Source organism: Trachemys scripta, chromosome 23 (assembly GCF_013100865.1).
Source record: "Trachemys scripta elegans isolate TJP31775 chromosome 23, CAS_Tse_1.0, whole genome shotgun sequence".
NCBI lineage: Eukaryota > Metazoa > Chordata > Testudines > Emydidae > Trachemys > Trachemys scripta.
The window spans coordinates 13,089,703-13,227,144 of record NC_048320.1 but is presented as its reverse complement, the minus strand read 5'-3'; the positions used below and the strand labels follow the sequence as shown (position 1 = coordinate 13,227,144).

Genomic DNA, 137,442 nt, shown 5'->3' with positions numbered 1-137,442 from the left:
TGTCGAGGGCGGCGAACCAGTCTCCAGGATCGAGGGAAGGGATAATGGCCCCTAAAGAGACCATGCGGAACTTCAACTTTACTACGAATTTGTTGAGTCCGCGCAAGTCCAAGATGGGCCGCAGACCTCCTTTGGACTTGGGGATCAGGAAGTAACGGGAATAAAATCCCCTGCCCCTTAACTCTATCGGAACCTCCTCTATGGCCCCCATGGCCAGGAGTGTAGAAACCTCCTGTATAAGAAGTTGCTCGTGAGAAGGGTCCCTGAAGAGGGACGGGGAAGGGGGGTAGGAGGGGGGGATAGAAGAAAACCGGATAGTGTATCCCCTTTCCACCGTGCAGAGGACCCAACGGTCCGAAGTTATAAGGGACCAAGCACGGTGGAAGTGGGAGAGACGATCCCGAAAGGAGGGGGCTGGATCCTGAGGGATGACTGGGGCGCCGTCCTCGACCGCACCTTCAAAAGTTTTGCCTGGGCCCTGAAGGTGGTCTAGGTGGCCCCTGGTTCTGGCCAGGTTGAGGGCCGGTCCACCTTCTCCTACCACCTCGCCCTCGCCTCCGGGCCGAGTGTTGTCTCTGACGAGGCGGGGGAGGGTAGAAGCGCTGAGGCTGCGGCCTAAATGGTCTGCGCTGAGGGCCCACAACATGCATCCCCAGGGAGCGCATGATTGTTCTCGAGTCCTTGAGGCTCTGCAGGCGAGAGTCCGTCTTGTCCGAGAACAATCCATGTCCCTCAAAGGGCAGATCCTGTAGGGTTTGCTGCAGCTCTGGAGGCAAACCCGAAACTTGAAGCCAGGAGATCCTCCGCATAGCGATACCCGAAGCCAGGGTCCTCGCAGCCGAGTCCGCTATGTCCAAGGAGGCCTGTAAGGAGGTCCGAGCCACCTTCTTACCCTCCTCTACCATGGCTCCAAACTCTTCCCTGGACTCTTGGGGAATCAACTCCTTAAACTTCCCCATAGAGTTCCAGGAGTTAAAATTGTAGCGGCTCAGTAGCGCCTGTTGGTTCGCCGCTCTAAGTTGCAGCCCTCCGGCTGAGTAAACCTTACGGCCAAACAAATCGAGCCGCTTAGCCTCTTTTGATTTAGGCGCTGCAGCCTGCCTGCCGTGGCGCTCTCGTGCGTTCACTGATGCCACCACCAGTGAACACGGTTGGGGGTGGGTATACAAGTACCCGTAGTCCTTAGACGGGACAAAGTATTTCCTTTCCACCCCTCTCGCTGTGGGTGGGATAGAGGCAGGAGTTTGCCATATCGTATCCGCATTCGTTTGAATCGTGCGGATCAGGGGTAACGCCACCCTCGATGGGGCATCCGCTCCGAGGATGTTCACGATAGGGTCCTGCACTTCCACTATCTCCTCCGCCTGCAGGTCCATATTACGGGCCATCCTACGCAGGAGATCCTGGTGAGCCCGAAGATCTATCGGAGGGGGACCTGTACATGAGGTGCCCGCCACTGCCTCATCCGGAGAGGAGGAGGAGGATGCCTCCGGTGGTACTGGATCCAAGGGGGGGTCCTGATCCCCCTGCTCTTGGGCCGGAGCATCACCTGTACTTGGGTCTATGGTGTCAGGTGGCGTGGACACGGAAGCCTCCATGCCCCCTGGCGGAGGCCGAGAGATGGTGGATTCTGGGGCCCTTCTAACCGAGTGACCCGAGCGAGAGGTCGATGGTATTGGAGCCCCTTGCTCCTGGTGGTACGCCCACGGGGTCCAAAACGACCAGTGAGATGGGCCATGAGAGTGGTCCTCTGCCATCTCCTGCCAATGGCCCAGGTTCCGTTCCTCGGCTTGCCCTTGAGGGGGGTATGCCGATCTCGACAGGTCCTCCGAGGAGCGAGACACTGATCTTGACGGCCATGGCGGTGCCGAAAGAGACGAAACGATCCCCGTGGGCTGCGGTGCCGCACGGTACTGGTCCGGAGATGATCTATCTCTGCGCGGTGCCGGCGAACGGTGCCGGGACCGCGATCGGTGCCGATGACCCCGTCGGTGCCGGGAGCCGGATCTGGACCTCGACGAGGACCTGGAGTATGCCCGGTGCCGGGAGCGGCCTCTCGACGTCGAGCGTCGACCGTAGCGGTGCCGAGAACTACGTCTCGACGTTGATCGGTGCCGACGATCATAGCGGTGCCGAGACGTAGAACGGTGCCGCGACGAAGATCTTGGCCACGAGTACGACCGGTGCCGAGGTGATATTCGGTGCCGGGACTGTGAGCGGCGTGGGGACCTGCTTCTGGACCTGGACCGGTGCCGAGGTTCCAGCCCTTGTGATGGAGGGCGCATCAAGGCAGGTTTCCCCCTTGACTGGACCGGGCGAGTCAACGGTGCCGTCGGTGCCAGTGGTTGAGGCGGTGCCGGCTCCGTGACAGCTATCAAGTCTCTCGCCGCCACGAAGGTCTCCGGAGTCGACGGGAGTTGTATTGCCGCCGGTCTCGGTGGAGACGCTATCTGCACCGGACTCAACGGCCTCGGTGCCGGAGTCGACAGTGCTGGAGGCACCTGTTTCCGGTGCTCCGCCGGCGCACTCGGCTCTACCCCCGGCACTGGGGGAGCCGGCGTCTTCGGCACAGAGGTCCCCGTCTTATGGGCTTTTTTATGCCCCGGGGATAATGACCGGCGTCGAGGTACCTGCTGCGGTGCTGACGAGGTCCGGTGCCGGGGAGGTTTTTCTGACACCACCCGCGCTGTCGACATTGCCGGTGCTGCTGGGGCACTGCGCACCGAGGCGCTAGGCGCCGGGGCCTGGCTCGTAGAGGGAGTGTCCGGGCTAAGTGCCGCCTCCATCAGGAGTTGCCGGAGCCGAAAGTCCCGCTCTTTCTTGGTCCTTGGTCTGAAGGCCTTACAGATCTTGCACTTATCTGTTTGATGGGACTCTCCCAGGCACTTCAGACAGGAGTCGTGCGGGTCGCTCGTGGGCATAGGCTTAGCGCAGGAGGCGCACTGCTTGAAGCCGGGAGCTCTGGGCATGAGCCCGGGCCCGCGGCCGGGGGAGAAAGGGGGAGATGACCCCCTTAGTCCCCTGGACTATAATAACAAATCTAACAACTTTAAAACTATTTAACTATTTTAACTATAAACACTAGAACTATAACTATAACTACAACTGCGAATAACTAAGTAAGCTAGGGAGAGTGGAGGACAGTTATGCCGCGCTCCACAGTTCCAACGACCGTCAGGGGCGGTAAGAAGGAACTGAGGGGGCGCCGGGTCGGCTGGGGTATATATTCAGCGCCATGAAGGCGCCACTCTAGGGGGCTCCACAGCCGACCCGCCGGTGTTGCTAGGGTAGAAAATCTTCCGACGATCGTGCACGCGGCGCGCGCACACCTAATGGAATGGATATGAGCAAGCACTCGAAGAAGAACTAGGTTTTCCACATAGAGTTCTGTAGTTTTATGTGTTGGGTCTAAATAAGCATATACCCATCTGCTCATCTGAGCTTCCTGGGTTGATTTTTTTCAGTGGAATGTAGAATTTCTATTGGCCTTGTGTTTTCTCAAAATCAGGACTATCTTGTATGGAGAATTTGAGAAAACCAAACCTGAAATGTCTCTTCTACTGATTCTTTCAGCAACTGATATTGCTGTTCAGCCAGCACTGTCTATATTCAAGTAGTACACAAATCTGGCTGAGTTGCTGGGATATGCTCAGAAGCACATGCAAGATATTCCAATCCATCTTGCAAGAAGTCCAGCCTATATGCTATCATGGAATCTTACTAGAAGTATCACGTTCTATAGTGAGCAGTGTTCACCTTATCCTTATCCCAGGAAACTAGGCTTGGAAGCAGCTGACTTTGCACTACTGTTACATCATGTAAGGAAAGTACAAACCCAGCATAATGAGGGAGTGGAAGGGTCAGCAGGATATTGACCATCAGAGCAAAATTGTAGAATCAGAGAAATGTTGGGCAGAAAAGGACCTCAAAGGGTAATCTAGCCCACCTCATTGCGCTGAGGCAGGATTAAGTATACCTAGACTATGCATGACAGATGTTCATCTAACCAGTTCTTAAAAACCTCCAGTGACAGAGATTCCACAACCTCCCTGGGTAACCTCTTCCAGTGCTTAACTTAAAATGCCAGGCCCTATTTGATGTTTTCTGCTTCATACCCCTGGAGTTATTACCCCTGCCGATGGCTAGTGGCCTATGTAAAATATGTTTGGTGGGTCTCAGTCCAGTTCCTAGTGGACAGGAATACACATCACTAACACCACCATTTAATTATAACCAGACCTGAATGGACATTGGAGATTGAATTCCTCTCTCGTATCAAGTAGTAGTCCCTTCAGATCAGGGCTCATAGAATCATAGAATATCAGGGTTGGAAGGGACCTCAGGAGGTCATCTAGTCCAACCCCCTGCTCAAAGCAGGACCAATCCCCAACTAAATCATCCCAGCCAGGGCTTTGTCAAGCCTGACCTTAAAAACCTCTAAGGAAGGAGATTCCACCAGCTCCCTAGGTAACCCATTCCAGTGCTTCACCACCCGCCTAGTGAAAAACTTTTTCCTAATATCCAACCTAAACCTCCCACACTGCAACTTGAGACTCTTTGTTCTGTCATCTGCCACCACTGAGAACAGTCTAGATCCATCCTCTTTGGAACCCCCTTTCAGGTAGGTGGAAGCAGCTATCAAATCCCCCCCTCATTCTTCTCTTCTGCAGACTAAATAATCCCAGTTCCCCCAGGCTCTCCTTGTAAGTCATGTGCTCCAGCCCCCTAATCATTTTTGTTGTCCTCCGCTGGACTCTTTCCAATTTTTCCACATCCTTCTTGTAGTGTGTAGGGCTGAGGTGCATCAGTGGGGACTGGGGAGATGTGCACAGAAGCTTGCACATTGCTGCCATTTGCACTCTACCTGTTCGAGAAACAAAGGGCATTCTGAAGACCTGCTCTCTAGGCCGCATGCTGAGGACGCTGGTTCCTCCAGAGCTCCCGAGCCCACCTAGGGGAAAGTCCCCGGACCCCGGGCAGAGAGTGCCGCTCGCTCCGCAGCGTGCAGTGACCCACCTCGCCGGCTCACGTTCTGCCCGCCAAGAAGCCCCCCGGGCTGAGCGGGTGGGTGCGGGATGGGCTGCCCGTCACTCCCACAGGAACGCAGGTAGGATTCTCAGCCTCAAGGGCTGATAATCTGGCATTTTTCACCTGCACTGAACTATTGAGAAAAGAAGGTATTTTGCATTTTTAAAAGCATGAATCACATTAATGAATTATTACAATGCACCCAGAACTTTCAACAGCTCCACTCTAAAGCACACCACACCGAGCATTTTTCTTTTTCTGACTCTCCCTGAGGTTCTGATTTAATTTTCACAGATCTGGACTTTAGAGTGCTGCCCCTGCTTGTGACCTGCATAGAGAAGAACATGGTGGCCAAGCAGCTTGCGCTGGTAAGATCCTCCCACACTCGTATCTTTGAATATTTACTAGTTAACACTGCAAGAAAGCTGATTGATACATAGAATCATAGAATATCAGGGTTGGAAGGGACCTCAGGAGGTCATCTAGTCCAACCCCCTGCTCAAAGCAGGACCAATTCCCAACTAAATCATCCCAGCCAGGGCTTTGTCAAGTCGGGCCTTAAAAACCTCCAAGGAAGGAGACTCCACCACCTCCCTAGGTAACGCATTCCAGCGCTTCACCACCCTCCTAGTGAAATAGTGTTTCCTAATATCCAACCTAGACCTCCCCCACTGCAACTTGAGACCATTGCTCCTTGTTCTGTCTGATACAGCCCAGGACAGCATCCAGCAGGATGTTTGGCAGGCATGGTACATCTGAGATTCACCAAGGTGCTATATGAGCTCAAGATACTTCCTTTATAGTCAACACAAACTGCAGAGCAACCATGCCGAGCCATTTTGACCTATGTCCTCACAGCTGCCTCTTGTGTGGATCAATATGTAGGAGTGGATTTTTTAGCTGGAGGTTGAACACCTGTAGGAGGTGAATGTTTTAGTGAGAAAAAGGCCCCATTGTTCATTTTGTGGGGCCAGATTTTAAAAAAGCTGGGCACCCAGCAGATCCCATGTGTCACACTGGTGGCCGGAATTTTCTATGAACTCAGCCCTCAAGGTGCTGACCCCTTCGAAAATGGGAACTGAGCTTTACAAAGTCAGGCCCTTAATCTCCAGTTTATCCTTGCAGGAAGCCATGGACTAAGATATGGACAGAGACTGTGATGGGTCAGAATCCACCAAACCATTGCCCACCAAACCATTGCCTCCACCTCCACTAAAATAGATTAATAGATTCATAGATTCTAGGACTGGAAGGGACCTCGAGAGGTCATCGAGTCCAGTCCCCTGCCCGCAATACTTCAGTTGATTTCTTCCCTACCCCCATGCGCACCCCCAGTGAGAGCCAGCAGTGTTTGCCAAGCATGTTAGCCAAGCCAGAGTTATAGGACACCCAGTCACTTCCATTTCTCCACCTCCAAACACACACCCATTCTTTTTCTAGGTGTATACCATGACATGACTCAAAGTGGCTTGGAATGCACTATGAATTCAGGCATTTCCTGTTCCCTAGATCTTAAAACAGTATCAGGTGGCTAGAAGGTGGTGATGATCTGTGTATCCGTCTGACTAATTCAGGGCTGCATTAGGTCTCCAATAACAGATCTCCTCAAAGATCTCCTCCCTCAATATTCCCAGTACAGGTTATAGACTGTTGCGAGTTGTAGCCTCTCCCACAGTATCTCAGGCATAAGGAAAAGACTTAATCTACCCACTTTGGAATCTGTCTCCATGTATCTTCTGCTAGAGATGGTTCCTTACATCTGTCACTACTCTATTGCTGACATATCTGCAGTGAAAAGTGATGGACTGAGAACATTCTGGATTTATGCTCCTCTCTGCATCTGTAGTGTGCCTGTTACTTAAAGAAACAAGAGTAAATACCTAGTCTGCTCAAGAATAGCACACAGCAGAGTACAAAAGTGTTGACTGTCCCTTGCTTGGTTAGAAAATGTTTATCAATGCTGTCTGTGATACTATCTTTCACACTAGGGCTGCTAGCTAGCTTTTATTTATTGTTCTTTGGGATTAATTTAGTGCTGGCGAAAGGCATCAGATAAGCAGTCCTAGAGGCTGAAACTTTTAATTCTGTTCTGTGAATGGTAATACCTTAGAAATATCAAAGATCCAGGTAGATACACTGACAGATAAATAGTACAGTGGCAGTAAAACCTTCCACACGGTCCAGTCTCACCATTATTCTGGTCACTGATACAGAGCTTGGTAAGCTGGACTCAAGCAAATTATATGCATTTATGGCTAAATGTAAATGTATGCATCTAGGAACCAAGAAAATAGGCCAGACTTACAGGATGGGGGACTCTATCTCGGGAAGCAGTGACTCTGAAAAAGATTTGGGGGTCATGGTGGATAATCAGCTGAACATGAACTCCCAGTGCGATGCTGTGGCCAAAAGGGCTAAAGCAATCTTGGGATGCATAAACAGGGGAATCTTGAGTAGGAGCAGAGAGGTTATTTTATCTCTGTATTTGGCACTGGTGTGAGCTGCTGGAATACCGTGTCCAGTTCTGGTGGCTACAATTCAAGGATGTTGATAAATTGGAGAGAGTTCAGAGAAAAGCCACATGAAAGGGGGGAGGGATAGCTCAGTGGTTTGAGCATTGGCCTGCTAAACCTAGGGTTCTGAGTTCAATCCTTGAGGGGTCCATTTAGGGCTCTGGAGCAAAAATCTGTCTGGAGATTGGTCCTGCTTTGAGCAGGGGGTTGGACTAGATGACCTCCTGAGGTCCCTTCCAACCCTGATATTCTATGAATGATTAAAAGTTGAGAAGACATGCCTTATAGTGATAGACTCAAGGAGTTCCATCAATTTGACATAATAAAGAAAAGGTTAAAGGGTGACTTGATTATAATCTATAAAGTATCTACATGGGGAACAAATATTTAATAAGATCTTTTCAATCTAACAGAGAAAGGTATAACATGATCCAGTGGCTGAAAGTTGAAGCTAGACAAATTCAGACCGGAAAGAGAGGAATAGCTCAGTGGTTTGAGCATTGGCCTGCTAAACCTAGTGTTGTGAGTTCAATCCTTGAGGGGGCCATTTAGGGCACTGGGGTAAAAATCTGTTTGGGGATTGGTCCTGCTTTGAGCAGGGGGTTGGACTAGATGACCCCCTTCCAGCCCTGATATTCTATGAAGGCATAAAGTTTTAACAGTGAGAATAATAACCCATTGGAACAACTTACCAAGAGTTGTGATGGATTCTCCCTCACTCACAATTTTAAAATCAAGATTGGATGTTTTTCTAAAAGATCGGCTCTAGGAATTATTTGTGGGAAGTTCTATGACCTGTGTTACACAGGAGGTCAAACTAGATGATCACAGTGGTCCCTTCTGGGCTTAGAACCTATGAATCATGCTTTAAACCTGACTTGGACGTATCACTTTAGGAAAAATAGCCCATTCCGTCTTTGGCTTTTCTGCTGACACTGCCAACAAGGGGACCAATCAGTGCCAGGTGATGGTGCTATTTGTGGTGTGGATTATGAGCTCATTAGGAACTGGACTATTTCCACCAGCTCACTATTGTACAGGGGTGGGATTTTTGAAGGAGCCTAAGTGAATTAGATGCCTAAAACACATTGGAAATTAATAGGATTTGGGCACCTTACTCCCTTAAGCTTATCATACCTAAAAGAAGTAAATCCTACAGTCTTTTCTCAGATAAACCTCCTACTGAAATGAATGTAAGGAGTGCAGCATTTCCCCAGGTTTGACAAAAGGAAAAATAATTTTTTCCTAGTGATTCCAATCTAATAAGGTTATGCATGAAATGACACCTGACCTCACATGCGTTAACTAAAGGAATTCTCACATACTTGTCATGAAAACCAATATACTAGCGAATGGTGCCCTACAGATCTGATAGATTTTCAAAAGCAACTAGTGATTTTGGTTGCTCAGCCTGAAACACCTTAAATGGTCCCAATTTTCAGAAAGCGCTGAACACTCACCTTCTGAAAATCAGAGGCTCTTGTGATTTTGAGTGCCCAGTTTTAAATCCCTTAATCACTTTTGAAAACTGTGGCCCATTGCACTCTAAAGATCAATATAACTGCTTCTGCTCTCCTCCTCTCCCTGCATATTTGATACAGTTACAGACTCCAAACCAGCAAGGTTTAGGGCAGTAAACTGATGTCCCAGCTTATGAACAAACATTTCATTTGCCTTTTCAAGTCATTTTTACTGTCTTCCCTTACCCTTTGTTTCATGGTTCCTTTTTTTGTGTGTGTGCAAAGATGGATGGCATCATGGAGTGGATTCTTTCCAGTGACAAAGAAAGCATCTTCAGCCTGGCCTCTTCTCTGCCAGAAGAAGAAAAGAACATAACTGCAGAAATGATGAATACCTGCGGACTGATTCCACAGACAGACACACCCTCTCTCACCTACCTGTGGAATAAGGAAGCCCAATCAAACCTAACTGCACTGTATGCAGCCTTATATGCTTTGTGGATTCTAAGCGAGTGATACCAGTTTAAGTAGGCGGGTGTAAATATAAAAAATGTGGATCAACAAAGAGCTACAAATCATCACCCTAAAGCAGGGTTGGGAAAATTATGGCCCATGGGCCTCATCCGGTCCGTCAGACCATTTAATCCGGCCCTCAGCTCCCGCTGGGGAGCGGGGTCTGGGGCTTGCCCTGCTCCCGCCCTCCAGCCAGGGAGCAAGGTTGGGTGCTTTCCCTACTCTGCTGCCCCATCTGCAGGCGCCGCCCCCGCAACTCCCATTGGCAACGGTTCCCGGCCAATGGGAGCTGCAGGGGTGGCACTTGCGGATGGGGCAGCGCACAAAGCCGCTTGGCTGCGCCTCGCAGCTGGAGGTGGGACATGCTTCTGGGAGCTGCTTGCTGTAAGCATCTGGAGCCTGCATTCCTGAAGCCCACCGCCCCCCGCATCCCAATCCCCGGATCCCCCTCCTGTCCTCCGAACCCCTTGATCCCAGCCCAGGGCCCCCTGTGCACCCCAAGCCCCTCATCCCCAGCCCCACCCCAGAGCCCTAACCCCCCCTGCACCCCAACCTGGAGCCCCCTCCCACACCCTGAACCCATTTCTGGCCCCACCCCAGAGCCCCCACTCCCAGCCGGAGCCCTCACCCCCTCCTGTACCTTTACCCCCTATTTTGTGAGCATTCATGGCCTGCCATACAATTTGGCCCTCAGGCCAAAAAGTTTGCCCACCCCTGCCCTAAAGCATGATATTCATTAGGATTGCTTGAAATATCTGTCCAGGAGCAGCTCAAGACTAAAAGTTTCTTTTGGGGTACTCATGAAAAGAAACTGATTTCTAGGGGCCATACCTGCCATCCATGTTTAAGCATAACTCACTATTGATTTCAGTGGGAAATTTTGCTTAAATATGGATGACACGAGATCTCTCTGGGCACTGCAGGTCTATCAGACAAAGGTCTAGAAATTGGATATAAAATACATTAGTTGTCTGTAAAAAGGAATAATTTCCCTTATCTCAACATGACTTTACTGTGGTAAATTGCAAGGACTCTCTTTCTTTTTGGTGTGCAGTGTGTAACAGTGAGGAAAGGGACAAATTGCCCCATGTGCTACCGAATAAGGGTGAAGGGCATCCCCAAATCCTCTATGGAATGATCCTCCACAAGTGCACAGCAAATTAGATCACATGGCATACCATCTGAGCCCTGGAACATGCCTGCCACTCTGTGCAGGAAAAGGTGGTGAGGTTGTAAGGATAAGGCCTTTGTCTGCGGCCATATTGTAAGGCCTAAAGCCTCAGGCCTTTGTCTGCATCCAGTTAAAAGAGCAGCCGAGCAGTAGCCATTAGAACCATAGAATCATAGAATATCAGGGTTGGAAGAGACCTCAAGAGGTCATCTAGTCCCACCCCCTGCTCAAAGCAGGACCAATTCCCAAATAAATCTGCTGAGACGCAGAAAGTCACATCCTCACATTTCATCTAAATTACATTAAAACAATGTAATATCAGACTGTTAAGAAGGAGACCCCGTCCTAATGGCAACCACTATCACCAGATACAGAAACAGATCTTAAGTTGGCTAAAGAAAACTTAGTTTGATAGCATCCTGTTGGTCAAGAAATCACTTATCAATAGTTGTGGTTGTGAAATCCTCATTTCTTTGTTTTGTCATTATGGTCCCCACTTCCCTATTGTTTATCTGTATGGTCTCTGTCTGGTTCTTTAATTGTTTGTCTGTTACATAATTAATTTTGCTAGGTGTAAATTCATTAAGGTGGTGGGGTAGGATTGGTTAGAGAATTTTGTTACACTGTGTTAGGATTGGTTAGTAAAATTTTAATATAACGATTGGTTAAGGTATAGCTAAAAAGGACTCAAATTTCACTATATAAACTGGGGTCCAAAAGAAAGTTCTTTGGGAACCTACTCCGGGACACAGCCCCAAAGATCAGAGCTGCCGGACGTCAACACTCTGCCAATAACACTGTGCAGAAACTGGAGTCCCCCAGATGGACCTGATCCTGACTGGCCATCAAGAAAAGTTAATTTGTTTTATTGGGAGAGGTGAGCATTGTATGTGTCGCATGTGCATTCTGTTTTTGGTGATTGTTAATAAATAGAGGTGATGTAGTATATTACTGTGTAAGGCTCTTTCACTGGTAAAAGGTCCTGCACACCTTCAGAAGTAGTATACACCCAGAGCCCTCTGTATTGGGAAAGAATGTGGGTACTTAAATTGACCAGGTTAGTTACACCCTGAGCCCTACGAATTGGGTAAGGGTAGGTGCTTTTCACCTGGAGCCCTACAAATTGGGTACAGGTGAGGTGCCCTAATGTGTGCAGGTAACAAAGTCAATGTACATTTGAGTGTGACCATAGGAAAAGAGGCAGCTTGGTACCAAACCCAGCAGAAATTAGCCCAGTGGAGCAGTGTACCTGGTGCACAACTTAAACCAGCTTCAAGTTGGTATGAATTATCCTCACTCCACAGTGCACAATGGAAGATGAGAATCAGAGCTCTAAGAAGATGGGAGAAGCATTAAAAAAAAAAAGTGGATGCAATGACCAGATGCCTTGGAGCCTTTTCCAGACTGGTTTATTGTCAGGCCTCGGGACATGGGGGGCTGGGGATGGACAGTGCTGACAAAAAGGTGTGTTTATTGGGAAGGCGAGGGTATACATTGCAGTTATTATTGTGACTGCTGGACCAGTATAGGGTTCTGGTGGTGATGCTCCTTAGAGCATTTTCCCTTCCTTAGAAAGCAATATCTAGCTAAGTAAATATTTCCTTTGTAGATCACCCATTGTATATATTATATACTCTCTCACTCAACATTTATACCAGACACTTCACTGTGGATGCTAAGTGTGCTCAGCATGATTAACTAAATTATTTAGCAAATATTGTATGAGGATTTTTTAATATTTGTAAGTATCATCAGTTTTCTTACTTACCCAGGTTTTTTGGATCAGAAATATATATTTGATGTCAGTAATATTCAAACAGAGTGGAATGTTCAAGGTACTCAAGCTAGACTGTGTTTTATCACTTGTAAATGTCTCTAATTTAAAATTTACTCCATCCTTTGTAATTTAGGTAAGGGTTGGCATCTGAGTCAAATCTGAAACCAGCACGACTGGTACCGCGTGTAGCTAAATACAGGAAATTGCCAAACATATGGACAAACTTAATTCCAAGGTAAAATTATCAACCAGGTTGATATTGTAAACACTTTTCTTTGAACAAGAACATATGTTAATCCATTTTAATATCATATGTCTCTGTAGTTTTATTTGCAATTATATTGTATATTTATCTGCTGGAATCAGTAACAAGAGAATTAGAAGCATGATCTCTGAATGTATCCTTTCATCACACAGTTAAATCTTGGTTATTAACTTCTAAAGAATTCTTCTTCACTCAGATGAGCGGGTAATCAGTTTGGCACACCCAATGGAAAGCAATTTTATTCTGTGGCTGAGGGAGAATGTATTATTGGAAAGAAATAAAAAATCATGACATGGCTAGCTGTGAGCTAATCATCACCCTTGCAATCCTAGAATTCATGGCTTATATTATCCCCACAGATAAAAATCAATGTGGTTAGATGACTACTGCATATTGTGCAAGATCCTGAAATCCTTACTTAGGGTCCTTACTTATAGGGAAAACCTTCACAGGGAGAGGAACCTCTACAAGTTGAGGGAACTCAGATGGTGATTCTCGCCTGCAAAAGAAGTTGGGGGCACCACTCCCATTAACCAGTGGATCTCCCATGACCTGTGTAGATCCCTGGGATAAGCAGGAGCCTCCTGCCTGGATTGCCCTTAGTTTACTTCGTCACTCAGTGTCACTAGTTTCCAATGGCCCCAGAGTTGTGCTTCCAGGGACTACCTTTGTTATGGGTCCTCCCAGATCTCCCTAAAGGCTTTATAGGTGTAGAGTGAAACAGAGTATTTCTACCAGTGTACACATAATGTAGCAGTGTGACAACTTGAAAAGACTCATTCTAGAAGTGAAAATAAAACTATTTTAGTGCATCCCTGAGCTTAACATTTTTAAGGAAGCGGGAATTTTGCAAGATGTATGGAAAAAAACACTTACATCTAAAAATTCAGGGTGTCGTGTCCTCCCGTCCCCGGAACTGTAAAGCTTCTAGTAAGATACAGGTCTGTCTCATCTTATGCTGGGGTTATATTCCGCAGTCAGCACCTAAAGCGAAAATCGCGTATAGTCAAAATTACATTGAGTGTAATGGCGGGCGGAATCGCCCGCACTACAGAAACAGTATTTAAATTGTTATTTTTCTTTTTTTGTTTTCTTTTTGCTGACCGCATAAAGCTGAAATCGCACATGGTAAATGTGCCTAAGATGCGACAGACCTGTATTAGGTTTACAAACCAAACCATGTTAAAACAAACATAGCTAACCCTATTTGGACTCAAGAAATATCTCAGGCCAACTTTTTCAGAGGCTTGCAAGGTACATACATATTGTGTATTATGAAATTACTAAAAACCAACGTTACTTGAAAAGCACTTGTATACCACAGTGTAGTATTAACAAAGCTTCTATTTTATAGGTAATACTGTCTATCATTGTAGATATCTTCATTCTATAAGATACCATTGTTACCAAATTTGCTTTACTTTTGAAAGGCTAGATTCTTTCTGGGAATAAATAACTTTATCTTAATATTTTCACAATTTGTTCCTGGACTTGTTTACTGATCCAGTAAAATGATGAAGGGTTCAAAACTGCTGTGAAAAAAATAAGCTTCTGTTCATACAGCATGGCACCTGGGACCTCCAGCACATGCCACAGGTGATATGCAGAGAAGAAGAAATAGCTACAGAAGAAAGCAGATGGAGATCAAAATGCTCAGCACCTTTTTTGTTTGCTTATAATATAAGTTCTGAAAGCACGATGGAAGCAGCAGACAATATAAAAGTCATATAAACAGGCCCCTTATGTTTCCTGATTCTAGGACTGTGGAATTTGCCAACATATCTTACCTTAGATATGTGATCTGGAATCTAAGCTTTTATTAAAAAACGAACAACCAGAAAAACTGTCTTATCAGCTGTCATTGACCTACTCTACATTAAGCTTTTTTTTGAACTTCCACACTGTTGCACTACCATAGATCCCACTGGTGATGGCAATGGTGGAAGCTCAACTGGCTGCCAGTGTTTTTACCATCATACTGCCTAACTTTGCAGAGTAGGCTGGAATGGAAGGATTTCAGGCACAATATAAATGCTGAGATTTCACTTTGATAACATAAAGAAATGGGCAGGAACTTTCACCGTGAATTAAAGTTAAAAGAAAATAACAACTTTTATTCTTGGCAAATCTCTACTCTTACAAAAATTGTGATTTGATCTTTAATATCTACAGAGAACTGTGCTTTTTAGCAACTCCAAGAGACATGTCCATTACATTAAACAACCCAAAACATAATTTGTCTGTCTCAGAAAGATGAAGAATGGAGATGATCCCCCTTACATTTGGTACTGTGGTTGCAGGGAGAATTTTCACATTGCTGATGAAAGCAGATGGTACTTCTGGAATTTGTTTTGAGTTTCTTAGATATGGTCTGGAAACCCTTTCTGTATAGCACTGTGAAATTTTCAGTATAGTAAATTAATATTTTAGCTACACAGAATCTGCCAGAGTTTTCATTGTAGATTCTGTGTTTAAAGGGGTTTATAAATGAGTTCTAACAACATGCTCTGAAACATTTAGCTTGCATGGCTAATAATATTGGTACACTATATCTCATAACAAAACTCAGTACAATATATTAATATACATTATTTCAACCTCTCTGACTTGAAAAGGAGTTCATATGCAAAGAGGAAAGTTGTAACAACCATGTTTTTTCCAAAAAGGGACAAAAAGCAAAAGGAAATACAATAAATAGTTTTATTTTTACATTATAGAGGTTAAATATGTACTTCCAGCCTATAAGAGTAATTTCTAGCAAACATTAATGTACATGGACTTCTACTTAAAGCATTATAACACATTAATATGCTTTTACAATCATTCCACTATACCAGGGGTAGGCAACCTATGGCACACGTGCCAAAGGTGGCACGCGAGCTGATTTTCAGTGGCACTCACACTGGCTGGGTCCTGGCCACCGGTCCGGGGAGCTCTGCATTTTAACTTAATTTTAAATAAAGCTTCTTAAACATTTTAAAAAACTTATTTACTTTACATACCACAGTAGTTTAGTTATATATTATAGACTTATAGAAAGAGACCTAAAAACTGGCACGTGAAACCTTAAATTAGAGTGAATAAGTGAAGACTCGGCACACCACTTCTGAAAGGTTGCCAACCCCTGAGCTATATTATATATCACTTCTCCATGAATTGTTTATGGCTCCTTCATTTATTTAAAGTACAGTGCTATGCTGTGTTCAGTGTCAATACCACAAACCAGAGACTTTTCTGTAAAAACCACATATTAATACTCATAATTTTTTTTTTGCATTCTTTGTTTTCCATTGAGTTACTCTCCCCGGTATGAACATTTTATACTAGACATTTTTTAGAATCCCTATCCACAAGTGGTTCCTGACTACAGAAAATGTAAAGCTATATAAATCTTAAGAGGATTGGCTATTGAAATATAAGAGCCCCAGGATTGGAGGTAAAAAAAGGGACATCACAAAAGAATAATAATGCTTTCACAACTTTTCTTCAGTTTTCCAATTTCTATTTTAAGTTTATTAGCAAGATTTTGCTCCATAGTGTTTGATTCGAATGCTTGTACAAATCCGACATCTCACTTCATTGTTAGGACTGTATGTTCCAGGGTCACAAACCACTGCAACCAAACAAATATACAGTATTTCAGTCAGATGCCTTCCACCTTGGGCTGGGTTATACACATTATGGAATTTTCAAACGTGTATTAAGGATATTCAGCAGATCACTAAACTAGCTCCAGGTTATATTTTTGCATGCTGAATATTTCATATGGAGCTAAGTGATCATATAAAGGACAACTACATTCTTAATTTTAATATATTTTATATCAGTTACTTTTCATTTAATATTTTAGTGCTCCATTCCGACCTACCCTGTAGGATAACTCCACCTGTATTATAGAATGCGTTTTTCAGTTTCTCTGAGATCAACACACTTAGCTTCACTTCATAACACAGTAGCCTGAACCAAAAGTCTGATCAGAAATTAAGGGCTCAATCCAGGGGCTGAGCACTTTGGCCCGATCCAGCAATGCACATTTACTTTGCTTAACATTGTGTAACATTGACTCTAGGTGGCTGCCTTGCAAATTTCAGTTGCCATGAGCAATAGATGTGACTGTTGGAAATGACTAGTGACATGTAAATACCCCCCAACCTCACTTTCCTGAAAAGTTTTTCTGGAGGGTTAGCTATTTATTTTTTTAGGCATAAAACATATATGTATTGCATAGCCTTTGGGTAAACTCAGAATTTAAAAATACAACCTGTTCAAACTATAAGCTTGTTAAAAAACCAATATCAGCCTAGTGGATGGCGTGAAACTACAGATGTGATAGATCTTGATTTTAGTAAAGCTTTTGACACAATCCCACAGAACATTCTCAAATGCAAACTAGGATCATATGATCTAGATGAAATTACAATAAGATGGATGCAAAACTGGTTGAAAGACCATACTTATTCAGTAATTATCAATGGTTTGCTGTCAATCTGGGGGAACATATTTAGTAGAATCCTACAACATTCTCTCTCCTGAGTCCAGTACTATTCAACATTATCATTAATTTCTTGGATAAGGAGTGGAGAGTATGCTTATAAAATCTGCGGATGACAGCAGGTTGGGAGGGGTTAACAGTTGACCTTTGGTGTGACCCAGTATGGCCATTTTTATGTTGCTAGCACTTTGGAGGTGAGGATTAGAATTCAAAACAACCTTGACAAATTCAAGAACTGGTCTGAAATCAAAAAGGTCAAATTAAATAAAGACAAGTGCAAAATACTACCCTTAGAAAGAAAAAAATCAAATGCACAGCTACAAAATGGGAATAACTGGAGTTGAATATGAGCCAACAATGTGATACAGTTGTGAAACAGGCTAATATTCTGGGATATTTTAATAGGAGTGCTATATGTAATACACGGGAGGTAACTGTCCCTCTCTACTTGGCACTGGTGAGGCTTCAGCTGCAGTAGTGTCCAGTTCTGGGCACCACACCTAGGGTTAAAAAGATATGGACAAACTGGAGAGTCCAGAGGAGAGCAACAAAAATAATAGTTTATAAAACCTGACCTATGAGGAAAGGTTAAAAAAGCTGGACATGTTTAGTCTTGAGAAAAGCAGCATGAGAGGGGACCTGGTAAGTCTTCAAATTTGTTAAGAGCTGTTGTAAAGAGGACAATAATCAGTTGTTCCCTGTGTCCACAGAAGCTAAAACAAAAAATAACCAGATTAATCTGCAGCAAGGGAGATTTAGGTTACATATTACGAAAACCTTTCTAATGATAAGTAAGGCTATGATCATGTCACAGAGGTCATGGAAATCACAGACTCCGAGACTTCCATTGACCTCTGTGACATTTTCTGCACTGGGGCTGGAGCTCTCAGCCAGCCCCCTTGCAGCTCCCAGTCCCCGCCCTGGTAGGGGAACCCCCCGTAGCTGCCCAGCTGCAGCATGGGGTCCCTGCATCTGGGTGGGCAGCCCTCCTGCTGCTGCCCAGCTGTGGCAGGGAAACCCCCTGCAGCTACCCAGCCGTGGGGGGGACGGGATGCTCCGCAGCTGCCCGGCCTCAGCAGGCTGCGGGGTACCCTGCAGCTGCCTAGCTGCGGTGGGCGGCAAGGGGATCTTCCACAGCTGCCCAGCCACGGCGGATGGACCCCGAAGCTGCCCAGCCATGGCTGGGGGACCCCCAGGAGCTCTCAGGCACTGCAGGGGAGGAGGGGGGGCGAGCGGACCCAACAGCAGGCTAGCCCCTGTGAGGGGTGGGGAACCCCAGAGCTCCCACTTGCTACAGGTGGCAGGGGACCCCAGAGCCTCATCAGCAGTAGGTGCTTAGCTGAATCCACCTCCCCATTTTGTCAGGGATATTTTTAGTCGAAGTCAGGAACAGGCCACGGGCTGCCGTGAATTTTTGTCTATTGCCCGTGATCTGTCCCTGACTTCGACTAAAAATATCCCTGACAAAATTTTAGCCTTAATTATAGGACTTGTTAAGCACTGGAATAGGCTTCCAAGGAAAACTGTGGAATCCATGACATTGGAGGTTTTTAAGTACAGGTTAGACAAACACCTGTCCAGATGGTCTACATATATTTGGTCCTGCCTCAGCACACGGGGCTGAACTAGATGACCTCTCAAGGTCCCTTCCAATCCTACATTTCCATGATTCTATAACTCAATTCTAACTAACCGCTGTTTAAACAGACAGCCTTTGCACTGTGTACTGAAAGCCAACACAAACAGAGGCTATGTCTACACTGCACTTTTGTCAGTAAAACTTTTGCCAACAAAGCTACCGTCCCTGTTTGGGGGTGGTTTTATTTTGTGGGCGGCTACACTGCGTACCTTACAGCGAAGTGGCCGTAGCAGCACAGCTGGGCCGCTGTGAGGTGCACAGTGAAGACATAGCCTGAACGCAAGAACTAAAGACCTACTGAGAACGCCCTGCCTCCAGTAACCCTAAATTCAGAAATAGATACTGGTAGCAGGAGAACTCCTAGAACAGTTGAGCATTTATTTTAAAATAGCAGTACTATGAGAGTGACAATTTCTTATTGATCCTATGTCTTGAATCCTATAACTGATCTAAGAGCAAGAGGAGAAAGTCATTTAGCCATATTTCCAGATGGGCCAATGACAGCAGTGGTAGCCTTTATTACAGTATGATATGCATCAAATACTATCAACACTTTTTTCTTGGCTGTTTCAATTCCTGCCAACTTTATCACCTAGAATCTCAATGCCTCTCCAAAAGATAAACAGCAGTACACTTACTTTTATCACCAATATTAAAAATATATATATATGGTAGAAAAACTGTAAGCAGGGTTAATATGCAATAATCTTTATATTGCTTGCTAAAAAATATGGATACTTTATTTTTCTATAATTACCACAGCAACTAGCGCAGTCATTGTGGGTGTCATCATTTTTTCCAAAACCTGGACGACAGCTGTCAATGCGAGTAACTTCAAAACTATGGTCTATATAATGTATTGCAGGTACATTCCGAAACTCGTGCTTCAGAACATATGTTTGTTTATGGAAAAATTCTTCAATGAGATCTCTTGCCTAAAATTTAGGAACAATGAAATGATAAATATGCCATTAGGATTTTGGTTTTTTGTAGATTAGATATATCAATAAATATATTTTGTCCTAATTCTGCTTGAATATGTATGATATGAAATATGGGCCTGATCCTGGACCCACTGTACTGCATCCCGATCCAGAGTCTTTCTGTTGGCTTTAGTGGGCTTAGGATCAGGGTTTTATACTGTATATCATAAACAATCACCATGAAGCTAAATGAACTATATATAAAACAGAAACTACACTTGATAGTTTCTTTAAACTGTATTACAGCTACCAAATCATAATCCAAAGGTCTATGTTCTAGGAAAACTGAAATAAAAAAATACAGTACATGTTAACATATTGCTAATTTTCATAATTGCATATTTTAGGAAGTAAATGTATAAGAAACATTAACACTAGCCTCAGCAAATTTTGGATAAATATGACATTTAAATACAGTTTTCTATCTTGAGCTGAATTATTTAAAATCCAGACATAACATATACATTCCTGCTCTTTGCATAGGGTGGATTGCAACCAGTCAAAATCTGTAGATACTAATGGTGAAATTCACTGTAGCATGAAGGGACCATGAAAGCCTTCTAGAACACTTAAACCCTACTGATCCACTGAATACAATGGTGGACAGACTACCCTGAATACAAAGAAAAGTACGTAAGAGTGGGACGTCTGCATGGATATCTGCATGTCCTTTTAAATAAGGGGGGGAGAAACATTCCACAATGGTCCAAAATTGGTTACATAGGGGATCACTGGGGATGGATGTGTGGAGGGGCCTCTAGTTCCCGTTTACATGAATCCAATGGGCTAAAATATCTGCATAGGAAACATGGAGTAGCAATGGCTACTATTTCCTACCACATCTAGAATAGCTGCACCAAAGCACCACGGTCTGCTTGTGGATTGATGGAATAAATTCCTTCTCCATGCTGTGCGTGCTCTTCGAGACTTCCCTGCACAAAGCCCAATTATCTAGGGTTTGTACAGGGAAAAGTAAATTTCACCTTTAACTAACTTTGTAGTCCAAATTTTACAACCCACAACACGCTCCCTCTCCCCCCCCCGCACACCCCCCCCCGGCAGCGCCTCCTTCCCTCATTTTGAGTTCTAAAATAGTCACATGTTTATTGCTTGCATTAAAAAAATCCTACCTCCTGAACTCTTCTGTTGGTTACATCTTCACAGTCATAAGAAATCTGTTGGCAAACTGCTTCCCATCCTGGGGCAAAAGGATTTACTATAGAGAAAAGGAGAAAGGGTATAAAGGCAAAACTGTTTTGTAATAGCTCATCACAAATACCTTGAAAAATACATTACGAAGGAGCATCCTGAAATGAGTGTCTTTCATTTGGAGATTTATTTTACAAAGCACTGGCATGCAAACACCAGTCATCATACTGTTGCTGCTTCTTATCTTTATATTACATTAATTTCATGCAATTACAATACAACTCAAGAGCAGAGGCACTCTCTATTTTGCCTCAAATTTGTGAGGAAGAATCATTTTATTACATTTGTTTCTGTGGTCAAGATATTGTTTTCATAACTGTTGTTCTTGTGATCCAAGATACTTAACTGAGTTTTTAATAATAAAAATAAAGAGAAATGGATAATCAGGAAGGAAAGGCAACTTCGATTACCTCCTACTGATTAAAAACAGGTAAGGAAATACTAAGAAAACATGAACATGTATAAATCAGTTAGTCTAGCTGGCTTGGCATTCTAGGATGTTAAAAGTATTAGCTAATGAACATTCTGAATGCTTAATAATTACTTCTAAAGGGTCACGGAGAACTGGAGAGATACAAGGTTCTGGAAAAAACTATGTGGTATCATTTATTAATAAGGGGAAAAAGGAGTGGTCCTGACGATTCCTATCCAGTGACGTTAGTGTCATTCACTAACAAAATAATTAAATGATAAGAGAAAAGATCTGGAAAATAGAGATGGGACAGACTCAACCCCCCATATATACAAATAACTTCAAACTATGGAAAGGTCTAAATCCAGATTTGAACTTTGAGGCTTGGGTCCTATCTCCATTGTGAACATGGGTGGCGGGAGGGGGGGTAATTCATTCACTCTGATGATGAAAAATTGCCACAAACCAACTGCAGGTCCCATCGGATAAATTTTCCTCATGTAGGGCAGATACACAGTCAAGAGAAAATGTGTCCAAGGTGTCCCTGTACCTCATCAATTCCCCAGTGCCATGACACCTACATAGAGCATTATGGGTCAGCTATCCCTATGGACTTCAAAATGTAGAAACCTTGGAAACACCTGAATCCTTGGGCACCAAAAAGGTCTAAGCATTGGAAACTTAAAGATGGGAATTAAAAAAATCTTTAAACAAGAAATAATGCACAGACTTCCTGACTCACAAAGGGATTTGTTGAGGATATCTGGTACAAATTAAAGTTAACGTTGCTAGAAACAGCATATGAAGTACTAGGATTGATTAAACCAGTGCCAAAAAGGATAAGAAGGAAGACTTGGTGGTGGAATCTTCAGGTTAAAAAATCTGTGGATAAGAAAGAGGTAACTTTTTTAAAATGGCAGGCCAGTAGCTTGAGCAATGATATGTATAAGGAGGTGAAAAAAGAGGCCATTAGAAGTGTTGTCACAGCTAAAAATTTGGCTTGTGACAAACTATATAATCAACTAGGAGGATATGACAGAGAAAAGACCAAAAACTCGCTAAGGCAAGAAAGAAAATGCTCATATGAGTTTGTACATACTAGAAATTAACATGGCATATTGCAAACAAATGGTCAAATTGCAATGATCATGGACGGAAGATGACCAAGGGGAAGGCCAAAGACTTGGTATATGGACCGGATAACAGTGGACATTAGAAAGACTAATTTGCATGACAACCAGGTGTACAATCATGAGTTTTGGAAGAAGACTATAAAAGTTGCCAACTCCGAATAAGGAAGTGGCAAGAAACAAGAAGAAGAAAATAGCAAGGAAGATAAATCTGATCATTTTTCTGGCAGAATTACAACATTCATGAAGAATCATAAATGAACTATATCCGGACTTTGGTAAATGATCTTCTGGGAATGGGCAACAGGGATGGATCACTTCATGATTACCTGTTCTGTTCATTCCCTCTGAAGCACCTGGCATTGGCCACTATCAGAAAGCACAATACTGGGCTAGACAGACCTATGGTCTGACCCAGTATGGCCGTTCCTATGTTTCCCAAGGCCCTTTGCAAACAACACCCTGTTAGAGAATAACCTTTGCCAGTAAGGTTGTAAAAAGTGTTTTCCTGGCTCTCTGAGCTCTGGTCAAGTGAAAAAATTCTCTAAATTCAACTAACTCATGAGCTGCATTATAGCTCCATCTATGGGCTAACAAGAAAAAATACAGAAATTCTGAAGAAAAGAAGAGAAGCAACATACGAGGGAACATGACTCTGATATAATTGCAAATGTTATTTATATTGTCCTTAATTTAACTCTTTTGTTAATAAAGTAACAGTGTGACACTATCTCTTAAACAAATGCTTAAATCTGTTACCTTGAAAAGTAACAAATAGCTCATCCAGGAGGCCATGCTTTGGTATCTTGATGACATGACATTTGTATGATGGTTCTATAACATGACATGTCAAATCAGAGATTAAATCATTCAAGATTTTCTTCAGCTCTTCAAAGAATTGATCATTAGCTGCTAGTCTGCACTCTTTTGTAGTAAACCGAACAGATATCTGGTATGTGTAGTCAGGCTCCCGATATGCTTAAAAGAATTAGTATACACATAAGTATATGCAATATAATGTCTGTCCCACACATATTAGATTTCCTATGCAGTACTATTCTTTGTACCTTATATCTTAAATAGACTTTTATTTAGAGGCAAACCAATTTGTTTACTTATTAAGCATGATGGGCCAAATGCATCCTTGATATAGCTTTCCTGACTTAAATGGTGTTACACTATTCATTTAGTTTGATATGCACAAGAATTTTTGTATGTGTACGCACTATATTTTTATATGACTATGTGCCTAAATACCAAACATGGGAAAATGTAATATGTCAAAATAGCTACAGAACATGGCCATTTTTCAGCCTGTGCACTTGCTTAAAAAGTAGACATAACTGAAATGTGATGAGAAGTTGTTAAAGGAAGTACTTCATGTACCTGCATTTTAGGGTGGAGAGTTTTGAAGTCTGACTGGAAAGAGAAATTACATCTGTTTCTTTCTCCTTTCATTTATTTTTTTATAATTGTTTTTGGGAGAATGATGGGGTTGCTAAACTGCACAATCTGTCACCTTTCCACCACTTGTAACATATGTCATCAACTAAGATCAGACCAGGACAGAGGCCCATCTTTGACACCTCTTTGGAACAAGATCACAGCCACACCAGAGCCTCCTCTTCTGACCTTGGGTACCTTTGGGGGATGGCAGGAAGAAGGCAATGACCTCATCTATTTTTCCCAAAGGTAAAGATTATTTCATTCTCAAGGACAGTCACCACATGCTCCTGGCAGCTGTGTTGATTTGATTGAAATCAAAGTTGTATCGAACTGACTTTTCAAAAATAGGTATTTAGAATAATAAAGATGTTTAACACCAAGGTGCTTGAAAATGTAACTTACATTCTGGAGTACAGTGATAACTAATTGTGTTTAATAAACCAATATTCAGAAAAATCACATGCACTAGTGTACCAGCAAATTTGTATGGTCTTACCATATACCATAAATTTATATGTCTTAAATTTCTCTCTCTCTTCTTGTATGTCAGTGTTGATGGTTTTATAAGAAAGAGTGCAAGTATAAGATCCAGACATAGACTCCTGAAAACCTCTCACCATCAGTTTTCCTGTTTCAGTGAGATTGATGTAACTTTGTCCTAAAATGGAAAGAGGAAACTACCTGATTAATATTAGTTTTCAAAAAAGTAATTCATTTTTTTCATTTATGGTATTCATAATACCATTGTTGGTGTTCAAACTAGTAGAGTGGGGAATGTTTGTGTGTTTACATCTGTAAACTGATGGAGTGGGCCAATTGGATCGGCTACGAAGTCTTTTATCAAGTGAAACTTTTCTCCAGTTTTATTCTTGATCCTGTCTGTGCTTAGTTAACAGCAACAAAAAAGGAAAATATAGATTCAAACAGAAAAATCCCAAATCAAACAACAACCCAGCCCACTAGGCGTGGCGCTCCACCTTCTCCATAATCTCTCACCCATTTGGTTACCAAGCAGTGATTTTTAATAGTGCTTCAAGTTTCCCCTTAAGTGCATGATTGGATATTCAATCCCCAACCCTGCTTCCTTAATCTACTTTATAGATCTGTGTCAGTTATGTGAAGAAAATTACCTCCTTTCTTTAAGGAAATCAGGAAGAGCTTCAAAACAAATTCTGACTAATCACACATTATTATTTCTTATGGAAAATGGCTTAAAGAAATGAAGGTTAATGAAAGCATTCATGAATAAATTCACATAAGATAATATGACCCATAAGTCACACCATCTCACTGATGATAGGGATCACCAAAAACTTAGAAAGCGTGATCTCACATACAGAATACTGAAATCTACTCAACCATTAGTGATGGAATTATTATTTTTCTGTAAAAGAGTAGAGAAACAGAAAACAAAGATCTATCTCAACAGAATTTTTCATTTTTGCCATTACATATGGATTGCTTCTAGTTATGTGATATTCATAAAAATCAGATTCTGTGGATTAGTAGGTGATGGAATAAACATGGAACCAGTAAGACTGTATATAAACTGTAATGAGGAGAAAGTAACTTGCCTTTTAGATTCTTTCCATTGGGTCCAATCCATAAATAGTTTGGATCTATTACTTCTTTCTGAGAAAGTGCCAAATCCATGCATACTAGAAATGGACTATTTGTATACACTTTAACATAAATGTTCACTGCAATACAAGAGAATGAATTAAATGACCAGCAATGCTGAAACTGAACGAAATTACTAAATATCAATTTATATATATATATATATACACACTATTTAATTCTTTACTTTTTTAGGTCCAACTTGCAAAATTAGTTCAGCATTACACTAATCTCTTAATGGCCTTATTTATTATTATTATTCTTTAGTACTGTGGAACTGTCCACAATGTGCTTCATACTGTCCAGACATACTGGAAAATATGGTCCCAGTCCCAAAGATTTGACAGCCTAAGAATATCAGATCTCCAGTTTGCAGCTGAGGTGGTGAGAAGGCAAGAAGTTCCCGAACGCTTATTCTGACATCAAATGCTTACAAAATTCTATAGTGGGGAAAGGGGGAAAGTGTTTGTTAAACCACAGCTCTGCATCATGGGAACAGTATTGTTGGAATCGCCAGCAGCTCTTGTTGTTCCCATGGTGTATTCTGATAAAGGTTAATGCTTTAATATAATAAAGGCTCGTGCTAAAATACAATAAATTGACCACTGTCAGCACTTAGATTTTACACCCCTGAAAAACATAAAGATTCAAGAGCATTTTTCTAATATGATCTATTTAATTTCTCATTAAATAATAAATTGTGCTCCCATTGACTTTGGCTCACCTCCCACCCAAATTAAAGTTCTTCTTTAGAGTTTTTCTAAATTAGTTTCCATTGTAACTTTAATAGGTAGTTGTAAACATGTGGTGTTAAACTTTTTGTAGAATAAATCTATTATATGAATTCTATTAACTGTGCTGACCAATCAGATACTTTATGGGGTCAATCTGGTAAATGAACAAAAAGGAAAGAAATGAACAAGTACAGACTGGATCCATATGGAAATGAATAAGCTATAGCCCTACTCTATATCCCAGGTACAGAATTTGTGGGATCTGTTACAATGGGTATGGAATAAATACATTTTCCACTGCTGTTGGGTGTGTAACAGGTTTCCATCAATGGTACTATGCCAGTAACTGTACTTGTTTCCCACCAGGCACGACCATTCGCCATCCCCAAATACTCTGCCACTCTAAGTTACCCACTATGTAGTAGTAAACAGGTATTTAGAGAGCAGTTTGAACTCTCTGCACCTTGGCACAAAGGCTTTTTAAACACTGTTTACCTCAAAACAAGTTTTTTCTCAAACCCACCTCCATGTGTGTCAGAATGGGACCATGTGTAATGTATACGCCGTCCTTTGATTAAAAATACATAATTATTCTCTTTTATCTTTCTTTTACTGTGATTCAGTTAAAAACATTATAGCCTAGGCCAAAACACAGTTCTGCATACTTGACTTACAGTCCTTACTGAAACAGACTCTCCAAGATTGTGCAATATTGATAGCTTGTAGAATGAATTATCATTTTGCCAATACCTTTTTCATTTTATATAAAAACCCATTAAGTGCACATCCTACTGCTCTGTGCAATCACTTAATTCAAAGATCTTTCTGTTTACAATGTCCTTTATTGCACAGTGGCTATGATTTGTTGACAGCTTTCAGATTACAGTAATTGAATTGTTCCAGTTGGGAATAATTTGAAGTAAAAAATTTAGATACCTATTTTATGAAATCCATTTCCTGTTTATATGCTTGAAGAATTATGTAATTTCCTATGTAATTAGGATTTGAAATTCTTGGTTTAATAACACAGCCACAGTCACCTACATATGTACATTAGTTTATATGCTTTATTGTTATATTTATTATATTAGTATTAATACTGCATTCAAATGCTTATTTAGATATTAACTATAAAAATAATCACCTTGATGTTTGATGTTGCCATAAATGTAATTCTTTTTAATTACTTTAACAGAATATTGTTCTTCATCAATTGCAGCTTCCACTGTAGAGAAAATACAGTAATACTTAAAAAAACATTTTAAAAATCAAATTTGAATGTAGTTTGTTTCCCCTTTTATTTTATTCTTGCAGTTCCCCTCCCTTCCATCCTTTTCTTAAAAAAGGGACTCCTGTTTACTGTTCGAGTAGTAAACCTGTCTTGACTTTGGAGCCTCCAAACTGGCTAAATATTGAACTTTCCACACACACACAAAAATGTAACTAACACTGGTCTACAATTTTTGAGAAGTCGTCTGCTTCAGAGATAAAATGTGCTATTTATTATGTATTTTGATGTGCTGAAGTCAAATATGACAATTGATTGGCTACTGTTTCTAAGATATTTAAGTTTTTACATTTTATGTCTATGTATATTGTGTAGATAGAGTTTTAATCATAAATTGTAAACCTAGGTCTTTTCATGTGTTTATGGTTGTTTTCCATGATAATATTTCACCTGTCCTGTTTATGTAACACTTTAAAAATCAGCAAAAGGGTTATATAAATAAAATTTATTATGAAACAAAAGGCAAAAAAATATTATGTACATAGTTTAGTCCTATTCAGTGTCTACTCGGCGCTTCTTGGCTTGTCTCTTGTATTCATTAAATGGAGCATCTCTTGTCATTGTCCAGCAACAGTTTGCAAGCATTGATGGGCTCCATTTGCCCTGATAGCGTTTCTCCATTGTCGCAATGTCCTGGTGAAATCACTCGCCGTGCTCGTCGCTCACTGCTCCGCAGTTCGGTGGAAAAAAATCTAGATGAGAGTGCAAAAAATGTATCTTTAGTGACATGTTGCAACCAAGGCTTTTGTATGCCTTGAGGAGGTTTTCCACCAACAACCTGTAGTTATCTGCCTTGTTGTTTCCGAGAAAATTTATTGCCACTAACTGGAAGGCTTTCCATGCCGTCTTTTCCTTGCCACGCAGTGCGTGGTCAAATGCATCATCTCGAAGAAGTTCACGAATCTGAGGACCAACAAAGACACCTTCCTTTATCTTAGCTTCACTTAACCTTGGAAATTTTCCACGGAGGTACTTGACAGCTGCTTGTGTTTTGTCAATGGCCTTGACAAAGTTCTTCATCAGACCCAGCTTGATGTGTAAGGGTGGTAACAAAATCTTCCTTGATTCAACAAGTGGTGGATGCTGAACACTTTTCCTCCCAGGCTCCAATGACTGTCGGAGTGGCCAATCTTTCTTGATGTAGTGGGAATCTCTCGCACGACTATCCCATTCGCAGAGAAAACAGCAGTACTTTGTGTATCCAGTCTGCAGACCAAGCAAGAGAGCAACAACCTTCAAATCGCCACAAAGCTGCCACTGATGTTGGTCATAGTTTATGCACCTCAAAAGTTGTTTCTTGTTGTCATAGGTTTCCTTCATATGGACTGCATGACCAACTGGAATTGATGGCAAAACATTTCCATTATGCAGTAAAACAGCTTTAAGACTCGTCTTCGATGAATCAATGAACAGTCTCCACTCATCTGGATCGTGAACGATGTTGAGGGCTGCCATCGATGTTGTTGCAGGCTACAAGATCACCTTCTATGAAGAAGAATGGGACAAGATCCTTTTGACGGTCACGGAACATGGAAACCCTAACTTCACCTGCCAGGAGATTCCACTGCTGTAGTCTGGAGTCCAACAGCTCTGCCTTACTCTTGGGTAGTTCCAAATCCCTGACAAGGTCATTCAGTTCACCTTGTGATATGCATCCGAAGAAGTGGGCTGTAGTCCACGAAAGCTTATGCTCTAATAAATTTGTTAGTCTCTAAGGTGCCACAAGTACTCCTGTTCTTCTTTTTGCGGATACAGACTAACATGGCTGCTACTCTGAAAACAGTTCACCTTGAGTTATGAGGTGTGGTTCAGAGGAGGAGGATGGGAGAAAATGTGGGTCCTGTGACATTGATGGTTCAGGACCAGAAGTTTCATCCTCTTCCTTGTCTGACTCAAGTGAGAATGATTCTGGTGCATCAGGAACCGGCAGTCCTTCTCCGTGGGGTACTGGGCGTATAGCTGATGTTTGGATAATGCACAGTCCACTTTTTCTTCTTTGACACACCTTTCCCAACTGGAGGCACCATGCAGAAGTAACAATTGCTGGTATGATCTGTTGGCTCTCTCCAAATCATTGGCACTGCAAAGGCATAGATTTCCTTTTCCTGTTCAATCACTGGCGAAGATTCGTTGCACAAGTGTTGCAGCATATGTGTGGGGCCCACCTCTTGTCCTGATCTCCAATTTTGCAACCAAAATAAAGGTGATAGGCTTTCTTAACCATGGTGCTTATACTAAGCTTTTGTGATGCAAAAGTCACTTCACCACAAACAGCAGAAGTTATCTGCACTGTTCACACAAGTACGAGGCATCTCTGCTTACTTTGGCTAAACAGAAATGTGTCCCTTTGCAAAATCAAACACTGACAAATAAGAGCATGACACTATGATTTCTAGAGCTGATATAGGGCAATTTGTTCAGCAGAGTGATGTAAGCTTCATTATGATTGCATCATCCAGGACTTCTAGGAATAACATGATGCAATTCATATAATGTATGATGCAATACCAACTTCAGATTGCATCATTCATTGTTTTGCCTAAAAAGCAAGTACTGTCCAAACCCAGTCATAGATTTATTCATAGATCCAGTCAAAGATGTATTTTAGTCATTTCTGGTTTAAATTGAGATCCCTTCCCTTTATAACTCACTTATCCTCCGCCATTCCCAAGTCAAGGGTCGTATATACTGACCCAATAGTATAACTTGAAAACTAGAGCCAATCAACAATTTTAAGCATCATTTTTGTTCTCAGTGACCCAGAATTAGTAAAGTTTGACTACATGTATTTCAGAAGCATTTTGGCTGTAGAGCAGTATAATTAAGGAAGCTGTTTAAAAATTTGCAGTTCTCAGCTACAAAACTTGTCAAGCTTGCATGAAATTTACAGAATGGGCATTACTTCCCTGATATAAATACATAATAAACAAAAACGTGGAGTTTGGAGCCAGAAGAGTTACCTACTGGTTTGAACCATTTTCTGCTGTTTAAAGTCCTGGGTTCAATTTCTAATCCTAGTCATTTCACTACCCAGGTCAGAAAGTTCTGTGGAAACAGCACCCTCTGCCCAAAAGGTGAAGGAAGTGCTTTGCACCGCTTAACTAATCAATAGCAGTGCCTGTGCTAATCCATTGGAGGTGCTAAACAGGAATATTTTGGGGGGCATCCCCATACAATATCTACTAATAATTAATGGGGGGGGCATTGTGAGTTGCTCAGGGTCCTTAAGCAATTGCTTTGTCTGCTTATGCCAAGCACTGTCTTTGATCAACCCCAGCATCTCTGCATAGTTACAGATTTCAGTGAACAGGTTAGAGATTTCCATTAACAGTCTCTGAAAGGAATTTTTTTTTTTATAATTTGCTGTGGCCCCCAACTCCCAGACACCCCATCTGCCTTTGGGACAAAAGAATCCATAACTACGGTTATGTAACACCCACTTCAGAAGGGCATCTCACCACAGCTGGGATTGCGTTAGGGGCGCACCCGCTGAGGTTGCAGGAGGCCCTGATTTCTCTGACAAAGGTGGGGTTCAGGGAAGCCACAGCATTAGTGACCTTGGGAGAGTATGAGGCCCATGTTTCTATGCTCCAGTTTCCATATCCACTGAGCAGTGTAAAGGGAGTCGGCCCCCCTTTTGATGAGCACTGGGGCCCAGTATGCGTGCGAGGGCTTCTCTCTCAGGAGAGCCCCAAATGGGTGTGAAGACCGTTGTCCCAATATTTTGGGGGCCCTCAATGACTCCTGACCCACGGTTTCACTGAAGGCCTCTGGGACAGTGGGATGGCCCCCTCTGGTGTCTGGCTTCCCAAAGAGCTAGGCCAAGAGGTAAAGGGGTATTGGTGGTGACCCACACAGAACATGAAGCCTTGATGATTTCTGATCACAGGGGATAAGGGGTTCTGGGAGGCTACAATGGCCCCTTATAATCTCTGATCTCAGAGTGAGCGCCAGAGGGAGAACCTGGTGTGCCTCTGCCATCCACAGCCGCCGGGTAAGAGCTGGAGAGCGGGGAAGCCGCCACAGAGAGTGAGGACAACATGCTCCCTGGTTACCTTGGGTCAGAGCAAACAAGGAGTTGAACAAAACCCCCAGGGACAGGAGGGAGGCGCTGTCGAGCGGCGGGCTCAGCCCCCAGCCGCCCCCCTGCATGGTCAGGCGCAGCCCCCTCCCGCGCGACCCTCGCTCCCTGCCGAGGAGAGGGGGCGGGGCACGGCGCTCAAGCGCCCCTCGCAGCCCCGCCCCCGCCCGCAGCGGGCTAACCGCCGCGGCACGTGACCAACAGCTCTGCGCTGCCCGCCTTTTTTTCTTTTCGCCTGTCGCGGCTACAGCGCGAGGCCAAATGCCCTTCCCGCCTGTCGCCCGTGCAGCGCGAGGCCAAATGACCTTCCCGTCTTTTTCCCTCCTGTCGGGTCCGCAGCACGAGGCCAATCGCCCTTCCCGCCTTTTTTCCGCCTGTCGCGTCCGCAGCGCGAGGCCCNCGCCTGCCGGGGCCGCAGCGCGAGGCCCAATGCCCTTCCCGCCTTTTTTCCGCCTGTCGCGTCAGCAGCGCGAGGCCGAATGTCCTTCCCGCCAATCGCGTCCGCAGCGCGAGACCAAATACCCTTCCCGCCTTTTTTCCGCCTGTCGCGTCCGCAGCGCGAGACCAACTGCCCTTCCCGCCTTTTTTTTCGCCTGTCGCGTCCGCAGCGCGAGACCAAATACCCTTCCCGCCTTTTTTCTGCCTATCCCGTCCGCAGCACGAGGCCAACAGCCCTTCCCGCCTTTTTTTCCGCCTGCCGGGGCCGCAGCGCGAGGCCAAATGCTTTCCCCGCCGTTTTTACGGCTGTTGCGGCGGATGCATGCGAAGCCTACCAGCTTTTCCCGCCACCTTTCTGCTCCCATTTGCTACCTATATTCTCCAGAGAGGCGCCTCTTTCCTCCCTTAAGGGGCGTCCCTCTCTCATGGGGGGCGGGGCTATCTCAGTCAGTTGCGCACTTGAAAGGCCAGATGGGGCTGATAGATAGGAGATGAGCTTGCAGAAAATCTGCTTGGATAGGACAGCATCCCCCCTCTTTAATAAAACTACTGGGGGTCTCCCTTTCCAGCCCCTACACCATTCTGCATCCCCGCATAGTAAACCAAGCTGCAAAGTGCAAAAGCTGATCATTATAGCATAATTTTCCTTCCTTGGGCTTGAAGCACCCAGAGCATCACTATGCCATCTATCCTCAACACCTCTGTGCCCCACACCAGCAGAAACTTTATTATAACTACGCCCAGAAATTATTTCCAAATACCATAACACAGTGCTCTATATCCTGGCTCGCACAACTAGCAACAATATTAGAAAAACCTTCAGGGACCCTGGGAGAACTGGGACATAGTGATGTCTGCCCCTACTTTGCACAGATAGAAACGGCACTGCACTATAACCATGTTTATAAACCACTGCTAGACACAGTGACACTGTGGTTTGTGTCCCCATTCCGCTGTGTCAGCTTTCACAATTTAATTGTGAGCCTTGCAATGTTTAATGTTTTTCTTAAAGCCCCAGCTTTTGGAGGCATGTGATGAGTTGAGAATCTCAACTTTTTTAAATGTTAAGTAAATTTTTAGCACTGATTGTGGCAAAAAGCTTGAAAATGTGATCTTGTATCAAAATCCAAAATTCAAACAAAAAGAACATCAGATTTATTGTTTTTAAAAAATCATAATTTTTAACCCAATCTCATGATTTTTGGGGGCTTGGTAATTTTTGAAAATTTGGGGCTGGTAATATTGCATTTCTAAAAATGGTGTTAACATAACCATGTTCAGAAAATGTGCCTGGACATAGTATTCATATTTGACATTGTTAGAAACAGCCATATAACCGTGTTTGGAAAACATGCCCAAGACTTTAGCTAGCAGTATTAAGAAAGAAAGAAAAAAAGAAAGAAACCTCCCAAGGGGATAATATTGAATTATGAAAGTAAAATGTTGAGATAGAAAACACAATTATGGACTGAAACATTAGTGTTTTTAAACTATTTATTCTCCAATTTTCATGTTATTTAAAGTTTCCTGGCTAAACATTGGTGCTGCTTTAGTTATTTCAGTTTACTCAAGTTAAAGAAGACTTAACGGTTATGTCTAGACTAGGTGGCTCAGGTGTAAGGAATATGTCAAAAGGGGTTCAGTTTTAGTTTCTATGAGTAGTTGATTAATTTAAAATTAGGACCATCTCAAAAAGGTCTAGAACTCCTCTGTGTCAAAGATTTTCAGTTTTACTCAAAGTTAACTTTTCACACTTATGTGATATCGGCAAAGTGATTCAGTTCTAATCTGTGTCCGTTATATACTAGTCATATCTCAGTCTGTTCCAGAGGATGTTTATGCCCAAATTTAACTTGACTGTCCCACACAAACTTTCATTATCCCACTTGTTAATTATTGTAAAATAAGAATCTCTCCATTATAAAGCTTTGTCTGCAGTTTTGAATCTCTGTAGATTGAGACTTATGATCTATGTCTCTAGCCAAATGACTCATTCCTTTCGAAGTCAGTATGATATTTAGTTAGAAGCAGCTAGGTCATCTTCTTAATAGATCTGTGAACAGCATTTTCTTCTTAAAAAAGATTCTTTGTCAACCAAAAAATAAGTGATATAGTTTGATTTATTTCCTTAAACACTATTTATTTACCTATTATTCTTGTGATAGCGCCACTGGCTCCAATATGTTAGGTGCTGTACAAATACATAGAAAAGTCTTCTGAGAATGAAACAAAGCTACATTCATCTACTAAACAAAAATTCCTTAATATAGAGCATTAATATACAATAAACTTATTTGTGCATCTGTCTCTTGGTGTATTTTACTTTCTATAGTAAGAATTAAGTTGTATTTTAGAGTCAGTATACTAGCGTTCAGATAATGCTTCTCGTCTTACTGGTCCTTGATAGATCAATAAATATGTTATAATTCACAAACACCCAGGCTAAAAAGTCTCATCTTGGGTGTTTTCAATAATAATAATAAACATTAATACTTGTAACAGTACACAGAGATTTACAAAATACAAACTAAGCCAAAGTCCCTGCTCCAAAGAGTTTACAATTTAATTCAGACAGCAAAATGTGCATATGGAAAAAAGAGTTCAGGTGATGAAAGCATTTTTTTTAATGGCAGTCCCTTCTCAGTCCCCTGAAGAGACAACCCAATCCTTCCCTGCTTCCACTGAAGCCATCCTGTAACTTCTACTAGTTCCTACAGCTTTGACTTTTCTGTTGCAATGGGTATTTCCAGGCGCAATGAGTCTAATTTTGAATTTAATACAGGTAAACTAAACATAACAATAGTTACCCCAAGACCCCAAAATACTGGCTAACTGCTTGGGTCAAAAGGAATAATAATAGTATTTTATTTTATAAAGTCTCTTGTACTTCCATCTGTTGTCAACATTCAGAGTTTTAATAATCCTTACAAAGATGGTTATTTCTATATTATCGATATTTTCTATTTTTTTTCAGGGTTTTATACTGTCATCCAATACTGTAGTGTCTCAGGACCTTTGACACCGAACAAACTGGGAACAGTGAGGTGCTCAGGGACTTTCATGGAGTGTCTATCTCTTCTCCCTCTTTGGGTTATAGAAACTGGATGCAGTCAGAATGCAGTCTTCAGGATGTCACAAAAAATAACTCTTAGAATCACATCCCTGGGCTGTATTGTTATCACACAGCAGAGCCATGTTCAGTTTATGTCTTTTGAAAGATCTATTCAGTTCACCATTTCATTCACCAATACCTTCGTCTCTCGATTTTGCAATCATTGCATGAGTACTCTCATTGACTTCAAAGGGACTACTTGCAGAAGTATGGGTTGCATGACTGGGCCTCCATAATCTTAGAGATATAATCGTACCCATAAAATGTCAAGTAACAACGTAAATTAATTCTCAGTCCAGTTCTTACTCCAATGCTTTTATTTAATTTCTCAACTGTCAAATAAATAGATCATAAGTCCTAAAAACACAAAAGCCGAATTAAGTAAAACATAGTTTTTAAAAAATTAAGTATTCCATATTGATAATCATCATAGAAGCCTTAATCTAAAGAATTAATTTCCCCTCCTTACTTTCGCTCTACACTATTTTTGTCTCATCAGAGCTTGAAGTTGCACATACAGATATAAGATGATGTCAAATCATGTCATGAGGTGATTGTTCTTGTGATGATGCTGGTTGCTGATGCGTAGATTGTAATATCTAGGCCATTTAAAATTTCATAAGGCCATTTCTTGGTAAATAATTCTGAACTCTGATAAACAAATTGCAAAACTATTTTTAGTTAACGTGTGAATTCTTGCAGACTCAAAACTTCAGCTGATTTGGTTCCCAAGTGTTTATTAGACCCAGTTTCATGCTATTTTTTGTTGAGTTGTAGGAACAAAGATGATTCATCATTAGCAGTAAAGGTTTCTGAATGGAGTTAATCATTATTGGTGTTTATTAGGCATCTTTGTAATTTGTCATTTTTTAAACAGCTGAGTTATTTTTGCTTTTTTTTTAAAGCTAACAATCACTGACGTTCCTTTGTTAAGACTAAAGATAGGCCTAGTGTTGTCTCAGCAATATCATGTTAATATATATGCAAACCTGTGAGGGTGAATAACACAGAGAAAACAGTGTTGATGCAAGTCTCTGACGACCATGTCACCATGTTTACATGATGTAAAAACAGTACCAGTCCAAGTTACACATAAAGGAAATTAAATATAAAGAAAGAAAATATTAGTTCATGTTGAGTGTGGGCATGCTGGCATGCTATTGCAACACTCATTCAAACAAAGTCCTAAACTACCCTCGCCAAATTGTAAGAAATGAGTCACAAACCCACCAAGGCAAGGTAGTTCTGAGTTACTCCTGTCAAATCCTTCTTAGTAATATAGTTGTTACTGTCTTTTGAGTAACTAATAGATGACTGAAACTAAGTAGCCCCCAAATGGCTTTTATGGGGTATTGTGGGAATGAATACTCGCAAAGGACTTCAAACATGAAAACCACTGTATAAATGATAAGCACCATTTTTTAAATGGAAAAATGTTTTAATGGATTATGGACCCATTAGATCACCTGCTTTACGGAAGGAGTGGTAATTTATTTTCACAAATGCGGGCTACAATGGCAAATTGCTTGAATGGAACACATTGCATCTGTCTTTTATGTTAATATGGAGACATATATCTTACAGACAACAGTAGTTCAACTGGACCAAGATGGGTCATGCATGCTGGAAACTGTAGTATCTGTTGACTTCCTGTTTGTATTAAAGATGAGGGCAGACATGGGACATGTGGAATTCCTTGAACGAACTTTGGCCACTCCTTTGAAAGAACTATGTATTTTTAATCACGTTGTGCATGTGAAGAAACTTCCCTGGAACAAGTCACTGGGAACTAAGAAAGATACAGTATGTATGTGTCAAGACATGTGATGACTTAGGGCACCACATTTTAGGGGTGTTATAACATCCTCAGCAACTCAGAGCCCAGTTTCCCTTTCTGGTAATGGGATCATGGAGCGGGGCAGTCACATAAGACCTTATTCCCTGTTTCACCAATGACACCTCCAGGATGGATCCCATGCTTTTGGGAGTCCTTCAGAAGCTTCTGGGGAGACAATGTAATCCAGGGAATAGGACATGGGTTTGGCTTCTATTCCCAACTCTGCCACTGCTGTAGCTCCATGAATGCAAGCGTTGTTATTCTGTCTCATACACCTTGCTGCTCTCTGAGTAGTATCTGCATGTTTCTGGGGACCCTGCCATTGCTTCTTTACTTGGCAAGTCAGAAAGCCATCTCTGCAGACATGGAGATAAAGATCCATGATGTTTGTTGTGACCCTTTTTCTAAGAGTAGGGTTTGCCAAGGCACTTTTTGATCCACTGGTGCTTTGTGTGAGAATAGCAGCAAAGAGTCCTGTGGCACCTTATAGACTAACAGACGTATAGGAGCATGAGCTTTCGTGGGTGAATACCCACTTCTTCGGATGTGTGAGAATAGGAGTTTGACCTTATATCCCTACCAAAACCCCCCCTTCCTTTGAACTGTTATTAAGCATCCTGCACACAGATTGGTGAGGCAGGACCCTATATCCCTCAGATATCTGCATTACAGTGCCTCTGCAGTGTAGGTTGTTTGCAAAGCACATTGGGCTAAAGGGTGCTGGAGAAGAGTAAAACGTGATGATGTTTATAAATCTGAGGTTACAGGACTATGAAGAAGCCTTTTAACAAATCCTAATGACATTTTAAATGTTTATTTTAGCACTAATCCAATTGCCTCCGCCTATCAAAATGCATGGTCTAAAAAGTGTAACTCTCAAAAACACACCAATTTCCTCCCACTATAGATAACTTGCTGGTAACACATTTTAGCTGTCGAGGTGGCATTTTTTGTGCCTGGAATTAAACACATGTCAATCACATGAAACGAATGACTGTTTACATTAGTTAATGAACCATCATACTTGCTACTTCTGAAATGGACCCATGTCTCCTGCCAGAGGTTGACATTTTGCACCCAGACTCATGAAAGGGATGCCAGGGGGCTGTGTGTTCTCGCAGACCGTTTTGCACGAGGTTTTCAAACCACCACCCGGCGCCGCTCTAATCACACAGACAGTGAGTTCCTGTCCCTTTAAATGCCTGATGTCACAGTCTCCTATCCAGAGCGGAAGCCCAGTCGCTGGGAATCTCCCGCCTGCTGCAGTTGACAATCCTAGAGCCCTGGACTAGCACGTGGAGCAGGGAGCACACGTGGAACAGCAGCATGGAAGGTGAGACGAGAGTCCACTGCTTTTACAAGGGTGTAGTGCACCGGTTTAGGGATCCCTGGGTGGTGGTGGTGGTTGTTTTTTTTTTGGTTGCTTTAATCGTATTTAGTGGAGTATTTTATAAATCGTGATTGTCCTCGCAGTTCATTGAAAGTTTCTCCTTTTGCCATCTTTTCTGCAACCGGATTGCACTCCATAGAGGTGGAATCAAATCGTGTGTTGCACTAAAACAGGAAACGAGTCGAGCCTCTTTCTACATTTAATTTCAGAACCTGTGCAACATGTATGTTAAAGTTAGATTTAGAGCCCGGTTTGACTACAGCTCATCTTCTGGGTTTTAACGAATTAAGAGTGTGTGGGTTTCTTTGTGCTTATAAAAAGCGCACGCAACTTTCATATCCAGTTCAAACGAAGTTGCAGGTTAATTTAGGTTCTAGTATTTAAAACGAGGCAAAATACTTTGTTTCTTTATATTGTTAACAACCTTTGCAATTAGCCCCATTCACTAGTAGTTTGAAAGAGAGATTATTAATACATTGTTTCGATTCTTCATGTTAAAAAAGCCTAAGAGTAAAATCAGCCCTGCCTAATCTCACTCACTTGGAGGGGGAGACCCCCTTATTGTAGGTTACATTAAAATTTTGTTTTAACAATGTCTAGCCTTCTTGTGATGAAAGTTTTTGAGATGTACATTTCTGGGAGACTCATAATTTAAATACAACCTTACTCAATTTAGGTAGCCACAGCTTGATAGCCGTGAATGCTTTGAAAGAATGGGTCTAATTGCAGTTTGCCTACTTGCGTGTGTCAGTTTCATTTTTCTTAGTTGATCAAGTTGTGATTACTTACTGAATGTTTTTATTCAGCAAATGAGAACAAACAATCTCTGAATAAGAAATGAGCAGGCCTCTACCTCTGTGAAATGTATATTTTTCTCCAAATATTTGCTTATCTGTCTTTTAAAAACTCTTGCAAGTAAAATATATCTTGCTACTGATGGTTCAAGTTTTAATGCTGCCAGTGGGTCCTATGTGACATCCTACACTCTGAAATTCACTTGATGCATTTGAAGTGTACTAAAGTTTCTTATGTTTTCGGATGCAATTTATGTGAAAGATGCTGTATGGAATAAAGTTACACTGTATTCTCTCTGGCCACAATAACTGTAACTTTTTCTTTTATAATCCTAGTTTTACACTTTTAGGTGAAATCCTGACTCCATTGAAGTCAATGGAGCTTTACCATTGACTTCAGTGGGGCCAGGATGTCTTCCCTTGTTTTTCCTGCCCTAAAAAAAGAACAAGTAATCCCACGGAAGTCAATGAGGTTTTACTCACATGGTTATTTGGAAGAGTAAGGGTTTTCAGATTGGGCCTGGTGTTTATGAGCTATATTCTGTAGTCCTTACTTTACCAAATGTTAGAGTTTAGTGGAAATTTATTTTATTAAGGAATGCAGAATTTGACCTTGTGTGATTAGCATTTTTGCATTTAATGTATTGGCATGAATAATCTGAGTAAAGATATCCCACATACCACACAAGGTCAATTTCTTAAGGTAGATAACAATGTAGATCGAAATTTAAAGTGAAAATCAAAATGTTGTCCATAACTGCATACTACCAGACATTATATTTTCCACCGTATGTCCAAGTCTAATTTAAAATACTGTATAGTCCATAAGACTGGTTTGATTTACGCCTCTTTATTCCATGAGGAACATAGGGCCTTCATCACAGCTTTCCAATATTGAGCCGAGAAGTAGTGTATAGTTCTGTAACGGCTTTGTTTTTTACAGGAACAGGTTGTTAGCCCTCTTCCAACTTCTTAGCAGGAGGACAGGTGGACTGCTTTTGGTCAGGCTGAAGGGTAGGAGCCAATCTGGCATGGGTGGCCCTACCAGTTATATTCTTGCCAGCATAGTTCTCAGGGTCATAGGATTACTCAAGCCTTTCCATCATGTTGAGGCACAGTCCATGGGGAAGGATGTAAGATTAGCACAATGTTATAGGACCAGATTAAAGTCCCATTGTGTTTATTTTGAGAGAGCTATAGACTAAAAATCTGTAAACTGTTACATTTTGAGTTTTCAAGGTCATTTTCTGGTTTTAGCAGAGAGCTAAGGTGGAAAAGAATCAGTTTAGTTTACTTAGGTTATGACATAATTTATTTATAAAATTGAAATGTCTCAATTATTTTAAAAGGGAATTAAAATTACTAGGAAAAAGGGAATGCTTTAATGGGAAAGAGCTTTAATGCCGTATTAGCTGGACTCTCTGAGGCTATGAGAAAGATACTATTAGGGACACAGGTATAATCTAAAAAGTGAAAAGAAATAACTTTGTTTAATACAAGATGAAATAGGGCCAAGTGTTTTCTTCAGGAAGTTATTGAGGTTTGAAATGCCAAGTAAGGCACTTCAACCTGAAAATTAAATAGGCTTTCCCTTGTTCACTTGTTAGAAGTATAACATAGTTTTGAATATGAAAAATATTGGAAATTATATGACAGTGGCAAAAGAAATTACATACTATATGTAACAAAGACTGATCTTGCATTAGGACTCTTGGTGGATTCAAAATTTAAACTGTAGATCTGATTGCAGACAGAGGCCTAGACTGTTGTATTTTTATTTCAGTTTCCTTGTGCCTATTAAGATTATATCAAGACAAAGTAAATAGTTTTAATTGCTCTACTACATGCAATAATAGCAGGGATAATTGTCTTTAGAAACTGAAAATAAAAGAGAATGCAAATAGTAATCTGTGAAATAGGTATTTGCAGTGAAATGCTGACTCCACTGAAGTCAATTGGAAAACTTCAGTTGATTTCAATGGGGATGAGATTTCATCCTTGATATGTGGAATGACAGTTGCACTGGAAAATGTAATATAGTAATAGAAAAGGCAAAATCCTGCCCTTAACTGATGGTGGCAAACAGAGAGAAGAGAACATAACAGTGCCAGATTCACACTTGCCATTCTGCAGGTTAGAGCTGTGTGGCCAATAGAAAGATATTATCCACTTTATATTTAATTGAAAAAAAAATCACAAGTCATTGAATACATGGTTCATTACATATGTTCACAAGTTATTCAGCCATGTCTGTATGCTGGTCAGATAACAGAATAAAATGTTCATAAAATCATTTATCTTAAAATATAACAACATTCCTTGAATAAGTTTGTTGTTAAGTATTATTTGACAGCTCTAATGCTGGCATAGAGTGAGTCTCACTATCTGTTGCACTTGACTTCTGTTTTGTAAATGAACATTGCGCACCAAATGCAACATACACTTTAGTCAGCTGCACCCTTCCCATATACCCTAGCCAGCAGTTCCTGCCTCCATTAAGTTTATGAGGACTAGCCGATATGTAAGTGAGCCCCTCCTTGCGCTTTTCTGAGCGCTAAGTAGAGATATTGTCTTACTGTTTTCATGGACACAGAGGCATCCTATGTCCATTTCTCCTTCTAGCACACCTGCATGGCACAAGGAAGGATTTGGCTCAAAATATTTTACTGAGAAGGGAGGTCTGAGGATATATGAAGAAAACATAAGGGCTTGAAGGAAGGTCCTTTAGAGAAGACTAATGTCTGATGAAATTCAGGTGCAGATGAATGGATATTGAGGCCTGAAAGTTATGCAAAGACTGTGGTATTAGTGAATGGGGAAAAAACATGATACATAATGTCATTATTTTTTTTATTTTAATTAATTAATTTATTTACAGTGACGTATTTCCCAAAGCCCCAGTCATGACCAGGGTCCTATTGTGCAAAACACTGTACAAATCCACATAAAGGGATAGTCCCTGCACTGAGAGCTTAAGGGCTGGTCTAAACACAGTTTTTGTACCACCATAACGAGTGGTTTAAAAACCAATATAGTTAAAATGGTACAGCTCCCTAGTATGGATGCAGTTATAACTTTAAAGATGCTTATATCGGTACAGTTTAGTGAATTAAAGTGGTATAGATTATTGAATACAATATAAAAGTTCTTATACTGGTATAGCTGATTGAATACCATACAAAGGTGCTTATATTATATTATATATAACTTATTTGAATAAGATATACCTTTATGTGGTATAACTGTGTCCACTCTAGGGAGTTGTATTGATTTAGCTATATTGGTTTCTAAATCAATATAGTGGTACAAAAACTGTGTGAACATAGATCAGCCCTAATTTAAAATAGTCTCTAGGTAACTTTAATTTATATTTTACTTCCCAAGTCCATTTGTGGACCCTCAAGATCAAATAGCTGCTGCAGTACAGTGCAGCCACACCCCCAACATGTTCCTGATATACCCACTGTGTTTAGTTCTGGGAGTTTGGCTCCATCCAGGTGCCCTCCCCCCCCACCCCATGCCCGCATAGGGAGCCTTTCCCACTCATTTTAAGGCCTCTTGATTCTGTCACAGTGGAATAAAAATATGATAGTGTAGCAAAATCAGGCTGTTTGGTACATACGCTAGTTGTTTGTACAACTTAGAAGGTATAAACACACAAATAATTAGAATTGATATCAGTGGTCCCAATTGGACATCTACCTAGTTATTATCAGCTGGTAGTTTCCCATAAGTATCACAGTAGAAGCCTGTCATACACTGTTCTAGGCCTTCATATTTAGACATTATGGGGTAAGAAAATGACAAATCGAATGCCTTAGCTGTGAAACTCCTTGATTTCTAAGTCCAATATTTCTAGTAATATTTAATTTTTTTGCATTTAACTTTTTGACTGTGACTTTGGAACATGACAATGTAATGTGTTTATTTCTGATATAAGACAAATATGAAAAAAGTTACATTGCATAAACCAATGGACCCCTGCCTTTTTTGCTGAGCATTTTAACACCTTTTCTTTGGATATGATTTGAATATAATAAAAGTAGGCTTTGAAAAAAAAACCAGATTATTGGAGAGTTAAGATTTGTAATAATTTGTTTTTATTCCCATGATTGATGGTTTCAGATAATATAGGCTTCTGAAGAGGATCTTTTATCACATGAAAATGGAAAGATAATTCACATTTCACAATTTATTATTACACTGAAAATGTAACTGGAGGACACATTAATAATAAGAGAATTAGCTATTTTTTTCTTTTATTACTTGTGCTCATTGCCAATGGAGAGTATTTGAGGAATTTGCATTGTCAGAAGGGAATACTACCCCTTTTACATTCCTGATTGGAAAAAAAACAGGGATAGTGCTTTTTTTGGTTTTTGTTTTTAAAGAGAGAGAATTTCTGAAAAGGGCAAAGAAAGCCACAGGAAGGGCATATATATATATCAGTGGACAGATATTCACTCATAGAGTGTCATGAGATACAGGAAGGATGGATTTTGCATTTGGATTTCTTATTTAGTTTTATGGTGGGTAATATCACATGATGCCAGATGATTCCTTTTTGAGAACACTTCAAGAGATGCTTAGGATCTCAAATTATTCCAAAAAGGTTATAGAACAGGATGTACTCCATAATTTGCCTGAAGATCAACCTGTTGTAGATAACACATAAGCGACTTTTGTCTCTGGGTAAATTCATCTGTACTGTACATTTTTGTGAACATTAGAGTTAGAGCAGGTCTTCAAATTACGCACTATATGTTATAGTATATGAAATACAGCTTTCTTTATTTCTGAGATCTACATTGCAGATATCAGAGATGATTTTTTTTATCAATACTTCAAAAGAAAAAAATTAATGTATTGTTTAACATTTATATTGCGGTAGCACCTACGTATCTCCAACAGGTTGGGTCCCATTGTGCTAGGCATTGAACAAACTTGTAGTGAATGACAGTCCCTGCCTTCTTAGAGGTGGATATTTTTATCTTCTTGGGATCAGGCCCATCAGGAGCTAAGAATGTATGTCATGTAGCTAAAACCAACATTTTATTTGTCCATTCAACGATGAAAGGATTAGAGATGAAACCAGAGCATGGAAAAATCAAAGCAATACATGCGGAACAAGTACAATAAAAAATACTGCATGTGAACAATACCCATCAGATCAGCAAACAGTTGCCCAAGAAATCAGAGAGTAACACAGAAGGAAATTAACATTAATGGAACAAAACTACTTAGCCCTTCTATTTAGTTCATGATCAGCATATCAAGTGGTTATTTGATATCGGTGGGAAATGGGATTGAAGAAAAACATTAGCTTTCCCTGGTGGTTGTTCATCAGATGATGTCTTCTCTGAAAGTCTTTGACCAAAGGGATCTCTTTTTTCATTACATAAGGTACCTGGTGAAATGTATGGGCAAGAAAACCAGTGGAAAATATGTACTAACTACTTAAGCTAAATAATCTGTTCCACCTTGCATTTTGCTGTGATGCCAGGAGTTCCTTTCCCAGACCTGAAGAGGAGCTCTGTGTAGCTCAAAAACTGTCTCTCTCACCAACAGAAGCTGGTTCAATAAAAAATGTTACCTTACTCACTTTGTCTCTCAGTGGAAAAAACTGTCATACAAAATGAAGTACCTTCAACACAACCTTCAGGACATTTATTGTAAAGCATTTAAAAGTATAACATTTTATAGAAATTAGCATGAACACCCAACCCCCCAAATTGCTTTCCTTCTAATTCAGGCCCCAATTCAGGAAAGCACTTAGAGACTCAAGCATGTGCTTAAGTTCTTTCTTGAACTGCACATTCAAACATTAACTTTGGAAGACTTTATTTTGCAACATGCAACACTATTCAGAAATCACAAAATCATAAATGAGTCAGAAATGACAAGGAGGAGGTTATTTCCACAGTCCAAATATATATATTACTGAATTATCACACTTCATATAAATCTGGACATGGTATTAAATTATTAGATTTCAGAGCTGTGACATCCCGTAGCAGTTAAATGAAAAATAAATGATTAAGAGAGGGAGAGAGATTACCTCTTTATGTTTAGGAATTACATTATGACATCTTTGTCTTTATGAATATCTCTGCTTTAGATCTTATATAGAGATCTCATGGTGACCTAGAAGGGATGAAGAGACATGAATAATGAAAGGCTGTCAAGCGATTAAAAAAATCACGCGATTAAAAAAATTAACTGCTCTGTTAAACAATAATAGAATACCATTTATTTAAATATTTTTGGATGGTTTCTACATTTTCAAATATATTGATTTCAATTACAACACAGAATACAAAGTGTACAGTGCTCACTTTATATTTATTTTTGATTACAAGTATTTGCACTGTAAAAAAACAAACTAAATAGTTTTTTTCAATTCACCTAATACAAGTACTGTAGTTCAATCTCTTTACCATGAAAGTTGAATGTACAAATGTAGAATTATGTAAAAAAATATATATATATTTATTCAAAAATAAAACAACATAAAATTTTAGAGCCTGCAAGTCCACTCAGTCCTACTTCTTGTTCAGCCAATCGCTCAGGCAAACAAGTTTGTTTACAGTTGCAGGAGATAATGCTGCCTGCTTCTTGTTTTCATCACTTGAAAATGAGAACAGGGGTTCTCATGGCACTGTTGTAGCCGGCGTCGCAAGATATTTATGTGTCAGATGCGCTAAAGATTCATATGTCCCTTCATGCTTCAACCACAATTCCAGGGGACATGTGTCCATGCTGATGACAGGTTCTGCTCGATAAGACTCCAAAACAGTGTGGACCGACACATGTTCATTTTAATTATTTGAGTCAGATGCCACCAGCAGAAGGTTGATTTTATTTTTGGTGGTTCGGATTCTGTAGTTTCCACATCGGAGTGTTGCTTTTTTAAGACTTCTGAAAGCATACTGCACACTTCGTCCCGCTCAGATTTTGGAAAGCACTTCAGATTCTTAAACCGTGGGTCGAGTGTTGTAGTTATCGTTAGAAATCTCACATTCTTTGTGTTTTGTGAAATCTGCAGTGAAAGTATTCTTAAAATGAACAACATGTGCTGGGTCATCATCCGAGACTGCTATAACGTGAAATATATGGCAGAATGCAGATAGAGCAGGGGATATACAATTCTCCCCCAAGGAGTTCAGTCACAAATTTAATTAACGGATTATTTTTTTAACAAGCATCATAAGCATGGAAGCATGTCCTCTGGAATGGTGGCCGAAGCATGAAGGGGCATAAGAATGTTTAGCATATCTGGCACGTAAATACCTTGCAATGCCAGTTACAAAAGTGCCATGCAAATGCCTGTTCTCACTTTCTGGTGACATTGTAAATAAGAAAAGGGCATCATTATTTCCTGTAAATGTAAACAAACATGTTTGTCTTAGCAATTGGCTGAACAAGAAGTAGGACTGAGTGGACTTGTAGGCTCTGAAGTTTTACATTGTTTTGTTTTAGAGTGCAGTTATGTAACAAAAAAAATCTACATTTGTAAATTGCACTTTCAGGACAAAGAGATTGCACTACAGTACTTGTAGAGGCGAATTGAAAAAATACTACACCTCTATCCCGATATAATGCGACCTGATATAACACAAATTTTGATATAAGGCGGTAAAGCAGTGCTCCAGGGGGGCGGGGCTGTGCACTCTGGCGAATCAAAGCAAGTTCAATATAACACGGTTTCACCTATAACGCGGTAAGATTTTTTGGCTCCCGAGGACAGCGTTATATCGAGGTAGAGGTGTATTTATTTTGTTTATCATTTTTACAGTGCAAATATTTGTAATAAATAATATACACATATTCAGTTACAACACAGAATACAATATATATGAAAATATAGAAAAACATCCAACATACTTAATAAATTTCAATTGGTATTCTGTTGTTTAACAGTGCAATTAAAACACCAATTAATTGGTGTTTTATTTTTTAATCGCAGTTAATTTTGAGTTAATCGTGTGAGTTAACTGCGATTAATCGACAGCCCTAGAATAAATATTATGGTCTAGTTTGAGAACCAGTACTTTTTGGTGCTGTTTTTGAGTCTGCCTCTTAGTTTGTTTGACCTCGAATGGATCTCTTAATTTTTCTATACCTAAATTTCCCCCCATCTGTAAAATGTGTATAATAATATTTACCTAACTTACAGGGAGTTTCAGAGGCCTCATTAATGTCTGTAAAGCATTTTGGGATCCTTGGCTAATACACACTATGGAAATGCCATGTATAACTAAATGTGAGAGAACATAGGGATTCTGATTTAATTTTAAGATGAGATTTTCACAAGTATTCAGTGTTGCCCTAAGTGCTCCCATTTAAGTTCAATGGGAGAAGAGTTAGGCCAGTGCTGAATACTTTTGACAATCCCACTCTTAAAAAAGATCAATTTTTTCTTGCTGTTTACTGCTAATTACTATTTAACCATAGTGGGAGCTATACACATACAATATTTGAGAAATTAAAGCTAAACATAAGCATTTAGGAGACCAAAATAGATCCAGAATTTTTAGCAACTTTATCAGGCAGGTAGGTACAAGACTTTTTTTTTTTTAAACTTACTTTTACTATGCTGAACATGTCAGCAAGGTCACACTCGCCCAGAACTTTTAGGATAACCTCATACAGTGCCAGGCATCTTTACTTTTTAGTTAACAAAGCTTTACATTTTGATGTTGCAGAGACCACAAAAATGTTCCATAAACAGTGGTGGTAAAGAGAGATAATTATGGGGTAAATGTCAGTAGTGGTTAACACCTCACTGCCACAGTATGTGTATTTCTGTTATGTAACTGTCAGGAATGAGTTTTATGTGCTCTGGGTCTCTTGTTTTATTGTGTAAAGACAATTCAAGATTTTTTGACAAGTAAAGTAAAGACACAAAAATAGTGAAGGAAAGAGGAAATAAAGGAACAGGGAGCTATGGCACCATTAAAAAGGTGAATATTAATATCAGCCACATTTGTAAGTTGTCATGAAAGTACAGGCATCTAGAAAGTGCAATACATTGATCTATGCAGGCCGGGATTTAAAAAAAATCAATGACTGCCTAAGCTACTAAGGTCACATTTAGACACCTAATTAAGTCATTTTCACAGGTGCTGAGAACCTGCGGCTCCCATTGATTTCAAAGGGACCTGTTGGCTGCTCAGCACTTTAGAAAATCACATCACATATACTGTATACATTCCTAAATACAGACTTAGGAGTCTATCTTTAGTCTCCAATTTTTTAAAATCTCTGCCCCAGTATCCCTATGAGAATTCAGAAACAAAGTTAGTTTTGCACCCCTAGTTACACAAATTTGATGTAGCAAAATTAATAGGAGCTTTTTTCCTTGTTGTTAATAAGGGAATTTAGGAGCGTCTAGTACTCAGATCCACAGAGATCCCCCCGATACATAGCTACTACCATCAAGCTGCATTCAGAATGAGGTCTTAAATGGAAAACATAGATGTTTTGATTCAGTAATAGTGAGAAACTATAAAAGGAAGAATGCTGTTTGCTTATTTTGGACACCTAACACTAGTCGAGCTATAGAAAAAGAATGGGTATAAATTAATTATATTGTTCAAATTCCACTTGATAAAAATAATTCTTTGATAGCTCTTTCTTTAGATTATTAATGTGTCAATTTTGCTGTTTAGGTTTATTCATAATAAATTATACTCTTATAGCTTTGTTAGAGCAGAGATAATTTAAAAAATATTATTAGCAATTTAGATTGCTGCTAGCATTTACTTTGTCTGTGTCTTTTCCAGATTCACAGTCAGGTATGGACCTAAGTAATTCTCAGGAACAGTCAGTGGCTACAGGTACTGTACCCTTAAGCTTTCTCTCACCCTACTCTTTAAAATCTTAGTTAATTTTAACTGGAAAAAAAATGAAAGAATTGCACAGTCTGTTCAGATTAACAATGTACTAGATGATACGTTACAAAACTGAAGAGGGACATTACAGGACAGAAAATTAAACTCCGGAGTTGAAGTAAATGCATAAGAGGGCAATAGAATTTTAGAAAATAATGTGATAGAAGAGAAATCAAAAGAATGTATGATTGAGAATTATCATTGCTCATGGACAAAAGAAAAGGTTTTAGAGATGAAGCTGGAGGTTTTGGTATCTGGTTAAGAGATTGTTGGGGCTTTTTCTGCCTGGGAGGCAATTTGGAATTGTGGGAGAAGCACAATAATTGCTGTTTCTGCCAAAATGATCATCAGTGAAGTAGTTAACAATTTTCATATTTAAGGGTGTGATTTTTCCAAAGCACCTAAGTGATTTAGGAGCACAAATCCATTTACATCAATGAGACTACTCATATGGTTAAAGTTAAGCATGTGTTCAAGTACTTTGCTAGATGGGGGCCAGAGTTTTCAGCACCTTGCAGGATTGAGCTCCATATGAACAAAGTACGTCTTGTGATCATTTTCTATGCTTTACTTAAAATTCTTGTTTATTTATCTGCTAATTCATAAAATTAACTAATTTGCAATGGGTCTCCTAGTCAATAGGACACATTAGAAAGGTCCTGCAGCATATTACATATAATTACTTATACTTCAGTTTATCTCTGTTTTTAACCTGACTCAGAACATTTCCAGAATATTTAAGTCTAAACAATAGATTAACGCTCCTTTTAGATGTATATTCTATGGTATTGGTGATAGTTGTTGTTTTAGCACGGTGTGTGGTTTTGGGGATCTATTCCCAGTTCTATCAGTGACTCAGTGAATGACCATAAGCAAATCATTAAGCTATGTTGCAATGTTGTCCATCCATAAAATGGGTACTGACACGAGTGTTGTGAAAATTATTTCGTTTGCAAAGTGCCTTGAGATAATTACATGGAAGGTGCTATTGAAGGGTTAATTATTATCATTTAACATTTTCCTTTCTTCAGAAGGACAGGAAGTTTTGAAAGACTGTAATGTGAACAAATTCCAGGAGATGGAAAACATGGATAGTAGGGAAGATATGAAAGAGCACTGTCAACCTCATGAAGAAACAGGAGGTAAACAGGGGTTGCATGATGAAAACCAATAGTTAAAGATCTTCTTATTCCTTTGATTGATTGTGTTATGTTCATGCCTAGAAGTTTTAATTAAGATCATGCTCCCATGTGCTACGTGATGTACAAACATTGAAATATGAGTTTGAGGTCTGAACATTTTAACAGATTCCCAGGTGATATGGAGATTGGAGGAAGTACTACTAGTTCCCATCAAACAATCTCCATGTGCAGATTGCACATAGGTCATTTATACAGGACCCATGAAACATACACTATCAAGTTCATTATCAGATAAATGCTGTACATTTCAATCTTGGTTTTATGAATGAGTTCATAGATTAACTAACTTTATTATTTAGCAAGCTCTAATGGTGTGCTCAATGCTGTACAAAAACTCAAGGAAAAATGGTCCCTGCCCGAGAGAACTTATAATGTATTACTTACACAGACAAAACAGATCGTACAAATAAAGTAAGTAATAATATATCAGATACGAAGACTGTAGAAGAAGGGAGTGTGGGTGCAATTTTGTTGGGAGCCATGACAGACTTTCAGATAATGAGAGGAAGGATAAGCAGTATTATTTGGGTAATGCACCTCATGCAGAATCATTCACTCAATGTTTTGTTGTTGAAAATCATACACTGAAATGTTTTGAAAAAAGTAGTTTGCATATAACAAGATATACCTGCTAGCAGGGCACTGTGCATCAATATCACTTAGTCCTTTTGTTAGCTCAGAATATTTTAACAGCTTTCAGCTTCATTTTCTAAAGAAAGGGTAGATTATTCTAAACTCCTGGGACAAGGGTGCACTGTAGAATCTTAAACTGCTGCACACCGTAATCTTTTCCCTGTAACTGCTCAGTGAGGAAAAAGCTGAGCAACTCCAGGTTTTTATTGACAATGAATTCAAACAACAAACAATTTCTATATATCTCTCAAGGAAGATACAAGTATAAGCACAAGTATTATACCCATGTGCACCTATTTTTAATTGGAAAGAGATCCTATGTACATTTATAAGTCTATTTAACTCTTTCTATCTAGAAACTGGTATGGCTTCTTCTCTGTAGTATCAAAGCACCTAATAGGCAAAAAAGATAAAAGATGCAGTCCTTGGACTCCTGACAGTCTGTCATGGTGTGGTCTTTAGGATTGCAAAATTTGGGGGGGGGGGGGCTTGAAATAGGTCTCTGTATCTAGATGGTCATAAAGTGAAATCACAGCATTAATAAACATTCCAGCTACTCTGAGTAGAGCATGTTCATTTATGCCAGTTCTCAACCACAGACAGTGAAAAATACTGCTTGGCAGAGGATGTGGTAATATATACTGAGGAAAAGGCATGTGGTGTTTTACCAGTTTCATATTGCCTCTCAAATACAGCATGTCCATGAAAATACACTAGTATCAAGACAAATTATGTCTGTGGCTTCAGGTGACAGTTTTCTGAATCAGGATTTACTTAAATCATGCTATTTTTAAAAAATTGTCTCTGAATTGGTCACCTAAGTCAGGGATTCTCAAACTTCATTGCACCGCGACTCCCTTCTGACAACAAAAATTACTACACGACCCCAGGAGGGGGGAGCAAAGACTGAGCCCACTTGAGCTCTGCTGCCCTAGATGTGCCAAAGCTGAAGACCAAAGACTTCAGCCCCAGGCAGGGGGTCTATAACCTGAGCCCTGCCACCCAGGGCCAAAGCCCTGAGGCTTGGGCTTTGGCTCTGGACCCCAGCAAGTCTAAGCCAGCCCTGGCGACCCCATTAAAAAGGGGTCGTGACCCACTTTGGGGTCCCGACCCACAGTTTGAGAACCGCTGATCTAAGTGAATAAAGTTAGACATTATCTGTTTTTGCCATAACTTGGAAATAACAGTTTTACTTTGGTCTAAAATGAACTTTCACATCGAACCTTTGAGTAATTAAAAATAAAACTGCTTTAACAAAATCCAAAAGATACATAAAGTAAATTTAGTGCTAAACTGGTGAATGAGGCTAGAATGACCATATTGGAGATGGAAGTACTTTATTTCTCCACAAACTAGGTATAGCACAGGCAGCAGGAGTAGAAAGTGCTTCCATACCACATCCTGCAAAAGTGTTCAGTTCTGGGAAAGAATGGGCTACTTAGGCTTTGGCCACACTTGAAAGTTATTTTTGTATAACTACGTCAGTCGGGGTGTGAAAAAAACCATACCCCTGACCAATGTAGTTATCCTGACATAGTTGCATCTACACTGGAGGTTATGTCAATGGAAGAGTGTTTCCATTAATGTAGCTAACGTTGTTTGGGGAGGTGGTGTTCCTACACTGGCAGAAAAACCTCTTCTGTTAATTATCAGAGGGGTAGCCGTGTTAGTCTGAATCTGTAAAAAGCAACAGAGGTCTTGCATCTGATGAAGTGGGCATTCACCCACGAAAGCTTATGCTCCAGTACTTCTGTTAGTCTTAAAGGTGCCCCAGGACCCTCTGTCACTTCTGTTAATGTATGCTGCGTTTACACTATGGGGTTATGCCAGCATAAGCTATGCAGACATAGTTGTGCCAGTATCATCTCCATAGTGTAGACATGCCCTTAGAGACTGAGGACCAGATTTTCAAAGGTATTTAGTCATGTAAAGATGCATATAGATGCCTAATGGGATTTTTCAAAAGTGTATAAGCAAGTTAGTTGCCTAACTTCCTTTGAAATCAATAGGATTTAAATGACAAAGCTGCTTAGGTGCTTTTGAAGAGCCCACTGGACACTCTTTGCATCTTTAGTCACGTACATATCTTTGAAAATCTGGCCTGAACCTACAGTGTACCACCTGCCCAATATCCTGGCATCAATCAGGACATTAGTAGTTACTTGACTACCCCCTACCTTTAGCTCCTTCACAACATTTTCCCAGGCACTTCACCAATCTGCAATAGTATGGAAAGGAAAAGATACATCCAAATAATATATTTTATGTGCAGAGAAGAGAACATTTATGTTGACCCTGCTCTTGTACATATGTTACATTATTTTATATGGCAGCTGACCTGCTGCAAGCCTCTTTTGTGCAATAACTTTTATTCTTGAAAACAAAGGTTCTGTGAATTTTACACATCAAAGATACTGTTATTAATATCAATACATCATCAATTCACTCTTCAATAAACTACCTCACCATTATAACATCCATCCTTCATGAAACAACCCAGAGTATAAACCCACTGCAATACCACAATAATCCACTCCTCTATGAAGATCCTCAACGTACAAATAAAGAGATTTTGAGAAACAGAAGGATGTCTTTATTACATAAAAAGACATACTGCAGCTTCACAACATAAAATGACATTTACTACTTAAGAACACAACAATGGCTACAGTGGGTCAGACCAATTGTCCATCTAGCTCAGTGTCTTGTCTTCCACCAACGGCCAGTGCAAGATGCTTCAGAGGGAATGAACAGAACAGGATAATTATTGAGTGATAGGGAATATATAGTCCAGTTCCAGTTTCTAGCAGTCAGAGGTTTATGGACACCCACAGCATGGGGTTGCATCCCTGACTATCTTGACATTGATTGATCTATTCTCCATAAACTTACCTAATTCTCTTTTGAACCAGTTATACTTTTGACCTTCACAACATCCCCTGGCAACGAGTTCCACAGGTTGATTGTGTTGTGTGAAGAAGTACTTCCTTATGTTTGTTTTAAACCTGCTGCCTGTTAATTTCATTGGGTGACTCCTGGTTCTTGTGTTATGGGACCTCTGGTTCTTGTGTCTTGTGTTTGCTTCACATACAGTTCTGCACCATCAGTCTGATAGCATATGCACACAGTAGTTCAAATTTGTGCAGCATGCTGAGTGTAGGCTATGCTAACAGGCTCAAGTGCAGTTGCTTGTGTGACTGTGCACGGACTGATACCAATCCAGCTGCCTTCGCATTCCATTGTTAGGTTTGTTGTAACTATGAAAAGATTTATTAGCCATGGCAAAAATGGGTATGCAGCGTCATCCAGAATCACAGTGGTAACTTGACAACATTGTTGGTGGGAATACAGTTCCCCTTTCTCTGCTCTTCACAAGTCCGCTGTTTTTGAAAATTTTGGCATTATGCTCTTTGCTGGACTACCTTGGGTACACATTCATGAACATCCTTTGATGATCCACCAAAGCTTTCATCACCACTGCAGCTTTGAAGATTAAAAATAAATGTTTAAATTTAAAGAGTTTTAAATGGATTCAGTTAGTGTGACTCAAATGCTACGCTTTGTGGGTGGAGAAGGTCCCAGAGCACCAAAGTTGACACAGTCCACTCTTCTGGGTGGGGATGCCATGGAGGAGCTACACCAGGACCTCCACACCCCCTGTAAACCACAGAACCCTATTCCACAATGTCATGGAGTTTGACTTACAGCAGGATGGGGGAAGGAGGCTGGGTTTCTGGTGTGTTCCAGGCCTAGAGAAGAGTTCAGTAGCAGAAAAGATGGTGCCATCATTGCGACTTTGGAAATGGAAGCGAGGAATGCAGACTCAGGCTAATCTGGGCTCTTTCCTTCTTTTCATCATCACCAATCCTAAAAGTTTTACAGGTCAAACCAGGCTTTGATGGCATCTGTGCAACCAGGGTTGTCCATATTCTGGCCCCTCTTGTGGCCTTTGTACTCTGTTTGATCACACACCCTGCAACACATTCTGTATTGTCCTGCAAGCCTCCACAACATACCCTCCACTGACTTCCCATCATCAAACTTGTCCCCAAAAGACCAGGGTGGATAGTTTTCACAGGGAAGTCCAAAATCTCTTCCACGTTGAAGCAGTGCTCTCATCCTTGTGGTCTGGTGCTTCACTATCAAGCTTAGCTCATCAAAGGCCAACCAAGAAGCCTTCTTTCCTATCCTGATGTTATACAGCCATGGACGCTCGTACCAGGTTTTGAGAAGAACTCAGTTCCACCAGCTTATGGTCATTGTCCATGCCCAAATGGTGTTTCCATCTGCTTGGGTGGCGATCAGGCATTTGATAGTTTAGTGGGTTTTTTTTTTCAATTAAAAATATCTCCAACAATAATAATTTTCCTTTATTACTGCTGTAAGCCAGCATTTTCCCTGTTATATGATTAAATCATCCATACCTGGTAACAATAATCACTAGTTACTTAGAGCTTGTTCACTTATTAATCTTGCATTATCAGTGGAGGTGGTCTCTACATAGAATAATGGAGACATGGTTTCAGGCTTTGTGCGAGGTGGGGACAACTGAAATTTGTATTTTGTCCAATTCTGGACTGGTTTGGTAGAAGTTTTGGGCTACCTTTGCAGATGGTGAGATTGGGAAGCGTCAAGGAGACATTACAGAAAATTAATAATGGCAATAAATTAATTAATGTCAAAATACCTCATCAAAGCTAATATTCTTGTGGCATTTTCGTATCACTCTTCACTGTTCTCAATGGAAAACAAGAAGAAGCACCCAGGAACATTGCAAATCAGTTGTAAGAAAATCTGCAGTTGTAGCTAGCGATTTCAAATTCACACAGTCCCTTGGTCACACAAACACACCTGGTAATATGATGCTCCCTCTGCCTGCATGCCACATGCTCAAAACATGCAAAGGAAAGGTCACAGACGGTGAGTGAAATTCAGCCTTTCACACACACAGCCCAAGTAAATGGGCTTCACCCTAGTCTGATCACTGAATATAGTGCAAGCAGTTAGACAGAGGACTATAGTATTAGGTTAATAAAAAGCTTGGTGAAGAACAAAGAAAAAAAAAAAAAAACCTTGCTGCCCCAAGGGAATTGAAGTTGTATGCTGTGGTGCACATGGTGTATGCCTGCCTGCAACTACGAAAAAAAAACTGTTCCTATGGTGCTTCCTGTAACTAGTCAGAAAAGAGACAAGCAATGAGGCAGATATTGGGGGAAGGATTTAGACTTCCCTTTCCTTTTCATATCCCCCACCATGGTGGCTTTGAGTGGCAAATATGCTTAACTGAAGAGTCCTTACTTTAAAAATTAAATTAAAAATATTTGTTTCCATGGGAGACACAGGTCAAGCACAAGTATTGTAATTAAAGTCTCAATTCCGTCATTGGTTGAGGCAGACTACTTTTTCAGTGTTATGAATGTTAGCTAGCTTTCATGGTTGTGAAATAAAAAGAAATAGAAGCCACATTTGTGGTTTATGGATGCTAATTGCTGCTGCATTTAGGTGTGTGAAAGGGGGCGGTTAAAAGGCTGGAGTGAGACAGGAGAGGCTGACAAACCCTCGCTTAGGCGCTCACTGAGGTTCCAGTGGTGCTGTTTAGCACACGCACTTATCTGCTTGAAAAGGAAGTGCCGTTTTTTATCAGAATATTACATCTCCCAAGCCTAGATCGAGCCCTGCCGCTCATGGGACTCAGGGGTTATCTCACAACATCAGCAGTACTTTGCTGCAGAAGTTCACTTAACAGGGGATTTCTGTAAGTGTTAAAACCAGGCAAGGAGTCTGTACTGGTTAACTGTGTCAAGTCTGTGAGCTTTGATAGCTATGTATGAACTGCAAGTCACATCTCCCCAATGTTATCAACAAAAGATTCACTCTACTTTGTTTTAACTCTGCAGTACTGTACTGTCAACAAAAAGCAATACTGCCAAACATTTTTAAATGACATCAACAAAAATTAATCAGTTTCATTACAATTTGTTTATGAATGACATACAGTTGCAGATTGTGTTGTACTGAGCACTTATAACAGGGCCCAATGTAATTAGGAATTAGAGGTATGAAAACTCAGTAATCTTGATTGCCTTAGCCAGAAATGTGCAGCCATTTCCTTAGTCTGTTTAATCCATTATCCTTACCTAGGAAAAAGAGACTAAATTTCTTTTGAGGTATGTGACTATCATATCTGGTCAGAGAAGGCAAAGCCAAGGAGAAAAAAGGTACATACTATTATTCAATAGATTCTGGAATTTTTTTCCAGTAACATTTTTAGTTCTTAAGGTAAATATATTCTGTACTCACTTTTCTGTGTTCACACTGTATGTATCCCATAGATCCATACAATACAACTGAGAAATTAAAACAGGGATACTTATTGTTTCTTTTTGTAATGAAATGAAATCTAGACCAGGGGACCTATTTTTTTCCCATGCAGTATACAACACGAGAGGTGAAGATGAGAGAATGGCCCTGGAAATCAGATCACACGTCACATTAGATAAGAATCAGTTTACAGAAACATGGGCTAGTAGAGATATCAATTAAGATAACTCATACTTTATCCCCGACCTATTTATGTGGCAAAAAAGAACGAGTTTAATAATGTTTGAGTCACTGGAAAGATGCTGGAATACAGAAATTAACCCGGAGGGGTCAAAACTAGATTAAAGTGCAAAAATAATTCATGGATTATATTATTGCAACAAAGTAACTCTGGAGGAAGCATTTCTGGGAAGCATTTGTGATCTAAAAATCTATCTTCAAAACCTGGATTATCAAGAATTATACATTCAAATCCTGGCTTGGTTGATTCACCTTTCATTCTTCCAAAATAGATAAATTAAGTTTCATGCAGTTTAATCTGTTTGGGTCTTTTGGGCAATACATTAAAAATGAAGGTCCTGTCTTCTCTGCATGTTCATTAAATTTCCACTGGTACTTTGCCTTGCTTTTTTTGGCTAAATTTTCCCCCCTCTTTACACATATGGTGTACTGGCTGCTAAACTCCACACAAGAGTGATTCCTCAATCCTGTATATTGTGCATAATTTTGAAAACATTTTGGAATCAAATTTGCTACATAAATGTCAGTTAGTATTATCAGGTGCTATTGGAATAAAGGACATTTGAAAATCTATTTGAGAGTGATTAGCAAGATTGTACTTTAAACATTTCAGATTTTGAAATGCATTTTAAAAACCAGATGACCAAAGAAAGTCAAGCCTGACTGATTACATTAGTAATATGTCTCTTAGTATAACCTTTAAACACTAACGAATGAGATTATCAGAATTTAGCATGTAACTTCTTTCAGTCTGACTGTTATGTCCAGATGTTTTCTGATTCAACTGTCTTACTGAAGTGTGATTTAACGGTTGTGATTGTATCTGGCTTTCTGGACTTTAGGAATTGTAGTTTTAGAAGATGTCTTCTATGAGTGATGTTATCTAAATCATAACAGAAGAAAACACAGAGTTTAATCTTTTTTCTCTCTTTTTTTTTTTTTTTTTTAAGAAAGGGAGATTTTAAAGGACACTAAAGTTCAGAAAACCAGTGCCAGAAAATCTTGTAAATTAAGCAACATTGGTATAGACAGGATTTGAATGGGAGAGCTCAAGATAAAATTCAGGCACTGCAGGTGATGCAGTACGAAGTGGTGTTCTCTCTGAGTCAATAGTAAACTCATATCCCCAAATAATGCCTGATGTTCTAGTCAAATTCCATCCAGGATGATTACATTCCGCTTCCCTAAATTCCTACTGCAGCATTAGTTGGATATAATATATAGTTGCCATCTTTCAGTCCAGAGTTGATAGCACTTCGCTTTGGACAATGTAATTCCTATATAGATAGTTTATTCAGTAAAATTTGGTAAAGTGGTTTGGGATCTTTCTGAATGAAAGCACTATAAAGTGTAAGACCATTATTAAAGGGCAGACAATTGATAATACACGAAAGCTAACAGACAGTACTCTTTATAATATTTGGGCATAGGATCCTTCATGAAATTATAGGTCTCCACAGGGGGAAAAAATCATTATGTTAGTCTTTGATTAAAAAGCTCTAAGAAACTGAGGGTTAGGATTAACTCTGAATTTTCTGGCTCACTTGATTTTACAGCATAATTCTTATGATGTTTTATTTTGTTGTAATTAATTATATTTTAAGATACATCAGGTTCTATTTTGATGATAGGAGGACAGTTATTAAAAGGGAAATTGTTATAGATAGACGTTAAATAGACAAATGCTAGGAAGAGTATTCCTGATTTTTCTACTATTTGACATGCTGTATTTCAGTCTGATTTGCTTCTATTTTTGTCTGAAGTCTGAATAAAAATAAAGAGACTAATTAGCATAGAACATGCATTCCACAGAGAGGAATTATGAAAGTTTCTCTCCTATTTTTAGAAGTGAAATTTCTACCAGGTGCACACTACATTGGCTCATTTAGATATCACCCTTGAAATGTGCTGTATACAGTGTATAAGTTAAATGGGTGTTTATTTCCTTATCACCGTAAAATGTAGATGGTGAATTATAGTTGCAACAGACAAAAATAATATGACAGTAATAGAGGACAATAGAGCCAGATACTCACTGAAGTCAATGAAGCTTTGCTGATTTACACCAGATGAGGATCTGACCTATAGATTCATGGAATATCAGGGTTGGAAGGGACCTCAGGAGATCATCTAGTCCAACCCCCTGCTCAAAGCAGGACCAATTCCCAACTAAATCATCCCAGCCAGGGCTTTGTCAAGCCTGACCTTAAAAACCTCTAAGGAAGGAGATTCCACCACCTCGCTAGGGAACCCATTCCAGTGCTTCACCACCCTCCTACTGAAAAAGTTTTTCCTAATATCCAACCTAAACCTCCCCCACTGCAACTTGAGACTATTACTCCTTGTTCTGTCATTTGGTACCACTGAGAACAGTCTAGATCCATCCTCTTTGGAACCCCTTTTCAGGTAGCTGAAAGCAGCTATCAAATCCCCCCTCATTCTTCTCTTCTGCAGACTAAACAATCCCAGTTCCCTCAGCCGCTCCTCGTAAGTCATGTGCTCCAGCCCCCTAATAATTTTTGTTGCCCTCCACTGGACTCTTTCCAATTTTTCCACATCCTTCTTGTAGTGTGGGGCCCAAAACTGGACACAGGACTCGAGATGAGGCCTCACCAATATCGGATAGAGGGGAATGATCATGTCCCTCGATCTGCTGGCAATGCCCCTACTTATACAGCCCAAAATGCCATTAGCCTTCTTGGCAACAAGAGCACACTGTTGACTCATATCCAGATTAAATAATTATTTCGATAAGACAAAATCTCAGGCACACTGGCTCAATGCTTGGAACACCTATGGAGAGTGAAGCAAAGGTGGCTTTGTGCTGGTCCACCCAGTCCCTGGTGCAATGTAGTGCAGCCCCAACCTGCTGGTAAGCACATTGCCTTGTAATGGGGCTATAAGACCTACCGGAATTGCCAGAGTACAGTGAGTTCCAGCCATGCCTATTCTATCCCTAGGGCAGAAGGGGACATGGTTGGAGTCAACTGCTGGGGAATCATGAGTTTTGAAATTAAATGGACAATCAGGTGGAGAAATACAGAAAGGTCGCAGCTCTGACATGGTCTGGAGTAATGGAGAAGGGCTGGCTCAGAGGACTGGTATTAGGCACTGGAACCCTTTTACTTCTACTTGCCTGTGAATCCAGTCCAGATTAGTAGAGCTCATCTGATGGTTGTTCAGGGGACTATGAAATGACTTGAGAATATAATTTCAGTGCCTAGTGGACAAATAATCTTCTCACAAAAATCACCACAGTTATCATTAATTGGCCTTATCACCATTTTCAGCAGAGAAGCCTCAAAGTCTGACTGGGCCAGGAGGACTTGAATTCCATTCTCATCCTTACAGTTGATACCTGCAGCCACATTGACATAATGGTGTGATGGAAAGATCCTCTGCATCTGTTTGTGTGGTCCCAGTCCTGTACCAGGCATAACTGTGTTGGTCAGAGATATGATGAGGTGTGATTTGTGACCGACATATCTGTGTCGCAAAATCCCTTAGATTCAGTAAAACCAGCAAAAGTGTAGTTTTACTGGTAAAAGCTGCATCCACACTAGGAGCACTTTACAAGTATATGTATTTTCTAAATGGACAACTTACCCTAAATGCTCAATTACTGATGGACAATCTACACTCATTCCTATATCTGCTTTCTACAACCAACTCACTGTACAACTTTTCATAAGTGATGTACCCAAATACTTGGATGCTAATATTTAAACTGTATTGTTAAATTTATTCACCTAAATTTGGATTATTGCTGATTATGCACTATATGTATCTTATGACTTTTAAACAAACGTTGTATTTGTGGATAATCTAAGCACTATACCCAGATGTACAGACACTCTTTTCTTAACCTGTGTATTATATAATTTTTAACATGAACTTTAATAAAACTTTTACATCTATACTGACAAAGTGCTTGTAGTTTAGACCTGGCCTAAATTGCAAGCTGCCTGCCTGGCACCTTTCTCCAGTACTAAATATACTGAAAAATATGTTTGTAATCTTTATTGAAATTTTCAAAAAAGTGTTAAATTACATGTTCATTAAATCTTAAGAAAACATAGAACGGAAAGGAAAGAAGTAATTTATCTAAGGTTTTGTAATTGGATGAACTGTGTGCATCTCCTCAAGTATTTGATTATGGATTTTTCTTCTTTGTTTACCCTTTCACTCGATATTATTGAAAATGGTTGCCATGTGATAGAATTACAGTATGTCCACATTGCATTATGTCCATTGCGTAGGGATTCCTGAGCTTTTCATAGACATCCAGGATTGTGAATTCTCTTTAATATGTAAACTCTTCTGACTTCTTCAGTTTTGTGGCATACAACTGTGCTATTCTGCCAGCATAGGCTAGAAAATCTCACTTTCTGTGAGGTGGCAAAGCGCAGTTTTAGTATCTCACAATTCTCTCTTGTACTCACAATTCTAGGAACAGTTTGTGGAGACATTTGCATACTGTATGTAACAATTCATCAGTTAATATCAGTCAGATACAGGTAGTCACAAAACATTCTAATCCTTCTATATATATATATACTTAAATATATATATAGAGAGAGACTTCCTTTTTGTTCTTTAGTTCTCCAAGCTTCTGAATCCTATGAACAGCTGTCAAAATCTGGTAAACTATCTAGATGCTTTCACAATTTGTTTAATTGGATAGTTAGGAAATGGCATACAAGAAAAGCTTTTTCTTTTCTTTTCTTTTTGTTTTTAAGTCTGGCTGAACATCTGTAGCATTAGGGGCTCATTATCTCAGAATTGGCATAGCAAATCAGTAGCATCATTAAAATGCCACATTAAGATGATTAAGTTTCTTTGTTATCCATTTGACTTTTTGCATGTGTTGAGGATTTCATTATTATGACCCCACTTCTCGTACAATACTTGAACAACATCACCCTGTTGTGCTGTTGCCTTTAATGGCTTCTGATTCTTAATCTTTCTGTCTTCGGTAACATCAGTAACAAACTTTGCTCAGTAACAGCACAAAACTTACATTCTTTTCCCTGTGTTTGATGTCAAGGAATTGGATTAAGCATGGCAATTGAAGGCTGTTCCCCTGAGAATTCTTCTTAGAGAGTATAGTCAAGACAACACACTCTTTTTTCTTAATTATTTGCTGTTATTGACTTTTTATTATTATTCTTTCATTTACAGAGCATACATATGCAGAGTTTCTGTGGTGACTCAGTCTAATGTTGCCATCACAGCTTTATATTTTGGATCTTTTCCAGAACCCATTGTTTTTACAGTGTTTCAGGTGAAACAAAAATATTACTCTGGAGTATGTCTTTCATCTCGTAATCATCACCCCAGGAAATGAAACCATGTGCATCAGCCCTAATGTATCACACCACCACTTTGTTGTGTAAAATCTACCAGATCCTTTCTGCTGTGTGTATTGTCTTCAGGAGGGGCCCCAAGAATGTAGTTACCCAGGCCAGGACAGATTACTTAATTCATCTCTATTAACCTCTTCACTTTCCTGAACACGGAAGGGACAATATGTATTTCAGTGAGCCCTTTGAGAATATCCTCATCTTTCCTCACTTTAATTCTCCTCCCCCATTCTGTGCATTCTCCTTTTGGCTGAGGAGGACTAGATTGGACATTCTCTGGAACCTGTCAAAATCTCTCTTTAAGCAACATGAAGCATCCCCTCCCAACCACCAGTGTTATACTTCCTTAGGGCTTCCTGTGCCTGCCAGCTTGCAAAGCAAAAAGGCCAGGACTAGAAATTGAATTTGTCTCCTGCATGGCAGTGCAGACCTCTACTACCACTTGATCAATTATTGACCTACTTTTCCTAGGCCATTTCTTTTCCTTGGGAAAAATAAATATTGCCACTTGTTCTCTTCTCTTCTCCTATCACAAGCACACTGAGGGACTTTGGTAGTACTACTTTCCCCTTAATTATGGCCAACATCTTAAGGTCACATTTCTATTCCAACATTCACTCAAAATGAAATAACTCTTCCCTAATAGGTTCTGCTTTCTGCTATCTTTTAGTTGTCAGTAGCTGCAATTTTCCGTTGAGGTTCTTTTAACGCCTACATGCAAACTGAAAAGCACTCAAGCTTTGGTGGGATATCACCGACAGCTGGAGTGGTAGTGATGATTTAGGGGGGAGGGCCTTGATCAGAACTCAGGTGCATCCTTCTCATTTATCATCAGAAAACAAAAACATTGCAAACAGTGTGCAATAAGGAAAAAGCAAAACAGTTATTTTCCATGGTGGAACCGTAAGATATTGCCCAAACTATACCAGTCTGCATCATCTATCCCAGTGGAAATCAGGGACAAAACACATGTATATTATATACACGAACATTGGCATATTTCTCTAAAGAGTAAAAAGATGTGAACCATGAACTTGTGGTGGGAAACAAAGGATAAAACTGTAGAGAAGTCTTCTACATCAGAGGTTAAGACCAGTTCTGTTCCCCTAAGCAGCTGCATTTAATACAGATGACAGGTAAAACATTAATTAGTAAGTGGAAATTTAAATGTATTTCTGAAGGTATCAGCAAGGTGCAGCTGCAGTGTGCACTTTCTTTTAACACACTGTACAGGACCTGATGAATTATTTTGTAAGAATTGTCTTCTTTTATTAAAAAATAAATCTGTGTGGAAAAGAGTTTTGTTTAACATTCCCCCCAACAACTAGCAGTAAGTATTGTGCAAAGTTATACAACTAGAGGCTACATTAACTTTTGCTTGAGCCCTGTCTGCTCTGGAGAATCCCCCACTTGGGGGCATGGGAATGGGCAGCAATAGCTTCAAGCAAGGAAACCCCGTCAATGTTGTGACTCCAAAAGAGATGCACTGTCCAGGAGATAGATAGGGAGGCAGGATTACTCCTGAAACAGATAAGGCGAAATAAGGTACCTGTGTGGATGAACCTCTGGTGGACCATTACCCAAGACCGGTCTGAATCCTTGGGTGATCTGTGGGCTCTGAGTGCCAACCTCCCTGCACATAGAGAGGAAAGGGGAAAGAAACACACTTCCTGCTGAAAGAATCATCTAAGGGAAAAACTGAGGGAGACCTGGAATTTTCCTCACGACCAGGACCCTCACAACAACTTGCTCCCCGCTCTCCCCCACACCTTTAAGCCAGAAGTAAGGACACAGGCAGAAAATTGCACCCTAGTGAGAAAGGGTTATATTCTTAGACAAAAGCATATTTGGTGCCCATATAAATGCCTGAGCTCACTGAAAGTCTTCAGGACATAGGAGTATTTTTCTTCCATACTTTAGCTGAGAAGTTTGACTTCATGAAAGGGTTTATTGCTTGGTTTTTATTTTTTCACTTTTTTTTTTTTATGCTATCACTTCATTTTCACTGGCACCAATTGTTTTTTCTCTGTATCTGATGTGGTTTCTTTATCAGATCCAGAGATAATGCAGTTTTGATAGTCCATGTTCTACACATTAGAGAAAGGGCACACACCTTGCTTAGCAGGAAAGCCATATTTAACTGCCTAACCCTCATTTCTGGAAAGGTGCAGGTGGCCAGGAGTGCAATACTTTCAAACAGGAAATTACATATTTTATCTCTAAGAGAATGGTCAGTCTCCTCATGTTTTTACTCCTGGAGCATCATCTCCCGAGTGAGGGGTTATTATTTGCAAATGGCCAACTACTTACTACACCACTGTCCCATCTTGCCAGTAGGGTCATTTTCTAACCAAAACTAGCCACCCAGAAAAAATGGGAACTCAAAGGATCAGGAGCCTATCCAGGGACATTTAGGAGAAGGAGGCCAAGTATGGCCTAGCAATAGGGCAGTATGCTGATATTTAGGGATACCTGAATTCTTTGTCAGACACGTGCTATATGACTGTGGGCAAATATCTTGGGGAGGAATTTGACCTCTGAGATCTCTTTGCAGTTTTAATGGAAATTAATGGATGCTTCTAAAAGCTTTTGAGATCATTGGATAAAAGTTGCTATTTGAAGTGATAATTAGTGAAAATCCTGATGAGGATTGTTGAGAAGGGGTCTCGCCTCACACTACAATATAGGAACAGCAGAATTGCATACTGGATCACACCTGTGGTCCACCTAGTCAAGTGGCAAGCACCAAATGCTTCAGAGGAAGGGGCAAGATTCCCCTGTATTCTTGGCCTCAATGACACTCTGAGGCAATAATTTCTATAATCTAATTATGTATTATGTGAACAAATATTTTCTTTTATATACTGTACAGTATGTATAATGTAATAACAATTTGATATATAGTGTATCATGTATTTATATAGCTTAGAAGTAAAATATCCCCAAATATAATTAATATATATAACTTTTGTAAAGGTAATTTCTTTAAGATCATCACTATAAATGCAAGATCCACGAGGACTGATGTCTTAACTGTATTTAATTATTGTTGTGGATTTACGTCAAACATGCAGAGTTATTTTAAACATTTTTATATTAAATTAGCTGATGTGGATTTGTTTTAGAGAGACATTATAGCTTCTAACATAATTTTTCATTTTGTGCTTTATTGTTCACCTGCAGATGACTTGGTTAAAGTGAAGGGTGAATACAGTGAAAGAGAAGAGAGTGCTTTGAATTCAGAGCCTATGGAAAATACAGAAGAATCTGAAATACCTTACAGCTATCCAAGAGAATATAATGAATATGAGAGCATTAAACTGGAGAGACATTCTGGTTCATATGACAACATCAGGCCAACTAGTGGAAAGATGAACTGCGATGTCTGTGGATTAGCCTGCATTAGCCTCAATGTCTTGATGGTCCACAAGCGTAGCCACACTGGTAAATATCTGTATATTATCCTTAAAAGAGCTACATTTTGATAGCATATGATTTGAGTGTGGTCTAGTGATTAAAAGGGTAGCGAGAATCACAGCTCTTTGTTCCATTCCTGAACCTGCAAATATGACCTTGGGCAAGTCACTTAATCTTTCTGTGCCTCTCTTTACCCATCTGCCTAATGAGTACAATCGTATTTACATATCGCATCGGGGTTGAATGTTTGTAAAAGCATGTTTGTGAAGTGTTTTGAGAATTTTGGATGAAAGGCACTAGCACTTCGTCATGTAAATACTTCTTAGTCAGTCAAAAACCAGGAGTCAAGCTGCTTTGCTGGTTGCGGCATCTTGCTGGTATGTCATGCTTCTCCTTATACCATACCTTAATACGAAGTCAACTATCATAATAGGTACAGACTGGGAAGAATTAAAAATATTTTTTTCCCTGCAAATTCTCAACATATTAGAATCAACTTCCTCAAGAAAATTTATTTCCAGTCAACAGAAAAGCTATACATTTGGAATATTTCTCATAAACGGACACATTGTGCCAAATTCTGCCCCCAGCTTCCCAAGTAACTTTACACTGAGGTTAACAGGAGTGGTGTGTGTGTCCCAGGGCAGAATTTGATCCAGTATCTCATTCTTTCCTCCTCTAACAAGGAAAGGGTGAGGGGCTGGAGGTGATATCCATATAAATATTTAATGTCCTTTTTTTTCAATGTCATTTTAAGGTGAACGGCCATTCCAGTGTAATCAGTGCGGAGCGTCCTTTACTCAGAAGGGTAACCTCCTCCGCCACATTAAACTACATACAGGGGAAAAACCTTTTAAATGTCATCTTTGCAGCTATGCCTGCCAAAGGAGAGATGCACTAACAGGTCACTTAAGGACACATTCTGGTAAGTGACTACAGAGACACTTAGGTGTTGTAAATGTGTGTCACTAGGACATCAGTTGTGGAAAATAGAAAGGGTTAATCAATAAGGTTTAATCTGCCAATCGGATTCTGGAAACCTAACAATTTGCAATGACCTCTAATTCTATATATGGTACATTCCATATAGGGGCTCAGTTCTGCTCTTTGCTGCACGGATGTGCTAGTGAGGAAAAAGGCTGTAGGAAGCCTTTCTTTCAGGAGAGAATACTATGAGAGAGAGACCCAGTTACTCCACTTGTTTGCACTGCATAACATCTAGGTATGGCCTCTCCGTTAGGAGATGTGGCCATGCCATCAGACTCTCAGTTTTTATAGTTGCAGTAAACTATACTCCAGTAGGGCTTTCTCTCATTCTTGTCTATTAGAGCTATCCTGTCCTGGATCATCAGAATGGCCCCGGGAGAATACCCAGGGCTGGTGTCACTCAACTACCAAATAAGACTTGCCCTTTTTAGTGCCTTTCATCTGAATATCTTAAAGAGTTTAACAAATGTTAATCACTTTTTTCAACATCCCATTAACATATTATATCCATTTTACAGATTGGGAAATGGAGGCACAAAGCTGGGGGTGACTTGTCCCAACACTGCAAGTCACTCAGAAACCTAGGGATAGAACCCATATGTTCTAATTCCTAATCCTGCTCTTTAACAATCAGATCACACTTCTCCTTTTTATTTTTATATGTCCTTCATGTATTACATAGAGGTTTAGAAAAAAAGCTTTTTGAATGACAGATACTATCTATGTACTACCGTATGCAGAAAAAAAGTTTAACCTTACAAAGAATCAAAGTTAAAAATGAGATTATTTTACATGGATAAACAAGGTTCTGATTTGACATTGACCCAGATCAACAAAACTACATGTCCTCATCAAGACTCACATAAAAATATCATGCTTCAAACACATCTTAATCAACAATGCAGCAACTCTCTTTGGCACAGCTGCCAAACAATATGTGAACTAATAACCTTACAATCGGAAGCTGTTTGTGATTAAAATTGTTCTGAGAAGCCTGTTAGTGACTAATTAAAAGATGTTAAAATCTTTAAATAAATAAACAAAGGCCCTAATTATACAGGGTTTTGGGGTTGTTGGTTTTTGTACTGGTATAGAGTGCACCCCCCCAATATATATGTGTTGTACTGATTCAAGAAGGGGTTTGCACCTATGTGCCTTTGAACTTATCTACACATAGAGTGGCACTAGTTTAACTTAAGGGATGCTTTAGTCCAGTGGTTCCCAAAATGTTACAGGGGGTTCTCAGGAAAACATTCCCTAATGGCGGACAGAGCTGTCCCTAGGGACCCCGGACAGCACGGGGCCAGCAGCCTGGAGCCCCTGGACTTCCAAGAGCTAAGCAGATCAAAGCAAGCATATCTAGCATACTGAGGAGATTTAAACTTCAAGACTCCTTATAAGAAATGGAAAGGGAGGTAGATATTTTTTGCTGTTTTTAAAATTAAATAGGCAGGTAGTATTGTTTTTAAAATTATTATGAAGAACAAGTTTAAGCTTTGTTGTAATGTGTGTTGTTTGCCTGGACTGCTCAAGCCCTGAATGCATATGTAGGAGGAACTCTTTGAGTTGGCTTCTTAAATACCTTCCTACTGTTTCACATCTGATACTCCTTGATGAAACACAGGAGCCTTGTCTTATAACAGGCTTATTCAAAGTGATACAAGCTACGGAAGTGAGATCTAGGAAGCGTGTTGCCATTTTCATAATGTAATAAAAATAATGTAATTATAAATAATAATAGTGTGTAATAAGCATGTCATAAAAACAAATTTTATATTTCCAAGATCACTGCTTTTATAATTTATACTCAGGTAAAGGAGAAAATCCCTGGAAATATTCATTTTTAGGAGGGGGTTTGCGAGACTTGACATTTTAGTGAAAGGGGTTCACAGGTTGTTAAAGTTTGGAAACCACTGCTTTAGACTAATTCAATTAAAGCAGTGTAAAGGCTGTATGGATACTTTTATTTCAGTTTAAACCAGGTTTATTTCAGCTTATCTTAAATTGATTACGAATATGTTTAACCTACATTGAAATAAGCCACTCTGAAACTGAAATAAGAGCATCCATATGAGGGCTTCCACTGGTTTTACTAACCCTATTTAAGTAAATCAGTATAAGGTTAAGTAACAATGATTCAAGTCCCGTTTCACACAAGTGTAGTGTCTCTATGTTAGGGGGTTATGCTAAGAGAAGCCAGTGCTTAAGAGTAGGGTACTAGGAATCAGAGCTCTTAGGTTTTGTTCCTGATTCTGCAAATGTGGAGGCTAACTTATGAAAGTCTGATCCTAAGAGCACTGCCTCATGTAATCTTAGGATGTGAAATGCATTAAGGATAACTGAACAGTTCTGACATGCTAAGGATGAACAAAGAGAGACTCTTTATTCTTCCAAGAGGGAGAAGATAACATCTGAATAGATCTTTTAAAAGCAACATGCTAATTAAATGATAATAATTTACATTAGTGGTGTTAGCATGGTATCAACAGATATGTATCTATTGCATATTTATTTTATATTCTATCAGGAAAAGTCTACCATTCAAAGTGCTGTATTCATTTTGTTAAAACTGTGCCTAGTTAGAAAATATCAGACATATTTTAGCAATTATTTATAAATTTACTAACATAAAATTACTATCCTAAGGTGAATTCATATCCCATACACCATAAATTTGATTGATCTGCAGAGTTTGGGTGAGAACAGAATCTAGACCTTGACCTGTGAGCAGTCTGCAGGGTTCCAGTAATGCGTTTCTGCAGTTATGATATCAGAATTTGGGCTATATGAATCTGTAAATCCAGGTCCAGTAACCCCTTTGGTCTGCCCCTGTAGGCCCATTTTCCAGCCTACTTGACACAAATTTCAGCTGCATGCAGTGCAGAAGCTCTCTGGCAGATATTCCATCACTGTAGTAGGGTACTGCTGGACTTAAGTAATGAAGAGGGCCATGTATGGACCCTCCATACCGGGGTGAATTTCACCCTTAGTTAACCTTGATTTCATAGTAATAATAATAATAATTAATAATAGTTATCAATTATATAGGAATTTAAGGCATTCCCCAAGTGTTAAATTGAGAGTTATCAGTAATTATGTGCTCATATGCCAGGAAGGCAGTGTTTCATCAGTCTCATGTGGTTATTTTATCCTGCCATCTTTTCTTTCTAGTGGAGAAGCCCTACAAATGTGAGTTTTGTGGAAGGAGTTACAAGCAGAGAAGCTCATTAGAGGAGCATAAAGAGCGATGTCGTACTTACTTGCAGAGCACTGGCATGTGTGAGGCTGGTAAGTTTATCAGATTACAGTGCTTGTCTTTGTATGTTACAGTGCCTTAAAAAGGGCATCTGGCAAACTGATAATTTGAAGCCTGAAAACCGTTTTCACTACAATCATTTGTAGTAACCTAAGGGACTGCAGATCTTATAAAAAGGTCTAGTTTAATGCACCCCTCAGGCAGCTAGTTAAAGAACGCTTTTATTTTAATTTTTCATTTCACTGTTACTTTCAAAAAACATCCAGAATTCTTCATACACAGCATTTCTGTAGGTGACACACACATTCAATTAAATTAGTCCTACACTAATACTATTATGTGGTTTATTTCACTGGATGAGTTGCTGCTGGTATTTCATTACAGCAATTGTTTGCATGTGTTAGTCCATTCAGAGCTATTTTTCAGTAGATTAATATTTGCTGTTTGATACCATCATAATCAGTTAGAATTTGTTAGTGTTTCAAACTGCAAAAGTATAGGGCTAGGAGATGGAAATGGGGTGGGGATTCTGACACTCTCTTGATGGACCAGCCTCTAATGTAGAGATAAGTTTAGATGGAAAATATTGAATAATAAACAAGGAGATAGAAATATGCATATTATGTGAACATAAAAAATCCATGTTCCATTTGCTCACTTTCAGGCACGCTGAAGGGGGCCCATATGTTATACTTGGCTTTTGAAGGAAAATGGGAAAATTGAGGTACAGGCAATTGATTATGAGTTGCTACTTGGAGAGGAGGTCAACTGATTGAACTTAGTTTTGTAATTTTAAATAATTGACACAGCATTCAGAGCCAGAGTAGAGATTCTTTTTATTGTTCTAAATTGAAACAAAATAAAATAAAAATAACTTTCTTGTGATAGTGTCTAAGTAGTTTAATGACTGAAAACAACCTTTTGTGAATGCAGGCAAACTAATTTTACATTCATGTAGTCTCTATATTGGTCAGTGACTTGAATTCCTTTAGTTATTTTGAAGTGAAGTTTGTCACCTGATTTAAAAGTTAATTTCCAATAATAGTTTGGAACTTCTGCTTTCCTTTTCAATACTCCAATACTGGATTTCAGAAAATATTTCAGTGACAAAAGTAACAACAATAATACTCTCTCTTTCTATAGCTCTTTTCATCAGAGAATTTCAAAACATAAAATAAATTAAGCCTCACAACATCCCTAGGAGGTAGGAAAATATAATTATCCTCATTTTACACAGGCATAGAGAGATTGTGACATGCTGAAAGTTTACAGAACTAGTCAGTAGCAGATCTGAGTCTAAAACCTCAGCATTCTGGCTCCCATTCTCCTGCTGTTATAGGTAGGAACTTCCTGCCTTGAAAAGTGAACATAAAGTATCAAGCTTCTAATTTTTGGTTCTGATTTTGAAAAAGATGTTTCTTTTCAAACAAAGAGTTTAAGTGCATGTTTTCCTCCGATAAAATATGAAAATTTTAAAATTTAAAATAAGGATTAAAAAACTTCTTTTATGTGAATAATAATAATAAATAATAAAGTTACGGAATTAACATGGGCACTTCAAACATAACAAAATTCTTGTCGGGATATGGCTATCAAGAAAAAATATTCAGCTATTTTAGACCCTATTTCTGCAAGCAGGACCACAAAGGTAAGCCCTTGCACTCACGGAGCCCCACTGATTTATTAGGACTCTGCAATGGGTGCAGGGATGCCTCCCCACCTTGCAGAGCTGCTTGCAGGTTTGGCCGTTAGTGTGCAAAAAAAAAATTCAGGAAATGATGATTTATCAAAGTTAATTAGTGCTTCATAGAGTGTTTTCCTTTTTGCGCACAAAGAAATGTGTTAAGTATCAGTAAAAGTAAATGGTTAACTGAGTGTGTCAGCAAGTTGTGATTTTCATGAGAACCTGTACATACCATAACTGCAGTTTTATGTTACAAGGTACACTCACATGGTAGCAATCACATTGAGATGCCCACCACAGGGAAATTGAGGCATGGAAACTTTATACCTACTGTAGATTTCTGCTTTATAGTCGTTCCCACCATTTGTATTCACTTCAGAATGGCAACTTTTCACTTATCCATAATCTGTGAAATACAGTGCTAAAGTAGTACGGTAAGCCATAAATTGGTCATAGAGGAAATATAAATTTCCAGTACAGCATTATGTATCGGTATACTCTGCCTTTAAGGCCTCACACCTTAAAAAATATTGCAGCGTTTTTTAGTGGCATTGTAAGATTCTGAAAAACAGGAACTCTAATCTTGCTGAGGCATTTCTATTCAATTCTCTGCTGTTAGGCACTGTATTAGATGGCATATTCTGCCCTCGTTCCACACGTGGAACGTGCATTGATCACAATGGCTGATATGCAAAAAGATTCACCTTACATTTGTCAACATTTCAGAAGTTTCCACCTCAATGTGGCATTTCCCCCCCACTGGTTGAGACAGCAAGAGCAAAATCTTGAAATGTCATATCATTGCTCCTCTTACCCGTAACCCTGCTGCTGCTATTGTGATGATTATTATTTATTACAGTGGTGTCCAGAAGGCCTAAGTAATACAAGGGTCTCATTATAATAGGTGCAAAAACACATAGTAAAAGACAGTCTCTATCCAGAAAAGCTGTACACCCTAATTTAAGACAAGATGCAGCAAAGGGTGTAATAAATAAATGGAGGAAACTGTGCGGGGAGGATGAGGATAATAGTAATAGGAACATATGATTATGTAGACCGGCCATGGGAACAATTATATGATTTCCATATGGTGCTTCAAGGAGATACATTACAGTGTTGCTCTGACATTTTTAGACATTCAGGATAATATTCAAAAATACCTAAGAGACGTTGGGCTCCTAAATCTCACTTTCAAAAGTGATTTTAGGTATTTAGGTGCCTTAGTCTCATCAAAAGACAATGAGGTTTAGGTTCCTAAGTGCCTACGTCTCTTTTGAAAATGGGATTCAGGCTTCTACATCACTTCAGCCCTTTTGAAAATGTTATCCTTAGTCTAAGAACTGGATGAATATTGTGATTTGTACTTAAATGGATCCGATTTTTCTATTTACTCTCTTCTATGAAAACCAGAGCCGAGTAAGACCAAGACCTGTGTTCTCTGGAGTAAAAGCCAGAAATTCACTCTGGCTTGGAGAGGAACTAAATAGACTCCAGGAGCAGACAATATACTTCATAACAATTTTCCTCAAGATAGATCCATGTTTTGATTACCAAGTCTATTCCCGCTGCTTTCAGGAGGATAAAATCTGCAGGCCGATCCCATTTTTTTCTCATCCTTCTCCAATAGTTGCATCTTGTTACTAACTTCTAAATGCAAATGTTAACCTTCTTTTATTAAAAAAATAAACTAAAAACAAACATACAAACATATAATTTCCCTGAGGTACGCAGGCTCTCTACAAAGCTTGGAGAATATTTATTCTTTTTAATGACTCCTGGACAAAGTCCATATATGTAAAGTTAAATTCCAAAAGTTAAAAGTAATATCCGGGGACTGGGAGGCCTGTAAGTGTCTTACACTCTTAATGCCTCAGTTTATCTCTAAAATATCTATAAGATTTACTGCACCTATCTTTCCAGAAGATTGTGAGGCTTAATTATTGTTTATAAAGCTCTTTGAGATCACTGGGGGAAAAACACAACACAGTAGTAATAATAGTATCAGAAGCAGCAGCAACAGCAGAATACAAGGTGTATTATGGAAACCTAATGTATCCCTTAAAAGTTGTATCAGACTGTTCATAGAACTACAATTGAAAGAAATGAACTGAGAAAAAGGCAAATAAAAAAAAAACAGAACTCTAGTTAAACAGAATTTTCAGCAATCTTCAGTTCATCCATTCTTTTAAATTTTTAAATAATTTCTCATTGCATTTTAGTATTCTACTTGCTCAGAATGTGGCATTATAACAATATTGCTGAAAAAAGATTTTATGTAACAGTATTGTTAGAATTTAGCTCAGTCCTTGATAACAATCTCTGATCACACCGTTTTCTTAGCACAATAACCCACCTCTATGTTCCACTCTCCATTATTTAGTGACCACACAGTAGATGTGACAGGAAGCAATGCCTCTAATTTGAGCTTCATTTAGCACTTCAGGGTTTGCTAACGATGCCCACATGCACTAAAAAGTATAGTCACAGTGTGACAGAAACCACATTGTGGAAACAATTCATTACAGGCCAAATGATAAAATATCAATGTTCATGACTGGAAGAAAAGGACCAACTCCCTCTATTTCTACAGCATGGTAGTAGACAGTAAAGCTTACTAGAGACAGTGCTCTCTTAAGAAATTAGTATAATGAGTCTCTGCTCTCTTAAGAAATTAGAATAACGAGTCTAATGGTTATAGCAAAAGTGGTAGTCAGTAATGAAAAATAGCTCACATGTATGTAATGCTTTTCATCCCAAAATGTTTTTTAAACAAAGGACTAACACTGAAATGCGCACACACTTACACCTGAAATGCAAACACTGATAGAGTGGATAACAGCATTTATAAGCACGAAACAGATGTCTAAGACATTAAGTGAAGAATGCCATAACCAATTGCGACCTCAGGGAGAGTTTAATTGAAAATGGTCAGGACACTAGAGCTAACACTGTCCTACTCTTGGGTAGAAGACCATGATCAGAAACTTGGCTTTACATTTCACCTGAAAGACAGCTCCTCAGTGTTTGTAACACCATGCTAGGGCATTGATTAGTAAAGATTCAGAGGGAAAAATAATACCTAATGAATCTCCAACACTTCCTGCAGCACCCTTGGGAGTTTTTATGGTGCTGACCCATCCAAAGATGAACCATGGCCAACATTATTTGATTTGAATGACATATCAAGACCACAATCTAAAGTAGTATAACTTCATTAAGAGTCTAGGTTTTCGATCATACTGTTCAGTTACTCTCTATGTAACCCTGGGCAAGTCATCTGCCATTTCCTTGTGCCTCTGTCAAGCCATCCAGAAATCAGTTTTCAGATGGTTGCTGATTTAAATCTAGATCCTTCTGAGCCATCCTAGGTCAATAAGTGACAAAACAACAAAAACAAAAAAAGATTCATGGTGTATTTAGATTATATTATTAACTACATGTTGAAATGACAGAGTTTCTACTTGAAACATCAAGTGTATAAAGTACCAGACTAGGAGTCAGGAGATGTGGGTTCCAGTCCTAAAGACTGGCCAAAAACTGACCAACTGCAATTGCAGTCACTTTAGAAGACACGTTGCCTCTTTGAGCCTGAGTTTCTTCATCTATACAATGGACATAAAGATACTTACCTACCTTTGAGAAGTGTTTTGTGATCTTTGGATGAGGAAAAATGCTGCATAACTGCTAAGTATTATTCTTTATTAATTAAATGGACAAGAATGAACAGGCAGATGGGATCATCTCAGGCCAGCCTTTAGACAGGGAGAGCTGCAATGATAAGGTGTGGGATAGCTGAGCCTATGCTTGTACGCCTCTGCTACAGAAACAAACATATTGTTTTTCTAGAACTACATTTTGAAGAGGTTGCAAATATATTTTGCAGCCCATATTTTGCAGTTTCTTAAAAACAAAGGGCTACTAGCATGTGGAAGAAAAACTTAAAATCATGAGACACAACAGTGTAGAAAACTGACATTTGCAGATGACCCAGAACATACTATGTAGGTCAATATTTAGTGTCTCTTCAGCAATCTCTTCTCTGCACAGAATATTAGCGTCACCCAGCAGGAAGCTACATGTCTACCATTTTAGACTGTAGTGTAGTAAGGTTCCATCAGTGGTAAATAAATGGCATTGATAAAACCAATTTGACATCAAGATGCTAAGGATAACTCCCAATATAGGTCTTGGGCTGAGTAAAACATCTTGTATTCACCGTTTCTTGCTTCTAGAGTTCTACCAATAGATACATAAGGTAGATCTGAGACTGTATATTAAAAAACACCACCACCAAAAACTGATGAGAGGATACTAGGAAAGACTTAGAGGCATAGGAGGAATAAAAGAAAATAGAAAAAGCAAACAAACCAAGAGCTGTGAACAGGAAAGAAATAAACAAGTAAGCAGTACTGTTATCACATATTTATTGTGCCCTCTTTTGCGTTGATATTTTTCATTCCAGTGAAAAGCTTCTGGGTATAAAAAGTGACCATAGTTTAAAACATAATCCTTAACTTGTTTTTATTCAAGAGAGATGTGGGTTGCTGAGTTTCTTTTCCTTATTAATAGCAAACTGCCTTGTATAGTGATCCTGTCAAAATCAAAAGCTTACTGGGTTTAGGATGATTCAGAACTTGGATAGGAGGTCTCCAAAGATAACCCAGGGTGCCATACGGAGTGGTGCTGGGGATTTAGTAGGGGGTGCTCTTCCCCCTGAATTAGTATCAAACCAAATGCCCCAGCATGATGCTAAGGCGTATTGTGTTGCTGAATGTGACAGCATTTGGATGAGATGTAAGCTGACATTAAAGATCCCATTGCACTATTTGCAAGAGTTAACCCAAAGATCCTGGCCAAAATCCAACTTGGGTAATTAAATTTTGCCTACTTAACTTTCTCTTGCAGTTTCAACTGATTCTGGTATTCTTCTTCACTTCCCCACTTCAACTGCTATGTTGTGTTTGTATACTCTTTCACCCCAGAGGCAGCTGCATTTTAGCGGTTGATAAAGTGATCTCTGTTTATAGTATGTATATGTTTCTTAAGTTTGTTTAGCATGTTGTGATCCTTTGGATTGAAAATAATCACAATATAAAGGCAAGGTATTATCATCTTTAAAACACTGTGATTGTGTTCACTTGTGGGCCTGATTTATCATGTAAATCAATGGAGGTACACTTACATAAAACCAGAGTAACACAATGGAGATACAGACCCTGTTATTCCATCCATTCTGAGTCATATATATAGCTAGATTTCATGGCAGGAGCAGTTTGATACTTAACACTTGTGAAGCACTTTACATTTTCAAAACGCTGTAAAAACATTGACAAACTAAATAGTCATGGCTGAGGCTTGGTGAGTCATGGTTAGTACTGATTGAAATACATCCAATATCAATAACAGTAACAGTAAACATGTAAGGTTTAACTTATTTTTAAATGTCAGAAAAATACTGCACAATAGCTTAAAGGAGGACGATATTGCACTTTTGTTTTCACAGCCATATTTTACATTATTTCTACTGCTGTATTTTTAGCAAATAGACTAATTTAGGTCTAATACTTTATAAACTGCACTTAATTGGTCTGCAGTATCCAAATGCTTATGTATCCTCCATTTATGATAAGACTTCTCTCCTGTCTAGGCAAGGTGCCAAATCTTATGGTATCCATGTGACATATTATAACATTTAAATTGTCCGTTTACAGTGAGGTCATCCCACAGCCCAACCTGCTGTGTGACCTTGGGCACGTTACTTCCCTTCCACCCTTTGTCCATCTTGTCCATTTAGATTGTAAGGTCTTTGGGGCACAGTCTGTCTCTAATATGTTTGTTTAGTTTCTACCCTGGTGTGGCCCTAATCTTGGGCTGGGTCTACACTACCCGCCTGAATCGGCGAGTAGAAATCGACCTCTCGGGGATCGATTTATCGCGTCCCATCGGGACGCGACAGTCAATCCCTGAATCGACGCTCTTACTCCACCAGCGGAGGTGGGAGTAAGCGCTGTTGACGGGAAGCCGCAGAGGTCGATTTTGCCGCTGTCCCTACAGCGGGGTAAGTCGGCTGCGATACGTCGAATTCAGCTACGCTATTCGCGTAGCTGAATTTGCGTATCTTAAATCGACCCCCCCCGTAGTGTAGATGTAGCCTTGGTTAGTGCCTCTTAGTGGTGCTCTAATACATATCACCAGGGCCGGCACAACCCATTAGGCGACCTAGGCGGTCGCCTAGGGTGCTACAATTTGGGGGGCAGAGACCACAGCGGTATTTCGGCGGCGGGACCTTCCGCTGCGTCTGTGGGGGGCGGCATTTTGGGGCGGGACCTTCCGCCGCCTAGGACGGCAGAAAAGCTGGCGGCACTCCTGCATATCACTAATAATAATACCTGTCCCTGAGGAGAAAACACGAATTTGGTGGCTAGAGCAGTTAAAATCAGAACGAGACTGGCAATACTGGGTTGAGGTGACAAACAGGTAGTCATGGCTGGTCCAGTTCATAGTTCTGGAGAAATTTTATGAGGTTGAGAGTATCCACAGTGTGTGAATGTGTGACAGTGGGCACTGGTTAGTCTTACTCTGGAAAATGGTAAGTTTCTTAAAATGGCCAAGAGCCACAGCACTAGATGAACAGACACACACTGAGTATTCCTAAATTTCAGAAATTCTAGGCAGTTTAAATAGTTTTAAATAGATCTGAATAGCTAATGATAAACCTACAGGCGATGCATAGATGGAGGGTGCACGGTGAATTTCAGTTGTAACAAACAGAAAAAATGTAAGACTAGATAACAGATTTTTTCTAGAAACTGGAAAAAAATTGGGAATGGGAGACAGTATTGTAAGGCTATTTTAAAAAATGTAAAATTTATAGGAAGATTTTATGTTTCTTTGTTGCTAGCATACTAATGACCCCAGTTTCTGAGCAGTATTATTAAAATACTTGCACTCTTTTGATAATATAACATAGGGATGTATCTTTTTTTAAGCTGTCTTGAAGAATTTTGTTGGTCTGCAGCTGTCACATAGTGTTACTCAGAATCAAAAGGAAAGCCGAGCAGGGCTTATATCTCCATCTGTATTTTGTAACCAACCACGTCCAGCCTGTTTATTTTACACTTCCTCTTGCTAATGAAGATATTGGTTTTGTATGGGTTATGCTCTCCTGCACGAGCTTAAGACTGCAAGATTTGTGTGCGTTTCTGTGCTTGGTTCCACTGACCGCAACTGGTGCCCAAGACGCAAGGAACAAGAACAACAGAAAAACAACAAAACAAGTTTACATCAGATCTCCAGACTGTTTCCTTCCAGTTACTGTGGCAAACTCCGGAGATTAAACCATTCATCTCTTCCTTTTTTTTTTTTTTTTTTTTTTTAACCTGCGTGTGTTTTCTTTTCACATTTTCCAAACTAGCAAGCGTGGAGGCAAGGCACATCAAAGCAGAGATGGGGACTGAAAGAGCACTCGTGCTGGACAGGTTAGCAAGCAACGTGGCAAAGCGAAAAAGTTCAATGCCTCAGAAATTTATTGGTAAGAATAAAAAGTCTTTTCACATGCAGCAGTTAACTGTGTGAGGGCTGGTAACCAACAGGTACAATAGCAGTACTTGTTATGAAGGGCCCTTTCTAGTCCATCATGTATTTAAATAAGGTAACTTCTGCTTTCCTGCTGTACTTCTACTTACTGATTATAGGTATTTGATAAACAAGAGAAATTGTTCAATTAGATAAATGACAAATAGATCTGAATTCATACTGTATTTTGTGTACTTGTTGTGTTAGTGTTTGCATGGTTAATAAATATACATTTTGAGGGGGAGGGGGGGTTGTTTTGGAGCTGTGTGTGTGTGTGTGTGAAAACCTTTGTACCAGGGTTTTACTGGGGAAGAATCAGAGGGCTTGATCCTGTTAGGGGCGAGTACCTTGAACTCTCATCATAGTCAATGGAAGTCGAAAGTGCTCAGTACCTCCTTGCAGGAGGCATACGGCACAGCAGAATAGAGCCCAAAGACAGAAAATTATTAAATTTTTAAACATTTGAATCTGAATGATAGGGTCAACCCCTTTCTTGTTCTGGTTAAAAAAATGTGGCCACAATACATTTCCATAGAATTTACTTTGGGTTTAATTTTATAAAATCAATGTTTGGCGAATTGGAAATCTTAAATAGCAAGGTCTCACATCATTTGTTGTTTTCTTTAATGACTGTTTATAAAATTGCTTTCATTTCATTTCAGTTTTACTGAATCTTGAGCTTTCAAAATGAGATTATAAACAAATGATCACAGAAAAATATTTGACTCTAATTTATACCACTGGTGTACTAAAATATCCCTGATGTTTTCTGCAGAAATCAAAATAAGTTTAAAACAAATTTCTCTTTGCCAAGTAGCCTGCTGAATCTGGGTAGATAGTACTAGTAATAATACTTATCTCATAGGTAGCTAGATTTGTTTCAAGTTTAAATAAAAAAAATATGCACTGTGGTATTTTAATTAAAATAGCTAACCAATCAAAGGTATCGTTTTTAAATAATCCTCTATATCTGAGTTTGATGGCAGATCCTGTTTCTCAGCAGTGTTTGATGCTGTTATCTCTGTCTGTTGGTCATAGTTATTTATTTTGCACTATATGAAGTTGTATTTGAGCTCAAGAGTTTAATTAGCCTGCAGTTATGCAACATTGCTACAAATAATGTCTTATTCATAAATTTTCCAGAGGGATATATGTGGTACAGGATGCTTAATTTTCTTAATATACATTTTCTGTTGCAAATACTGGCCTCTGTAGTAATTTACATTCACACTCACAGAAGAGAAAGAAACAGGATAGTAACAGAAATCATCTGCCAGAACTTGAGCAATCCATTTTCATACAGTCTGATCTGCACCCTGCATAGAGGGATACTAAGGATGTTTCTTGAAATTCTGGGCCCAAATTTTCAAATCTGGATACCAAAGGGTAGGCTCCTAAGTAAAAATTTAGACATCTAAATAAAAGTGACCTGGTTTTCAAAGGTACTGAGCACCTATAGCACCCTATTGGTTTCAGTGGAAACTTGTGAACTTTCATCACCCCAGAAAAACAAGCCACTTTTACATAGGCACCTAAATATGGATTTAGGACCCTAACTTTAGGTACCCAGGTTTGAAAATATTGGCCTTGGGGATTAGGCCTTGCAGGCCATACTGTGATTCCTAAAATGCTGTTCAAGTTCTTTAGCTCTTCTTTTTGATATTGAGAGCAGTCTCAGATTTTTGTCATCATAATTCATTGGGGGTGTGATTTTGCAAAGTGCTAAACACTCTTGCCCAGTGCAACAAAGAACTTAATCCTTGATTCAGTAAACCACTTAAGCACGTGTTGAACTTTTCATTAGAACTTAAGCACGTGGTTAAAGTTAAGCATGAGCTGAAGTGCTTTGCTCAGCACTTTGCAGGATGGAGCCCTTTTTATTCTATTGTAATGCTTCATTGATATAGTTTATTAACAGTGCAAGCTGACACAGTGGTATAAAGAAGTGTTTGGGGGGGATAAAGTTGGGGGCACTGGAGACATTCTTTTAGTGATATCAGAGTAATTGAGTTCTGAAACATGCTGTTTCTCTAGAACGTCTGCTACAGGCATGACGTTGTTGGGTAATAAGTGAAAAAAGCATGAGTCACTCACTCCCTTTTATTCTCGAGTGGCATGTTTGCAGCAGCAGTCTGTCCGACCTTGACTTGACTTTTGTGACTTCTTGAACTATATGTGCAGGAGGAAAAATCTCCCAGGACAGTTTTGTGATTTCTTGGGAAACCAAGTTCTCAGAAGGGTGCTGATTTTTCATTTCCTCAGGAAGGAGGGATAAGGAGATGTAAACCAACAGGCCAGCCTAGGCTCATTTCTATGAAAGAAGTTTACTAACAAGAAAAACTATTAAATCATCTGTTGACGCCTCTTAAACATGGTGACACTGCAGACTCTCACCCTTTCTGTAGGACAAATTCTGGCCCATCACGTACATGGCTCTAAAAGATTATGTATCACATTCTGACCAGCAGTGACCTCATTGTGTCAATCAGTGGTTCTCAATCTATTTATCATTGTGGGCCGCATTGTGGGCTGCAGGTTGAGAACCACAGTATCCCCCAACTAAACCCTCACACAAACCCCTATGCTCCACGCCCTCTGCCCAGAGAGACCTCCACAGAGTGGGGCCAGGAGCGGAGAGCTGGATGGGGGGCAGGGACCCCAACGCTCACCATGCGGGGCCCCAAGACCCGGACCTGCTGTGCGGGGCGCTGCCCGGACACTGAGCCCCACCATGTGGGGCTGTGTGGCAGCTAGCTGCCTGGAGCTCACTGCGCAGCAGGGCAGCTGGGAGTCTGGAGCCCATGGCTTTTAGCACACAGCTGAGATGGGCCGCAGCTGTGTGCTAATTGGCCCGCAGGTAGAGAACCACTGGTGCAAATAATTTGTGTGGGTATGTGCAGTTGCAGTTGCCAGGATATATATGAATGTACATGAACAAACCATACCCTGGACTCCTAAAACTTACCTGAGACCTTCCCTTCATGGCTCCTGTTGCAGAGGTTCTGCCTTTGGCCTTTCCGTGGGTTTTGGGAGAACAGCTGTTGCACTCCCCATCTTCCTGACAGATTTCTAATGTGTACTTCTGTGCACCAAAATTGTAGTATTTAGCACCTTGTAATTACCACTTCAGTTAGCCATTTTTTCTAGTTGTATGTTAAGTGGAACTGATACCCAGGAAAAGGAATATAGCTTGGTAGGCAAATCTTTCAATTAAACTTGCTTGTCTTTTGAATAGAATATACATTGGGGTAGATCCTCAGATGTTGTAAATCAGAGTAGCTCTATTGAAATCAATTAAGCTGTGCCAGTTTATACAACTACCCATATGGCTCATTTTGGGCAACTTCTTTTTGAGAGCAGTATTAAAAATATCTTTCTCCCCAGTGGTAAATGTGCTAGTACCGTTTTGAAACTTCAGCAAATACCGCCAGCTCTCTGTGTGAAGTAACTAATGAAAAATGGTCTGCCTTGGTTAGCAGAGCAACAGGAAGTAGGTTCACTCCCTTTTTCCAGTGTCCACACCTCATCATGTCACAAAAATCTGCATACTGCTGTAGAGTAAGCATCACTGAGCAGCAACGGGCGATGTGTTTGCGTTATATGATCGTGTGAATTCTGAAGGGGAAAGTTTTGCATTGCACTGAGGTGAAAAAGATAAACTGGGGAAAGATGTTTCTTAAATTGTGTAGTAGCTAGCTTTGTAAATCAACAGCAGAAGAGAATGTAGGCTTGGTTCTTAATTTGCTGTTTCACAGTAACTGTGTGGTATTTCCTTTGGGAGCAATAGCAACTTAACTCACAGTAATCTCTTGCACTGTCCCACAATGCTGCAATAAATAAAATTGTATCACTACTTTATGCCCTAATTAATCTTCTTCACTTTATTCCATTGCTCTTGTGCACGCTTGCCTTTTCCTAATCTACTCTTCTTTTCTTTCACCCCGTCTTGTTGCTGTCTTAATGGGGCAAAGTTTGAGCTGCCTTTTGTCTCCTTTTAAGCAAAGGCTTAAGTGTTGTTGAGTTAGAACACAACAAAACCAGTGGAACTCCATCCGTTTGCCTATAATGTTTTGTTATCATTTGATATGATGTAAATGCAATGAAGAATATACACTTATTAATTTTTCTGACATTTAGTGCCTTCAATAATGAGATCTAATAATAATTCAACTTACTATATTATTTAATATGTAACACCTTTCATCCCAAAGTGCTTAACAAACTTAATAACCTAATAAATACATGTAGGAATCATTCACTCACCACTGTTTATGGTGTGGAATATGGAAGCTTTTTAAAGGTGCACAACACATGACATCCCTATTTATGTCAGGGGAGTGAAGTGGGATATTCTATCTAATTGAACTATCATATGGAATTTTAGGGAAGCAGAATGGAATTAACTAAGTGGGAATTTGAACAGGGCCTGAGGGCTCGCATATCTATTGGGAAAAGTAGTGCCAGATCATTAATGACCACAAGAGGGCAGGACATTTGTTTCAAGTCTTATTTCAATGACTGCTGAGCTTTTTAACAGGAGTTTCATAGTAAGGTTCTGTATATTTTTGCTCTTGTTATTTTTTATTTCAGTTTTGATTAAACCTTTCATTTGTCTAGAACTGGTATTATGAGTCATTCAAATGTGTTATACCATTTTTGTTCCCTCTGAATAGAAGTTGGATCACAAGTTTTGCTGAGGGTTGGAAGCAGTTACATTCTTGTGGTTCACTAACCTTTTTTATAAAAGTGTTTTATAAAAGAAACGTGAGCTGCTGGTTTTGCTGTCTTTGCAGTGAAACCTGGTGAGTTTCATATACATTGAGTCATAGTGTCTACAGGTGACTGATAAACATCTGTACTATTCAAGTTACCGTAACTCAGAGATTAGTGGATCTGATGTTTGCAAGTCACTTGCATGTGAACATTCAGGCTTGTCCATTTTCTTAACTATGAAAGATTGTAAGTTTCATTTAACCACAGAATTCAGTTACTTATTTCTAGACATCCACAAAAGAGTTACTTCAGTCTTTTTTGGAGTGCAGCTTTCTTCCTTCTTTGCACCTGGCACACAAAGGGTCAGGGCCATGGCTCCACCCACGCTAACCTTCCTTGTCCCATACCTTGCTAGCAGGGCTATGAGGAGAGTTTCAGTTGTGTAGCCCCTCTGCTCTCTCCCCATTCCCTTGATGCTTGGATGAGTACAATGTGTGCAGCATTAACATAGTCAGGGCAGAGGCGGGCTTTGCTCCCCTGTGCAACTGCATTAGAGATAGTCATAATCTAGCCAGATGTAATGTAATGTAATGTTCCAAAAGAATACATTATCTCTACTTATATGGCTGCCAATACTGTATTATCTGAGAACCTTCACTGAGTTAAAAGGAAACAATTCCAGTCCAAGGAGAGCTATATTATGCCACAGTCTAGGTTGGGAATATGCATAATTTTTTGTTAATTTTAATGTATTAAAATACAATGGGCGTAATTCTCCAATGTAATTCTACAGTTTTACACCCAGGTAACATCATGAAGAATCAGACCCAATAAGAACAAACGAGCTGCAAAAAGAAAGCTTAAGTGAGGGTTCCCATGCAAAGAAATGTAAAAAGATTAAGTGCAATCATCCCAGAATTATGCCTATGTAATCTTATTGAAGAGGCCTTCCAACTACTTAATTTATATATAAAGCAATGAATGGTATAAGAACAGCCATACTGGGTCAGACCAAAGATCCATCTAGCCCAGTATTCTGTCTTCTGACAGTGGCCAGTTTACCCTCCCTGTCACAGAAGAGTACAATTTCTCAGGAGATGATCAAAGAGCTAGAGGGAATGTTCTCAGGACCTGCTGTGGATTTTGTTTATTGACTAATTGACTTTTTTGCCTGTTTTGTTTTTCATAAATCAATTTTCACATGATTTTATGTAAAGATGAAGGAAACAAATCCTTGACGATCTTTCCTAAAATCTTTACCTTAAATCCCAGAACCATCAAGCTCAGTGATGGATTGGCCAGCAAGTTGCTTAACTAACTTCTCTATTGCTCCATTTCCTATGGGCTTGTGCAAAAGTCAGTTTACTTACATAAACAGCATCCCTGCCCCAAAGAGCATACAGCTAAATTCAAATGTTTCCTTTTCATCGACTACTGCTATTTAGAAAAGGATCCTAGAGTTTCAATACTTTTACAATCCACTCAGTAATTCAGTTTCTTTCCTCTCTTGTAGGTGAGAAGCGACATAGCTTTGACATTAATTACAATTCCAGTTTCTTGTATGAAAAGGAAAGCGAAATGATGCAAGGACGTATGATGGACCAGGCCATAAATAATGCGATCAGCTATCTTGGAGCAGAAGCACTGCGTCCCCTTGTACAAACCCCACCAGCTCCCACTTCTGAGATGGTCCCTGTCATCAGCAGCTTGTATCCCATACCACTCACCCGCTCTGAAATGTCAAATGGCAATCCACAAGACACAGAGAAGAGCCATGTCCACCTTAGAGACAAAAGTTTGTCTTCTGACAGAGGCCTTTCCCCAAACAATAGTGGCCAAGACTCCACAGATACTGATAGCAACCATGAGGAGCGCCAGAGTCACACCTACCATCAAAACCAAATGATCCCCTCCCAGGTCCGCAATGGCCTCCAATCCTTGAAGGAGCTGCCAAGGCCATATGACATAATCAAGCCACCAACCATATGCCCACGTGATGCCTTTAAGGTTATCAATAAGGAAGGTGACGTCATCGGGGTCTACAGATGTGACCATTGTCGTGTCTTGTTTTTGGATTATGTGATGTTCACCATTCATATGGGATGCCACGGATTCCGTGATCCTTTCGAATGCAACATGTGTGGGTACAGAAGCCAAGACAGATATGAGTTCTCCTCACATATAGCACGAGGAGAGCACAGAGTGGTCCTGAAGTAAAAGGATTGATTTTCCAAGAGACCAAAGGATCTGTTTTAGATTTGTTTGTTTTTTAAATTTGACTAAAAAAATTGCTTAAATATTTTTTGTGCCAATTCTAAAAATGTTAGTGTCCCTCGTAGTAGCAAAGTACTGATGGGGCTTTTTATTTGTTACTCGAAATGCAGTATTCTGTAGCATCTGTGCCTAGATACTGTGGTGACTGGCACTATATATAAATACCAAAGATTGGCAGATACAGATTTTGTATGAACTTTATTTTTGTGAAAATTAATAGCAACTTAAGATATGTTTTTAAATATTTTAACATGTATTTTTGTTAGAACATTGCTTCCAGTAATAGCAAAATGGCAATCTAGCTGTATTCTGAGTGAAATACGAAGTCAAATATTGATGTCATAATTCTCATAAAAAAAAGTTGAAATTCAGCACAAAAGATTGTCCATCCTTACTGCCCTTTCAGAACCACTGTATTCCAACCAGTAACACACAAGAGACACTTTCTGTTAGTGTTTCAATTCCTGAGGTATTCCTAAACTGGCCAAATTATTGAAACAGGGAAAACACATATCTGGGCAGATCGTATCAAATAACTTTTAAATGTTTCCCCCCAAAGTCTTAAAGAGTGTGTTGTCTCACCACACTTTGCTTTTGCTTACCCCACTCTGTTTACTTTCTTTAAAATCTCTCCCCACTCACCTCTTACTCAGTAATATCAAAATAAGCCATGTGAGCTATTTGGGGTTTGGGTTTTTTTAACTGGGTACGCTTTTGGGATACCCATCGAGACCCTTTGTTGGCTTGCCCCTAAATTCTGGAGGAAATCCTGCTTTTCATTGATGGATCATGCATGTGTCTTTCTAACAGAACAAAATTGCAATGAGACTAAGACCCGATTCTGCTTCCATTGACATCAATATCAAAACTCACACTGACTTCACCTGGTGCAGGAGCAGTCTCTAAAATAGCAACGGGCAGACAAAATGCTCATTAAGGCAAATGGGATTTTTGCTTATCAAGGGCTGCAGGATTGGGCAGTATGAGGTTACTGTAACTCAGGGAGAGAACAGAGAAGATAACAGATAGAACAAATAACACGGAAACTTTTTGATTTAGAAAGCAATTTTCTAATGAAAGTGTACTGAATGTGAAAATAAAGGTCCCGAGTCTCCTCTCACTTGTGTTACACCTGTGTGAGAGGAAAGCTAGGCTCAAAATGTATTGGATCAGACGCTATTCTCATTTACATCCATGTAACCTCACTGATGGCCATGAGGTTGCTTAGATGAGCATAGAATTTGACTCAATATATTTCGGATTTAGCGTTGCCAAGTAGAATCTTAGTGTCCTGGCAGATATTAGCAGTAGCTACCGTGAGAATCTTCATGTAAGAATGTGTGGGAGCGGACAATTCAATCACACTTTCTGGTTTACATGGGGATATCCCTTGGAGTGAAATGTGCTATTTTGCAAAATGAGTATTTACGATTACTTTGAAGACAGTTTTTAAAATAGTTCTTTTAATCTAATCATTGTTCTGCAGCTGTATTATTAGTCACTGTGCTGAAGATGTGAATATGATAATTTTGCTGAGTGTATGTTTATTTTTTTTAAATCTTTTATATACTGTAGAGTTAGATGTGTTCTGCTGGATTTTTTCATCCAGTGAGTATTTGGTCTGAGCACTTATTTTGTACTTTTTCAGTGTTGTGTCAACTGCTATGTAATGTGTTTCACTTTTTTCCACGGAGCAAAAGTGGGAGCTAGTGTTCTGAATAGAGGACTGAGTGTCAGGAAATACGGAATTCTAATTCTGCCTCTGACACTGGCTCCTTCTGTGATCTTGGACAAATCACTTCACCTTTCCCTGACTTATTTTCCTCGTGTAAAAAGGGATGATAATATTTTCTCTGCCTGATAGGGGTATGTGTGAAGATTAATAAAATTAATGTTTGTAAAATGCTATGAAGTTGAAAAGTACTATATAAGTGCTATAATTTTTGTGCAGAGTGGGGAAGGTATTTTTGTCCATTTGTGTTCAATTTGTAGATACATAGTTGTAAAATACTTTTATGAATCCCTTTGTGGTAGAAAACTTCTTATTGCCAGGGACATTTTTAGTGAGCTGGGTGGATGCCCCTCCTATCCCAAAACACCCGTGCCACAGCACTACTACAAAACCTTCAGTTGAGTTACTCTTGACTTACAGAAGATCTGTAAAATCAGATAGAGGACATTAGGTCCAGGCTCAGTATATTTGGAAATACTTTGGAGGGGTCTCTTACAACAGGAGGTTGCCTAAAAAGGGTGGGGCAGAAACATACTGTATTCTTCTTTATTTCCTGTCCTAAATTACTGTGAGCTGATAAACGGTTTCTACATTTCATTCCAAAGACGGCTGTATTTTCATGCACACCGTAGAAAAAATGTTTCTCATTAGGGTTAAACAAAATCATTTAGAAAGATTAATAAGAAAAAGTACAAATAGTGAAGTGTTACCTAGTCATTAGCACAGGAAACACCTTGAATTACTGCATGTATATTACATCAAATACCACCAGCTTCTTTCTCACGCCACCATAGAATCCTTGAAGATTACTTTGCCCAGAATTTACTCTCCCACTCTTCACTTCTTGTTCGGCTAGGCAGGGCTTCAACCACCTACCCACCCAGTATTTCCCAGATAAAGTGAGCAATCAACCACTGAGCCTGTGAAAAGTTCAATTTGAGCTACATTGACAGTTTTTTGAAAGAGACGTTTCACAGTATCTGCCCCTAGTAGGCAGACTTTTCTCACCACTGCTCAGGCAAAGAAGTGTTGTTAAGATATACTGCACCAAAAGAAATTGTTCATAGCCGTTTTCTGGGCCCAATGAGCAGTGTATTTTAATGAGTACCTTTTATCTGCCATGTAAATCCTCATTGACTTCATGAGTGTGTGTTTGGCACTACTCCCACTTGGGCCCAGGACTGCGTTAATCACATATTGGCACTGAAGCTGGAGGAGTACAGTGCCGAGCACCGCTGCTTTCCATTTAAATCAGGATTTGTCCCCTAATTGGCATAAAATTGAGCAGATTGAAGCTTACCTCATCTTTAATTTGGAGGGGTAGCTCACAGACACTAAAGATCCCATCTTGCAATGCTCCATCTTGATCTCAGCAACCTTCCACTGGATCAAAAGGAAAGATTGCATGGTGAAGCACGTAGTCTGTTTGGGCCATGTCTGTTTCTCAGAAAGAAGGTGGATCACATCGCTGGATACTGAGAGTCACATTTAGCTTGCAAGGTACATTTTGCCAACCCCTGCAGCAAAGAGTTCAAACGCCAGAGTTGAAAAACCCATTGATGACTTTGCAAAATTACCTGAACTGCAAAATGAAAAACCTTTGCAAACTGTTGCTAGCCTAATTTGTTCTACTGGCCTATTTTAACACTGCTGGTTCAGTTGATTTCAGTATGAAAACACATTTTGCATAGACATTTTTCTGAAATGCAGCCTGATCAACAGTTTTCTTTGTCTCAGTCAATTCTTTGTTGTACTAACTGATAAATTGCACACATACAAAACATTGATGTGGTTTTTGAAATTTTATTGTCTCATTAAGGAATAAATGCTATTTTTTGTTTATAATTTTACTGAATTTTTGAAGGACAGGCCTACCCAAAGAATATCTAATATTTATAATTGCTAAAGAAGTTTCAGCAGATATAACAAATAGATGTAATGCAATTCTGTGTTTGTAAAAGGCCTAGCATAATGGGGCCTTGATCCCTGATTGGTGCTTTTAGATGCTACAAAACTCAAGTAATAATAATGCTCTATATGTTGAATAAATTTTTGTATTTAATTAAGACAAATTAAGTCAGATAGGCAGCCCCCAGATTCCAAATGTTGAGAATTTGTCTTTTTAAGCTTTAATCTATCATATTTCATATTTATAAATCAAGAAATTGTGATTAAACATATGGTCAATATGCAGGTTATGTATTATACCCTTATGCGTGAGTTTAATGGCTATGGTTAACAGAATGTTAAATAGTTTATTAATATAATTCTGTTAAACGTAGAGTTTTAACTATAATTTAAGCTACTCTTCTTATTGTGGAAAAAATATACCAGTATTCAACTCTAGTTAATGTATATATTATATACACCTCTACCTCGATATAACGCTGTCCTCGGGAGCCAAAAAATCTTACCGCATTATAGGTGAAACCACGTTATATTGAACTTGCTTTGATCCGCCGGAGTGCGCAGCCCCGCCCCCCCCCCCCCCCCCCCCCCCAGAGCACTGCTTTACCGCGTTATATCTGAATTCGTGTTATATTGGGTTGCATTATATCGGGGTAGAGGTGTATATACAAAAAAAGGAGCCCTTGTTTGACCTTTTGGATTTATATTGTTCATTCCCTGTGTTCCAAGCAAATCAAGGATAGGCACATAAAGATGGATAACAGGCCAAATTCTGCCCTGGGATACACACAAGTAATTCCCACCAAATTCTCTGGGACTTTTGTGTGCATATTTCTGAAGGCAGAGTTTGGCCCTTAGTTTGTCACCCAGTATATTAAGAATCTCCATTCCCTTTTGGATCTATATTACTGAAGCTAGGTTGGCCTTGGAGATAGTTCACAGGAAGCAAAAACCCCACTAGTTGATTTGCCAGTGGAAAATAAAGTATGCTGTAAATGTTAGCAGCTGATTTGAAGAATAGAAATTCCATTTATCTACATATACTGCCTGGTGAACTTAAGTGACTTTACATTGTTATAGGGTCAAAGGCTTTTCACCTTCACAGTCTTCAGGCAAAGCCTAAATAAACAGGCATTGCACAGGCCTTTAAAAGCACTTGGCTACTAGAGTGCAGGGCAGTATAGAAATACCTAAAATGGAAAGGACTATTCTCCCCCTCAGTCCAGTAGTGTGGAGTGGTTGGATGGCTAATCTGTTGCCACTATTACAGGTAAGGGCTGTAGTAACAGCTTGTGCCCCTGTGTGTGATGTTTAGGCCTGTAGATTCTTGTAGTGGTAGATCCATTATTTAGTCCGGTCCTGTACCTGCCATGCCCCTGGCACCTCCTCCCGTATTGCTGGCACTGTAGAATAGAACTATGTAGTGAGCACATGGTATAGAGTTCCGCATGACAACTAGTCCTTGGCTTGCTCCACCTCAGGAAGTGGAACTGTGTCAGTTCTACTACTGTTAGTGCTTTCTGCACCAAAAAAACAGTGGGGTGAAGGTTATATTCAGCCCTTAGTTCCCAGATTCTTTTTAAAAAGTGCTTTAAGAACAAACACTTCTTTTAGTCTTCTATGCCACCGGGGAGTTCTGTGGAAGGCTCAAGTATCCAGGAGTTTCTGTATGACCAGAGCTGCACCTAGCTCGCTAGAGCACATCAGTTAGAGGGACGCCTCGGTAACAAGTTGTGGAGAAGTAGAGTTTCAAGCTAATACTGTGACAGCCAGCAGGCCCTTTTTTAGCACCTGTTTTAACAACTTCACACTTGTTCACACTTATTTCATTCCCTCCTGACACTTTTCACCACAATAAACTGGACCAGCTTAAAAAAAGAGAGAAAAGTCAATGCATTTTCTTTATAGTCACCTACTTACTTCCTATCGCCCAGCAAAACCTAAAAAACTGTAAATGATTCCCCCCCCCCCCTTGCTGCAAAACTTTCACACTAAGCCTTAAAGAATTGTTTAAACAATTTCCAGTTTTTGAAATGTAGCAGTACTGACAGGTTTAGAACGGTGAACAAAATGTTAAGAAGCAAACTGTGTTTTAATTTTAATGTATCTTTACTGTGGCTTTTCTTTTAATAAAAATAATTCTTTTGACAATGGAAAAAAATATTCATGTGCCTGGAACCAAAAACACTTTAAGCATAAGGTTTATAAAGGTGTTCAGTTGATGTTATGACAGAAAGATCCTTATCTTTTGATATACTGTAATTGTGATAGAACATGGAGGAACTCATTTCCCCTGTAGTGTTGAAACATGCTTTATAACGCATGAAAATCCTAAAAAAGTGTACACCGCATTAAATCGCATCATTTGAATGTTTTAATATGCTCATACTTTTTGCAAGACTGTCTCTACCCTACTTTGCAGAAGGTAACAGGGCTAGTGGTGACAGATGTTCTGTCCTTGGTCTCTGCAGAGACTGACAGTGAGAAGGTCAATTAGTGAAACACTCACAGTTACTCACTGGAAACTCATTCCATGCGGGCTACTGAATGGTCATCACATGGTAACTGGGTCACTCATTAATGTCCTGGGCTGGAGCTGAACCAGGTAAAAGTCTCCTAGTCTATCACCAACCCCTTGAGCCATGCAGTCCCTCATCAAAGTCCTTTAATCCTCCATTTCTGAATTATCACCAGCTCCTCCAAATGAAGTTAGCAGCAGTACATTCCAAGGCCCTTGGACACCAAAACATTATTTACTTCCTTCAAGTAAATTTATGTTGCTTGCCTCTTCTGCTCTCTTAGGACCTGGTCAAAAGCCCATTGAAGTCTAGGATTCTATGATATGCCACTATCTACAGCTGAGCAAAGGAGGTTCGTTTGAGCTGCTTATGTACTGTCAATTAGTTCTCTCTCAAGCTATAATTGTATGTGGCCTGGGAAAATTTGCTTCCTTATCACTGTGTTAGAGGGGTATAATAATACCTACCCCACTGGGGTGTGTAGCAAGAAAGGTAAATTGCTAGGCTTAATTATAGGCTATTTCAGTTTCCATTAAAGTTGATTGTGAAACGCCCACTGACTTTACTGCAAACAGGATTGGACCCTTGAATGTTTGTAAAGCATGTTGAGCTGCTTGGATGAAAGACACTATAGATGTGCAAAAAGTTATCGTTCCCTATTTAGGAGACATTAAAAAAAAACCCACTACACATACAGGACCAGATTTTCAAGTGCTCAGAATCCACAATTGGCCCAGACATTTAAAAGAGCCCAGCTTCCATTGTGGCACCCAAATAAGGACCACATTTTCAAAAAAGCTCAGCACCCAACTTGCTGAGCATTTTGGAAAAGCTGGCCCTTAGTTAAAAGGAATGCTTGGACACAATCAATCATACCATAGGCCCATGCCACTCTTACAGTGAGTAGCAATTATGAGAATGCTCCCATTGACTTCAAGCCCCATGTAAAACAATTCAGTCAAGCATAAAAGATGCATGTTACCACACTGGCAAGAGTGAGTCCATACCAGACAAACTGCACCCTGGCGAAGGAAGTTTACCTTCACAAGTTATCAGACCAAGGCCCTCAAGGGAATCGCTCTCTTTCTCCTTTTCCTGGCCCATGTGCTGTCATGAGGCTAACATAAAGACATTCCATCAGAGGAAGGTTATATTTGTATTGCTATTTGCATATCAGCAAACCATTGCACCTGTGCAGCTAGTGAAATTCTCCGGGGAGCGAGAGTGCAGAACAGTAACTAACAATTGTAACACGCAGACTCGCCAATGAAAGGAAAGTCCCTGCAGACAATTGTTTTTAGAAGAACACACTTTCCTTTCAAGAGTTACTATGCTAAAACCTCTATACTAGCTACCACTACTTTAGCTTGCTAAAGCAAATCAATATTTCAAAGTTAGATATTTTTAAATCAGCAGGTCCGGATAACTTGCATACAAGACTTTTAAAAGAGCTGGCCGAGGAGCTTGCTGGACCATTAATGTTGATTTTCAATAATTCTTGGAACACTGAGGAAGTTCCAGAAGACTGGAAGAAAGTGAATGTTGTGCCAGTAGTTAAAAAGGGTAAATAGGATGACCTGAGTAATTATAGGCCTGTCAGTCTGACATTGATCCCAGGAAAGATAATGGCACAGCTTCTATGGGACTCGATTAATAAAGAATTAAAGGAGGGTAAAATAATTAATGCCAGTCAATGTGCCTTTATGAATAATAGAGCCTGTCAGACTAACTTAATATATTTTGATGAGATAACAAATGTACTTGATAAAGGTAATAGTATTGATGTAATATACGTAGACTTCTGTAAGGCATATCATAGAATCATAGAATATCAGGGTTGGAAGGGACCTCAGGAGGTCATCTAGTCCAACCCCCTGCTCAAAGCAGGACCAATTCCCAACTAAATCATCCCAACCAGGGCTTTGTCAAGCCGGGCCTTAAAATCCTCCAAGGAAGGAGATTCCACCACCTCCCTAGGTAACACATTCCAGTGCTTCACCACCCTCCTAGTGAAATAGTGTTTCCTAATATCCAACCTAGACCTCCCCCACTGCAACTTGAGACCATTGCTCCTTGTTTTGTCATCTGCCACCACTGAGAACAGCCGAGCTCCATCCTCTTTGGAACCTCCCTTAAGGTAGTTGAAAGCAGCTATCAAATCCCCCCTCATTCTTCTCTTCTGGAGACTAAACAATCCCAGTTCCCTCAGCCTCTCCTCATAAGTCATATGCTCCAGACCCCTAATCATTTTTGTTGCCCTCCGCTGGACTCTTTCCAATATTTCCACATCCTTCTTGTAATGTGGGGCCCAAAACTGGACACAGTACTCCAGATGAGGCCTCGTCAATGTCGAATAAAGGGGAATGATCACGTTCCTCGATCTGCTGGCAATGCCCCTACTTATGCAGCCCAAAATGCCGTTAGCCTTCTTGGCAACAAGAGCACACTGTTGACTCATATCCAGCTTCTCGTCCACTGTGACCCCTAGGTCCTTTTCTGCAAAACTGCTACCTAGCCATTCGGTCCCTAGTCTGTAGCAGTGCATAGGATTCTTCCGTCCTAAGTGCAGGACTCTGCACTTGTCCTTGTTGAACCTCATCAGGTTTTTTTTGGCCCAATCCTCTAATTTGTCTAGGTCCCTCTGTATCTGATCCCTACCCTCCAGCATATCTACCACACCTCCCAGTTTAGTGTCATCTGCAAACTTGCTGAGAGTGCAGTCCACACCATCCTCCAGATCATTAATAAAGATATTAAACAAAACTAGCCCCAGGACCGACCCTTGGGGCACTCCGCTTGAAGCCAGCTGCCAACTAGACATAGAGCTATTGATCATATGACCATATGACTTGGTACAGCACAATATTTTGATTAGAAAACGGGAACAGTATAAAATTAACATGACACACATTAAATGGATTAAAAACTGGCTTATTAATTGGTCTAAAAATGTAATTATAAAGGGGAATCATCAAGCAGGTGTGTTTCTAGTGGGGTCCGGCAGGGACTGGTTGTTGGCCCTATACAATTTACCATATTTATAAATGGCTGTGGAGAAAACATAAAATCACCACAGATAAAGTTTGCAGATGACAGTTACCAATATAGAGAGATCTGGATCACTTTGTAAGGTGGGTACAAGCAAACAATATGCAATGCAATACAGCTAAATGTAAAGGTATAGATATTAGACACTGGTATAACCAGTACTGAAATATAGTATGCATTTCTGGTCCACTTCCATAATTCAAGAAGGATGTTGATAAATTGGAGAGGGTTCACAGAAGAGCCATAAGAATGATTAAAGGATTAGAAAACCTGCCTTATAGCAATAGACTAAAGGAGCTCAACGTATTCAGCTCAACAAACAGAAGGTTAATGGGTGACTTGATCACAATTTATAAGTACCTACATGGGAAACAAATATTTGATAACGGCCTCTTCCGTCTGTCAAACAAAGGTATAACATAATACAATAGGCTGCACATTGAGACCCAACAAATTCAGACTGGAAATAAGGCACATTTTTTAACAGTGAGGGTAATATAACCACGGCAACAAATTTCCAAGGGTAGTGGTGAATTCTTCATCGACACATTTAAAATCAAGATTGGATGTTTTTCTAAAATATGTGCTCCAGGAATTATTTTGGGGAAGTTCTGTAGCCTGTCTTATACGGGAGGTCAGAATGGATGGCAGCAATATTCCCTTAGAACCTATGAAGATGCAAAGCATTGTGTTAATTTATTATTTTTGTCGCCAAGATTTATGTTACGACCAGATACTTAGCTGGTGCAAACTGGCATAGCTCCATTTACATCATCTGCGGATCTAGCCATATATATAAATACACATACACGGACCCTGGTGCACATACATACACACACATTTGTGCACACACCCATTCAGCAAGTTAGGACTAGATTATACCTTTTATGCCACAACCCTGCTTGGGGATGGTAGAGAGCTGGAGATATTGTGCCTCAAACAGGGAAATCTCTCTCAGTGCTGCATACGCGTGTGCAAGGAGGGAACTGCAGGTTGCTCCCACTAGTGCAGGCTGGTGTAGAGCAAGTGCTGTGGCCCATGACTTCACCTCCTCCCCTCCCCTTTTCTTTGGTGATTTATGTGAGGGATAACGAGTCTCAAACCCCATGGGTCCCCAATCCAGACCCATTGGGCCCCCTGGCCCAGACCACAGATGTCTTCCCCAGTCAGGAGCTTTGTGGGCAGAGTCCTTTGTGAGCTAGAGCTCCGCTAGCCCCCTTTCCCACTGATTCTAGTGAGCTGATGTGGCCCCAGCCTAAGCAGGACCTATGGGCCTGGGTCTGAGACCCATGATCCTTCACAGCCTACTCCCCAAGAGTGGGGAATATTCACAAGCAGGCCCCATGCTCCCTAGGGTGCATGAGGTGCAGGTGGTATAACTGCCAGGTTGCTAGGACACTTCCTGTTCTCCAGATGGCCCTTTCTTTGAAGCTACTGGAGGTAAGAAAGCAGATTCTGACGGATGGTTTCTCTGATCCAGCAGAGCAAACCTTTCCCACCCACTGCATGGTCCCTGTTATTGTCGTGACCTTTGATTTCCACCGATTTTCACTTCAGATTACAAGAGAAATGCCTGGTTCATGTACCATAAAACCTCGTTGACACTCCATTTGTAACCAATAAGGTCTGGGAGTGTATTAGCACCTTTGGAAGTGGGGGGTTGGAGAATGCCTTCTGCCTATCTGGCTGACCAAGGAGTGATTTTCTTGGGTTCTGAAGGCAGGAAAGATGGTGGCCATGCTAACGTCTGGCACGGATAGGATCACAATAGGGGAAAACACCCATTAGACCAGTGGCTCTCAACCATTTGGAGTGCAGGACCCATTTGTAAATCTTGATGCCTGGTCTGTCACGACCCAGAGATACCCCCCGCTCCCCCAGACCTGATGCCCTCCCTCCCTGCAGGATTCCGTGAGGGAGAGAATCTCAGAACTAAGATTCCAAATGCTCCCTCCAGATGTAAACAGCTGGGACACGTCCTCCTCCAGCAACTGAACAGAGGGGCAGTGAGATGAGACAACCCCCTAATATTACAAAGCCGTTCCCCCCCCCGGTCCATGGGAGGCAGAGGGTAAGGGGGGATTGGAGATGAAGTGAGGAGATCGGGACACCTGGGGCGTATAGTGAGGAAGAAGTTGGGGTTTATGGAGGTGGATGGGGAAGGAATTTGGGGGGACAGTAGGAGGCTAGGGGAGGTTATGGGGACAGAGGGGTCTGGGGGAAGGACAATGAGCTGATTGTTCCCCAAAACACACAACCCCCAATGTCCACGGGGGGCAGATGGTAAAAGGGTGGGGGGATTTGGGGTCCTGGGCTAAGTAAGATGGGGAGGTTGGGGGAAGGAGTCAGGGGCAGAAGGGTCTGGGGTGGCAGTGGGGGAAGATCTGGGGAGCTGGGGATCAGGAAGGGTGCTATGACAGAGGGGGCTCTGTGGGAGATGTACCTTGGGGTCCCCATTCGGAGTCCTGGGGGGCAGGATGGAGGGTATGGAAGATGGGGTGTTGTCCAGCTTGCAGGCGGGGTACATTGTGTGGGGGCAATACTTACCAGAGAATGTGACATCGGCTGCTCCCTCCCAGCTCCTGTCTGGAGGGCTGGCTGGGCTTGGCCCCCTGATGGGGGGCGGCTGGCCAGGCCAAATTTGTGTGAGTGGCATTGCGACCATTCCCTCAAATTTGGCCCACTAGGCCCCCCCCATCATCACGACACTTGGGCAGATGGGCCAAACCTGAGTGGTGGCATGACCCGCTGCACCAGGTCACAGCACCCGGAGCGGATAGGTGAGCCCAGGCAGCCCTGTGACCCTTTGACGTGTTCTAGAGATCCAATTTTGGGTCATGACCCACAGGTTGAGAAATCTTGGATTAGACTATCACAGGCAGAATAAACTCCCCCAGTAGAGGATGGACAAGTACTCCCATGAAAACATAAGATTCGCCATCCCAAATTAGGCACACCGAGTCTGATATCCACCTAACGTTTCAGGGGAAGGCAAAAAACCCTCTCTCCCCTGCCATAATCTACCCGTTCAGCACGTGCAGTGGTTTCCCGGAGTGTCACTTTCTCCTTGACCCCTGCTGTGACTGGGACTCTGGGAGTGAAACCCTAATCCCATTGAGCCAGTGGGAGTTTTACCATTGACTTTGATGAGACTGGCATTTCACCCATGGTTCCGCTTGGACAGAGCCAGGCACGATTCCACCTAGGAGAACAGGGAAAAGTGACTGTATAAAAATGGCTCTTTCTTGCTCATCAGATCTGCTGCTTGCGTGCTTGTCCCAGAGTCAGATGCCCTTATTCTAAAGACAAAAACAAGGCCTTTGCAGCTTTTGACTTCTACTAGCACCGCAGGGGTGAATTCACTGGATCCCATTCCATCTAGCTCCTCAGCACAGTTATGTGCTCTGTGCTAATCATTCGGCAGGCCCGCGGCATTCGCCGTGGGAAAACACTGCAAATGTCCCTGGGGCAGATGCAGCCGCTCAGGATCTGATGTGATTGCAGAAGCATCACCCAAATGCTGAATTTGGACAGTAGTGTCTATTGTTAACAATAAGAGGTACAGTTAAGGTGACCAGATGTCCCGATTTTACAGGGACAGTCCTGATTTTTGGGTCTTTTTCTTATATAGGCTCCTATAACCCCCCACCCCCAGTCCCGATTTTTCACTTTTGCTGTCTGGTCACCCTAGGTACAGTAGGCGGGCAGAGTGGTAGGGGAGAGATCTTCGCAGGGGCCACCTTGTATCCCTCAGCAGCTTCCTGGTTTCACAATGAACTAGGCCCCTCTTGAAACCTGACCTTTTTTCTCCAGCTCCACTCATCACACTCCAAGTGCAGCCTCTATTGCTGGTGATGATTCATGAGGTGGAGAGAGAACCCACACTCCCCTTTCATTGCTTTCATTTCCAGAGGGGGCCTCTCCCCTTTCACAAACGGCAGCCTCCCCTGCACTGCCGTAGTCTGAGTTCCCACTTCTGGGAGGGCTGCAGACAGGACCCTGCCAGTGTCTCCTCCCACAGCAGAGTCAGAGATGGTGAAAGTTCACTGCCTGCCCCATGCTGCTAGCAGTGGAATCAAAGGCATTGAAGGGTAACTGGCAGCCAGTAGTTGGGGATTGCTTCTCCCCTAGTCTACACATATTCCATTAAAGCCTGGGAGCGGTACCCTCTTTGTGCACAAAGTGAACTAGCTTCATGCCTCACTGTGCTTGTCGCCAACCATTTCAACAAAGCAAGATTAGGTTATTATCCTCTCTCTAAGGAGTCAGCAACCTTTCAGAAGTGGTGTGCCGAGTCTTCATTTATTCACTCTAATTTAAGGTTTCGCGTGCCAGTCATACAGTTTAACGTTTTTAGAAGGTCTCTTTCTACAAGTCTATAATATATAACTAATCTATTGTTGTATGTCAAGTAAATAAGGTTTTAAAAATGTTTAAGAAGCTTCATTTCAAATTAAATTAAAATGCAGAGCCCCCCCGGACCGGTGTCCAGGACCTGGGCAGTGTGAGTGCCACTGAAAATCAGCTCGCGTGCCGCCTTTGGTACGCGTGCCATAGGTTGCCTACCCCTGGTCTATCTACTCTAGCCCATCTGCTCTTTGCACTCAGGGGTTTCATGGCTGCCTCAACAGAGACATGGTAATGTCATGATCGTATCATGGTATTTGATGCTTTGCATAAAGCCGCCGATCTCAGCTTTTAATTTTTTTTAAAGGATCAGTTTCTAGCTCTTGTGGTTACAGGGCAAAGTTCAAAAACCCGACCCTTGTGCTCAAACACCAGATGGCAAAGACACCCCCAAATATGGGGGGAGGCATTAAAAAAACGCATGATTTTTAAGCCAATCTAATGGTTTTTACAGGGCCTGATCCACGGTTTTTGAACGCTCAGCGTTAGCAACTCTGTAATAGCAATTGTTCCCACTGTCTCTCTCTCTTCCCTGTGTTAAACCACCCCCCACCTTCGCCCCTGCCCCTCAGAGTGGAGAGAGTTAGTCAAATTCTCATAAACCACAGACTGGGGGGAGGCTGCGTCTCTGCAGCTACTCGGCTCTTTGATGTCACTGATCTGAACCCTGGGTCCCGCAGGTGCGGCTGCTGTTGCCGTGGTGATGGAGGCAGTCATCCCCTGACTACTTTTTCTGATGAACATTGACTTAGAAAAAAAAAAAAACCAGAAAGAAAGGAGCCACAGAGCTGCCTCCTGGGTGAGTTGACTGGTCTCAAACGTGCAGCAGCATGTATCCTGGGACTCCATGTTCAGTGGGCCAGTGCTGGGGGGGAGCAGCAGCTGCTCTTGAACTTGTTCGTCCCCCATCTCTACCTAAATTCAGCCCAAATACTAATTGCACAGAAAGAGCCTGTGGTATTAACAATGCCTACCTCTTATATAGTGTTTTTCATCTGTAGATTGCAAAGTTTCCCCCCACTCCCAAAGGAAGTCATGATTATTATCCCCAGGAGGGGAAACTAAGGCCCAGAAAGGGGGAAGAAATTTGCCCAAGGTCACCCAGCAGGCCTGCAGTAGAGCACCCAGATCTTCTGAGTCCCAGCCCAATGCTCTGTCCACTAGGCCATACTGCCTCCCCTGTAGGGCCTTACAGGGGAAGGGGAGCAGCATCCCAAGACACTGAGCTAGGGTTGTCCAGTGGTTAGGACACTAGTTTAACACTTGGCAGACCTGCATTCTAGACCCTGCTTTGCCACAGACTTCCTGTGTAACCTTGGGCAAATCACTAAGCCTCTCCATTACTCCATTGCCCATCTGCACCATGGGGACAACAGCCCTTCCCTGCCTTGCAGGGATGTTGTGAAGATACATGCATTACAGTCTATGAGGTACTTGGGTATTCTGGTGATAAGGCCCATATGAGTACTGCAAATAGACCTTTCCCTAGAATGCAGCCTGTCGTATCAGTGATGTTCCCCTCCTCACACATCTCATGATGTGTCGCACTTTCACCCCAGGCCTTTGCAGAGCCTGATTGGCTCATCCTCCTCCCCTTCCACAGGAGGCAGCTATTCCTAAACCCAATTTCCAGAGGGGGAAACGGAGGCACAGAGCAGGGACTGGACTTGTCCAGGGTCATGGAGCGAGTCAGTGACGGAGCTGATGGCCACTCCTGCGTTTTGAGCCCAAGGAAACAAGGCTGGTGAACAGGGTTCATGGATCCAAGTGTCAGTGGATAGAAAAGGAGAGTGATGCCCTACAGGTGGCCATATTAGCCGCCTATTATGGAGCTCTATACCTCTCCATTTCCTAATTCCCCTGACCCCTATCCAGTGTATGCACACACAGAGAGCTTCTCATGGGCTGAGTCTCAGTTGCAAGATGAATTCCCAGGCCGGTGCAGAGCCCGCCCCACTGGCAGACAGCCTTTGTCATCTAGAAAAGGAGAAAGGGCACTTTTAGGCTTTCTCACACTGTCTCCCAGCTCCCTCCACATTCATTTCAGAGCGAGCCTCGGAGACGGCTCAGTTGCCACAGGAGCCGAATGGCGGACGCTGAGAATTGCTTCTGAGAAATGGTGCCTGGGGTTTAATCATCCAGGACCTTTCTGTGGTTTCTCTCTCTTATATCATCTTCAAAGTTCAGTCACGCTGGGCGCCCACACGGTGGCTAGCATTGCAAAAGGGTGGCTGTGGGACAGAGAGCCAGTGAATAATACTAGCAGTAGCACAGCGGCTGCTGGAGCTGTAGACAGCAGCTTGCATTGGGGGAGTACGACACACCCCAGTGAGCAACAAAACCTGAGCAAGGAGCGCTTCGGGCCGGACTGGATGGTGTATGATGGCTCGTTCGTGCCAGCTAGGCTGGTGCAAATGGCACTATAGGGAAGTGTAAGCCCTCACTGAAGAATATCCGCGTCATAGACAGGCCCTGTTCTAGCCTCAGGCATTCTCCTGTGGGCTGGGGGTAGATTGGAGGGGTGTGTGCAGCGATTCTGCTCCCCTGTAAAGCCCCACGGGGGGGTCACAAGGTAGGGCAAATCTGGAGCTGCCCTAGTGTGCACCACGGCAGGTCTCCACGGCCATGCCAGTGCAGAGGAATGCACTTGTCGGTGGGATGGCCAGCTGTTTAGCCACACAAAGCAGCAGGGCAGGACAGGAAGTGAAGGAGAGTCCCCCACGCAGTTGGGTTTTAATTCCCTAGGCTGATGTTTGGCCAGGACCCCAGAGCTAACACAACTCCACAGAGTGAACAATCAGTCCAGTATCAGGGCTGGCTTGAGCTCCATCTTAGCTTTCCATCTGCCTCACAGCACCCAAACCAGAGCCGGCACCCAGCTGCAGCAGGCAGCTCTCTCGGCATTCCCAGCCCTGCACGGCTGTGCGGAGAGCAGCAGCCCTCCATAATAACTGAAGCTGCCCAGCACCAGGCCTCTGGTCTGACAGCTCAGAAGATCTGGCAACACAAGGCCACCCCAGCACCATGCCAGGGCAGTTCTGAGGGAGAAAAGAGTTACTGTAACCCATTGGTCAGCATGCATTAGGCATTCCCACACTGTGTCTAGCCCACAGAGGATGTGGGTCTGTTACAGCACAAGGCGTGCAGGCTGGTTCTCAAGCCCTAGCAGCTCATGTTTTTAGTTGTCGAGATTCCTGGTGTTGGCCAAGATGGTGGCTGTGGTGCAGCTCCATCCCTCCGGGTTCCTCCGTCACTTCTGCCTTTTCTTGGCCCGGTCCCCGGTAGCGGTCTCGCTGTCAGAGGGTGCTGAGCACCCACATGCCCCACAGGAGCCAATGGGAGCTGTTGAGTGATCAGCACTTTCAAAATCCAGGCCACAAGGGGCAAGTCATGCCTGGTAGCCCCAAACCTCTGCCCAGGTCCGTGGGAGCCAACGTCCCTATCACCTCACAGGAGCAGGCAGCACATGTGTTGCTCACACGGTTTCAACTGCCGCATGGGCAGGGCCTGGATCTCCCCTCTGCAGAGTGAGCCGGCAGGTCAGATGGGGTGAGTCTGGGGAGATTAAACCTGCCCACGCTGAAGTTAATGGGAGTTTTGCCTTTGACAGTGGGGCGACTTTTGCTGGCTTCAGTGGGAGCAGCATCTGTGGCACTGAGGACTAGGTCCCTAAAGGTCACTTGAGTAAGGGTGGCAATGTCCCACCCCTCCTGTATGCATGGGAAGGCAGCAGGAAACTGGGGACTGAGGGATGTGCAGTAGCGAAGGCAGGAGGGAATGAATGCCGAAAGAGGTGCTAACGGGATGCACCTATTCGCTGGGAGCTGGGCTGGCAGCTGACTGGATTCATTTCAGAGTTGGCCCCTAGGAAGCCCACGGGGGCACAAGTTCAGGCAGCAGCTGCAGTGGCAGGGGGGGCCAGACCCTCCTCCACCATCAGAACAGCTGCTCAGCCCTTCCCAGCTCGAAGTCACAGTGGGTGCACTTTCAAAGGAAGCCTCTGTACTTTTTCACCCGGTGCTGGTTAAAAATATCACTCCAGATTTTAATAAGGGCTGTCGCTCGAGATATTTCTGTCTGGGAGCGGGAAGTGAAACCCTCTCTCTGGTCACAGCCCATCACTTGATTCTGCCAAAATGAGCTCGAGCTGCCCTTCCCCAAGGCCGGGCAGACTTACCCCTTCCCCAGGCACTCCCACTCTTCCCAGCACTTGGCACTCAAAGCCCTGAGAGCCTGTTACAGCTACAAATGACTCACCCTCTGGGCAACAGGCTAATGTAGAGAGGCAGCACTGCCCAGTGGACAGGCCACTAGACTGGGCCCTGGCAAGGACTGGGTTCTCTTCCTAGGACAGCCACCAACCTGCCATGTGATCTTGTGAACCACTTCACCTCTGTTTCCTCTCCAAACCTCTTGCCTAACTAAGCTCTTCAACGCAGTGACTTTCTCTTATTATGTACAGCACCTTCCACAACGAGGCCTCTAGCTGCTTTTGCAAAATATAAATAACAAAACTCCCCATCTTACAGGTGAGGGATGGAACAGCTACATGAGCATCCAAACTCAGGGAGTAGAACCAAGAAGTTCTGATGCCTACTCCCCGCTCTGTAACCATAAGACTGCACTCCACTAGCTAGGGATAGAACCCAGGAGTCCTTAATCCTGTAGGGACCTCCTCTTCTCCTTAAATGCACTCCACTCCCATAGCTAGGGATAGAACCCAGGAGTCCTGTTCCCCTTGGGCTAACCTCCAGACCCGACTCCCACTCTCTGGGCTGGGAATTGGGTTCCTGACTTGCACTCCCATAGTCTAACATTTACATTTATAGATGACGCTCTTTATGCACTTAAAAACTATTTTGTATATGTTCTTAAATCCCACACTAGTGCCCCCGCCCAAAGGCATTTGTCCTCAGCAGGTCAATGTGGAGTCCCCAGACCAATCAACCTGGATTGAGAACCAGAACCAAAAGTGCATTGGAAAAATGTTGAAAAAGCAAACTACAGCCAAGTTTTCAAAGCTCTGTCACTTTAGAACAGTCTGATTTGCGTTAACCAAACTTCCCAGCAAAAATGGACCCTTCTGTGAGATGAAACATGCAACCTTTCAGAAGATCAGATTCATTTAGGAGAAGTTGTGGTTGGTGTTAGAAACTGGGCTTATAACAAAGGGTGAGCTTCAAATTACTGGGATGCATGGCTTCTGTAAAGCTCATCCTGGCTAAGCAGCTTACTCTGAATGTAGGGTTTGTGAGACAGAATGGATATGTAACATCTGAAGAGCCATGACTGCCCAGAAGGGATGGGCAAAAGAGGCCGCGTGCCCTGGGACCCCTGTTTGAGAGGGGCCCCAAACCTGAGAGGCACTGGGACCTCATGCACCAGGTTGTAACGCAGGGAGCTGGGGCCAGACCTGTGGGACTGGAGCTGTGATTGTGGGGTTGGCTCGCTCTCTAAGCCCCCCGATCTTCCCTCAATGTTTTGCACCCTTGTTTCATATTTTGCCCTGGGCCTCCAAAAAACCTCTGCAGCCCAGGGAATTTTTTCAGTATCAGCCTTTCGGTGTCCCTGTTCTTTACACACACACATGGGTGAAACACGGGGACACTTTACTCTGAGTAACTGGAGGATCCCACTCTGCCTTGCCACATTTGGCCTCTGATTCCTTCCCCACTCACCAGCTCCATCCGTCACGCAGGACCCCTTTGTAGGGTATAGGACAGGGGTCGGCAGCCTTTAGAAGTGCTGTGCCGAGTCTTCATTTATTCACTGTAATTTAAGGTTTTGCGTGCCAGTCACACATTTTAACGTTTTTAGAAGGTCTCTTGCTATAAGTCTATAATATATAACTAAACTATTGCTGTATGTAAAGTAAATAAGGTTTTTAAAATGTTTAAGAAGCTTCATTTCAAATTAAATTAAAATGCAGAGCCCCCCGGACCGGTGGCCAAGACCCGGGCAGTGAGAGTGCCACTGAAAATCAGCTCGCGTGCGCCACTTAGCTTCTTTTGGCCTCATCATTCCTCCCTCCCATTGCTTTCTGTTCATTTTCCTCCTATACACGCAGACGGTGTCCAGCGTTAGCAGGTATCACCCAGCTAACTGCCTCCACTCTTCCCTACCCCAGTTGTTCCAGGGCCTTGGATCCTCACTCACTCCTGTGGTGTACTGAGGACTGTGTTTGAATAGTAAGCCATCACTTTAAGAGCGCGGGGGAGAAAAGGGCTGAGTAAGGGTGCAGGGAGATCCTGGTCCTGTTTGCAATTGCAGGCTAGGGCGGGGGCTTAGCAGCAGAGTGTGTGATCAGAGTCAGTCTGGAAAGTGCCAGGTTAAAGCAAAGTGCAATGGGTTATGCCTCGCTGCCTTAGGGAGCAGCCTGTTTTCTCTGTTTATGGGTCCTTGTGTGTTATTGTTCTGAATTCTAAGAATTCAAGAAGCATTACATTCCAGCATTCCAGCAAGAGCATTTATGTTTTCATCTAATGTCTCTGTGTGTGTGCTGTGAACATAACCACCCTTTCCCTTGACAATGTTACCTCTCAGTCCTGGCATGACAGCCCTCTCCTCTGCCTTTTTCCACCAGGGCAGCTCAATGTTTTTGCTGCCCCAAGCACGGCTGTCAGGCGGCTTTCAGCGGCATGCCTGCGGGAGGTCCGCTGGTGCTGTGCCTTCAGCGTCCCCGCCGCCGAAGCCGCGGGACCGGCGGACCTCCCGCAGGCATGCCGCCAAATTCAGCCAGACTGCCACCCTCAGAGCGACTGGCAGGCCGCCCCCACAGCTTGACGCCCCAGGCTTGCGCTTGCTCCGTTGGTGCCTGGAGCCGCCCCTGTTTCCCACTCCTCAGTCGTGATGCTTCAGCTGCTCTAAGGCTCTTCTTCACCTGCCACTTTCTCATTCCCTCTCCCATCCAACCATTCCCAGCCTCTCTCATGTCCTCATCCCAAGACTCTGCAGTCCCTCGCAGCTGGGCCTCTCTGTCCCATCCATGTAGGGCACCAGACAGAATATACTGCTGCAATTACTAGCACTGACCACTGGATGTCACTGCAGGTGCACACACCAGTCACTGCCAGGGGTTTCTGTGAATGCCAATGACCAATAGCTGGCACTGACAATGTCCTAAAAATTGTACAGGGGGCTTAACATCACATGAGCCAGGAACGGAGCACTAGTAGAATGCACTGGGGGGCTGTGGACTGCAGCGGGATCTGTGCTCCTATCAATTGAGTTTAGGTAGATTTGAGCTCTTGGGTTTTAGCATGGATGGATGAACCCCTGGTGATAAAAATCCACTTGAAACACAATCCTGGAAACTTCTCTGTATTTCAGCAAAGTTCAGGTAACTATTTCATCCAGGGGGAAAAAATCCAGCCCTTTGGTGCTTCCTATTTTACCTTGGGTCGGAAATGCTGAAATACAGTAAGGAAAACTGTTTGAGGATATTTCTGTTTGGAATTCTATCTCCTTGGATACATTTGAACAAGATTTAGATAAATATTGGAACCTCTAAAGATTTGGAATTGGTATAAAATGAATATTTTATATTCCAGTAGTTCCTAAAAGCCCCGTTAACATAGTAGGAGACAGTCCCTGCACCCAAGAGCTTGCTATCTAAATAGACAAGACAAAAAATATGAAAGAATTTATACCCATTTTACAGAGGGGAAAACTGAAGCATAAAGAGATGAAGTGACTTGCCCTAGATAACACAGGGAGTCAGTACCAGAGCTGGGAAGTGAACCCCCATCTTCTGAGACCTAGTCTGGTACCTTAGTCACAAGAACAGCCTTCCCCCTGGGAAAGATCCTCTCAGTAGTGATTATGTCCTCCACAGAGTCAGAACAGTCAGTTCCATAGTTCCAAGCACAGTAGCTCATGGTCTCTCTTTACTCTTTCATGATCTATCTATCTCCATACACAGTCCACTATCTATCTATCCCTATACACACCCCACTATCTATATCTAGCTATCTATCCCCATACACCCCCACTATCTATCTATCTATCTATCTATCTATCTATCTATCTATCTCCATACACAGTCCACTATCTATCTATCTTTCATAACCAAGATATCTGGTGTGCAAACAGAGACCCATCATCCAGATGTATCCAGACATGTATACATGATAATTACATCTTCCACTCTAAACTTTTCCACACAAGATGTAAAAACTGAAGGCGTTTTATTCCATAGTTCATCCTTCACTTTGTGGGCTCTTCTCTTCCATCGTGGGTAGCATGCCAAACAACACGAAATGTGCAAGGGGGAAGAATGATATATACTCAGACACAGCATCCCTTGCATGGCATCTCCCCAATTGCAACGTTTCACACTTGGATGTGCCACTGAATGTCATGGACTCAGAGCTCAATTGTGCTTGCACTTTTGAGATTACCAGTGACATGGTCACCTTACAGGAAGGAGACTTTCTTTAGGGCAGAAAGGGATTGCAACCAGCCACACCAAATAATAACCATCTGTGGGCAGGTCTCTTGTGTTTCAAGAGAGGATATGCCCAGACCTGGCATTAAAATAAACCATTGAAGTAAAGGGAAAGACTCTCATTGACTTCAATGGGTTTTGTTACAGGGCCATGAGTTTGCTCCACTAATGAGCATGAACCACTAATTGAGGCAGCAGGTTTAAAACAAACAAAAGGAAGTGTTTTTTCACACAATGCACAGTCAACCTGTAGAACTCCTTGCCAGAGATTGTTGTGAAGGCCAAGACTACAACCAGGTTCAAAAAAGAACTTGTTAAGTTCATGGAGGATAGGTCCATCAGTGGCTATTAGCCAAGATGGATAGGGATGGTGTCCTTAGCCTCTGTTTGCCAGAAGCTGGGAATGGGCGACAGGGGATGGATCACATGATGATTCCCTGTTCTGTTCATTCCCTCTGGGGCACCTGACATTGGCCACTGTCGGAAGACGGGACACTGGGCTAGATGGACCATTGGTCTGACCCAATCTGGCCATTCTTATATTCTTATGCATACTGGAGGAGTCCTTCTGGAAGGCTTCCAAAGAGGTGACACCAAGTCTCGTTAAGTTTTCCTGAAAGGCGGCTCTGGAAGTTCGTGTAACTTAGATCAAGCTGGAAATGGGAGACGGAGCAAGGACTTCTGCAATCCTACAGCTACACAGGTATTGGGCATCGTTCATGCAAGTTCCCTATGATTCTTTTAACCATCAATGCATCTTCCACTTATGCACCTGGCCCAAAAAGCCATGTATTATGACTGAGTGCCCTGCTCTCAGTTTGACACATCGGTTGGTGCTCATGGACTGGCTGGAGGACAGCAGTGGGGTGGGGACTGGATGTGGGCAAGTAGGACTCTAGCTTGCATGGCAGCTCTTGGCTTTATATCACACCCAGCTGCAAGAATAAATGCACTTCCCTCCTGCATTTAAAGCAGCAGCCCCTTTTACTGTTTGCTGCTATTTAAAATTACTTGGGGGAGTGCGAGTCTGTTCCCAGGGCCGTTAGTTGGAGAAGGAAAATCTTGTGCCTCTAGATCACAGGTTCAAATCCAGCCTAGGCTGGTAACAAGCAAGCAAAGGCCATCTCCCGGCCCTGCCTTGCTGACTGATTCTGATTGCAAATGTACCTTCAGAAGTGGGTCCTATTAGCTCAGTGGGCTGTGGTGTAAATCGATTCTGAGAGGAGAATTGAGACCCTGCCCCTTCTTTGCTCCCCTCCCTCCTCTGTTTTCCTAGCAGCTGTCCCTCCCACAGAAGCTCATCCCTGTTGCATCAAAAGCCTTCTCCCCTGGTTGCCTCTAGCTGTCAGCTACAACCTCTTCCCCCCGCCAATAGCCCATGCCTCTTCATTTCTCCTTCTCCCTGCTCTTTTGGGTACAGCTTGTGCAAAGGGCACCCTATAAAATGAAGCCATATTGGGTTAGTATCTGGTTCAGTGGGCACAGGTCCACTGAACCCATTGTTCATGGAGTATCTCCAGCCTTTTTCCAGCCCTACTGCACCTGAGCCCAATCTCCACCCCCCACCCTGGTTCCCATGGCCTATCTGAAGCCAAGCATCTTCACCCCCTGCCTCATCTTCCGGGCCTGCCATCGGATCACCTTGATGGCCTTCAGGCTGATGTGCATGAGCGTGTCATACTTGAAGACCATCTTGTAGAAGGTGTCGGTCATCAGGGCTCCAGTGGGGTCGGCGTGTTTCAGGGCCGTCATGGGCGTGTAGACGGGGTTGGTCTGGTGGCGGAAGGGCGGCTTGGCGGCGCTGATCACCCTCAGCGTGTGCTGCAAGGGAACCGAGACAGCCCCACATGAGCTCTGTGATGCCCTTAGCTAAGCCGGGAGCAACATAATACTTTACCAGCATCATGCTTTGCAGCTCCATCCCAGAGCTCCCTGTGAACATCAGCCTCACCGTGCCCTGGGAGGTAGGTCAGCACCCATAGCCCTGCAGCGGGCTGTGCTTTTAAGTTAGCGATGCCCCCCTGGGACTCTGGTTGTGCCGCAGGTGGTGGGATCTCAGAGAAAACACAATAAAGGTCTCTGACTGAATCTCTTGGGTTCGTCAGTTGCCTCTATGTCCAATACCCAAACGGGTCCAATATGTTACAATCCCCTTTGCGCTGGGGGGAAACTGAGGCTTGGGGAAGGGAAGTGACTCACCCCAGGTCACCGGAGGGTCAGTGTCAGAGCTGGGAACAGAACCCAGGAGTCCTAGCATCCACTCCTACACTTTAACCACTAGACAAGTGGCAGATGTTTACAGTGTACCTGACTTGATGGAGCAGCGGTCTCATTTGACAGGGGGAACCCCCCCGTTTCCTATGCATCATCTCCCCACAGGGCGGGGGAGGAAGTGTTGTCTAAGGATTTGTGAATCATGGGGTAGGAGGCAGCACCATGAATCAACTCAGTGCCTGACACACATCCACCAGTGAGCAAGAGCGTGGGCGAAGGGAGACATCCCAGGCAGGGTTCCTACTGGGGAAAAATCCTGGGTTCCACCCCAAAACACAGCTCCTCAAACTGATGAATCTCATCTTGTGGAGACTAAATCCCTTCCCAACTGACCCCACCCCACCCCCAGCTCCCTGGACCGCTGCTGTGCCTGGGGTGAGTCACACAGAACCCTAGAAATGTCAGGCCAGAAGGGACCTCAAGAGACCAGCAGGTCCAGCCCTCGGTGCTGAGGCAGGACCAAGTAAATCTAGGCCCTCCCTAACAGGTATTTTCCTAACTTGTTCTTAAAAACCTCCAGTGGCACGGATTCCACAACCTCCCTGGGAGGCCTATTCCAGAGCTTAACTACCCTGAGAGTTAGAAAGATTTTCCTAATATCTAACCTAAATCTGCCTTACTCCCATGGTGATGCCACGGAGGGCCATGTGACCAAGTGCAGACCAGGGCCAGGAAGACCCACTGGACTTTGCACGTTGGTAGCAGGGAATCAGAGACCCCCTTTGTGCCTTCCAAACAAACCCAGGCGGGCCCCGCTGGGATTAGTGGAGAGGGAGAGCCAATCTAAACAGGCTCCTGGTGGCTTAGAGATGCTAAGAGGCTTTGGGGCAGGATAACGTGGGGATTAGGGAGGATTATTTTGTGAATGTTGAGGGGGAGGGATTAATTAATTGGCAAACGAGCCGGAAGATATAAACAGAGGGAGGAAATATGAGCTAACGGGACATGACGTTCTTTGTGTAAAAGGAAAGGAGGCCAGATAGTGGCAGTGCTAAATGGAGGCTAAGTGGGATTGGTGAGGAGGTTCTGGGGAAGCTTGGCCTAGAGGGGAGAAGAGTGGATTTGCAGCTTTCAGTCACTGGGTTTAGAAACAGGAAGTAACTAGAGCAACTGGTGCCTGTCAGCTGTTGGGCAGCAGAATCCAGATGTTCATGGCAGGTGAGCGTGAGGAAGGCAGAACCAATAATTTGCCTGCCAGTAGTGGTGCTGGAACTAGGGATGCTGCTGCACCCCCTGGCTTGAAGTAGTAAAAACAAACACCAAATTCACTTTCTGGACACTCCAGTGCAAATAAGTGATGGTCACATAAACACCACCCTATACCATAAACCTACTGACTGCTATACTTACCTACATGCCTCCAGCTTCCACCAGACCACATCACACGATCCATTGTCTACAGCCAAGGTCTAAGATACAACCGCATTTGCTCCGATCCCTCAGACAGAGACAAACTCCTACAGGATCTCTATCAAACATTCTTAAAACTACAATACCTAGCTGGTGAAGTGAAGAAACAGATTGACAGAGCCAGAAGGGTACCCAGAAGTCACCTACTACAGGACAGGCCCAACAAATAAAGTAACAGAACGCCACTAGCCATCACCTTCAGCCCCCAACTAAAACCTCTCCAGCGCATCATCAAGGATCTACAACCTATCCTGAAGGATGATCCCTCACTCTCAGAGACCTTGGGAGACAGGCCAGTCCTTGCTTACAGACAGCCCCCCAACCTGAAGCAAATACTCACCAGCAACCACACACCACACAACAAAAACACTAACCCAGGAACCTATCCCTGCAACAATCCCCGTTGCCAACTCTGTCTGCATATCTATTCAATGGACACCATCATAGGACCTAATCACATCAGCCACACCATCAGGGGCTCCTTCACCTGCACATCTACCAATGTGATGTATGCCATCATGTGCCAGCAATGCCTCTCTGCCATGTACATTGGCCAAAGCGGACAGTCTCTACGCAAAAGAATAAATGGACACAAATCAGACATCAAGAATTATAACATTCAAAAAACAGTCGGAGAACACTTTAATCTCCCTGGACACTCAATAACAGACTTAAAAGTGGCAATTCTTCAACAACAAAACTTAAAAAACAGACTCCAACGAGAAACTGCAGAACTGGAATTAATTTGCAAACTGGACACCATCAAATTAGGCCTGAATAAAGACTGGGAGTGGATGAGTCACTACAAAAGATAATTTCCCCCTACTGTTACTCACACCTTCTTGTCAACTGTTTGAAATGGGCCACCCTGATTACATTGGCCTCATTACCATTACAAAAGTGATTTTTCCTCCCTTGGTATTCTACTGTTGAGAATAGCCCATTTCCACCTTAATTGAATTGTCTCGTTAGTATTGACCTCCCACTTGGTAAGGCAACTCCCATCTTTTCATGTACAGTGTATTTATACCTGCCTACTGTATTTTCCACTCCATGCATCTGGTGAAGTGGGTTTTAAGCCCAAGAAAGGTTATGCCCAAATAAATGTGTTAGTCTCTAAGGTGTCACAAGTACTCCTCGTTGTTTTTACCAAATACATGGTTTCCATCATCAGCATCCCTACTATAAAAATTGTTCCACCTGCCATGTGAACTGTGGCCCCCGGAATCCATTCCAGGAGGGCACTGGTGCTCCAGTCCATGTGACAGTGACCTTCTTATTCCAAGTGACCGAGCAAGCTGAGGGAGCCCTCTTTAGCTCACACTTGCCTGCCCAGAATAGGGTGACCAGATAGCAAGTGTGAAAAATCGGGACGGAGGGTGGGGGGTAATAGGAGCCCATATTAAAAGAAGTCCCAAATATCGGGACTGTCCCTGTAAAATCGGGACACCCTAGCCCAGAATGGATTGCAGCTATGGTGTACTGCTGCCTGGTGTCAATATTAAGACTTAGCATCTCATCATACTGCTGGGGCAAGGGCTCGGACTGTCTCCTGGCACCACCTGTCTGCAGGGGGGGGGAACGTGGAGATCGGGTTGGACAAACACCTGTCAGGGATGGTCTAGCTAATACTTAGTCCTGCCAAGAGTGCAGGGGACTGGACTAGATGACCTCTTGAGGTCCCTTCCAGTGCTATGATTCTATTATTCTATGCCTGCTGCTGTGTGGGCGATGCATAGGGCATGTATGAACAAGGATAGAGGGCATTCCTCTCTGTGTTTGGGGGCACACCCGCGAGTCCTTTTACCTCTGCTATGTCATTGGGAGTCTGCCCAAGGCTGGAGAAAATCGCCTTGGAGTTCTTCAGGTAGAGGTTAGTGAACATGTCTGCCGTCTCAGGGTCTGTCGTGGAGTAATCTGCATTCTCTGCCTCTTCATAGACCTTCGTCTCAAACTCGGTCACCACGGGGCCAGGCTCTATCAGGCTGACGCTGGAAACACAGGCAAGCATAACAGCCCTGTTCAGCATGCAATGGGTCTGGAGATTTTAAGACCAGAAGACTACACTGTGATTCTTTAGTCTGATCTCCCAGCGTTAAGGTATCATTCTGCCTCAGCACCTCCTACCATGTCATCCCTGGAGGCCAGACCAGCCTGTGTTAATGTCTCTTAGGTAAGCACACCCTCTGACATCATGATGCCGCATCGGCATGGTACCGTGACAGTGCCCAGTGATGCTATGTTAACGAAGGGGAGCAACACATCCCTACGTGGCGACGTCCCATCTTCATTCGCTGATGTTGCTCCTTCCCTCAGCGACGTTGCCTCATGACACCTCGTCTTGCACTGACTGGATGTTAGGACGTCAAAACAGACCAGGACGATCGCCATGACACAGTCTCCTGGGCAACTTCACTGCAGAACTAGTTACAGGAAAGCTGGCCACGCTCTCGGCCTTTAGAACCCAGACCGATCCCACTAGTGCTTTCTGGGGTTCATGTCTCACCAGTTCTCTGCTCCCTCAGGTCATATTACAGGAGCTCTGCCAGGAGCAATGGTAGGGCTAGAATAGCCTCACCAGCTCCCACCAGCTGAGCACAAGTTCCTTCCCATGCCCCAAGCTACCCCTCACCTCTGCATGAGGCACTAGAGGGGTCAGCCTCTCACTCCCAGGCAACTCTGCTGCCCTGTCTCTTCCTCGCGCCTTCCCTTGGTGACTCCCAGCCTGCCAGAAAGGCCAGAGGCAGATCATACTAGGACAGAGACTAGGCTAAGGCAGGGGGGTTGGGATTTGCTTCTCCTAAGAATCCAAACCCAGCATGCCCTGTAGTGGCCTCTGATGAACTCTGGAAATTAGCTAGCTCCCAAATGACACCTCCCTGGGGACTGGCCAGTATTTTAAGGGCCAAGCAGCAGTCACCCCCGAGGAAAACTCACCCTAGCCAACCTGATCTGCGCAGACAAGGAATCTCAGCACAAGCCCAGAACAAAGGCCTCAGTATACTCCCGTGAGAAAAGCCTACACGGAAGTTTGGGCAGCAAGGTTCCCCTGCGAATGCCCAGGGGTTATTTCACACACTGAGCCGTGGGGGACTCAGAATATCTCAAGCACTTGTAGATTTAAGATAAAATAATGAATAGGCCAACGCGCATTCATGGGGCTTGGTTCTGGCTGGATGGCAGCTGCCTCGCCTAGCTTTCTGCTAGCATGAAAATGTCATTATTTCATACCCACAGTATGGAGCAAAGGGGGGTGGCAGCTGCAGGCTGGCTGCAAGTTGTGAGCACTCATCAAGAATGTCCCACAAGACAGGACCTTAGACCTGTGCACGGGAGCCCTGTTGCTTGCCAAATGAATGCTAAGGGTGTATTCCCCTAAGGGGATCTGTTTCCTATTTGAAAGTGGTACTGTGTTGTCTCCGGTTAGTCCCAGGGCTGTATTCCCAGGGGATATTCCAGGGTCTGTTTCCTGTTTAAAGGTATTAATGATTACAAAGGCTAATCCTAGCTGTCTGTTCCTGTAGAGCCGCGCCACCTGCACCCCAGGGATGTCCCCCCACACCTGTGTGGTGTTTTAAGCTAAGACCCTCAGAACAGAGAACGAACCAGCACAGTTAATTTGGAGCCCCGGCTGTGTCTGGAACATCATAAAGCTGATTCCCGTAACTCACAAGATGTTGAACTTCAGCGCCTGTATGACGAGGCTTTCGCAGAATCCTTCCACGGCAAACTTGGAGGCTGTGTAGATGTCATTGAACATAATGCCTGGAAACAAGAGAGTGATGAGAGGCGTGAGAACAGAGCTGAACCATAGCGGGTGTGTGTCAGTTACGTGAACCCACAGAGGAGTATCTTGCAAGTTGGATCTGATGTGGTGAGTAGCTGGTTGTGGGCAGGGGTTGGAGGGATACAGTGTACACCAGGTAATAGTAGCTACACCGGGGTAGCTATTAATGGGAAGCCGTCTGGGATGGCCCATTGACCAGTCATGCAAAGCAGGGTAGTGGCTTTGAATTGCAGACCGCCAGGGATCGGACTGAATGCTCGGCACAGTGCAGGCTTGTAGACTGGTGAGTTAGACCCAGATGGAGTGCGGCGCAGATACAGCTCTCTCAGCTCCTCAAGGGCAGCTTGAGAACAGCTAATTACCAGCCTGCAATGCCCTGATTAGCCTGCTCTGACAAGCACCGACGTTTTCATTCCCTTGCAACTCGGTCCATGGAGCCAAGTGCTGGGGCTCACGTAGTCTGGTGGTTGGAGCACGGGACTGAGACTAGGGAAACCTGGGTTCTGCTCCCGAATTACAATGCAGCCCTGGGAATGAGACACGCAGTAGCTCTGTGCCCCAGCTTCCCAGCCTGTGAAAGAGGGATAAATCTGACCCAACGCTGAGAAAGCCTCAGCTTAAATATTGTGACAGTTCCCTGATCTGTCTTCGTTCTTATGTTGAGCCTCCACACATCGGTCACTACGCTGCACAGCGTGGCCAGTCAGAACGTCACAGCAACGGGGCCAGAACTGACGCCATCCTGTTCCAAAAAGCTTAGTTCCCCATCATCTGAGCTAACGGGCACTCTCCCTTACCTCCTGGCAGTATGGGGCCTATGGCACACAGCAAACAGATCTGAATCCCTCCATCTGGGAATAGTGGTGACGCCTGCATACCAGCAATTTCATTACAATGTTACCAATCAAGAGGTCAGGATCAGTGGTGCAGGAGGTAACTGGGGAGTGGGGTGGGTTGGGGGGGGGGCAGGAACCCCCCCCAAAGGCTTTTGCACTTGCTCAAAGTTCCATAGGCCATGGAGCCGGGGGAGGGCCACAACCTGACCACTTTTAAGCAGTGGCCCTGTACTAAATCAGTCTGGCTGCTGCTGGAGCAGTCCGGATCATCGCGCTGGCTGCGTGGTCACAACACAGAGTGAGGGATGGGTCAAATGATGCAGTGACCTGGAACATAGGGAGCCTGTCCCTGTACCGCGGGGTGCAGGGAAGTCTGCTGAGAATGTGAATGCTGGCAGCACCGGCTCATGCACTGGGTGGGTCAGAGAGAGGGGAGACTCCCTGACTGAGAGAGACCCATGTCCCTTAAGGCGGAGGTAGGAGGGGATGAGCGGGGACTGGAACAGGGTCCCAGCCGGTAGACCATAATTCTGCCCCCTTCCCCCCTCAAGAAATGTCTGAATTGGCACTGCTGGTCAGGAGTCTTTTTTGGGCGTGTAGCTTTTTGTGTAGCCAGTAGAAGCCCTTACTGGACTTTATTCAGTGTGTAAAGTCCCAAGAAGAGAGAGGTCACAGGCAGGCTAACACATGTGGACTCTGCATAATTCTCCTCTGTAATTAGATTTGCATCAGGCCGATAAGGAAGTGCTTCCTGACACTTGTACTTCATACGGGATGGTTATTTTTATCCCCCAGACTTTACTGTAAACCCACAAAGTGCCTCACCACAGCTGAAAAAAAAAAAAAAACCCAACCAAAACAAGACAACCCCGCAATCAGCTAACTCAGCGGAGCACGTAACACATGGAAAGCTGCAAATTAAAGCAGAAATGGACTTGCCATGGCAACGGGAGCATGGAAAGTCTCAGGGGGTCTGTAACAGGGGATACTGGAGTCAGTGGATATTGGCTCCAGTCACATGACAGTGGTACTGAGTGGGGTTTCCCTGCTCTAGGCCGAGATGCTGCCTGCATCCCTCTGTATAAACAGCTGTGCCCCATCGCTATGCTCTGGTCTTATTCCAGACCTGTCCATCATTGGGGGATTTTGCACCCTTTGCCTGAAGCAGCTGTCACTGATCATTGGTGGGGACGTGCGACTGGGCTATTTGGGCCTAGAGTCTGATATAGGACAGCAACGCCTATAGCCTTGAAATCGCCCAGGTACCTACCTTTTCACTGTTATGAATTTATTGGTGTTCCAGGGATGTGTAGACACCGTGACTGAGATCAAGGCTCCGTCGTGCACATACACCTAGTAAGAGATAGTCCCTGCTCCAAAAAGCTTGCATACGAAAGACAGACAAAAGATGGGAGGGGAAACTGAGGCACGGAGCGACGCCGTGACTGGCCCAAGGTCACCCAGCAGCTCGGTCGCAGGCCTAGGAACAGAATCCAGGAGGATCCCTGATTCCCAGCCCTGTGCTTATCCGCCAGGTCAGTGGCGGCTGCTGTAGATCAGAGTCACAGGTGGACTGGGCCCTGTAAATGGAACCAGGTCCAGCCCACCTGTGCCTCACGAACAGCCTCCTGACGGGGCCTGAGCGAGGCAGCTGGTCTGTATAGAGAGCCAGAGAGGGAGAAGCGACAGGAAGGAAGCTGTAGCGGAGCAGCAGTGAGCAGGTGGCTCCTCTCTGAGACCCGGTGGGGAGGGGGGGGGAAAGGAGCTTGGGCCTTGAAGCCAAAGAGAGAGGAAGCTGTAGAGAGGTTTCAGAGAATGACAAAGGCTCCTGCAGCAGGCACCCCGAAACACCAGAGGAGTTTTGAGACAGTACCTCAGGGAGTAGGGGCCGCATTCAACTTATAAGTCTGGTGGGGCGCGGAGCTATTTTGCGTGTGTTTATTTTGAGCTTTTTGCCAATAAAAGCAGACCCTGAGGAGAGAGATTATGGAACAGCGAGATGCCTTTTGGGAGTTATGGAGGACTCCAGGAGGGGAAACTGAGGCAGAGTGCAACAGAGACCCCCCCAGGTCTTGAGGGGGCACTCAGGAGGCGGCTGTCCCTGTTACTATCACGTAAACAAAATCCACTTTCTCTACAAGCTAAAGCAGCCAGGTCCCCAGCTGGTGCAAATCAGTGTCATTGTCGGTACCCATGTACACCAACTGAGGCTCTGGCCTGAGATGTGTAGGGGCCTGACTTTTGGCCTGCTCTCGGGGCTTGCCAATAGTTGCCTTCTTGTGACCTCTGCTCTGGGTAAAGGGGCCATGTTAGCCTGCCGGCCTCAGCGCTAGGTGACGGAGAGTGTGACGATAAAATCTTTTCCCCCTGGCCTGCCCCCTCGGAGCGGAGAGAGTTAGTCAAATCCTCACAAACCACAGGCTGAGGGGAGGCTGCGCCTCTCATCCCTTTGATGTCACGCAGCTGAGCCCTGGCTCCCGCAGGTGTGCTGGTGTTGCTGGGTGACAGGCCAGGAGTTCCGACTGTAGCAGCAAATACCATCTGTGACGTCCCTGCGTGGGACCCTGCCGTCAGGTGCTCTTGCTCCGGAGGCGTGAGTGGGCGCCCCTCCCCACCAAAGAGCTTGCTGTCTGTTTGGCACCAGATTCCAAACACCTTTCATCTTCTGGCGGGGGGACAAGCGGGAGATGATCCCAACCTACAGACTGACCTTCCCATTTAATGTAGCCTCTCTCAATGGGCCTTTCCCTCCCCAGAATTCCTCCTTCCACCCTTCCTTGTTTACGAGGAGCCAGTCACTAACAAAGGGCTTGGATCCCTGATCCGTCCAGCCTCCCATGTCAGGTCTACCCATTCCCCACCCTGAAAATGACTGATTCGATGGCTGTATTTATGTTGATTTAAATAATAACCAGAAAGATGCCTGTCCAAGAGGCTAGACCACCTGTCCTGTGTTAACGCTACACTGAAATCTCAGCAGATTAAATGATCAACACAACTGGAACTGAGCCTGTCACCTACAGAAACTTCTTTCCACCCCATGATCATCAAGCCCTCAGCCTTCTCAGAAAAATCCCTTTTTGTGGTTCTACCACCTAATGCGGTGGATTAATTTAACGCTAGTTTGGGGCAGACGAGACTCTTAAAAGTGAGTAATTTAAATGGTAAGTTCCTTGGGGCAGGGACTGACTTTCTGCTCTGTATTTGTACAGCACCTAGCACAGTCCATGAGATTTTTCACCTAATCACCTGACTTAAGGAGTTGGGGCTCTGAGAAAAAACATGAAATAGCACAAATCTAACTCATAAATGACCCTTAGGCTAGTGAGTCTCACACTGTGGTGAAACAGGAGGCATGAGTGCAGGGAGACTGGATCTCTGCTCCAAAAACTTTAACAACATTAACGCTTTACAACTGTAATGTATCAAATAGAAGATTAAAACTCCACAGTACAACTGGAAAAATCAGGTCCTTTTTAGTGATAGACAGACACAGAAACTGGCATCCTTATGTGGTGGCTGCCATCTTGGATGACACACCAGGAATTGAACTGGGAACTCCACTACTAAAACCATAAACTTGCTACCATTAGGGCTGAAGACATAGGTGTAGTTTGACTTCTGTATTTGGGCGGGGGGCAGCTGCAGTCAGGCCAATGGGGCCACATGGGGTGGGGGGGCAAATTCCTCACCTACCTTGCAGGCCCATGACACTGCTGATCACCACAATGTGCCCGCTTCGCCTCCTCTTCATATCGGGCAGCACCTCTTTGATCATCCTCACCACACCAAAGAAGTTGGTCTCCATCACACCCTTCATCTCCTCGATGGTCTGGCATTCGATGGGTCCAATCATCCCCACCCCGGCGTTGTTAACTGCAAGATATGGACAAGCAGGGTAGCATCGCCATGGGGCCCTCTTGCATTGAGTTAGCTTGGTTTGCACGGGCTTGACCGTTAGATGCCCACATGTAGTCTCAGGCCGTGTCTGCACACAGGCTTGCACTGGTGCGAACCCCTGTGTGGCTGCTCTGATCTCAGTTTCAGTGGGTTATTTTGGTTTAGCTTAGGATTTCATTGCCCAACACCTGCTTTCAGGCGCGTTGGTGCGGCTTTGCCAACTCAAGTGCACAATATCACAAATAAAGCCCCACGAAATCAGGAGGGTTTTTAAAAATAAAAATCAATTCTAGGTTCTTCCTCTTCAGGGTTTTTGAGCCTTTCGGGTTCATGCTGTGCTCAGTGACCACGAGGGCTGGGACCTTACTTTGAAAGCCGAGATGCTCATCTAATCCTGTGAATCCGGGAGATGGGGCTTTAAGAAAACACGTGGTAAGACTCCTGATTGCAAGAGTTGGACACACTGTTGGTGTGAGTCTCTGGTTACAGGCCCGCATAACAACTGTCAAGCCCCTTGGGGTAGGGGTGCAACAAGGAAGGGGCGTCAGGCCTCCACTCCTATGGCCACTGACCAGACGATGGAGGGCCGTCCTGGCCAAATTTAAGAGAGTGGCTTTGTGACCCAGCGAGCCAGGACGCAGTGCCACTCACTCAAATTTGACCCCAGCTGGCCCTCCCTCAAGGCCAGGCAGGTAACCTGGGCCCCTTCCTTAGTTAGCAACATTCTGGTTGCATCCCTAGAGATCTTTCTGTTTGTGAGTCTGGACGGGCTACAGGCTTTTAACATGCCTGCCTTCCCAGTGCTGAATGATTGCAGACTAGCTTCCCCAGGGGTCTAGCAAGCAGCACAATCTGGAGTGTACAACCAGGCCTGCTCCTCGGGCTGGAGAATCCCTGTGTGAACCTGGCCCAATCTGGCTCCCAGTCCAGCTCTGACTGGGCCAGTGGCATTGTAGTTAATGGGCCAGGTGGGTGTGACTGAGATGAGCTTCCACTGCTTCCACATTAGACCCTGACTCCTGCTGTGTCTCCACTCCCTCGCTCTGCTGAAGGCGTGAGCCTCAACCCTGGCTGGGCAGCACAAGAGCCGTCCAAGAGGCTGCAACTGGGCAGCGGCTCCACATTGCTCCGTAATCCCAAGAGAGGGAGCCCGGGCACGTGGGTCGCTGACCTACATAACTTTCACAGATCAGCCTTGGTGTGATCTGTGCAAGCCGGGAGCAGCAAATGGGTCAAGGGCTCCTGTGATTAAAGACGTGACTCAGTGCCAGCCAAACTGCCAGCAGCCTCTGACCCAGTTCGAGGGCTGAGAGCGCTGCTAAAGCATCTTTCCCCCCCAGCGGAGTTAAAGGTCACGGTCCTGTACGATGCGCAGCGGAAGTGGGGAGGGCAGACATGCATAGGGCACAGGGAAAGAAGAGATGTGCATGGGGACAGCAGACATCTATAGGGGAGAAAAGGACATGCAGAGAAGTCCAGGGGCCCAGAAGAGGACACACACATATATACAGGGGATGGCATATAAGGGTGAGAGGGAGAATGAATATGCAGAGGGGAAGCTTATAAATCACAGACATGTAGGGCTGGAAAGGCAGTCATGAAGTCCAGCCCCCTGTGCCGAGACAGTGACCAAGTGAACCTACACCATCCCTGACAGGCATTTCTCCAAACTGTTCTTAAAAACCTCCAATAATGGGGGTTCCTCAACCTCCCTTGGACACCTGTTCCACAGCATAACTACCCTTATGGTTAGAAATTTTCCCCTAAATCCCCTTTGCTGCAGGTTAAGCCCATTACTTCTTGTCCCACCTTCAGTGGACACGGAAAACAATTGATCCCCACCTTTCTAACAGCCCTTTGCAGACTTTCTCCGGTCCCCCCCCCGGGTTTCTTTTCTCTAGACTAAACATGCCCAGTTTTTTAACCCTTCGTCACAGGCCTCTGAACATTGTTGTTGCTCTCCTCTGGACTCTCTTCAATTTGTCCGTTTATTTCCTGAAGCGTGGTGCCCAGAATTGGCCACAGGACTGATGCTGAGGCCTCACCGGTGCTGAGCAGAGTGGGATGATTATCTACCCTGTCTCACATGTGACACTCCTGTTAATGAGATCATATTAGCCATTTTCACAGTTGCATCACACTGTTGACTCATGTTCCATTTGTGATCCACTAGAACCCCAGATGCCTTTCAGCAGAGCTACCGCCTAGCCAGTTATTCCCCATTTTATAGCTGTGCATTTGATTTTACCTTCCTCAGTGTAGTACTTTGCACTTATTTTAATTGAATTTCATCTTATTGATTTCAGACCAGTTCTCCAATTTATCAAAGTCACTTTGAATTCTAATCCTGCCCTCCAAAGTGCTAGCAAGCCCTTCCAGCTTGGTGTTGTCTGCAAATTTTATAAGCCTACTCCCCACTCCACTATCCAAGTCATTAATGAAAATATTGAATATAGTAACAAACCCAGGACTGGCCATGCGAGACCCCATTAGATACACCCTCCCAGTTTCACAGCAAACCACTGATAACTACTCTTTGAATACAGACTAACACGGCTGCTACTCTGATTACTCTTTGAGTATGATCTTTTAATCAGTTATGCACGCACCTTATAGTAATTTCATCTAGACCACATTTCCCTAGTTTGCGTATGAGATTGTCATGAGGGACTGTGTCAAAAGCCTGACTAAAATCAAGATATTTCACATTTACTGCTTCTTCCCTATCCACTAGGTCAGTAGCCCTGTCAAAGAAGGAAATTGGGTTGGTTTGGCACGATTTGTTTTCGACAAATCCATGCCGGCTATTGCTTATAAAACTATTAACCTCTAGGCCAGGGGTTCTCAAACTGGGGGTTGGGACCCCTCAGGGGGTCATGAGATTATTACATGGGGGGTCGTGAGCTGTCAGCCTCCACCCCAAACCCCGCTTTGCCTCCAGCATTTATAATGGTGTTAAATATATAAACAAGTGTTTTTAATTTATAAGGGGGGTCACACTTAGAGGTTTGCTATGTGAAAGGGGTCACCAGTACAATAGTTTGAGAAGCACTGCTCTAGGCAGGGGTTATGAACCTTTTTTCATTTGCGGATCCCTAAACAATTTCAAATGGAGGTGTGGATCCTACTGGAAATCTTAGACATAGTCTGCGCACCCCCAGGGGTCCGTGGACCACAAACCGCTGCTCTAGGTGCTCCCAAATTGATTGTTTAATAATTTGTTCCAGTATCTTTCCAGGTATCGAAGTTAGGCTGACTGGTCCGTAATTCCCTAGGTCCTCTTTGTTCCCCTTTTTAGGTAGATCTGTGTAGGGGAGGCATTGGGGAGCACAGATATATATGGGAAGAGCAGATAAGCACAGGTGATAAGGGGAAGAAATGTGGTGGGAGCCCCATGCAGGGGGCAGCAGCAGGGGCTTGGGCAGAGGCAAGCAGGGGACCTCACTCAGTATGTCGACGTGCCGGTTGGGGATGCTGTTGATACAGCTGATGATGGATCGCTCGTCGCACACGTCCAACTGCCTGATCTCCAGGGTCTTGTTGAGGGTGACGCCGGCGGCCGCTTCCAGGCACCCTCTCTTGCCCAGGTTCCTCATGGTGGCAATGACTGTAACACAGAGCAGCCGGCTGCAGGCACTGGGGCTTGCTGAAGATGGACAGACCCCGGTGATGCTGCAGGGCTGGGGGCGGGGAGGGCGGGTGTAGAGAGGGCCGCGATACACGACGAGCTTCTCCTGCTATTCTCACTGCAGCAGGGGTTGGTCTTGGGGAGCAGCCCGCGAAGGCAAATCCCAGGGCCATGCACCCCAGAGGCTGCAGGGGGTTCAGAGGAGGTGTGGTACCCTCAGCTCAATGCAGGGACTCATGGGCCATGCGGCTCCTAGTAGGTGTTCTGGCATCATGGGCCCAAATGGAGGGAGGGGACTCCAGACTTGGCTTGTGTCTCGTTGCCCCAAGCACATTCTTGCCCAAGGCTGCTGCAGGCCATGCAGCCATTCCCTCCTGAAAAGGCCTTCAGGCCTGTATCGACCTGGGGAGATGGACCAGCTAGTCGGGGTTAGCCTCCCCCCCATGCCCTAAAGGAAGATGGCAGTCACGCTCACTCAGATGCAGGCCACTGGGTCAGATTCTCCCCCTCTCCTTACTGGGATCCCGGCCACTGGATCACATTTAAGGTGCCCAAACCATCCTGGGAGGGGAGCAGGTAGGAGGAAGGCAGCTACTCCCACTCCCTTGTCTTGTCCCACTTGCGTTCCAAGCTGGGGCCCCTGCCCCAGAGCAAAGGGGCAGGGGAAGGACCCATCACCCTCTCCATTTCTTTCCCTTTGGAGCAAACTATTTATTTTACCACCTCATATTTAAAGACTTCTCCTGTGCCCCGCCACTCCTGCAACATGTTCCTAGTTCCTCACCCCTTCCCGGCTGTGTCCAATAGGCTGGGTACCAAATGCACCCACAGCCCGGCTGCATGCCGGCACGGACAGGCCCCAGGACAGGTGACGGAGCTGGTCAGCTCTTCTTTCCCCATCCTGCTGCAGTGCTCAAGGGGCAGGGAGATGGACTCTGCCGTTCTGGGCGTGGGGGTGGGAAGGCACAGCCCCTCCCAGCTGCAGGGGAGTCGTGGGTCTCCCATGATCCCAGCTGTACCAGCTCCGTCCGGGGACAACCTGGGCATTCATGCCCGTGTGCCCAACACCCTGGGCACATGTGGGAAGCGCTCACCTTTGAACCGCTTCTGTTTGTCCCGGGCCATTTTCACAGCCAAGGCCAAGCCAATGCCAGAGGAGCAGCCCGTTATCAGCACCGTCTTGGGAGCCATGCCGTTCCCAGGAAAAGCAGGGCACCGGGGAGGTCTGGTCTTGATGAGCCGGGTAGGCACAGCAGGGGTCCCTCAAAATCCTCCTGCCGAAGGAGAACTCAGAGTGTTGCTGTCAGGCTGGAAGTTCTCAAGGGGTCTTGGCAGCTCCCAGATCTGTCTTCACATCCTGCTCCGACCTTCCTTCCACCCCTAATAAAGGATGGCCTGGCTCCTAACTGGCCAGCGCCCAAGACCGTAATCTTCTGGGCCTTGTTAATCTCAGGATGGATTTGCACGATGATTCCTGGCTAATCTCGTCTGGCTGCCACCCCACGTGATGCACAAAAAGCGCCACTTGGACTAAGGCGGCAGGCAAAAACCTCTTACCCAGCATGCCTTGCATTTGGGCCCTTGTCCAAGTGAGCACTGTGTAGGAAGGTCACGGTCTGGGTCAGAGGCAGGGCAGTTAGTTAGCACAATGGCAGCACCGTGTGAGGTGGGAGCAGGGTGCTTTGGTGGGATGGGAGGGTGGATTTCTGTTCTTCCGGATAAAATACATGGAAGGTTCTCGGCCGAGCCGTGCCAAGCGGGTGCAAAGAGCCCTCTTCAGGCCATTGCAAACCTCCTTGGTTTTGCATTGCCATGAACCAGCCTGAAATGCTGCAGGGGGCTGATTCCTGGGCTTCTCAGGGCAGCAGACCAGGGCTGTGTTGGTCCCATGGGAACAGCCGCCCTTCTGCTGGCAGGCAACTGCAGGGAGTCGGTTAGCGAGCATGGCAACGAATGGGCGCAGTGAGAGCTGAACGTACCTGAGCCCCTCTCCGACATCCATAGATTCAGCCTCGCAACCCCTGCTCTGCGAGGTAGGAAAAGCATCATCCCCGTGGGACAGATTGGGGAACGGAGGCCCAGAGAGATGAGGTGATTTGCCCAGGGTCACAAGGAGTCTGGGGCAGAGCTGGGAATTTAACCTGGGTCTCAAGTTCCAGCCCTATCTGGGGGTGACTTTGCCCAAGGTCATCCCGAGAGCCAAGCATAGAACCCAGGAGTCCTGGCTCCTGAGCGCACCTCCAGGCCCCGCCCTCCTTCAGCTTAACCCTTCCCTGGCTGTGGCCTACGTGAAATTTCCCACGGAGTTTGACGCTGCATGCAGATCAGAAGTCAGCGCCAATGCGGGAAGGGGGCTGGATCCCAAACTCCCCCGACCCATCTCCCCACCCTATCGCCGTAAGGAAAGCAGATTAGCCAGGTGTGAAGTAGACGAGATTTATTTGTAGTGAGAAGATTTTGGAGTAGATATAAATAGAGATAAATCTGTCTTCTTACAGGGCTTGGTGCTAATTTGCGTTATTTTTCTCTTTTTTGTACAAAATAAAAGCAAGGATATGAAAAAATAACATTTATTACCACTTGTATAAAACACATCACAGTTCAACTGGCCTCTCAGGTATTTACAACAGAGATAGATCTGTCCTCTTAGCAAAACCCGGGATCCTTCTAACATGGCAACACCGCACCCCTGGCTGGGTTAGCAGCAGCAGGAGGTGAATCTGGGGATCTTAATACCTGTCACTACTGCCTGAGCTGAAACCCCCCACCTGTTAGCCCTGCCGACAGCAGGCTTTGTATGTGGCCTAGGCACCACTGAAGGGGACAGAGCTCCGCACCGAGTGGGTCACATCTGTCTCCCCCATAGGGCTCTTTGGTGCTCTGGGGGTTGGTAGCACCCCAGGCAGTCCTGGCTTTGGGGGTCTCTGGCGTGTTGAGTTCAGTGCTTGCAGCACGGTGCAGCGCACAGAGATGGGTTTGGAAGGACAGTCGGCATCTAGGCAGTCGGAGATAGAAACATACTCCCCTCCCGCCCCCGATTTTCCAGACCTGTGCACAGCCCCATCAACGGGTCCTGGCAGACTACACTGCAGAGAGCGGAAGCTCCTTTGGGCTGACAGGAAGGGACAGGGAAAAGCCCAGGTCTTTCCTTATTGTGGCTTTTTCACTTGTCTGCTCTCGCCCTTGACACCTGCCACCGAAGTCCCCTTTTCTCCTCCCCTGCCATGTCCAGAGCAGGGCTTGGGACCAGCCCCCAGCATCTGAACAAGGCCCAGCTCGAAGCATGACCCTGGACTCCCTTTCCCCACCTCTGGCTCAGCCTGAGAGGACCCAACTGCACCTTGATTCCCATGGCCCTAGGCAAATGGCAGAGGAATCTCTGTATGAGTCACCCTAGCTCCCGGCCAGCCCCTCCGCCTCGTTCCCAAGGAGGGACTTCCTCCTGGAGGATTGGGAGCAAGGCCAGTCGTGTTGGCGGAACGTTATCTACTATCAATATTGATGTCCCCCCCTCTCCCCAACCCGGGCCTCTCCATGCGGGCTGATAATCCGTGGCTAACCCCAGCCAGCACCAATACAGCTGGGTACTGTTTCTTGCTGTGACCGGGCCTGCCGGCTTCACCCGCCAGCTCAGAAAGGGACACGTGGCCACTCCCACACAGGGGGCACGTGCGTGGGATCTGCACTACTTATCAGGGTCCACTGCCACCGACGTACAGTTCTCCAGGGCCGGGGAATGGTGACTGCCCTCAGGCAGGTTGCTGCTATGGGGAGCAGAAAGGTGGGCCTCAGTCCGTGCACAGAAGGGTCCGAACTCCGACCCCCAGGGAGGCCAGTGGTCTAGGTTAGAAGGAGCCACTCTGGCACTGGTCTGACGGAAAGAAGTGGAAACCGGAAGAGGAAAGCCACCCCCCGGGCTCGGCTCCTAGCGGTCACTGGCCAGAGAGGTGGGAACCCAGGGGAGAAAGTGCACGAGTGGGTAGATCTTCCCAAAGGATGAGGAGCGCCGAACCCAGCCAAGAGGCTGCAGGGGCCCAGGGAGGAGGACGCAGAACAGAGCATCCAGGGTGCAGGGAGAGTGCTGGGACATACCAAACGGGACCATCCCCAAGCTCCCGGCTTGGCTTCCCAAGGGCACTGAGAATACGACCATTAACACTGAGTAGCTGGTGGGGAGGGAGGAGAAACACTAGGATCAAAACAGGTAGAGCATATTGGGGCAGAGCTGGGGGCGCAGGGATACAGGTGAGAAGGGGAATACAGGCATGGAGGGTTACAGGACAGAGGAATATGGGGCAGAGAGAGATGGGAGCGGGGGTACAGGGGGAGGGGCAGCAGTGAGCCGAGGCTGTGAGCTGGTGGAAGCACAAGGGCAAGGACTCCCTTTGGAACGGTGATTTTCGGTCCTTCAGGCTCCTTGGGCGCTGGGGGTGCCATCCCGGCCTCTCACCCGGCCGGTGCTCACTTGACGGGGCTGAGTGGTGACTGACACCCCAGCAGTGGGTGGAGCACGAGCCAGGTCCGTCCCCCGCGGCCGCCGCTGTCCTGGCCGAAGTGGGGCGAGGGGCAGAAGTTTGAGTTGATCCTAGTCCTGCTGGTGGCCCGTTGGCCGTGGCCCGTCGCAGAGCCCTGCCGCCCACCGGGGGCCTGTCACAAGGCGACACAGGTGCAGTAATGTCTGAGCTTGCAGGGCAGAATGCCCCGGTTGATTTGGTGAAACTCCACCAGCTGGATGAGATCCGCAAAGCGCGTCTGGCCATCGTCCATGGTAAAGTAAAGCTGCCCCTCTTCCTCGCTCTGCAGAGAAATGGGGTGGGAAGGTGTGTGCTTAGCTCTCCTGGCCTATGCTTGGACAGCGCAGGCTGGGAACAGCTCCCTACGAACTTATTACGCTATTGCTACAGGGACCTCTCCTGGCAGGAGGCGACATTGGAGGGACTGGAATGGGAGCGTTCCCAAGGTTAGAGTTGTCTTATTATAGGTCTCTCTTCAGGGACTCACACAGGGAGAGGCTGGGAGCTCCCCATAGCCAGCGCTCCTGCCCCACTCCCCACAGCGCCTCCTGCTGGGAGAGGCTGGGGCTGGAGTAGCTGTGAGCGCCCCACCGAGGCAGTGCTCCTGCCCCACTCCCCACAGCGCCCCCTGCTGGGAGAGGCCAGGGCTGGAGCATACAGGAGCTCCCCCCACAGCCAACACTCTTATCGCTACAGCTCCCTACAGCACCCCCTGCTGGGAAAGGCCCGGGCTGGAGTAGCTGGGAGCTCCATACCATTCCTATATGTGAACCTCCTCCCCATGGGTTTGCTCCTTGAGCAAGTTCATAAAGCACCCCCACCCATATTGCTGGGAGGGCACAGTCCGTGGCAGCTGGGGCTGGGGAGGGGCACTTACTGGCAGGATGAGATAGTGCTTGACTTTCTGTAGGTGGCACAAGGACAGGACGTACCCCTTGGGGTTCCGCTGGCTTTCCCGCACCAAAAACACCCTAAAAAATCAAAACAAGAGAGGAGGCTGTTACCAACATGCTGCTGCTGCCCACTCAACCTCTTCTGTCCACCAGGGGGAGCCCAGAGCAGCATCTGAGCTTTTCAGTCAGTTCAGCTGAAAACAACACAGCCGCACATGGAATGCTGTTGAAAGCAGCTAAACTCATGCCATGACCAAGGGGTACTGTAACCCTTTGCAGTGAGAGCTGGCAATGAACTTGTCCCAGACAGTGGCCTGTGCTGGATAACTTGAAGGCATAAAATCCTGCCTAATTGCACAGCCCTGTCTCAAGGAGGGACATTCCCTCCTGACCCCAGAACTGACGGGTGCCCTGAAGCATGAAGATCAAAAGCTTTATTATTTTATCCTCTCTAGCTTCGCTGCTGGTGCTCATCTTATCCACAAAAGCAGTGCTGCCAACCTCAATTATTCAAAAACTCAAGTCAGGCCCCAAAAAGCATGAGATTTATCTTAAAAATAATGATTTAAAAAAATTGGGGGTTTCTTATTTGCCTTCTTCGTTTTGAGCCTGTAGTAGGGATCACATTTTCTCTGCAACCACAATGGCTAGAAACTCACTTTAAAAAAAAAAAGCTGAGATTTTCATGTCATTACATGTCTCCAGAAGCCTGGGTTTTAAGGAAAATGTCTTTAAGGAAACTTTAAGGAAAATATTGTGAGACTGGGGATTAAATCGCTGTCCAAGTGTCTTTGGAACATTGCTAAGCATTTGGCCTCACTGACATCCTGCAGCAGGGAGTCCCTTGAGTTAATGCCTACTCCGAGTTAATAGAAGCCATATAATCAGTGTTCAAAGCCTTTCCGTACCCATCCACTAATCCCTGCTGGATTATCAATCGCTGTGTGTCTTCCCTTGAGATCCGCCCGTGAAACCACGGCTGCGTTCGATGGATGGCTGAGAAGAGAAAAGAAAAGAAAATGGAGGAAGAAAAGCTTTTTTGATCTGACTCTTACAAACCCTTTCACAAAGAAAGTTGGTATATCGGGGTTTGCAAAACTGAAGGGGCATTGGAGAGAGCAAGAAAGAGAAAAAAAGGCAAACTCTTTGGGGCAGGGACTGTCTCTTTGTTCTGTCTCTGTACAGTGCCTAGCACCATGGGGTCCTGGTCTGTGACTGCACCTCCTAGGTGCTATCTTAACATAAATAATAAATTAAAGTAGCACTGGCCCCAATTGAGATCAGGCCCCCGTTGTGCTGGGTGCTACACAGACACACAGAGAGAGACAGTCCCTGTCCCAAAGGGCTCCCGGGCTAAATAGACAAGACAGACAAAGGATAGGAGGGGAAACTGAGTCATGGAGAAATCAAATGACTTGCCCAAGGTCACTCAGGCAGTCTGTGGCAGAGCCAGGAATTGAACATGAGTCTCCATTGAGCACCTTAGCTACAAGACCATTCTTTGGCTGACAGCAGTAGTAGGCCCTTATCCACCATGTAGATCAGATACTGGGGAAGGTTTCAATTCAGTCTCCAGATTTCCTTATAACCAAAGTTAGAAGAATATCCAGGGTGGCATTTTAGATTCTATAAAATCTTTTTTGTTTTTTTTTTAATCTCAAAATTCACTTTTGGAACAAGCCCCAATCCAAGTTCCCCTCCACTTTGTGTCTCCGTCTGCATCAGTGCAGGGTGTGTGTAAGACACAACCACCCTGGTCTGCTAGTGTTTCCCACCCACTTGGTGTGCTGGGTGTGAGGAGATTCAGAGGAATTGGGCTCATTGTATCCCTTCAGCGTCTGGTTCTGGCTCCCCTTCATAGAATCATAGAATATCAGGGTTGGAAGGGATCTCAGGAGGTCATCTAGTCCAACCCCCTGCTCAAAGCAGGACCAATTCCCAACTAAATCATCCCAGTCAGGGCTTTGTCAAGCCAGGCCTTAAAAACCGCTAAGGAAGGAGATTCCACCACCTCCCTAGGGAACCCATTCCAGTGCTTCACCACCCTCCTAGTGAAAAAGTTTTTCCTAATATCCAACCTAAACCTCCCCCACTGCAACTTGAGACCATTACATCATCAAGCCCAGAATTCCTTTGGGAAGGACCTCTCCCTGTGTGACCCTCAGCCTACCGGAGCTGGATAGAGGGGTCTCCACTCACCTGTGCTGAGCGGGGAGCCCTGGCAGGGAGTTGGCAGGCTGTAGCGGTGACTCGTCTTCTTCTGCGGCGTGGAAAGCAAGGAGCAGGGCATTACTATGGGGTGTTGTTATTAGACCTTAGTGCAATGCTACTTTCATGGAAAATCAAACCAGAAATGAGCGTCGCGGCGAATGATGGGAATGACCTGGGAGCAAGGATAGGACAGACCCAGAGAGGGCGAGAGCACAGGCTGCAGCAGGGGGATGCTGCGATGTGAGGGCTACCGTAGCCTCGTTCCAATCTGGTGCAATGGCACTGTGCCACCATACACTCACCAGAGCATCCCACTGGACGCTGATGGAGCTGGGCTGAGACGATCTCACCTTTCCCAGACCGGAGGAGGAGCTCTGTGGAGCTTGGAAGCTCGTCTCTCTCACCAACAGAAGTTGGTCCAACAAAAGATAACACCTCACCCACCTTGTCTCTCTACTATCCTGGGATCAACACGTCTACAGCAACACTGCATCCACCAGCCCATATCACAGTTTAATTGTTTAAGCTAACCCAGTGCAGCTCTCTGTGCAGATAAGCCACCCGCTGGAAGCTGCTTGGACAGCTTGATGAAGATGCCTGGCCTGAACACCGCCTCCAGCCACAGCCTGCTTCCCTGCCCGGCCTCCGACTTCTAGCTCCTCATGGAAGCATGGACTCACCCTCCACGACTGAGCCTCTTCCAGGGCCACCGTCAGCGCCTCGTTGGGGTTCTCAATCACCCGGCCTGTGCACCCCGAGAAATCCATGGCCACCAAGGTGTTGTCAGACATGCTCCTCTGTGGGATGAAACAGCAGCTGAGGAGAGACGCAGCAAGGGGGGTGGGGAAGGGGGACCCTGTACTGGAAGACGGGAGCGGTCGGACAGGGACACCGCCTGCAGCTCTACAGTTTAGGGCCCTGTAAGCAGCTTTGAGAGGGTCCCATTGTGTCAGTCCTGAGTCCCGTCAGCGAGGGGTCTGGGGGCCTCTCAGTGTTGAGCTGTAGCAGTTCAGGGCATGAACAGGGCTCTTCATTGGGCACCTTTCCCCAGCATGAAATGGACTTAAAAATCAAAGCTCCATTATGGGCATGATAAAATCCCGCCACGGTCCATGGATCCCTGGGTATTTTAAAGGAAACATTTCCTGGCCAGCTACATCGCTGGGTACCACCCAGCCTCTGCCTCAACTAACTGCCCCATCATCTGCATAGGTCCTGCAGGGAATGTCACTTTGGACTGACGCTCTCCAGTGACCGGGTCCGATAGATGCCCTCCAGAGAGGTCGCCCTCAGGGAGATATTGTCAGGTGAGCAGTGCAGACAGAACCTGATATGTAACCCCCAAAAGGGCTACATCTGGTCAGACACCAGTCTCCTTGTCCTCCCTTGGGCACCCAGTGCTGACCGGCTCCTCCTCTAGAGGGCACTGTCTGAGGCCATCTCGCCTTTAGTTCTGTTTGAACAACAGCACCAGGCCTTGCTGGGCAGCTTGGCTGGCACCGCTCCCACGCCCTGGGAGAGGTGGAGGAGCCCAGGGAAGGGCTAGTCGAAAATTTCCCATTGAAACTGTTTTTTTGATGGGAAATTGGGATTTTGATGAAACACATTTTTCACAAAATGTGAAATTTCTGAAAAACAAACTCCTCCAAGCCCAAAAAGGTTTGATTTGGAAAGGCTGCTACGGTGCCTCATGGGAGCTGTAGTTCAGTTGGCCCGTGTTGCCATTCTTCTCTATGGGCCAGGGTCCTCAGCTGGACTACATCTCCCAGGATGCACCCTCACCAGGGCCTCCCATGATGCACTGCCACCCCTTTCCAAGGAAAAATCCTCATTTTTCAACCAGCTCTCTAGGCTAAAGGCATTCACCACACCCTCAGCAGCAGGAGGAAGAAACAGCATCTTCTGCTGTACTAACAGGAGATCCAGAGGTGTCGACACAGGAAAACATCGGCCTGGAGCAACGAGGGCAGTGAACAGCTGCCGCCTGTCCAGATCCTTTCCAACCCGGGCTCTACCCTTTCGGTGAGCATGTAGGGAGAATGAGGGAATGGGGCCACCCCAGTACACTGCAATTTGGAATCCACTGAGCCAACGCAACCCGCTGAGCCAGCCAGGGGAAAATGAGGAAGGTGTCCCGTGGAGGCGCTGCAAAGGAAGCTTCTCCAGACGGCTCAGGCGAGGCGCTTACCAGGGGCGTGGTGCTGATCCAAGACTGGTGGCTGCGTCTGGCCTGGGACTGCTGGTAGTTCCTGTAGAGCTGCACGCCATACTGGGAAGGAAGCAGCCGTCGTTAGCATCGGCAGCATCAGAGCCAAGAGAGGGGGTGCTAAGAAGCAGCACTAACCTCACCAGCCCAAGAGGTGCTGAGCTCCCCCAGGAAACAGAACCGAAGTGCAGTCCCGGCTTCCGCCAGCAGGTGTCGCTGTCTGCTCTAGCCTGCCAGTGGGCTGGCAGCAAGGTGCAGGGGCCGGCGGGAGGCTCTTACCTTAAAGAGGCGGAAGGCGGCCATCCAGCAGGTGCGGCTCTGCTCGTCCTCACTGCAGAATAGCTTGAGGCCCTTCATGCCGCTGCGCACCTTGTAGGGCTGCAGAGCAGAGCAACAACGGTAACCGCAAGGGGCCGTCTCCAGCGCCAGCCGGAAGAGGACGGCACAGAGCTCCCCGGGCGCTAACCAAGCCCCCGAAGTTGTTAGCCCTGTTTTAGGGGAGGAGGGGAGTGAGGCACGGACTAGCCCCAATAAGTCTCTGGGAGAGCTGGGAAAAGAACCCAGGAGTCCTGAGTTCCAGTCTCCCCGCCCCTCCAACCACTAGACTCCAATCTCCTTTGATTGCTGGGAACAGAGCCCAGGAGTCCTGGGTTCCCTCTGCTCTACACTCCAATCAAATCTGGCAAGCGAACCCAGGAGTCCTGACACCCAGCCCTCCTTTGTGCTAACCACACGGCCTTAATGGTTGCCGCTGGTGTTTCTCCAGTCCCTTCCACCTCAAGAGCGACCAAAAGGACTTTGCACACTGGGCCCCTGGTGTAACCCTCTTCACTTCTGCTGGGTTTACAGCAGGGATGGATTTGGCCCTGTTTGGGCAGGGGTTGCTTCACCCACCGCTGAGGCCTCTAGGGTGCCAGGTGGCAGCTATACCGCCTTGAAATCCCTTGACCTCCCTCACCTTGATGCAGAAGCTGAACTCGGTGGGCGTGCCGTAGTGCTTTTTCCCTTGTGTGATGAAGTAGACATTGGACTCGTTGAGGTCAGCAAAATACTGTAGGTGCCGTGGGTCCTGGGGGGGAGGAGAGGAAGGAAGAGCATGTGCTGTATTAGGGGAGGCAGTCATGGGGCAGGGGGACCAGGGACCAGGACACTTCCCGTCCAGCACCCTGAAGGGCCAGAGAGACCAGACTCCAGACGCCGCAGTGACCCAAGCCCATGGCACAGGGGACTCAAACCCAGGAGCCACCGTGGCCCTAGAGCATGAACACCGGGAAGGGAAACTGACTGGCCAGAGGTAGGGAAACCGATCGGTCTCTAAGCTCTTTGGGTCTCCCCACGCATTTGTACAGCACCTAGCAAAACGGGGCCCCCATTCTGACCAGGCCTGTGGAATACCCATAATAAACACTGATCATAACTAGCTCGAGGGAATGAAGGGCAGATTTAAATGGCATCAAAGGTCAAGGAAGGGTTTTAAAAATCACTTCTGCTTTAATAGTTCAGTGCATGCTCATTCTGTAACGGAAGTCTGCTGGGCAGGTTCTCAGCAGGGGAACTGAAGCAGGAACCTTTGGATTGAATTAGAGGGGCCTCTGGTGCCTGAGCGAAAAGCTCCCGCTCCCTTAGCAAGGGCTGCAGCAGGCTCATCAATATGCGTGTGTGGCCCAGCCACCACTAGAGGGGGACAGAGCCCTACACAACATGCACATGGGTGACGGTATGTGTAGCATCAATAGGGCATGTAGCACTTCATACTGGGATAAGAGCCTACTACTGCTACCAGCTAAGGGAGCTATTCCTTTAGTCCAAGGGAGGTACGTCCTGTGCTTTGAGCTAACTATCCAGGATTCAAGCCCCACTTGTGACTCATAGAGGGCACAATTCAGATCACTCCATCCAAAGTAACTAAGAACTAGCCATTTCTACAGGAAACCCATCGGTCATAGGATGTCTTCAGCCCCACCCCTCCTGCGGTGCCCCCTAGTGGTGCTGGGGCGACCTGTTGGAAGGGGAGGGTCAAATCTGCCCAGGTGGGCTCAGTCTCACCTTAGATGTGCCCTTTGTGGAGTAGTAAAGCCCTGAGCGGCGGAGGGAGAAGTAAAACCTCTTCCAGACCTTGCGCCCCACCTCCTTCAGGTGCAGGAAGCCCTGGATCTCTGGGCAGCTGCCGGAATTGAGGAAGTTCTGCAGGAGAGGAGGGGTCGGGGAGAGCGTGGGAAGGAAGAGATGACACTGAACTGGCCCCAAAGGTTGAGGCTATCAGGCCTCCAGCTCAAGCATTAAGCTCTCTGACTAACAGGCTGCAGGGCAGGTTTATCCCAGGTGCATTCGCTTTCTCCCCACCCCATTGCAGGCTCGTGCTATGCCTGTTTATAGGGCGAAGCTACCTGTGGGCGGTGCTTATGGACAGTCCCCAGGGTCACTTTCCTGCTTCAAACCATGTGGCCTGGAGTCAGAACTGGGCTCCGGCGATGAGTGCCAGGAGGGCAGGCTGGCAGTGCATACCTGGATGAGCTCCGAGTGGGACATGCCCTTGTTGGCATCCAAGCAGCTGGAGACCATCACCTCGGGGAACAGGGACTGCTGGGATCAGAGAGAGAGAAGATGGTTAGCAGGGACTCTGGGGCAAGCACAAGTGCAGCAGAAGGGCTCTGGACCATAGCAGCCCCCCGCGTCTGGCCGGGGACCAGGACTGGCTCCCCTGGGATCAGGACCAGTGAGCTTGTGTAAGGATGACCTCCTGGTGCCCTGGGCAGCTGTCCAATTAATGCCGGGTGGTGCTGGAATTAATCTCCTGGCAGTAAGGGGTAGATGCTTAGTCCAGTTGCTTTAG

At 43.6% G+C, this 137,442-nt stretch overlaps 5 protein-coding genes across 10 annotated transcripts in view; 2 read left to right on the top strand and 3 right to left on the bottom strand.

The window, feature by feature from the left end:
* Window positions 1–10,024, top strand: part of LOC117869436 (gasdermin-D-like) — a 17,625-nt gene extending 7,601 nt beyond the window's left edge. The window contains exons 6-7 of the mRNA XM_034756274.1: window positions 5,302–5,396; window positions 9,287–10,024. Coding sequence (XP_034612165.1) covers window positions 5,302–5,396; window positions 9,287–9,517 — 326 coding nt within the window. The 3' untranslated portion in view covers window positions 9,518–10,024. The remainder of the gene's footprint in view (window positions 1–5,301; window positions 5,397–9,286) is intronic.
* A 5,853-nt stretch (window positions 10,025–15,877) lies between these two features.
* ZPBP2 (zona pellucida binding protein 2) lies at window positions 15,878–32,787 on the bottom strand. The gene is made up of 8 exons (XM_034756273.1): window positions 32,776–32,787; window positions 27,537–27,639; window positions 25,613–25,738; window positions 24,535–24,696; window positions 23,352–23,570; window positions 20,972–21,057; window positions 19,616–19,793; window positions 15,878–16,340 (listed from the first exon to the last, which is right to left on the bottom strand). The coding sequence occupies exons 1-8, from the start codon at window positions 32,785–32,787 to the stop codon at window positions 16,243–16,245; spliced, it is 984 nt and encodes a 327-aa protein (XP_034612164.1). The 3' UTR covers window positions 15,878–16,242.
* Window positions 32,788–38,336: 5,549 nt separating this feature from the next.
* Window positions 38,337–91,081, top strand: IKZF3 (IKAROS family zinc finger 3). Of its 3 annotated transcripts, none has more exons than XM_034756153.1 (8): window positions 38,337–38,481; window positions 49,118–49,171; window positions 50,260–50,367; window positions 66,168–66,428; window positions 67,159–67,326; window positions 70,560–70,676; window positions 79,743–79,859; window positions 86,130–91,081. In XM_034756153.1, the coding sequence occupies exons 1-8, from the start codon at window positions 38,475–38,477 to the stop codon at window positions 86,831–86,833; spliced, it is 1,536 nt and encodes a 511-aa protein (XP_034612044.1). In that variant the 5' UTR covers window positions 38,337–38,474; the 3' UTR covers window positions 86,834–91,081. The 3 variants fall into 3 exon arrangements, with proteins under 3 accessions (XP_034612044.1, XP_034612042.1, XP_034612045.1); XM_034756151.1 differs by having other exon boundaries at window positions 50,257–50,367; XM_034756154.1 differs by lacking the exon at window positions 67,159–67,326 and having other exon boundaries at window positions 50,257–50,367.
* Window positions 91,082–110,310: 19,229 nt separating this feature from the next.
* RDH8 (retinol dehydrogenase 8) lies at window positions 110,311–126,091 on the bottom strand. The gene is made up of 6 exons (XM_034756083.1): window positions 125,880–126,091; window positions 124,603–124,764; window positions 120,954–121,133; window positions 116,306–116,399; window positions 114,442–114,625; window positions 110,311–110,771 (listed from the first exon to the last, which is right to left on the bottom strand). Exons 1-6 carry the CDS (start codon window positions 125,974–125,976, stop codon window positions 110,532–110,534), a joined length of 957 nt encoding a protein of 318 aa, XP_034611974.1. The 5' UTR covers window positions 125,977–126,091; the 3' UTR covers window positions 110,311–110,531.
* A 1,116-nt stretch (window positions 126,092–127,207) lies between these two features.
* Window positions 127,208–137,442, bottom strand: part of GRB7 (growth factor receptor bound protein 7) — a 48,264-nt gene continuing 38,029 nt past the window's right edge. For all 4 annotated transcript variants that reach the window (XM_034755807.1, XM_034755809.1, XM_034755808.1 and 1 more), the window contains 10 exons: window positions 137,115–137,192; window positions 136,656–136,793; window positions 135,568–135,678; window positions 134,889–134,987; window positions 134,592–134,672; window positions 133,084–133,200; window positions 132,392–132,452; window positions 131,101–131,188; window positions 130,177–130,270; window positions 127,208–129,582 (listed from right to left, as the gene is read on the bottom strand). In XM_034755807.1, the coding sequence (XP_034611698.1) occupies window positions 129,436–129,582; window positions 130,177–130,270; window positions 131,101–131,188; window positions 132,392–132,452; window positions 133,084–133,200; window positions 134,592–134,672; window positions 134,889–134,987; window positions 135,568–135,678; window positions 136,656–136,793; window positions 137,115–137,192 (1,014 nt within the window). In that variant the 3' untranslated portion in view covers window positions 127,208–129,435. The remainder of the gene's footprint in view (window positions 129,583–130,176; window positions 130,271–131,100; window positions 131,189–132,391; window positions 132,453–133,083; window positions 133,201–134,591; window positions 134,673–134,888; window positions 134,988–135,567; window positions 135,679–136,655; window positions 136,794–137,114; window positions 137,193–137,442) is intronic.

Bases quoted from the DNA above. Each gene is read 5' to 3' on its own strand.
- ZPBP2 (XM_034756273.1), bottom strand. The intron at 24,697-25,612 runs GCAAGTTACTTT...TTTCCATTTTAG, and splicing joins CAATGGAAAGAATCTAAAAG to GACAAAGTTACATCAATCTC. The intron at 21,058-23,351 runs GTAACAGATTTA...TTTTCTCTATAG, and splicing joins GCTATTTGTTACTTTTCAAG to TAAATCCTTTTGCCCCAGGA.
- IKZF3 (XM_034756151.1), top strand. The intron at 50,368-66,167 runs GTAAACAGGGGT...GTTCACCTGCAG, and splicing joins ACCTCATGAAGAAACAGGAG to ATGACTTGGTTAAAGTGAAG. The intron at 79,860-86,129 runs GTAAGAATAAAA...CCTCTCTTGTAG, and splicing joins AATGCCTCAGAAATTTATTG to GTGAGAAGCGACATAGCTTT.
- RDH8 (XM_034756083.1), bottom strand. From the start codon at position 125,976: ATGGCTCCCAAGACGGTGCTGATAACGGGCTGCTCCTCTGGCATTGGC. The intron at 121,134-124,602 runs GTGAGGTCCCCT...CATATCTTGCAG, and splicing joins CCGGCACGTCGACATACTGA to TTAACAACGCCGGGGTGGGG. The intron at 114,626-116,305 runs GTGAGTTACGGG...CTGTGTTTCCAG, and splicing joins GCGCTGAAGTTCAACATCTT to CGTCAGCCTGATAGAGCCTG.